General features: G+C 43.1%; 4 protein-coding genes and 1 long non-coding RNA gene across 8 annotated transcripts; 3 read left to right on the top strand and 2 right to left on the bottom strand.

Annotated features, from left to right (window-relative positions):
* Positions 1 to 10,957: 10,957 nt before the first annotated feature.
* Positions 10,958 to 31,304, bottom strand: LOC311108634 (putative G-protein coupled receptor 132). The gene is given in 3 exon segments (XM_084151317.1): positions 10,958 to 11,093; positions 11,096 to 12,112; positions 31,224 to 31,304. Coding segments are annotated over 3 exon segments (1,095 nt in total). The 5' UTR covers positions 31,267 to 31,304; the 3' UTR covers positions 10,958 to 11,058.
* A 3,479-nt stretch (positions 31,305 to 34,783) lies between these two features.
* On the bottom strand, positions 34,784 to 58,252 carry vipas39 (VPS33B interacting protein, apical-basolateral polarity regulator, spe-39 homolog). The gene is made up of 19 exons (XM_084151316.1): positions 58,197 to 58,252; positions 50,174 to 50,266; positions 47,646 to 47,751; positions 45,413 to 45,553; positions 45,041 to 45,079; positions 44,873 to 44,937; positions 44,662 to 44,718; positions 44,310 to 44,402; positions 42,854 to 42,887; positions 42,354 to 42,456; positions 42,000 to 42,027; positions 41,562 to 41,635; positions 41,076 to 41,151; positions 40,643 to 40,777; positions 40,101 to 40,142; positions 39,563 to 39,739; positions 39,108 to 39,197; positions 38,145 to 38,249; positions 34,784 to 35,378 (listed from the first exon to the last, which is right to left on the bottom strand). The coding sequence occupies exons 2-19, from the start codon at positions 50,264 to 50,266 to the stop codon at positions 35,358 to 35,360; spliced, it is 1,479 nt and encodes a 492-aa protein (XP_084007442.1). The 5' UTR covers positions 58,197 to 58,252; the 3' UTR covers positions 34,784 to 35,357.
* Positions 58,253 to 59,012: 760 nt separating this feature from the next.
* ahsa1a (AHA1, activator of heat shock protein ATPase homolog 1a) lies at positions 59,013 to 70,344 on the top strand. Its single transcript, XM_084151318.1, has 9 exons — positions 59,013 to 59,549; positions 64,489 to 64,679; positions 66,339 to 66,421; positions 66,675 to 66,792; positions 66,909 to 67,006; positions 67,463 to 67,588; positions 69,169 to 69,270; positions 69,369 to 69,420; positions 69,826 to 70,344. The coding sequence occupies exons 1-9, from the start codon at positions 59,470 to 59,472 to the stop codon at positions 69,996 to 69,998; spliced, it is 1,023 nt and encodes a 340-aa protein (XP_084007444.1). The 5' UTR covers positions 59,013 to 59,469; the 3' UTR covers positions 69,999 to 70,344.
* Positions 61,320 to 63,231, top strand: LOC311108639. Its single transcript, XR_014610525.1, has 4 exons — positions 61,320 to 61,396; positions 61,714 to 61,821; positions 62,018 to 62,128; positions 62,287 to 63,231. It is a non-coding gene; the product is annotated as an uncharacterized lncRNA (long non-coding RNA).
* Positions 70,345 to 71,492: 1,148 nt separating the features above from the next.
* On the top strand, positions 71,493 to 94,927 carry sel1l (SEL1L adaptor subunit of SYVN1 ubiquitin ligase). Of its 4 annotated transcripts, none has more exons than XM_084151315.1 (21): positions 71,493 to 72,022; positions 72,296 to 72,339; positions 72,740 to 72,944; positions 73,598 to 73,765; positions 74,508 to 74,613; positions 77,777 to 77,939; positions 79,515 to 79,568; positions 80,060 to 80,119; positions 80,239 to 80,320; positions 81,302 to 81,456; positions 82,386 to 82,442; positions 82,823 to 82,891; positions 83,063 to 83,140; positions 83,564 to 83,626; positions 89,488 to 89,575; positions 90,634 to 90,782; positions 91,708 to 91,873; positions 92,597 to 92,671; positions 93,247 to 93,419; positions 93,502 to 93,630; positions 93,876 to 94,927. In XM_084151315.1, exons 1-21 carry the CDS (start codon positions 71,935 to 71,937, stop codon positions 94,098 to 94,100), a joined length of 2,397 nt encoding a protein of 798 aa, XP_084007441.1. In that variant the 5' UTR covers positions 71,493 to 71,934; the 3' UTR covers positions 94,101 to 94,927. The 4 variants fall into 4 exon arrangements, with proteins under 4 accessions (XP_084007441.1, XP_084007440.1, XP_084007439.1 ...); XM_084151314.1 differs by having other exon boundaries at positions 92,594 to 92,671; XM_084151313.1 differs by having other exon boundaries at positions 81,302 to 81,462.
* Positions 94,928 to 116,111: the final 21,184 nt, after the last annotated feature.

Genomic DNA, 116,111 nt, shown 5'->3' with positions numbered 1-116,111 from the left:
GAATGATGTGCATCCCTTTGCATAATGTGTGAGACTAGGGGTTCTGGGCTCACTTGACCAATCAATACCCCTAAATGCAACAAAATGCTGTGTTTGGTGACAAGCCTCAGTTTGTAGAGCATGGCACTTGCAACGCCAGGTTTGTGGGTTTGATTCCCACGGGGGGATCAGTATGAAGGAAAATGTATGCACTCACTACTTTAAGTCCCTCTTGAAAATAATGTCTATGGAAATGTGGTCATGATTGACATATTACTGGGCCATGTATTGAGACTGGAGGTTTGGGGTTAACCAATGAAGAGACATATATTGTGTTTGGTGCTAAGTTTCTCACATGCGGTCAGGTTGAGACTAAACTTCCTCTGATGATCAAGGTTTTTTTAAACTTTTTATTTCTAGAACAAAGTTCTGAAGTATTGTCTTGCTTCGGTCTATTCAGTAACAATTCCATACAATGAATCAACAGAACTTGTTGTGCATCAATTCATTCTTTCTTTTTCTTTTTACCCAGAACTCCCACCAATATTTTTCTCACTGACACGGCCAGAATATTACACAACACAGACCTCAGAAATGAGTTACATGTTGTGACGACCCTCCCACTCTGTCTGCCGTATTCTCTCTTTGCTCTTGTTTCCTTATTAGGATGCCGGTGGGCGGAGTTGGGAGGGTCGTCAGCTACATGGGAAACACCTGGGCCGGGTGTGTCCCAGCATAAATGGACCTCTTCCACATTCATCGAGGAGACTGTCACACCCTGGCTCTGGGACTCATTATGTTGAGCCAGGGTGTGTTCATTCTATGTGTTCTGTTTCTATGTTTGACTGAGTGACTCCCAATCAGAGGCAACGAGTGTCAGCTGTTTGCTGGTTGTCTCTGATTGGGAGCCATATTTAACTGTCTGTGTTTCACTTTGGGTTTGTGGGTTTTTGTTCCGTGTTCGGTCAGTGTCACCGTGGACTTCACGAGTCGTGTTTTGTTTTGTTTAGAAACTTTAACTGATTAAAGTCATGTTTGTTTCTCACGCTGCGCCTTGGTCTACTCATTACTACGACGATCGTGACAGAAAAACCCACCATACCAAGACCAAGCAGCGTGTCCAGGAGCAGGCAGCCTGGACGTGGGAGCAGATCTTGGACGGGCAGGGGTCCTGGACCTGGGAGGAAATCCTGGCCGGGATGGATCGCCGGCCATGGAGTGAGACGGTGGAGGCGCGCCGTAGAGAGGAGCTACGGCGTGATCAGGGTCGTCGTCAGACGGTCGTGAGGCAACCCCAGAAATTTTTTAGGGGGGGGCACACGGCATGGACGACGGGGCTGACGGAGGAGAAAAGGGGGCGGATCCAGAAGGCCACCAGGCCAGGGGTACACCGCCCTGTACGTCCTGTGCGGATGCCTCACACAGAGTGTGTGAGGGTAGGCATTCAGCCAGGACGGGTGGTGGCCGCTATTCACTCCAGGCCTCCTATCCGTCTCCACAGCCCGGTTCGGCCTGTCCCTGCTCCACGCACCAAGCCTACGGTGTGCGTCGACAGCCCAGCCCGGCCTGTCCCTGCCACCCGCACCAAGCCTACGGTGTGCGTCGACAGCCCAGCCCGGCCTGTCCCTGCTCCACGCACCAAGCCTACGGTGTGCGTCGACAGCCCAGCCCGGCCTGTCCCTGCTCCACGCACCAAGCCTACGGTGTGCGTCGACAGCCCAGCCCGGCCTGTCCCTGCTCCACGCACCAAGCCTACGGTGTGCGTCGACAGCCCAGCCCGGCCTGTCCCTGCTCCACGCACCAAGCCTACGGTGTGCGTCGACAGCCCAGCCCGGCCTGTCCCTGCTCCACGCACCAAGCCTACGGTGTGCGTCGACAGCCCAGCCCGGCCTGTCCCTGCTCCACGCACCAAGCCTACGGTGTGCGTCGACAGCCCAGCCCGGCCTGTCCCTGCTCCACGCACTAAACCTACGGTGCGCGTCGCCAGCCCGGTCCGGCCTGTTCCTGCCACCCGCACCAAGTCTACGGTGCGCGTCGCCAGCCCGACCCGGCCTGTTCCTGCCACTCGCACCAAACCTACGGTGCGCGTCGCCAGCCCGGTCCGGCCTGTTCCTGCCACTCGCACTAAGCCAGGGGTGCGAGAAGTCAGCCTGGTAAGGCCCGTTCCTCCTCCACGCACCAAGCCAGGGGTGCAAGTCGACAGACTGGACCAGGGGCACTATGGGGGGTGTATTGGAGGGTGGTGGTCAAGGCCGGAGCCAGAACCGCCGCCGAGGAGGTATGCCCGCCCAGCCCTCCCCTGTTTTGTTTAGTTGAGGCGCGGTCGCAGTCCGCGCCTTTAGGGGGGGGTACTGTCACACCCTGGCTCTGGGACTCATTATGTTGAGCCAGGGTGTGTTCATTCTATGTGTTCTGTTTCTATGTTTGACTGAGTGACTCCCAATCAGAGGCAACGAGTGTCAGCTGTTTGCTGGTTGTCTCTGATTGGGAGCCATATTTAACTGTCTGTGTTTCACTTTGGGTTTGTGGGTTTTTGTTCCGTGTTCGGTCAGTGTCACCGTGGACTTCACGAGTCGTGTTTTGTTTTGTTTAGAAACTTTAACTGATTAAAGTCATGTTTGTTTCTCACGCTGCGCCTTGGTCTACTCATTACTACGACGATCGTGACAGAGACTCTCTCCAGGCAGATACTTTGACTTTGGTTGTGGTATTTTTGTGGTCTTTTTGGTTGTTTGCTTTGGCACCTCTCAACACTTTTCCATATTACATTTATGCATGCAAACACTCACTTACACTACTGATTACTGATTACACACACCATTGTTATTTGATTTAGTTTACTTTAGTTAATAAATATATACTTTGAGTATTCCTTGTCTCCACGTGTCTCCCTTTTGTTACGAACTTGAGCCGGTTCGTGACAATGTATTCCCTGTTTTATTAGACATAGAGCCGTAACGCCAAATCAGTAGCAGACAGAATGGAATTTGACAATGGTCCTTTCCAGAAACAACCCCTAGCCACGCCCTGGACTGTTGTGTACATCTGAAAAAATTTGACTAGGATTATGAACCCGGCTCCAGCGAGTGGACTTGGGGTTGATTTGAGATTGAGTGTAAGTGATCAGACTTTGGCATAGGGCCAACATTCAGATTGGGATACTTTGGAATGAGATACTGTCTGATGAGATGCTGGTTATGTCCCAAATGGCACCCTATTCCCTTTATAGTGCACTACTTTTGACCAGGACCCATAGTGTGTGTGTCCCAAATGGCATCCTATTCCCTATGTAGTGTACTACTTTTAGTGTACTACTTTTGACCAGGGCCCATACTGACCCTTCTGAACCATCTATAACGTTGTGCCCTCACTGAACGTGACCCAGACAAGCCCTTAAAACAAATTAGAAACAGGACAGGGGAACCTTGTCAACAACTGTTCCCTCCCCACTCTTCCCCAACACACCCACACGCCACCCCCTTTTCCAGCCAGCTCTGCTCTGTTTATCTCACTAGCCTAGCCTGCCTGGTGACAAGAGGGGCGGGGCTGAACGGTGTAGGCAGGTGAATGATGCGTAAATGGCCACCATCTGAGATTGAGGCCCTGGTCACCTGTCAACCCCACAGACAAACAGGACCCCCAAAGCCCCGCAGGCCATAAGGCTGTCCCGACAGTTGCCCGTGCAACCGCTGCTGCCACCAAGCTCTCAGACTCAGACAGACGGGTACATTAACAAACACCAGCCAGGCCAAAGACAAGGGTGGCAAAGGGGAGGGCTTTGGTGCCCTATTGGCTCTTGCCAGGTGCTGGGTACTTAATGATTCATCAGGGTCCAATTAAGCAGGCTGCCTTGGTCATTGAGTGTATTAATTATTAATGAGGAGAGTGTGGTGGAAGGAGAGGGCCGATGCACCAGATGACCATCTCGCTGTCCCTGTCACGCCGTATGACCTCTGTCGTTATTTCCGAAATGGATCCCATCCTGCTGCAATTTATTAGGGTGGTGGTCAAATAAAATAAAATGATTTGTCATGTACAGTGGGGAAAAAAAGTATTTAGTCAGCCACCAATTGTGCAAGTTCTCCCACTTAAAAAGATGAGAGGCCTGTAATTTTCATCATAGGTACACGTCAACTATGACAGACAAAATGAGAAATAAAAGATCCAGAAAATCACATTGTAGGATTTTTAATGAATTTATTTGCAAATTATGGTGGAAAATAAGTATTTGGTCAATAACAAAACTTTCTCAATACTTTGTTATATACCCTTTGTTGGCAATGACACAGGTCAAACGTTTTCTGTAAGTCTTCACAAGGGTTTCACACACTGTTGCTGGTATTTTGGCCCATTCCTCCATGCAGATCTCCTCTAGAGCAGTGATGTTTTGGGGCTGTCGCTGGGCAACACGGACTTTCAACTCCCTCCAAAGATTTTCTATGGGGTTGAGATCTGGAGACTGGCTAGGCCACTCCAGGACCTTGAAATGCTTCTTACGAAGCCACTCCTTCGTTGCCCGGGCGGTGTGTTTGGGATCATTGTCATGCTGAAAGACCCAGCCACCTTTCATCTTCAATGCCCTTGCTGATGGAAGGAGGTTTTCACTCAAAATCTCACGATACATGGCCCCATTCATTCTTTCCTTTACACGGATCAGTCGTCCTGGTCCCTTTGCAGAAAAACAGCCCCAAAGCATGATGTTTCCAACCCCATGCTTCACAGTAGGTATGGTGTTCTTTGGATGCAACTCAGCATTCTTTGTCCTCCAAACACGACGAGTTGAGTTTTTACCAAAAAGTTATATTTTGGTTTCATCTGACCATATGACATTCTCCCAATCCTCTTCTGGATCATCCAAATGCACTCTAGCAAACTTCAGACGGGCCTGGACATGTACTGGCTTAAGCAGGGGGACACGTCTTGCACTGCAGGATTTGAGTCCCTGGCGGCGTAGTGTGTTACTGATGGTAGGCTTTGTTACTTTGGTCCCAGCTCTCTGCAGGTCATTCACTAGGTCCCCCCGTGTGGTTCTGGGATTTTTGCTCACTGTTCTTGTGATCATTTTGACCCCACGGGGTGAGATCTTGCGTGGAGCCCCAGATCGAGGGAGATTATCAGTGGTCTTGTATGTCTTCCATTTCCTAATAATTGCTCCCACAGTTGATTTCTTCAAACCAAGCTGCTTACCTATTGCAGATTCAGTCTTCCCAGCCTGGTGCAGGTCTACAATTTTGTTTCTGGTGTCCTTTGACAGCTCTTTGGTCTTGGCCATAGTGGAGTTTGGAGTGTGACTGTTTGAGGTTGTGGACAGGTGCTTTTATACTGATAACAAGTTCAAACAGGTGCCATTAATACAGGTAACGAGTGGAGGACAGAGGAGCCTCTTAAAGAAGAAGTTACAGGTCTGTGAGAGCCAGAAATCTTGCTTGTTTGTAGGTGACCAAATACTTATTTTCCACCATAATTTGCAAATAAATTCATTAAAAATCCTACAATGTGATTTTCTGGATTTTTTTTCCTCAATTTGTCTGTCATAGTTGATGTGTACCTATGATGAAAATTACAGGCCTCTCTCATCTTTTTAAGTGGGAGAACTTGCACAATTGGTGGCTGACTAAATACTTTTTTCCCCCACTGTACACAGTTTCCAGTATGTATAAAAGGTGCAGTGAAATGCTTGCGTGCCTCAACATTGCAGTACAATAATCAATATCAATAATAAAAAGTCAAATTAAAAATATCAAGTAATTAGAAGAAGACAATGTAGTATGCAAAGTAATAAACTGATATGTACACAATAGGAGATACAGTATAGATTATGAATGTGCTATGTAAAGTATGATTGCATTTACAAATATAAAGTGAACAGTGACTTGGTCGCACAGTTAAATAAATAGTATATAATAGAACAGCAGCATTGACTGTGTGTGTTTGTGTGAGTATGTGTGTGTGTGTTTAGGTGTGGTGGTGTATGTGTATGCTTTTGTGTAAGGTTTGGATGTGTGGAGAGTCATTGGTGCAAATAGTCTCTAGGTGCAGAAAGTCTTTAAGGTGCAAATAGTCTTTAAGGAGCAGGTCTGCGCAGGTAGACTGCTAGGGTTAGCTGTTCAGCAGTCTGATGGCCTGGTGGTAGAAGCCGTCTCGGGGGACTGTTGGTCCAAGACCCGATGCTCCGATACAACTTGCCAGATGGTAACAGAGTGAACAGTCCATGGTTCGGATGACTGGAGTCCTTGTCAATCTTCCGGGCCTTCCTCAGACACCGCCTGGCATAAATGTCTTGGAGGGCAGGTAGCTCGACCCCAGTGATGTATTGGGCAGTCCACACCACCCTCTGTAGAGCCTTGCAGTTGAGGCCCGTGCAGTTGCCATACCAGGCGTTGATACAGCCGGTCAAGATGCTCTCGATGGTGCAGCTGTAGAATTTCTTGAGGATCTGAGGGCCCATGCCAAATTTCTTCAGTCGCCTGAGGTTGAAGAGGCGCTGTTGCGCATTCTTCACTACAGTGTCGGTGTGATTGGTCCATGTCAGATCCTCCTATGTGCATGCTGAGGAACATGAAGATTTTGACCCTCTCCACTACAGCCCCATCGATGCAGATGGGGGCATGCTCACCCCCGTTTCTTGTAGTCCATGATCAGCTCCTTGGTTTTGCTGACGTTGTGTTTTACTGGCACCACTCTGCCAGGGCTCTAACCTCCTCCCTGTAGGCTGTCTTGTCGCTGTCGGCGATAAGGCCCACCACCGTCGTTTCATCGGCAAAGTTAATGATGGTGTTGGAGTCATGCGTGGCCACACAGTCGTGGTTGTACAGGGAGTACAGGAGGGGGCTGAACACACGCCCCTGGGGGGACCCCGTGTTGAGAGTCAGCGTGGCGGAGATGTTGTTGCCTACCCACACCACCTGGGGTCTGCCCTTCAGGAAGTCCAGGATCCAGTTGCAGAGGGAAGTATTCATACCCAGGGCCCTGAGCTTAATGATGAGCTTGGAGGGGACTATGGTGTTGAAAGCTGAATTGTAGTCAATGAACAGCATTCTCACATAGGTATTCCTCTTGTCCAGGTGGGATAGGGCAGTGTGCAATGCAATGGCGATTGCGTCGTCTGTGGATCTGTTGGGTCGGTATGCAAATTGTAATGGGTCCAGGGTGTCAGGTAAGGTGGAGCTGATGTGGTCCTTAACCAGCCTCTCAAAGCACTTCATGATGACAGAGGTGTGCTACAGGGCGACAGTCATTTAGGCAGGTTACCTTTGTTTGCTTGGGTACAGGGACAATGGTGGACATCTTGAAGCATGAGGGGATTACAGACCGGGACATGGAGAGGTTGAATATGTCTGTATTTGATGGTGGGTATGGCCTTTTGTATCCCCTTGGCCATTCTCTATCGTCTGATATGTGATCACGCTCTGTCAGTGATTACTATGTGTCCTCATGAAATAAAGATATCAACCCTCAGAATATCGTTATTGTCATATCCGTCCCTTAATGTAATACTCTCTCCAGACTATGTGTGTCATGGCATTACAGACTGCTTTTCTATTTACCTGAAGCCATTTGTGTGATCTTACCTGTTGGCAAGATATACATAAGAGTTGCACTTTTGCCTCCTTGTCCTATTGTGTTTGATACTATAAAAACACATCCCCAAGGTTTCTATTTTAAAAGCTATTATTTATGAGCACTGTACAGTATATTCAGGGCTTATTACAGGAATCAGGCTGACGAGGTGGAAAGGATGTTTGGTGAGAGCAGTCAGTCCATCATCCTCGCAGCAGAATCATTTAAAAGGCCTGTTAATGCTGCTCCGACAGTGTTTGTGTTTCTGGGGGAGGAAACAGACACAAATAGAAAACGCAGAAACACACACACTCTTCACAGCTCACAGGTTCACACTCAAATGAGGAGGTACTTAACCACCAAGAAAAGCAGTCAGTCTAAAACAAAAACAGCAAACCAAGAAAAACTGTCAGTCAAAATCAAATCATATGCTAATTATGTATTTTAAGCCTAGATGGATTGGCAGATATATCAACAGGGCTGAGCTGTAACTGGGATAAACGTGTGTTATGCTAGTGAGAGAGGTGGGGCATGTTTTATTGATGTGGCGAGGGTCTGAAATCTCACAGAGTGACTGCGCTTGTGTTATGTATGCTCGACAACACAAGCAGGGCACAAGGATGATTGGCAAGTGAGAAAGATTTCTCTTAAACAGATTTATATATCCTTTTTGGAGGATAGTACACAGAGCTGCCATTGTGCATAGTTTTCTTTCACAATGGAGGTTTATTTAGCCGTTATTTAATATAGACATGTTTCCCGTGAGAAATGCAGTTGCAGTGAAATCTTTGTTGACAAAATGAAAAGACAATAGTTGTTGATTTTTAAATTATTTGTGATTTCCTCTGTAGCCTAGAATTATTTAATTTCAGAGGTTTCGCCCAAATTTGTGTCTGCTATGCAAATCACGTAGACTTTCTTCCATCCTGTAAAAACTGAGGCTACAAGCTCTAGTTACACACACACACCATGACGTTTGACAGTGTGGTTTATCCACCAAGCCAAGTGTGAACCGGTAAAGGAAACAGTCCCTGTTGTTAACTGAAAAAGAAATTGATTGAAATACAAAGTTGTAATAACTTGCTCTGGTTTAGACTACATGTGGAACCATCTCTGCTGTGATTTCTTCAATGGAAGTAACCACTTTGTGTGTATTTGCCTTTGGTGAACGAAATCAAATCAAATTTTATTGGTCACATACACATATTTAGCAGATCTTATTGCAGGTGTAGTGAAATGCTTGTGTTTCGCTACACCCTCATGTCAAATAGCAACCAGTGAAACCACATCATGTTCATACACACACAGCATCACAAGAGAAACTATTCAATGGGTTAAGAATGTTAAGAATTCCTGCAACTTTATGGCCCACATCTCTCATGTTTCTATGTAATCTGTCCACCTCATGAACATTGTATTCTAACTGTGTCAAACAAAATGAAGGCCAAAGAACAGCTAGATGTAACACTTTTATGCATGTTCTTGTCATTGAAAAAGAGAATGTGCCAAACCACAAGCTCACCGGATGCTCTTTCTGTTGAGACAGCTCTTAAACACACGTTCATCTGCATGTTCAGATGTTTTTAACATTTTTAACAAGACACTGAAACCACACATAATATAAGCTGTATGTACAAACCAAAAAACCTGACAGTGTATTAGTGTAATAAAGCTTTTTTTTTCATGCTATTTTATTTGTCAGTAATTTGAAGTGCCTATGCACTCTGACTCTTTGTTAGTTCCCCTTATAGTGTGAACCTCACTTCTCACCAGTAGGAGCAAGATAAATCTGGACAGACCTTCACTTCAATAATGAAACTGAAATGTCACATTTTACTTCAAATGTTTACTTAAAAATGTACAGAAACAGTATAGATAATATTCAAGGAGATTAAATGTTTAAATAAAAAGAACAAGCCTTTTCTTTTTTATAAACTTTAACAATGGTCTGCAACATAGGATGAAAAACACAAAATGTATATAAAATGGTTACATGAACATTTTACCTTCACTGTTGAAAAACACCAAAAACATGACGAATACTAAATATTTTCCTGTTTTCAAAATAAAATATTAAACTGTAAGAGCATGCTGTTGATCTATGCATAATCTACTGTGAAATCACCTATGTTTCTAGAGAAAAACACAATATATGTATAATACGTATTGCAGCATAACACATTTTGCACAATTTCTTTAACAAATACTGTTTGTCCTAAGGCAAACACAATATTTCCATGAATAGAAAAGCTGTTTTCTACATTAGTACCAGAGCAGTCAAGTTTCAAACTTTCACATGGACACAAATAATTGCTGAATTTGGCAAACATTGACAATTGGGTCATTCCTACAACTGTATGTGGTGCCTTTTCTGTCCCCAGGAAATATTACTTCTTATTCAGTGTAAAATGTGGATTACAAAAGGCTTTAAATATAAAGTCAGCTGTCCTTTACCTTAAAAACACAAAAATATGGATCATGAAAGGGAATTTTATGCATTTTGAACACTTTTCTTCAGTAGATGTAGGCGTTTTTGCCATGTCTCCAGGTGTTATTCATCAACTTCCATGAGAAATATAAGCCATAAAATACAATATTTAAAATATTTTTTTTCATTATTTTATAGTCCTAGTTAAATTATCTCTCATCAATAACGTTTTTGTCATGATTATTGCATTTATTATTATTTTATTTAAGATTCTGTGTGTCCCTGATATCACTTTCCACCCTGTTAGTTTGTTGTAATTCTCCATTTAAGAAAACAACCCCTTCCTACAACGACACCACATTCAGAAAGTGTCATCATTTCTTTGGTGGGAAAACAATGGTGCAAAGTTAAATAAATATATTAACACTCAGTTGTATCTATTTTTCTATGTCTCATGTTGTTAATCTGCATGTCCCACTCATAAACCTCCACCCTGTTAGACTAAATTAGAGAAAATTAAAAAATGTTAAAATATGTTTGATCGAGAATTTAAAATCCTGTTCAAGTGTTCACCATTATGCTAGCTCAATCTTGCTCACTCCCAGCGCTATGGCTAACTTAGGCTCCAAATTTCCATCCTGTTAAATTCCACACTGTTAGGATTATGCACCTAACAGGTTGGAAAATGCACCAAATAAAATGTAAGTGACTGAGCTTGTCCAATATGTTTTTCGGACCAATATGTTTTCCTTTTTCTGATAGTATACAAAAGTTATGAGGTCCAAAAGGCACCGCATAGTAGGAATGACCCAATTTTTTCATCTGGAGATGAACAACAAAAAATGAGGCAGAAATAAACTTAAAGTCCTGCTTGACACGTTTCAATCATATAAATTCCTCAGTCAGTTTCTGGGACGACTGGAAAACATTGTCTCCCATTGCTCTTGCTATGTTTGGGGTTCCACCTGTCTCTATGCTGAGTTTGTTTAATATTCCAGAGTACCTGCAAGTCACCATCCCAGAGTTCCTTTAGCAGTCATATCTGCGTATCCCTCTGGCTCCCATATCAAACCCCTACCCTTCCTCTGCCATCAACGACCATGCTTCGCCACGTCTCGTGTGGCGCCGCCACCTCTAACGAGTTCTTGGAGTTGTGCATCTTGTGCTGGCTGCTGTCAGTGGAACGTGGCTGCAGGGTGATTGTCCCCCGGAGGCTTTCCATGCCGCGACGCAGCTCCTTGCGAATGTTGTCGCTGGAGAGCACGTAGAGGATGGGGTTGATGGCGCTGTTAAAGGTGGACAGGCCCAGAGAGATAGTGTAAGGGGTGTAGATGCTTTCTTCGAAGTGGCACGTCTTCTGCAGCTTGGGGATGTGGAAGGTGACTGCGCGCAGCAGTAGGATGACGTGGTACGGCGCGAAGCACACCAGGAAGAGGACAACCACGGCAATCGCCAAGTTGCGCACCCGTTCCTTCTGGCATGGCTGCAGCCCCGTGCTGGCCTGCACGCTGGCCAGGATGGCACGGTTGGTGACCACCAGCACGACTAGCGGGGCCAGGAAGCCAATGATGAAGCGTGCGTAGTTGAAGCCCGTCACGGTGAGCGTGCTCTGGCCCGGCTCGAAGCATCTCCCCTCTGTCGCATTGCCCTCCGTCATGGTAAAAACTGGCACGTGGCCTATGAACACCACCAAGACGATTGCTATGGTAACCACAACTGCCAGCCTCTGTCGGCGAAGGCCGCGCGACTCCACAGCGTAGACCACGGCCACATATCGGTCGCAGGAGACGCAGCACAGCAGAAAGATGCTGATGTACATGTTGTTGAAGAAGAAGTAGCCTGTCACCTTGCAAGCCATGGAGCTCCAGCGCCACTGGTGGCCCATGTTCACATAGTCGGCCCACATGGGCAGGGTGCAGAGGTACATGAGGTCGCACACAGACAGGCTCAACAGGTAGATGCCCAGGACGTTTTTGCGGCGCACCTGGAGGAAGGTCAGGTAGACAGTAGCGATATTGGCGGGCAGCCCAATGATCAGTACCATACTGTAAAGCACCACCAGGGGCACGCGGTCCACGGCGTAGGTCAGGGTGCAGTTGGTGGCCGTCACGCTGATCTGAGTCACGGTCGTCTCATGCATGGTGTCTGGAGGGTAAGAGGGAAAAAGCGAGGTCACATTTCCCATTTTGGTATGCAGGTTGTGTGATATATAAACCTTTGAATGTATGCGGACACAAATGAGGATATCACCAGATGAACTCTAAATCACTCAATTTCAGAGCATTTTTCCGCAGACGTTTCCATGTTTACAGGCGTTTTGCTGGCTTGTTTCACAGCTTTCTGTTTTACAGAATTCTAGGCCTAGGCCCTTATATGTAATCCACATCCATTCCTTCTCATGGTCTGTCTACTCTACAGCCACTGTGGTCTAATGTGATAGACTTTACCTTACTTACACACACAGACAGACACAGAATTACTCTGTATTCACAGGAAACCCCTTATGGGCCACTAAAGGAAGAATGAGTGATTTGCTCGAAGGACACAGAAGCTGAGTTATGTGCATAGTGGGTCACACATACATGACTATGTGCAACTGTCCAAAAGTGGCAACATGGTTTAAAGTCAGCCCTCGGCTTTATGGAAATGTACATCTGAGTTGTCAAGGCCCTTAGCATGTTGAGTCATTAACATGTTAAAGCGCTTCTTTGCTGAGAATAAATTAGCAAGCAACCAAAACCACACGATAGACAAGTAATACCACAACTACCAGTTGGTGCATCTCAACTGAAACCTAACCATCTCAACTGAAAACTAACCTTGACGACTCATCAAGTCATCAACATTTACATTTACATTTACGTCATTTAGCAGACGCTCTTATCCAGATCGACTTACAGTTAGTGAATACATTTTTTTTTTTTATACTGGCCCCCCGTGGGAAACGAACCCACAACCCTGGCGTTGCAAACGCCATGCTCTTTCAACTGAGCTACATCCCTGCCGGCCATTCCCTCCCCTACCCTGGACGACGCTGGGCCAATTGTGCGCCGCCCATGAGTCTCCCGGTCGCGGCCGGCTGCGACTGAGCCTGGATTCGAACCAGGATCTCTAGTGGCACAGTTAGCACTGCGATGCAGTGCCTTAGACCACTGCGCCACTCAGGAGTAAACCTTGATGGTCATTGTTAGACCCATTTTGGTACATAAAGAAAATGTACCGTATAAATATATATGTATATATATATATACATATTTTGGTTGATTTGTTATTGAATATAGAATTGTATGACAACTGTTTATTGTATGTATAGAAACCCCACTTTATGACTATTGTGGCACCTAGTGGCCTGTTGGACAGCATAAAGGGATTATGGGTAAAGATGGCGTCAGTATAATTGGAACAGGTGTAGGGGGCCTGTATGGAAGACGCCAAGGAGAAACAGCTTTCAACCGTGTAAACCATTTAATTTATCTTACATAATTGTTTTATTTTAACTATTTTTTTTACATTTATGGATTTACCTTTTTTGACATCATTACCATCCTGGAACCTGTTAGAACACCCGGACTATATTGTTTGTTTTCCCATTTATCAGCCTGGAACTGTGTGACAACTCAGACAATTCTTTGTGAGTAATAAATATAATTGAACTACAACAACTCTGAAGTCTATCAATGTGATGATAGTCCCACTAAGCACAAACCAGATGGGATGGCGTATCGCTTCAGAATGCTGTGGTAGCCATGCTTGTTAAGTGTGCCTTGAATTCTAAATAAATCACAGACAGTGTCACCAGCAAAGCACCCCCTCACCATCACACCTCCTCCTCCAAGCTTCACGGTGGGAACCACACGTGCAGAGATTATCTGTTCACCTACTCTGCGTCTCACAAAGACACGGCGGTTAGAACCAAAAATCTCCAATATGGACTCATCAGACCAAAGGACAGATTTCCACTGGTCTAATGCCCATTGCTCATGTTTCTTGGCCCAAGCAAGTCTTTTATTATTATTGGTGTCCGTTAGTAGTGGTTTCTTTGCAGCAATTCGACCATGAAGGCCTGATTCACGCAGTCTCCTCTGAACAGCTGATGTTGAGATGTGTCGGTTACTTGAACTCTGTGAAGCATTTATTTGGGCTGCAATCTGAGGTGCATTTAACTCTAATGAATTTATCCTCTGCAGCAGAGGTAACTCTGGGTCTTCCTTTCCTGTGGCGGTCCTCATGAGAGCCAGTTTCATCATAGCGCTTCATGGTTTTTGCGACTGCACTTGAAGAAACGTTAAAAGTTCTTGATATTTTCCGTATTGACTGACCTTCATGTCTTAAAGTAATGATGGACTGTTGTTTCTCTTTGCTTATTTGAGCTGTTCTTGCCATAATATGGACTTGGTCTTGTAACAAATAGGGCTATTGTCTGTATACCGCCCCTACCTTGTCACAACACAACTGATTGACTCAAACACATTAAGAAGGAAAGAAATTCCACAAATTAACAAGGCACACGTGTTAATTGAAATGCATTCCAGGTGACTACCTCATGAAGCTGGTTGAGAGAATGCCAAGAGTGTGCAAAGCTGTTATCAAGGCAAAGGGTGGCTATTTGAAGAAAATATATTTTGATTTGTTTAACACATGATTCCATATGTGTTATTTCATAGTTTTGATGTCTTCACTATTATTCTACAATGTAGAAAATAGTAAAAAAGAAAGAAAGAAAAACCCTGGAATGAGTAGGTGTGTCCAAACTATTTGACTTGTACTGTATATCTGTTGCTTTTATATCGTTTTTGTAAACAGTTAATCTGTATGTGGGACCAATAAATTGGATATGCCTAGGCTAAACGTTCAGGCACTTTGGAGAGGTTGAAAAAAACAATTGGATACCCCTTGTTGACCCCCGACACCACCACAATATTTGAGAGAGGTTGGGGTTGTAAAAATGTAATTTTTATAGTGAACAATAACTTTTAAGCACATCCAGTGTGCAAAAACAGTGCAATTACCACATTCTGACACTTTGGAGAGGTTGAAAGGACACTTGAATGTACCCTGGACACCCCATAACACAACCACAATGTTTGAGTGAGTGTGGCGAGTGATTTGAAAGGAGTCAGGCGCAGGAGGGTAAATCACAGAATAAAAGGGTTTATTCCGAAGGCACAGCGGTACGCAGTAATGCGTCAAACACTCCAGTGCGTAATCAGGCGCACTGGGAAACAACAAGGCACACGTGTGAAATATCCCGGCGATACAAAATACAAGGAGCTCCACCGAGCTACACTAACCTCCACAATAAGCAATCACACACAAAGACAAGGGGGCAGAGGGAACACTTATACAGGTACTGATGAGGGGATATGAACCAGGTGTGTGTAATAAACAAGACAAAACAAATGGAATGATGAGATGAGGAGCGGCAGTGGCTTGAAGGCTGGTGGCGACGAAACGGCGAAGCCTGCCTGAACGAGGAGAGGAGGCAGCTTCGGAGGAAGTCGTGACAGTGAGGTTGATATGGTAGAAATTGTGTTTTTACTGAACAAATAGAATTTAGGGATTGCAAATATGTAATAGCACTGGAATTATCTAATTTACAGACATATTGGAGGGTTATTTAGTAGCAATGCAAATATCATGGTACACTCTGGTACTTTTTATTGGTAAATTTACAAACATACACTACCGTTCAAAAGTTTGGGGTCCCTTAGAAATGTCCTTGTTTTCAATGAAAACATACATGAAATGAGTTTGAATAGGAAATATAGCAAAATGCATAGAAATAATCATTTTTAATTGAAATAATAATTGTGTTCTTCAAACTTTGCTTTCGTCAAAGAATCCTACATTTGCAGCAATTACAGCCTTGCAAACCTTTGGCATTCTAGTTGTCAATTTGTTGAGGTAATCTGAAGAGATTTCACCCCATGCTTCCTGAAGCACCTCCCACAAGTTGGATTGGCTTGATGGGCACTTCTTACGTACCATACGGTCAAGCTGCTCCCACAACAGCTCAATAGGGTTGAGATCCGGTGACTGTGCTGGCCACTCCATTATAGACAGAATACCAGCTGACTGTTTCTTCCCTAAATAGTTATTGCATAGTTTGGAGCTGTGCTTTGGGTCATTGTCCTGTTGTAGGAGGACATTAGCTCCAATCAAGCGCCGTCCACAGGGTATGGCATGGCGTTGCAAAATGGAGTGATAGCCTTCCTTCTTCAAGATACCCTTTACCCTGTACAAATCTCCCACTTTACCACCACCAAAGCACCCCCAGACCATCACATTGCCTCCACCATGCTTGACAGATGGCATCAAGCACTCCTCCAGCATCTTTTCATTTGGTCTGCGTCACACAAATGTTATTCCTTGTGATCCGAACACCTCAAACTTCGATTCGTCTGTCCATAACACTTTTTTCTAATCTTCCTCTGTCCAGTGTCTGTGTTCTTTTGCCCATCTTAATCTTTTATTTTTATTGGCCAGTGTGAGATATGGCTTTTTCTTTGCAACTCTGCCTAGAAGGTCAGCATCCCGCAGTCGCCTCTTCACTGTTGACGTTGAGACTGGTGTTTTGCGGGTACTATTTAATGAAGCTGTCAGTTGAGGACCTGTGAGGCGTCTGTTTCTCAAACTAGACACTCTAATGTATTTGTCCTCTTGCTCAGTTGTGCACCGGGGCCTCCCACTCCTCTTTCTATTCTGGTTAGAGCCAGTTTGCGCTGTTCTGTGAAGGGAGTAGTACACAGCGTTGTACGAGATCTTCAGTTTCTTGGCAATTTCTCGCATGGAATAGCCATTTCTCAGAACAAGAATAGACTGATGAGTTTCAGAAGAAAGTTATTTGTTTCTGTCCATTTTCAGCCTGTAATCGAACCCACAATTGCTGATTCTCCAGATACTCAACTAGTCTCAAGAAGGCCAGTTTTATTGCTTCTTTAATCAGTACAACAGTTTTCAGCTGTGCTAACATAATTGCAAAAGGGTTTTCTAATGATCAATTAGCCTTTTAAAATGATAAACTTGGATTAGCAAACACAACGTGCCTGTCACGCCCTGGCTCTGGGACTCTGTTATGTTGAGCCAGGGTGTCACGCGTGCTGTAGGTGGGTGTAGTGGTGGAATCAAACGCAGAACACCGAAGGATAGTCCAAACAACTTTAGTAATTCTCCAACCAGGAAAAATGACAACACTTGCCCGAAGGCAAAAATACGCACAAAGGCGAAATAGCAACAAGCGCACTAACAGGTGCGAAACGCTCCAACGCAGTGGAGGAAAGCTCAACCGAGCGAAAGGGCGAAAATAAGCCCTACACACGACAGACCAAAATCAATAACACACAACACTAGACAAACACAACGAGAAACTTATAGGACACTAATTACGCTAAACGAGAACAGGTGTGACAACAAACAGACAAAAGCAAACGAACATGAAACATACAACGGTGGTAGCTAGTATTCCGGAGACAACGAACGCCGAAGCCTGCCCGAACAAGGGAGAGAGGCAGCCTCGGCCGAAACCGTGACAGTACCCCCCCCTTGACGCGCGGCTCCAGACCTGCGCCGACTCCGGCCTCGGGGACGACGCGGAGCAGGGTGCGTCGGGTGCCCACGATGGAATTCCGTCAGGAGAGACGGGTCCAGAATGTCTCTCCTCGGCACCCAGCACCGCTCCTCCGGACCGTACCCCTCCCACTCCACTAGATACTGGAGACCCCCCATCCGACGTCTCGAATCCAAGATGGACCTCACGGAGTACGCCGGTGCCCCCTCGATGTCCAATGGGGGCGGAGGAGTCTCCCTGATCTCACTTTCTTGGAGTGGGCCAGCCACCACCGGCCTGAGAAGGGACACATGGAACGAGGGGTTAATACTTTTATATTCAACAGGTAGTTGTAATTTATAACACACCTCGTTCAACCTTCCCAGGACTTTAAATGGCCCTACAAACCGCCGACCCAGTTTCCGACAGGGCAGGCGGAGGGGCAGGTTTCTGGTAGAGAGCCAGACTCGATCACCAGGTGCGTACACCGGTCCCTCACTGCGGTGGAGATCGGCGCTCACCTTTTGACGTCGGAGGGCCCGCTGCAGGTGGACGTGTGCAGCGTTCCATGTCTCCTCCGAGCGCCGCGCCCACTCATCCACCGCAGGAGCCTCGATCTGGCTCTGCTGCCAAGGTGCCAGAACCGGCTGGTACCCTAACACACATTGGAAAGGGGTTAGGTTAGTGGAGGAATGGCGTAGGGAATTCTGGGCCATTTCGGCCCAGGGAACGTACCTTGCCCACTCCTCCGGCCGGTCCTGGCAGTATGTTCTAAGAAACCTACCCACATCCTGGTTCACACGTTCCACCTGCCCATTACTCTCCGGGTGGTAACCCGAGGTGAGGCTCACCGAGACCCCCAACCGCTCCATAAAAGCTTTCCAGACTCTGGAGGTAAATTGGGGACCTCGATCAGACACAATATCCTCGGGTACCCCGTAGTGCCGGAACACATGGGTGAATAGGGCTTCGGCAGTTTGCAGGGCGGTAGGAAGGCCCGGCATGGGGAGCAAACGACAGGCCTTAGAAAACCGGTCCACAACGACCAGTATAGTGGTATTCCCCTGTGAAGGAGGAAGGTCAGTAAGGAAATCCACCGAGAGGTGGGACCATGGTCGCTGTGGAACGGGCAGGGGTAGTAACTTACCCCTAGGCAGATGTCTAGGCGCCTTACACTGGGCGCACACCGAGCAGGAGGAAACATAAACCCTCACATCCCTTGCCAACGTGGGCCACCAGTACTTGGCACTAAGACAGTGCACTGTCCGGCCGATACCCGGGTGTCCAGAGGAGGGTGACGTGTGAGCCCAATAGATCAATCGATCCCGAACCTCGAGCGGAACATACTTCCAACCCTCCTGGCATTGTGGTGGACTAGGGTCGGTGCGTAACGCCCGCTCGAGCTCAGCATCGACCTCCCACACTACCGGTGCCACCAGACACGACTCCGGCAGTATGGGAGTGGGCTCCACGGATCTCTCCTCCGTGTCATACCGCCGAGACAGCGCATCTGCCTTACCGTTCTGTGACCCAGGGATGTACGTGATCTTAAATGTAAACCGGGTCAAGAACATATTCCATCTAGCCTGCCGAGGGTTTAGCCTCCTCGCTGCCCGGATGTACTCCAGGTTACGGTGGTCCGTCAAAATGAGGAAAGGGTGTTGAGCCCCCTCAAGCCAGTGCCTCCACACCTTTAGGGCCTGTACGGCCTGTACCACGGCTAACAGCTCCCTGTCCCCTACGTCATAGTTTCGCTCCGCCGGACTGAGCTTCTTGGAATAGAAGGCACAGGGGCGGAGTTTAGGTGGCGCGCCTGACCGTTGTGAAAGCACGGCTCCAATACCGGCCTCAGACGCGTCCACCTCTACCTGAAATGGTAAAGAGGGATCTGGATGCGCCAGCACTGGAGCCGAGGTAAACAGGTCCTTCAGCCTCCCAAATGCCCTGTCCGCCTCGGCAGACCACTGCAGACGCACCGGGCCCCCCTTCAAGAGAGACGTGATGGGAGCTGCCACCTGTCCAAAACCCCGGATAAACCTCCGGTAGTAATTCGCAAACCCCAAAAACTGCTGCACCTCCTTCACAGTGGTTGGTGTTTGCCAATTACGCACGGCTGACACCCGGTCTACCTCCATCTTCACCCCTGACGCAGACAACTGATACCCCAAAAAGGAGACCGACTCCTGGAAAAACAGACACTTCTCTGCCTTAACATACAGGTCGTGCTCCACCAGCCTCCGCAACACTCTGCGCACCAGGGCCACATGCTCGACACGGGTAGGCGAGTACACGAGAATGTCATCTATGTACACCACGACCCCCTGCCCCTGCATGTCCCTGAAGATCTCATCCACGAATGATTGGAAAACTGACGGAGCGTTCATCAACCCGTATGGCATGACAAGATACTCGTAATGGCCCGAGGTGGTACTAAAGGCTGTCTTCCATTCATCGCCCTCCCTGATGCGCACCAAGTTGTACGCGCTCCTGAGATCTAATTTAGTGAAGAAACGCGCCCCATGCAAGGACTCAGTCATGGTCGCAATCAGCGGGAGTGGATAACTGTACTTCACCGTGATCTGATTGAGACCACGGTAATCGATGCACGGGCGCAAACCACCATCCTTCTTCTTCACAAAAAAGAAACTCGAGGACGCAGGGGAAGTGGAAGGCCGTATGTATCCTTGTCTCAGAGATTCGTCTATGTAAGTCTCCATAGCTTTCTTCTCCTCCTGAGACAGAGGATACACATGGCTCCGTGGGAGCGCAGCTCCTGCCTGGAGGTCTATCGCACAATCTCCCTGCCTATGGGGCGGCAACTGCGTCGCCCTCGACTTACTAAACGCAATAGCCAAATCCCCATACTCAGGGGGAACGTGCAATGCGGGCACCTGGTTTGGACTCTCCACCGAGGTAGCCCCTACGGAAACGCCTAAACATCTACCCACACACTGGGCAGACCACTCCGTCAGAGCCCTCTCCTGCCACGAAATAGATGGGTTATGGGTACTCAACCAGGGCATGCCCAGCACCACCGGATACGCAGGAGAGTCAATCAGAAATAGCTGAATCATCTCCTGATGACCCCCCTGCGCACACATCCTAAGTGGCGCAGTGACCTCCCTGATCAAGCCCGCACCCAACGGACGGCTATCTAGGGCATGAACGGGGAAAGGGACATCAACAGGAAGAAGGGGAATCCCTAAAGCTAAACAAAACTTCTTATCAATAAAATTCCCAGCCGCGCCTGAATCTACCAGCGCCTTATGCTGGGAATGAGGTGCTACCTGTGGAAAACTCACAGGCATACAGAAATGTGCAACAGAGAGCTCTGGGTGAGTGGGGCGCCTACTCACCTGGAAGGAATCCCCAGTGCGGGACCTGTCGTCCTCTCCCCTAGGAGGCCATCCCCAGCACCTAGCCGCGGTGTGTCCTCCCCGACCACAGTTGGTGCAGGGGATGGACCCCCCAGTAAGCCGACCCCTCCTCTCTCTAGCGCCAGCGCCCCCGAGCTCCATGGGACACGGCTCGGAGGCGCTGGAGGGTGAAATGGACGGACCCCCCTCGGGACGTCCGCGGGTAGCTAGTAGGTTATCCAGCCTGATGGACATGTCGACCAACTGGTCGAACGAGAGGCTGGTGTCCCTACAAGCCAGCTCCCGACGGACGTCCTCTCGTAGACTACATCTGTAGTGATCGACGAGAGCCCGATCATTCCACCCTGCATCTGCCGCTAGAGTACGGAATTCGAGGGCGAACTCTTGGGCACTCCTCCTCCCCTGCCGGAGGAAGACCAGACGCTCCCCCGCCGCTTTCCCCTCCGGGGGATGGTCAAACACCGCCCTGAAGCGGCGGGAGAACTCGTCGTACGTGATGGTGTCCGCGTCGATCCTCCTCCACTCCGCGTTGGCCCATTCCAATGCCTTCCCGGAAAGGCAGGAGATCAGGGCGGACACGCTCTCATGTCCCGAGGGCGCCGGGTGCACGGTGGCCAGGTACAGCTCCACCTGGAGAAGGAATCCCTGACACCCGGCCGCGGTTCCATCGTAGGCTCTCGGGAGCGAGAGTCGGACTCCTCGAGGTTCCGGTGCGGGAATGGGCGGACTGGCCGATGGTGCTGGCAGGGAGGGTGGCGGTGGAGGCGTTCCCCAGCCTCGGATGGTGGTGATCACCTCCTGCAGTGCGGTCCCCATCTGCAGGATCTGGTCCCGTTGTTCCCGGACCTGGTCCTCCAGCGTCGTCTGGGCTGCTGCGGCTCCTGCTGATTCCATTATTGGTGTGTTATTCTGTCACGCGTGCTGTAGGTGGGTGTAGTGGTGGAATCAAACGCAGAACACCGAAGGATAGTCCAAACAACTTTAGTAATTCTCCAAACAGGAAAAATGACAACACTTGCCCGAAGGCAAAAATACGCACAAAGGCGAAATAGCAACAAGCGCACTAACAGGTGCGAAACGCTCCAACGCAGTGGAGGAAAGCTCAACCGAGCGAAAGGGCGAAAATAAGCCCTACACACGACAGACCAAAATCAATAACACACAACACTAGACAAACACAACGAGAAACTTATAGGACACTAATTACGCTAAACGAGAACAGGTGTGACAACAAACAGACAAAAGCAAACGAACATGAAACATACAACGGTGGTAGCTAGTATTCCGGAGACAACGAACGCCGAAGCCTGCCCGAACAAGGGAGAGAGGCAGCCTCGGCCGAAACCGTGACACAGGGTGTGTTGTTTCTATGTGTTTTGTGTTCTAGGTTGAGTATCTAGCTCATGTGTTTCTGTGTTGGCCGGGGTGGTTCTCAATCAGAGGCAACGAGTATCAGCTGTTGCTTGTTGTCTCTGATTGGGAACCATACTTAGGCAGCCTGTTTTCCACAGTGTTTTGTGGGATCTTGTTCCGTGTATGGTTAGTGTCTGTTACCAAGGACGTCACGTATCATTTTGTTGTTTTGTTCGTGTGGTACTCTAATAAAATAAGTATGTTCGCAAATCACGCTGCGCATTGGTCCACTGTGTTCGACGATCGTGACAGAAGATCCCACCATAACTGGACCAAGCAGCGTGTCCAGGAGCCAACGCCAGAGGTGAATCTAATGGATATCCACCTCGACTGGGTCAAGCAGCGTGTCCAGGAGCCAACGCCAGAGGTAACCCTAGCGGATATCCACCTCGACTGGGTCAAGCAGCGTGTCCAGGAGCCAACGCCAGAGAGGACTCTAATGGATATCAACCTCGACTGGGTCAAGCCGCGTGAGGAGGAGAGAGGTTGGACTTGGTAGCAGAAGATGGAGAGTCTGGCGAGAGCCATGGAGGCCATAGCCACGGGGGAGAGACGAACCCAATAAATTTTTAGGGGGGGGCTCACACCGTGGACGACGGGACTGCTGGAGGCAGATAAGGGGCGAGTTAGTGGACGAGGAGAGAAGGCCACCGGGTTACGGGAGCCATTGGCGAGTAGAGGGAAGGAAGATGTAGAGGCACGGCGAGAGGTACTGAGGTGTGTTGCCAGTCCGGTCCGGCCCGTTCCTGATCCCCGGGTAAGGCCAGTGGTGTGTGTTCCCAGTGCGGTCCGGCCTGTTCCTGCCCCTCGCACCAAGCCAATGGTGCGCGTCGCCAGCCCGGCTCGGCCTGTTCCTGCCCCCCGCACCAAGCCAATGGTGTGCGTTGCCAGCCCGGCCCGGCCTGTTCCTGCTCCCCGCACCAAGCCAATGGTGCGCGTCGCCAGCCCGGCCCTGCCTGTTCCTGCTCCCCGCACCAAGCCAATGGTGCGCGTCGCCAGCCCGGCCCGGCCTGTTCCTGCTCCCCGCCTATGGTGCGCGTCGCCAGCATGGCCCGGCCTATTCCTGCTCCCCGCACCAAGCCAATGGTGCGCGTCGCCAGCCCGGCCCGGCCTGTTCCTGCTCCCCGCACCAAGCCAGGGGTGCGCGTCGTCAGCCTGGTCCGGCCCGTTCCTGCTCCCCGCATCAAGCCTGTGGTGCGCATCGTCAGCCCGGTTCGGCCCGTCCCTGCTCCCCGCACCAAGCTTGTGGTGCGCATCGTCAGCCCGGTCCGGCCCGTTCCTGCTCCCCGCACCAAGCCTGTAGTGCGCTTCGTCAGCCCGGTTCGGCCCGTCCCTGCTCCCCGCACCAAGCCTGTGGTGTGCGTCGTCAGCCCGGTCCGGCCCGTTCCTGCTCCCCGCACCAAGCCTGTGGTGCGCGTCGTCAGTCCGGCACAGCCCGTGCCTGGGTCACCGGTGCCTGGTCAGGTACCGGTCAGCTGCTCCACATCGGAGCCTAAGCAATCCGCTCCACCGATGTCCAGTCCAGCTCCAGCCAGTGGGGCCAGACCGGACCAGGGGCGCTACGGAGGGTGGTGGTCAAGCCCGGAGCCGGAACCGCCTCCGAGGAGGAATGCCCACCCGGCCCTCCCCTGTTCGGTTTATGTTTGGCGTGGTCGCAGTCCGCGCCTTTGGGGGGGGGGGGGGGGGGTACTGTCACGCCCTGGCTCTGGGACTCTGTTATGTTGAGCCAGGGTGTGTTGTTTCTATGTGTTTTGTGTTCTAGGTTGAGTATCTAGCTCATGTGTTTCTGTGTTGGCCGGGGTGTTTCTCAATCAGAGGCAACGAGTATCAGCTGTTGCTTGTTGTCTCTGATTGGGCACCATACTTAGGCAGCCTGTTTTCCACAGTGTTTTGTGGGATCTTGTTCCGTGTATGGTTAGTGTCTGTTACCAAGGACGTCACGTATCGTTTTGTTCGTGTGGTACTCTAATAAAATAAGTATGTTCGCAAATCACGCTGCGCATTGGTCCACTGTGTTCGACGATCGTGACAGTGCCATTGGAACACAGGACTGATGGGCCTCTGTACGCATATGTAGATATTCAAAAAAAAAAAAAATCAGACGTTTCCAGCCACAATAGCCATTTACAACATTAATAATGTCTACACTGTATTTCTGATCAATTTAATGTTATTTTAAATGGACAAAAAAAATGCTTTTCTTTCGAAAACAAGGACATTTCTAAGTGACCCCAAACTTTTGAACGGTAGTGTAACAATTTCACAACATATACCCAATACACACAAATCTAAGTAAGGAATTAATTAAGAATATATACATAATGGACGAGCGATATCAGAGTGGCATTGACTAACATACAGTAGAATAGTATAGAATACAGTATATACATATGAGATGGGTAATGCAAGATATGTAAACATTATTAAAGTGACTAAGATACCGTAGAATAGTAAGAATACAGTATATACATATGAGATGAGTAATGCAAGATATGTAAACGTTATTAAAGTGGCTAGTGTTCCATTTCTTAAAGTGACCAGTGATTTTAATGGGCAAAAAAATTGCTTTTCTTTCGAAAACAAGGAGATTTCTAAGTGACCCCAAACTTTTGACCGGTAGTGTGTATATACATACATACATACATATCCTTTTTAAAAATATATTTCCCTTTATTACTTTCCAACCCCACCACCCCTCCCCTAATTGGAGTAAACTAGTGAACAACAACGCTTAGGCCTCTACTTCAAGTTTATACATACTATATATACATTTATATACATTATGGACAGTCAATTTTACAATAATTCTATTTAGTTTGTTTTTACTCCTGAACTTCCTCTACCCTCAACCTCTCCGATCATTTTCATGATGTCCATCCAGTTTGCTTCTATATGCCATATCTTTCAAACTGTTCTCTTTCACAAAAGTTCTCAACCTATAACCTATATACTTATTATATAAAACAAAGTCTCCAAAAACCATCTGACAGCCCAAATACGAAATACTACCTACGACTGAAACAAATAAAGAAACAGGGAGAACACTTCTCAAGTACCTGTACATAGGTCTCCGATCAGACACTGAGTAGTACTGCTGGACATAGAGAAACTAACAGAGAAAACTGAGCAATGGAACACAGGAAAGTGAGGGCATAAATACACAGGTGAACAGGTAGACACAGGTGACACCAATAGGATACTGATTAGTCCAGACTGTAATAATATAATAATATGCCATTTAGCAGACGCTTTTATCCAAAGCGACTTACAGTCATGCGTGCATACATTTTTTTTGTGTATGGGTGGTCCCGGGGATCGAACCCACTACCTTGGCGTTACAAGCGCCGTGCTCTACCAGCTGAGCTACAGAGGACCACGTAGTGAGGAGGTGCCTAAGGTTGTCGGAGGATGACACCTAGTGGGTCGCTCCGGAACGAACTGCGACCCCCTCCTGTAACACCTGGGCTCGTAAAGGGGGAGGTAACTGGACTTTTTTTTTTTCAAGGAACAGAATCAGAACCGGGAACTAAACTGATCTATACTGTTCCGGAAAATAACCGTTATTTTAAAAGCATGTGGTCGGATGCCAAACAGTTGCCATACCAAGCAGTGATGAAGCCAGTCAAGATGCTCTCAATGGTGCAGCTGTAGAACTATTTGAGGATCTGAGGGCCCATGTCGAATCTTTTCAGCCTCCTGAGGGGGAAGAGGCGTTGTCGTGCCCTCTTCACGACTGTGATCCTCAAAAAATTCTACAGCTGCACCATCGAGAGCATCCTGACTGGTTGCATCACCGCCTGGTATGGCAACTGCTTGGCCTCCGACCGCAAGGCACTACAGAGAGTAGTGCGTACGACCCAGTACATCACTGGGGCCAAGCTTCCTGCCATCCAGGACCTCTATACCAGGCGGTGTCAGAGGAAGGCCCTCAAAATTGTCAAAGACTCCAGCCACCCTAGTCATAGATTGTTCTCTCTGCTACCGCACGGCAAGCGGTACCGGAGTGCCAAGTCTAGGTCCAAAAGACTTCTCAACAGCTTCTACCCCCAAGCCATAAGACTCCTGAACAGCTAATCATGGCTACCCGGACTATTTGCACTGCCCCCCCACCCCATCCTTTTTACGCTGCTGCTACTCTGTTAATTATTTATGCATAGTCACTTTAACTCTACCCACATGTACATATTACTTCAACTACCTCAACTAGCCGGTGCCCCCGCACATTGACTCTGCACCGGTACCCCCCTGTATATATAGCCTCCCTACTGTTATTTTATTTTACTTCTGCTCTTTTTTTTTCTCAACACTTTTTTTGTTGTTGTTTTATTTTTACTTTTTTTGTTAAAAATAAATGCACTGTTGGTTAAGGGCTGTAAGTAAGCATTTCACTGTAATGTCTGCACCTGTTGTATTCGGCGCATGTGACCAATAACATTTGATTTGATTTGATTTGATTTGTTGATGTACGTGGACCATGATAGTTCCTTAGTGATGTGGACACTGAGGAACTTGAAGCTCTCGACCTGTGCCACAACAGCCCCATTAATGTGGATGGGGGCTTGCTCAGCCCTCCGTTTCCTGTAGTCCACGATCAGCTCCTTTGTCTTGCTGAAGTTGAGGGAGAGGTTGATGCCTGGCACCACACAGCCAGGTCTCTGACCTCCTCTCTATAGGCTGTCTCATCGTTGTCGGTGATCAGGCCTACCACTGTCGTGTCGTCTGTAAACGTAATTATGGTGTTAGAGTCATGCGCAGCCATTCAGTCGTGGGTGAACAAGGAGTACAGGAGGGGACTAAAGCACGCACCACCGAGGGGCCTCTGTGTTGAGGGTCAGGCTGGCGGATGTGTTGTTGCCTACCCTCAAAAACCTGGTGTCGGCCCGTCAGGAAGTCCAGTATCCAGATGTAGAGGGAGGTATTTAAACCCAGGGTCCATAGCTTAGTGATGAGCTTGGAGGGCACAATGGTGTTGAACGCTGAGCTGTAGTCAATGAACAGCATTCTCACGTAGGTATTCCGTATTGCCCAGGTGGGAAAGGGCAGTGTGGAGTGCAATAGAGATTGCGTCATCTGTGGATCTGTTGGAGCGGTGTGCGAATTGGAGTGGATTTCATGGCATTTCATGGCTACAGATGTGATTGCTTCGGGGTGATAGTCATTTAGACAGGTTACCTTGGCGTTCTTGGGCACAGGGACTATGGGGGTCTGTTTAAAACATATACAGTTGAAGTCAGAAGTTTACATACACTTAGGTTGGAGTCATTCAAACTCGTTCAACCACTCCACAAATTTCTTGTTAACAAACTATTTAATAAACTATGGTTTACCATCTAGCAGGCAAACACAGTACAGGTGCATCAAAGCTGGGACTGAGAGACTGAAAAACAGCTTCTATCTCCAGGACATCAGACTGTTGAACAGTCATCACTAGCCGGCCTCCACCCGGTACCCTGCCCTGCACCTTAGAGACTGCTGCCCTATGTACAGTTGAAGTCTGAAGTTTACATACACTTAGGTTGGAGTCATTCAAACTCGTTTTTCAACCACTCCACAAATGTCTTGTTAACAAACTATAGTTTTGGCAAGTCGGTTAGGACATCTACTTTGTGCATGACACAAGTAATTTTTCCAACAATTGTTTACAGACAGATTATTTAACTTATAATTCACTGTATCACAATTCCAGTGGGTCAGAAGTTTACATAAACTAAGTTGACTGTGCCTTAAACAGCTTGGAAAATTCCAGAAAATGATGTCATGGCTTCAGAAGCTTCTGATAGGCTAATTTACATAATTTGAGTCAATTGGAGGTGTACCTGTGGATGTATTTCAAGGCTTACTTTCAAACTCAGTGCCTCTTTGCTTGACATCATGGGAAAATCCAAAGAAATCAGCCAAATTGTAGACCTCCACAAGTCTGGTTCATCCTTGGGAACAATTTCCAAACGCCTGAAGGTACCACGTTCATCTGTACAAACAATAGTACGCAAGTATAAACACCATGGGACCACGCAGCCGTCATAACGCTCAGGAAGGAGATGCATTCTGTCTCCTAGAGATGAACGTACTTTGGTGCGAAAAGTGCAAATCAATCCCAGAACAACAGCAAAGGACCTTGTGAAGATGCTGGAGGAAACAGGTACAAAAGTATCTATATCCACAGTAAAACGAGTCCTATATCGACATAACCTGAAAGGCCACTCAGCAAGGAAGAAGCCACTGCTCTAAAACCGCCATAAAAAAGCCAGACTACAGTTTGCAACTGCACATAGGGACAAATATCTTACTTTTTGGAGAAATGTCCTCTGGTCTGATGAAACAAAAATAGAACCGTTTGGCCATAATGACCATCGTTATGTTTGGAGGAAAAAGGGGGCCGCTTGCAAGCCGAAAAACACCATCCCAACCGTGAAGCACGGGTGTGGCAGCATCATGCTGTGGGGGTGCTTTGCTGCAGGAGGGACAGGTGCACTTCACAAAAACGAAGGCATCATGAGGAAGGAAAATTATGTGGATATATTGAAGCAACATCTCAAGACATCAGTCAGGAAGTTAAAGCTTGGTCGTAAATGGGTCTTAAATGGGTCATAACGACAACGACAAGTTTGATGTCGGACGACAATAGAATGTTCATGATGTCACTGCGACAACTGTCTACAGACATGTCGATAGACATAGTATAAACCAGCCTTTAGTCTTGAAATCTTTGGTTGTTTAGTACACTACCGTACTCACTCTGTTTAGCACATGGCCTCACATGTGAATCCTTAAAGAGATGGGTGGGGCTAAGTCTTAAAAGGGTGTGAACGATGCTGAATGTGTGTAGACAAAGAAGAGCTCTCCAGTAGGTGCACTTAAACATTTTCTCAAAGGTGGGGTTACAAGTTCATCAACTTTCAAAGCAGAATTACTTTCCCATTGTTCCTCAACTGTAGTGTATGATATGCCATTTTCTAGCTGAGTCTTTACTTTTATCAAATGTAAAAACACAATTTCAAATTTTGCTACATAAGACCGAATCGAGCTGGTCAGTCACATTTATGATGAGGGGTGAATGAATGGATCACTAGAGCACTGGGAAAATCAACCTGGTCTCAGAGCATTTATTTTATTCTGTATGTAAATCCGAACCACTCCATTTAATATGATATGTTACGTTTCGTATGGTATGTATTAATTTATGGATGTCCATCACCCATTTAGTATGATATGTTACACATTACATTTTGTATTATAGTATATTACAAATTAGGGTTAGGGGAAGGGTTAGCTAACATGCTAAATAGTTGCAAAGTAGCAAGTAGTTGAAAAGTTGCTTATTAGCTAAAATGCAAAATTTGTCTGTGATGAGATTGGAACTTGCAACCCCCTAATTTGAGTATCCTGGATTTACATTTACTATGTTACCTCTAGTCTATGAAACCAGGCTGGGAAAATAGGCATCAGGGAACTGCTGCCTGGCAAACGAGACTAGGAGATGATAGGGTACATAAAACAAATGTACCTTTGAATCATTAATACATTGTAGTACAAGTAACCTATATGCATTTAGCATGGCATTTACCATTCAGAATGTATAAATCATAGCCCAGAAGCTGTAGCTTCTACAGAACCATGGACCAGCCCACTGGTTCAGTCAGTGCATAGCCTACCCATATCTATTGGACCGTTTTCTCTGAAACTGAGCTTCTGCGCTGAAATGGAATCTACCACCGGACTAGACACTTTTGATCGATATTGAAAGAGGGGCTGGCTCCTCCGCCGGCTGTAAGGCTTTGTCTTCATTGTGTTACATGCCCTCTTTCCTGACACACATGTATGGTTTGGAAGGACACGATGACTTTCGGAGCAAATGAAACCTTTTCTCAATTTGTCGTTTGCCATTAGTGACGGTGGCGCACGTTCATTTCACCCCCGTTAATCTCGGTGCTCCGGGCATTTTTGAGGAGGCGCCTCTTTCAACTCACTTGACAGTTTGTATGGGAGACCCAGGTGGGTCGTGTAGTGCTACATTATCTAATGTTATGTCTAGGCTAGCGTAGCCTACTTGATGGCACACACAATATTCTGAAAATAAGGTTGAGATATAACGGGCGCGTGCGTGAGCGCTCGTGCGACAGATTTAGTCACATTAATTGACATAAACAACATGCACTGCAAGGTTCCTACAACAACCTGACTGATTACAAATATTTTACCATTTCAGATTTCGCTTTGACTTTGGAACAGAATACAATGTAAGGCATTGCCACAGAATTTAAAATAAACGAATCTATTCATTAAATATTGATAATATTTTTACATTTACATTTTAGTCATTTAGCAGACGCTCTTATTCAGAGCGATTTACAGGAGCAATTAGGGTTAAGTGCCTTGCTCAAGGGCACATCGACAGATTTTTCACCTAGTCGGCTCGGGGATTAGAACCAGCGACCTTTCGGTTACTGGCACAACGCTCTTACCCACTAAGCTACCTGCCTTTGTTTACAATAAAAAAATGTATACAACATTTAACCACCCACTGAGTCGAACAAGGTGGCAAGCTGAACAGCTATGCTTTGCTTATTGAACACTTAATAATGAATAGCCGTCTGGAATGATTAATCCGTTTTTTAAATTATATTATACTAATAACTAATAGCCACCAATAAACTCACTATTTTCTTTAATTTCCTTACCCAAATGTAGGCTACAATAACAGATAACTACCAGTGACTGAGGTGACCTGTATAGCCTATAAATGAACCTACATTTCCCCCGCATGACCCTTGAAGACTAAAAAAGAATAATCAACATTTCTAGAGTTTTTCTCAGTCGATCACCAAAAGACCAAACTACACTTTCAATCACTAAATCAATAATTTCTAAAAAGTGCTAATTATCTCAATCACACGTTTCAACATTTGTCAGAGAAACTCACCGTTTTGCTGTATCATCTCTCGAAATCCGTAAACAGCCTTCATTCATTGCTGCCTTAAAGAGAGCATGCTTCTTCCACCTTCGTTATACATGCTACATTCATAGGCATGCTGTTTAAACATCCGCCACGATAGTAGTACGTGCGCATGGGAAGGTCCACGCGCTCTGAAATGTGACGTGGTTTGAATATAGGAACATCAGAAGTGACAAATCATTGAAGTATTGCTCTAGTGAACTCTACCACCTCTGCTTAAAAAATATATTGCAATGACTTCTTGAAAAAGACACACATGACCACATAAGGTCGTTTTTTCCTTTATAAAACTACTTTAAAAAATAAACTGTTGATGATTCATCTACTGTGTGTCTTCTGTGTAAAACGGAAGGAAATGCAATGAGTAAGCCAGCACAGTCACAATTGCCTACCTATACCTATCACATTCTTTCAGTTGAACACACTTGCCTAGGGGGTAAGCGGTGAGGCTAAGGGTTCTAAACAGGGCTGTACATCAGTGGTTTCAAACCTGTTGTTACTTCAGAATTTTCTGGTGACCTACACCAGTGTCCCAAACTCGGCCAATGCCATGTCATCGACTGTGCGGTCGGGCACCAGATTGCAATAACAGACAGTTCCTTCAGAAAGTATTCATACCCCTAAACGTATTCCACATTTTGTTGTGCTACGGCCTGAATTCAAAATGGATTACATTAATTTTTTTCTCACCCATCTACACACAACACCTCATAATGACAAAGTTAAAACATGTTTTTATAAATGTTTGAAATATAGATACATCTCATTTACATAAGTATTAACACCCCTGAGTCAATACATATTAGAATCACCTTTGGCAGAGATTACAGCTTTGAGTCTTTCTTGGTAAGCCTCTTAGAGCTTTGGACACCTGGATTGTACAATATTTGCCCATTATTCTTTTCAAAATTCTTCAAGCTCTGTCAAAATTGGTTGTTGATCATTGCTAAACAACCATTTAAGTCTTGCCATAGATTTTCAAGCAGATGTAAGTCAAAACTGTAACTTGGTCACTCAGGAACATTCACTTTCTTCTTGGTAGGCAAATCCAGTGTAGATCTGGCCATGGGTTATAGGTTATTGTCCTGCTGAAAGGTGAATTCATCTCCCAGTGTCTGGTGGAAAGCAAACTGTTACGTGAATTATTTAACAAACTATTTTAGTGTCTCTGTGCGTCTCCCAAAAGGTTGTAAGTCTTTTGGGATTTAAGTAACGGCCAGAGTCCCGGTCTGCATAGTCAGAGATATTTATTCATTGAGAATTCTGCCATCACAATTTCAGAGTCCATCTTTTATACTCATACAAAAAGAAATCCCTTCCCTCTGTAGGCGGGCTGTAGTTTTCCACTCTAAAACTGCTCTACTGACCTTCAGTTCACACACACACATATACACACATGCATACACACATACATACACACACACACACACACACATATCCTACTCCCTGCTTTACTCAGTTATTGCCGTTCTCACAATATTCTGCACCATGTTTTCATAACAGTTTCTCCCCTCCCTAAATTGGGAGGCCTCTTTATCTTAGTTTCTCAGTTGTCTTTGTTGTCTGGCCTAACTCTTTCTCACATTGCTAAATAGTGGCTCAATGCCATAGCCTTTACTGGTCCTACACTCACACATTTCTAACACATTATACACAGTTTCAGGGTGTAATAATTAGTCATTAATAATTAATCTATCACAAACTGAACCAGGTTTTCCTCTAGGATTTAGCTTGTGCTTAGTACCATTCAGTTTTTTTTTCATCCTGAAAAACTCACCAGTCCTTAATGATTACAACCATACCCATAACATGATGCAGCCACCACTATGCTTGAAAATATGGAGAGTGGTACTCAGTAACCTGTTGTATTGGATTTGCCCCGAACATAACACTTTGTAGTCAGGACAAAAAGTTAATTACTTTGCAGTATTACTTTTGTGCCTTGTTGCAAACAGGATGCATGTTTGTACAGGCTTCCTTCTTTTCACTCTGTCAATTAGGTTGTTGATCCAACCTCAGTTTTCTCCTATCACAGCCATTAAACTCTGTAACTGTTTTAAAGTCACCATTGGCCTCATGGTGAAATCCCTGAGCGGTTTCCTTCCTCTCCGGCAACTGAGTTAGGAAGGACGCCTTTATCTTTGTAGTGACTGGGTGTATTGATACACCATCGAAAGTGTAATTAATAACTTCACCATGCTCTAAGGGATATTCAATGTCTGCTTAAATATTTTTTTTTTTTACCCTTCTACCAAAAGGTGCCCTTCTTTGCGAGGCATTGGAAAACCTCCCTGGTCTTTGTGGTTGAAATTCACTGCTCGACTGAGGGACCTTACAGATAATTGTATGTGTGGTGTACAGAGATGAGGTAGTCATTAAAAAATATTCTTAAAAACACTATTATTGCACACAGCATGAGTCCATGGCAACTTATTATGTGACTTGTTAAGCACATTTTTAGGCTTGTCATAACATAGGGGTTGAATACTTATTGACTCAAGACCTTTCAGCTTTTAATTTTTTATTAATTAGTAAACATTTTGAAAAACGTAATTCCACTTTGACATTATGGGGTATTGTAAGATCCAGGAACTGTACGATCTGGCATGCGTCAGCAACACCTGGGCAGAGGAGCACGCCCATTGTCTCCAACTCGTGGTGTCATAAAAAAAATGCTTGCTTTCCCCAACGTAAAAAATATTTTCACTTGACTCTCCCCTTGTACTGTAAAAAAATTTGCACCCCAAATACAACCACAAATAACAATAACTGTAGCGACCCTGTGTTTATAAACGTGGATATTGAGAATGCTTTTGTGGCACAGTTGATGCCAATCAGGGCTACAGGCCATAAGGTTGAGGGTTCGCTGACCACCACTTTTTGGTGTTTTGCAACAGATGTCTTTCTTTCCATTCATCAAATGGCCGCTGCACAGTTTGGAATGCCGGAATTATATTTTGGATGAACGTGCGCAGATAGCCTACAGGAGACTTTTGAAGTTGCCTAATCAGATTAAAACATTGTGACTAGTTGTTTTATGCCACACATAAAACGTTATACATTTTAAAAGTTAATAGACAAATATTTAGGCTATAGTGAAGCGTTAGGTAGGGGCGCGAGGAATGGCAGAGTGAGTTAAGCTTTCCTGAATAACTGTAATAAGTTAGACAACCCTCCCCTATTTTAGACCCTCCCACTCAAGTACATTTCGAACTGTCCCTTATCTTTTTTTATCTTTTTGACTACAATATTAGAAACCTGTCATTTTCACATATGTTGACATTGTGGTCATGCTGGAGATGATGAATTTGATGTTGAAAATGGGTGAATCTTCCCTTTAACTCAAACTTCAGTCGCAACCAACATGAACTGACTGCAACCCACCATTTCGTAATTAATTTGGTAACCTATCTATCTGATTTTGAAGACATAAAAACAAATCTAGATTTAAAAAATGGTACGCCAAAGAGGTACATGAGCTCTAAATGTAGGTACCACCACAGTTGCAAGGCAACAATGCGTTTAAGCCATTCTTATTAAAGTTTTATTTTCATGTTTATAAAAACATAAATTAGATCAGGAATGTTGATGCTAGGACAGACATGGCCGACAGAGGTCAGAGGAATACATTTCTATATACTGTTGTTCAGACTTTTCTACCGCTGTTGCACCTTTTTCTTCGGCTTGGGTAAAGAGCACAGCTAACAGGGTTGGAGAAAAACACTTGGCCAGATGGATACACATGTCAAGCAAGCATTACACCAGACTGCAAAAAAATCATGACAATTGAAGGTTTTGGCTCATTCATTCGTATGGCCACCTGCTCTCTCCTCTGCTGTCACACTTAAAGTTAGCTCTGGTCCAGGGCATTAGTGTGTGTTCCTCCACTAACGGTTAGTGGAGGCATGCAAACTAATGCCCTGGACCAGAGCTAACAAAGTATGGAAGGTGAACTTTGTCTTGCAAACCGTCAACTGCATCTTCACTCCAGGTGCCTTTACTTTAAAATAATTTGTCCCACACATCATGTCTCATCTGAAACAAATAGTTTTAAATGTCCATTTGAATCAGTGTGTTGAAATAGTCTTCCAGAAGTAGATGTCAGTTTTTCCATCGGATTTGCTGCAAGAAAAGAGCCAAAGTCCTGTTAGTGATTATAAAACTCGGACTTTAACCATGTTGAATTATGATTTGATATAAAACAACTAGCTAACTGTTTCACAGATTCTGATTGAATAAATCCAGAGGCAGATCTAAAGAGCGTGGACTAGATCCTGTGACTAACTTATTTTGTTTCGAAGCTTGCTCGCCATGCTCAGACCAAGTGTTTTGTTCACTTTTCGAAGTGGGTTAACACAGTGGAATAGGATAATTTGACAAATGTAAAAAGTTCACACAGAGTGCATCTGAGTGACTAACTAGTCTGCCATTGCATCGCCGGAAGTCACTCTGGGACTCAAACTTATTAAAAAATATATATTGTGAGAGAGTTCAGTGACCGGCCGGAGGAAGACGACACGACAGCACCCTCCTTAGAGGATAGGTACTCAGTGTAAAGCCAATTAGTACACAGCTGGGCCCACTAATTGCGTGGTGTCTCCCTCTATATAGGTGTGCCAGGAGATGAGCTTGGGGCTGGGAGCGGACACAGGGACCTGTGAGGACGTCGTGCTTTCCTTCCTCAGAGTGGGCTTCTTCATCTGATGCACTTTGGCTCTCTGTTAAACAAGGCAGGCTATAGGTAGAGAGAAGCGTTCCCCCTGTAAATATTATGTGGAGACGATAGTCTAAAGGCGGGGGAAGCCTTTTGTTGTCAACTGCTTAGTTTATTTTTTATTCCTTTTTTTTCTCCGGCTATTGTTTCAGCGTTGGACGCTACCCTGTACTGTAATCATTTTGTTGAGTGAAAGAAAACCTGTTTATTGACAATTTAAAGGAAAAGGAACCCCAACCACTGCCTCCAGTCTGTTCATTTCATGCCTCCCGCCTGTGTTAGGGGGTTTCGGACAAGCTGATCCGTCACAATATACACTCCCCTACGTATTTATTTGGACAGTGAAGCTTAAACCTTTAATTTGGCTCTATACTCCAGCATTTTGGATTTGATATGAGGCGACAGAACAGAATGTCACCTTTTATTTGAGGGTATTTTCATACATATCGGTTTTACCGTTTAGAAATGAAAACACTTTGAAGAAAGTTAATTTACTTTATTACTACGTAACACATACATAGGGGAGTGTATTGTATTGGTATTTTCTCTTTATTGAGATAGAAATTAATGAATGAGAGAGGGAGACAGATAGGTAGAGGAACACCGATATAAAGGTGCAAGCAGGGTTTGAACCCATGCCACAAGGGACTATGGCTGCGTTTAGACAGGCTGATTCTGATATTCTTTTCACTAATTGGTCTTTTGACCAATCAGAACATCTCTGAAAAAGATCTGATGTGAAAAGATCTGATGTGTTTGGTCAAAATACCAATTAGTGGAAAGAATATCAGAATTGGGCTGCCTGTCTAAAGTTTGGGAAACCCTGGGATAGACCACCCAGCCCACAATTCAAGTGATCATGTCCCAAGACCAAATTATCATTAGTCTTGACTATAATGCAGTTTAGAATAGGCTGGAGAATATGGGTTTGTGAAAATGGCCTTTCAACATGACTAATTCAGATTTTACAATGCACAAGTGCAGTTCTGTTGAGCTGTACAAAAGAGAAGTGGTGTTGTTTTTGAAGGTTAAATACATTGTCTGGGGATGAGTTTCAACAGAGAAAGGAACCAAGGTTGAAGAGGAACTACTGTCCAGTCCATAAAAACACAACCATACTGCGCAAACAGATTCTCTTAACACCACAGTGCATGCCCCATAAGGAAATAGGGCTGTCAATTTTAGCCTTGACCTTAAAACTGACCATACAATGGCCATACACTTCAGTTGAAGTGGACACATCATCACAATGTCTTCTGAGCTATCCTCTTATGATTGTCATATTTATCATTACAAGAGGAACAGATGAGAGACTAAATTTGCACCTTTTCTGATCCTCACCACTTCCTTACACAAGCAAACTTCACATCTTGCTAGAGGAAATGTGACACTTTCAGCCAGGTTCCTGTTTGTTAGGCACCAAATGGTTTTAAAAAAGTCTCTGTTTTGTGCCACAATGAACATGACCCAGTTCAATTGGGAATTGCCGTCTGTTGCACATAGTTAGGCTATCTACTGTACAATCTTGTTATCAAGAAACCATTTGCTGCAAAGGAGTCTTGTATTGTTTGTGTTGAGAGAAAGGCATCATTTTGCTCAATGTCCTCCCTCTTTACAATAAAAGCAACTTTAATTGTTGATTTGCTGTCTCCTTAGGGCCAAAAGGTGTTGTATTTGTATCGTAATAATGCCTATAAATGCCTGCACACACTTTAGCTCTCCAGGGCCAGGGTTAGTGACCGCTGGCGTAACAGAAAAGCTCTCAGATCATGTGACTGAAGCCGACTTGTGGTGATGACCACTATCTTACAGTGTAGGGTGAAGTCACTTTATTTTACTGTATATATAGCCTCCCTACTGTCACTTTATTTTACTTCTGCTCTTTTTTTCTCAACACTTTTTTTGTTGTTGTTTTATTCTTACTTTTTTTGTTTAAAATAAATGCACTGTTGGTTAAGGGCTGTAAGTAAGCATTTCACTGCAATGTCTGCACCTGTTGTATTCGGCGCATGTGACCAATAAAATTTGATTTGATTTGATTTGATTTGTCCATAGACACTGATCTTGGGTCAGTTTTACATTTCCCACACTACTGGTTAAGGTTAAGATTGGAGGAGGGGAAGCTGATCCTAGATCTATACCTAGGGGAAACTTCACCCCAGAGCCTATCTTACCGAGTTGCTGAGGATTTCCTCGATCTTCCTGTACTCGGGCGAGCCTCTCTCCACCTTCCCCCGGTACACAATCAACTGCTGCCGGTCCTTCAGGTCCCTGTACGTCTGATTGGGCAAAAGAACCGCCAATCAATCATCATGCCACATAACGATAAATAGCATGTGATTCCAGTAAAAGAGATTAAATGTTATCCGTACTGTCAATGATATAATTTGCCACAATTGTTTGAGTTCTTGTGCACTAGGCATTGTAGGCATAGTATTAAACTGCAGTACTGTTACCAATGTAAGTTACGGCAAAATACTGTAACAGTAGTGCTAGAGACAATTTGACTTGCCTGGTTAAAAAAGGTTTAAATAAAAAATAAATAGATGATCAATACTCATTATAGTGCTTTAAAACATGGAAGTTGGTAGAAGTTACCTCTAATGGTTAAAGTTAGGATTTGGGATTGCGTAATCTGATCCTAGATCTGTGGTTGGAAGTGACTATTATTTTTTTGTATTTTACCCCCTTTTTTCTCCCCAATTTCGATCTTATCTCATTGCTGCAACTCCCCAACGGGCTCGAAAAGGTGAAGGTCGAGTCATGCGTCCTCTGAAACATGACCCGCCAAACCGTGCTTCTTAACACCTGCCCGCTTAACCCGGAAGCCAGCCGCACCAATGTGTCGGAGGAAACACCGTTCAACTGACGACAGAGGTCAGCCTGCAGGCACCCGGCCCGCCAAAAGGAGTCGCTAAAGCCCCCCCTGCCAAACCCTCCTCTAACCCGGACGACACTGGGCCAATTGTGCGCCACCCTATGGGACTCCCGCTCACGATACAGCCCGGGATCGAACCCCGGTCTGTAGTGACGCCTCTAGCGCTGCGATGCAGTGCCTTAGACCGCTGCGCCACTCGGGAGGCCCAGGGGTGACTTCTACATCGAGCTGTAACATGTGTGTCTGTCAGATGTCTCACATTGATGATGACGTCGTGACACTTATACTTCTGCGCCAAACTGATCTTCTGCTCCGCGTCTTCAACCAGGTTTATATAATCCTGCAACACCTGAGAGTAGAAAGGAGAAGAGGGACCGAAAGACAGGGATGAGGGACTAAAAGCAATGTAGCAACACATCTGCATGATGTGGCATAACAGTCAGAATAATCCCTAAAAAAGAAAACACAGAGCATCTAGCTATGAAATAAAACTCTAATAAAAATATATTCTCTGCGTTAATTTGAGCTATTATGCTTATGGAATTTTGAATTGTCCAATTCAACTGCATCGCATGTAATGTGCCACACCCAATACATCTGCAGAAAACTGAAAACAATGGGAATAGAGTCCAGTGCATATTTCAAGTGATTCTAAAAACACTGTACCACCTGGTGTCCAGACTGGGGAAGTGCAGCTGTAGTTGTCCTACCTACCTGTACTGGTGCGTTGTTTTTCTGAAGGATGTCCACTATTCTATGGAAGCCAATGGGAGACCTCTTCTTGGTGTAGCCCAGCCAGTTCTTGGTGGTGAACAGAGCATCCACATCGAACCAGGCTTTCAGCTTCGCCCTCGCACCCAGACATGTGAGGAGAAACTGTTTATCTGAAATCTGGATGATGACAACACAAAACTTGGGAGTTATTACAATCATTGAATTTTGTTTAACCTGGAAACACACATTTTTCCTTAACTCTGTTGGGAAATAGGGTTGAAGGCAAAGAGATTTCTTTGACTGACAACTTCAGCTCAATGAAGGTCTTAAAATTGTTTGACATATGGATTAGCTTGAATAACGACAAATATACATATGGTCTCATTGCATATGGAGCCAGAATATTGTTGAAAGGAAAGATTGACAACAGTGACTCAAGAATGACACATTTACCCAGTAATAAAGACAGGGCCCAGTTAATTTAAAAAAGAAATGGACAGATAAATACTTGTGTAGTCCGAGCTTCTCTCTCTCTTACCCTGAAGGTCTTCCGTATGTTGGCTGGACTGCTGTACGTGCCCTGGGGGAGAGAGTGGGCTAGTTAGTTGATGTTTTGCAGACAGACCCAGGCACACACACGCACAAACACACCTTAATCAACTCCAACCATAATGTTATTTCAACTAACAACAAGACAAATTATTAAATGTTTGGGTATAATGGCAACATTTATAATATAAAAGGTGATAGATTAATGCACAGATTAATGCATTCTTACATCAACACTGATTAACACTAGGTTCTCTACTACAGCCTGATAACTGACACAATCTCTGTCTCCATCTTGTGGTCATAATAGAGAATGACAGTCAGAAAAAAACTGTCTCCGTAGCACAGTGGTCATCAACCCTGAGAGTTACAGGGTGTGCCGGCTCTGGCTCCAGTCCAGCACTAACACCACATTCACCTGATCAATTTATCATCATGCCAAATCTGGAGTGCTAGTACTGGAACAAAAGCCTGCACACCCTGTGGTTCTCCAGGACCAGGTTTGAGGGCCACTTCAGTTCCAGAACTCACATCAGACTCCCCATAATGGTAGAAGCAGGAGTAGTAGAGAGTAGTGATGATGGGCATGTTGAGGATGGAGGCTTTCCGCGGGTATTTCTTAAAGATGTCCGCCTGGCCGCTACTCTCCACCTGTTTGTCGTTCGCCTGAAGAAACAGACAGGGGGAAGACATGGAATGTTTGGTTTGAAAACCTACATAAACATGTCAAACATGACTTAGGATTTGACATATCATGCAATGATCGAGCTTATGACAACATAGCGAATTACACATTGAAACCTTATGGCGACCACGTTAGTGCGACATGCTTCGTAACAGATTTATTGAGAATTTTTTAAAGCGCAAAATAAAAATGTTATTACTGTACTACCGTACCATGAGCGAGATTCAGCCATTGGTGTTCTTCAGTCGAGTATGTTTCAAAATAGCAGCGGTTTCTCACCTCAATGATAATCTGCCTTTCCAGGAGTGTGTAGTGGTCTTGAACGTGAGTGGCATCGTCTGGTGCGAAGGGGAGACTGCAACAAAGTCCATGGTTCTAGTTAGTAACGCTGTTCTCCAAAGCTAATACTGCTGTTTAGTATCTCTGACTCCAGGTAGATAACATTCAAATGTGTTAAATGACCTTACTTCAGGAAAAGGTTTGTACGACCTTGTATGATTTAAAAACACCACAATCAACAATATAAAATGTGGCAGAAAATGGGAAAAGAAAAAGCTGCTGTTCATGAGATTAAACTTTGGATTCTTTACCTAGGTTCTGTTCATTAGGATACGCAACGGAAAACATTTTGCAAAAGAAAACGAAAATCAGCACTACTTTCTGGACACGTTCAGGTAGTGCCTTCCTGTTTCTGTACGATGTATTCCGTTTTGTGCCTAATGAACACAACCCTGAGACGTGAGGTAATGTGGAGTGGATCTTTACCTGAGGCAGTTCTTCAGAAAGTCCCTCCTCCTGTTCTCGTCTCTGATATTGAGGTGATCTCTGTACTGCATGAGCTGAATATGGACATGGTAACAGAGGAAGGTGCATTGAGATTTAAAACTAACAACAACCAATGAGTGCAAAGCATTAAAGGTACAATCTGTAATGTTCATTTCAACTCCACCCTCAGCGGTGTCACAAGAAACTGGAAACAGACAGTTTTCAGGGATACAGCATCTTCAACCTAGCTTCCTTTTCCCCTGAAAACCGGATGTGGAGACCCTGCTCATGCATTTATTTTACACCTGCTACGTTAGGTTAAGTGCTGCCCCTGCACTTGTTTGTAAACTTTGGGGATGGGACTGAAATGTAACTGAATTTGACTTTTGAAGTAACTGTCCCCCCCAGATGGCTTGGCAGTTCATGGGTAGTACATACCGCCATGTCTTCTGTTCTGTCCAGGGACCTTGATGACACGAGAGAAAAGAGGACTGATCAGAATGTCTGCATACAAGCAGCAAGTTGACCGCACAGTACCATCATTTGGGTATGCAATGGAAAATATTTAAAACCTTTTGCAAAGGAAAAGGAAATTGAGCATTTCTTAAAATGGACAAATCCTGACAGTCCCTCCCTGTTTCAGTCTGTTTTCTTTCATTTGGTGCCTAATAAACAACCCAGATGCTACACTCCTTGAACAGGAGCGGTAAAAACCAGTCCAACAAGGTTACATGACAACTCCATTGATACAATCTCATGGTTTAAAGGATATTTTTGTGAATCGTTACTCACTTGAACAGCTCCACCAAAAGCTTCTGTTCTCCTATTTCCTTCAGGTAGTGGATATAATGCCTAAGAGCTGTTTCTCTTGTTATCAACTCCCGGAAGAGAATCTCTGCACAGAAACACAGTGAACTGTCATTATTTGCAGAATATTGCACTTAACTTTTGCACCATCCAAAGTTTGCAACTGTTATTTTTCAAAAGGAATAATATATGCCATTTAGCAGATGCTTTTGTCCAAAGTGACTTACATTAGTGCATGCATACATTTTCAACACCTGGGAATAATAAATAAAAAGGTAGAACTAAATGAAAAAAGAAGAAGGTAATCTTACTGTACGTGTGAAATAAACTCATTTTATTTCTAAAGGAAATACAATTATTCCCTTCAGAAAATAGCAGGTGCAAAATTTGCACTGGTGTAAATTCCTGGTAACTCAACCAGAATAGAATGACGTAAAAAAAAGTCACATCTAATGGATAACAAAAACATGGATTAAAAACCTTACCTTTACTTAATGACTTCTTTAAATATATTAAAACCTGCAATGAGAGGTTACAGAACAGGATAAGTATACTGAACAAAAATATAAACACAACATGTAAAGTGTTGGTCCCATGTTTCATGAGCTGAAATAAAATATCCCAGAAATGTTAAATGCCCACAAAAAGCTAGTTTTTCTCAAATGTTATGCACCAATTTGTTTACATCCCTGTTAGTGAGCATTTCTCCTTTGCCAAGATAATCAATCCACCTGACAGGTGTGGCATATCAAGAAGCTGATTAAACAACATGATAATTACACAGGTGCACCTTGTGCTGGGTACAATAAAAGGCCACTCTAAAATGTGCAGTTTTGTCACACAACACAATGCCACAGATGTCTCAAGTTGAGGGAGCGTGCAATTGGCATGCTGACTGCAGGAATGTCCACCAGAGATGTTGCCAGATAATTTAATGTTCATTCCTCTACCATAAGCCGCCTCCAACATCGTTTTAGAGAATTTGGCAGTACGTCCAACCGGCCTCACAACTGTCAGAAACAGTCTCAGGGAAGCTCATCTGCATGCTCGTCATCGTCACCAGGGTCTTGACCTGACGGCAGTGGGCAGATGCTCACCGTCGATGGTCACTAGCACGCTGGAGAAGTGTGCTCTTCACAGATGAATCCCGGTTTCAACTGTACCGGGAAGATGGTGTCGTGTGGGCGAGCGGATTGCTTATGTCAACGTTGTGAACAGAGTGCCCCATGGTGGCGGTGGGGTTATGGTATGGGTAGCCATAAGCTACGGACAACAAACACAATTGCATTTTATCAATGGCAATTCGAATGCACAGAGATATCGTGACAAGATCCTGACGCCCACTGTCGTGCCATTCATCCGCCGCCATCACCTAATGTTTCAGTATGATAATGCACAGCCCCATGTGGCAATGATCTGTACACAATTCCTGGAAGCTGAAAACATCCCATTTATTCCATGGCCTGCATACTCACCAGACATGTCACCCATTGAGCATGTTTGGGATGCTCTGGATCGACGTGTATGACAGCGTGTTCCAGTTCCCGACAATAACCAGCAACTTCACACAGCCATTGAAGAGGAGTGGGACAACATTCCACAGGCCACAATCAACAGCCTGATCAACTCTATGCGAAGGAGATGTGTCGCGCTGCATGAGGCAAATGGTGGTCGCACCAGATACTGACTGGTTTTCTGATCCACGCCACTACCTTTTTAAAAAAGGTATCTGTGACCAACAGATGCATATCTGTATTCCCAGTCAGGTGAAATCCATAGATTAGGGCCTAATGAATTTATTTCAATTGACTGATTTCCTTATATGAACTCTAACTCAGTAAAATCTTTGAAATTGTTGCATGTTGCGTTTATATTTTAGTTCCGTGTAATAACAATTATTGTTTATTGTTTTCTTTCAACTAGAGTCAAATTAAATCGTACCGCAGTGATGATGTTTCCATCATGTGCATTCACAGCCTCGTCCAATAGCAGCAGTTTGTCCTGTAAGGAGCGGAACTTCTCCAAAGAGTAGACCTATGAGAAAATATGATCATGGACCGAGTTAGAATAATACAATATTAATATTATATCACAGTCCAGAGAATTGCAAAATACATAAAGCAGAGTATTTGCTGGAGCATTATAAAACAGCTGATCATAATCTAATAAATTGTATGTCATTTAGCAGACACTTTTATCCAAAGTGACTTACAGTAGGCATAACAACAGTCAGCTTACAACTTACAGTCAGTTTGAAGACAAATAAATGTTGGTTTTACACCATTGATCCTACCTTTCCCTGCTGCATCCTCTTCACAGTCTCCTCAGGGGTCCAGTCACTGACGTAGTCCTGCCACAACAAGATGACATCATCATTAATAGACCAATGACAGTCCAGTAAATACAGTATTAGTGATGTTAATAACAGTTAGTTCAGTTTGTGGAAGAACTTTTCAGAGTGCTCTGAAATACGATGTTTATGTGTAACATAAAACATATCTTACCTTGTATTCAGATTTTGGTTTCCGAAGTTCCGGGGCGTAATTTCGGATGGATGGATCTCCGAAAGCTATAAAATGCAAGAAAAGTTGATAACCACGCTTTTCAAAATAGCAATTTTCACACACATATGGCATAAATTGAGTAACAACTCTTGCTAAACTGTTACCCACACTCAGAGAAGGACTGGAAGCTCCCAGTTTTGGCCTTTCCTAAAAAATGAGAGAGAGAGAGAAAGAGTGTGTTAATTGATAAGGAAATGCTTATGTTGACATTAGTATTCTCATTGAGAATGTGCAAAACTACAAACTAGGGACAATGGTTAGTGTATAGCTACAGCTCATTGGTGTTTTTTATAGATTCAAAACTGTACCGAGGGCAGATTTGTTTGACAGAATGAGGCGAACCCATTTTGATTGGGTCGAATGCAACGGTCTCAAGATCGGTTATCCCAAACTCAAAATCGGCCCACAACACTTAGTCCAATCTAAATACACCAACGAGAATGGCCTTAGATATCTATCAAGAGGTGGACTGAGATGTACCTTTGAATAAGGAGCTTAAGGAGTAGCCAGAACTATTCTTGGGCAACGAAGGGGCAGTGTGGATTTTGGGGAAGCTCTGGTCCCGCACCTCTCCTGTGGAGCGAATGCTGGACGCTGTCTCCTTGACCGACCACGAGATACCTGAGGGAACACATCAACATTTAGGGCCACAACCATTCAAGTTACCAGCAAATGTACTGGTCCTAAGTGAACTTATCACAAAACATAAAAAGTCACAGTCCATACTGTTTCCCTTGTGGCAAAGAACCAAATTACAAAGAATCAAAGTAAACTACAAACACACACATAAAGTATCTGTTGCTTCATTTAGGAAAATACACCGAGTTCAAAACATTAAGAACACCTTCCTAATATTGAGTTGCCCTTAGAATAACCTAAATTCGTCAGGGCATGGACTCTACAAGGTGTCGAAAGAATTCCACAGGGATGCTGGTCCATGTTAACTAGTGGTGCGGGGGCTGTGCTTTGGCGGAGTGGGTGGGGTTATATCCTTCCTGTTTGGCCCTGTCCGGGGGTTTCTTCGGATGGGGCCACAGTGTCTCCGGACCGCTCCTGTCTCAGCCTCCAGTATTTATGCTGCAGTAGTTTATGTGTCGGGGGGCTGGGGTTAGTTGGTTATACCTGGAGTACTTCTCCTGTCTTATCCAGTGTCCTGTGTGAATTTAAGTATGCTCTCTCTAATTCTCTCGTTCTCTCTTTCTCTCTGAGAACCTGAGCCCTAGGACCATACGTCAGGACTACCGGGCATGATGACACCCTGCTGCCCCCAGTCCGCCTGGCCTTGCTGCTATTCCAGTTTCAACTGTTCTGCCTGCGGCTACGAAACCCCTACCTGTCCCAGACCTGCTGTTTTCAACTCTAAATGATCGGCTATGAAAAGCCAACTGAGAGACCTGAGCCCTAGGACCATACGTCGGGACTACCGGCCGTGGTGACTCCTTGCTATCCCCAGTCCGCCTGGCCTTGCTGCTATTCCAGTTTAAACTGTTCTGCCTGCGGTTATGGAACCCCTACCTGTCCCAGACCTGCTGTTTTAAACTCTAATGATCGGCTATGAAAAGCCAACTGAGATTTATTCCTGATTATTATTTGACCATGCTTGTCACTTATGAACATTTTTGAACATCTTGGCATGGTTCTGTTATAATCTCCACCCGGCACAGCCAGAAGAGGACTGGCCACCCCTCATAGCCTGGTTCCTCTCTAGGTTTCTTCCTAGGTTTTGCCTTTCTAGGGAGTTTTTCCTAGCCACCGTGCTTCTACACCTGCATTACTAGCTGTTTGGGGTTTTAGGCTGGGTTTCTGTACAGCACTTCGAGATATTAGCTGATGTAAGAAGGGCTATATAAAATAAAATTGATTGATTGATTGAACTACAATGCGTCCCACAGTTGTCAAGTTGGCTGGATGTCCTTTGGGTGGTGCACCATTTTTGAAAGACGCTGGAAAATGTTGAGCGTGAAAAACCCAGCAGTGTTGCAGTTCTTCACACAAACCAGTGCACCTGGCACCTACACCTGGCACCTACACCTACTGTGGTCCTCTGTAGCTCAGCTGGTAGAGCGTGGCGCTTGTAACGCCAAGGTAGTGGGTTCGATCACCGGGACCACCCATACACAAAAAATGTATGCACGCATGACTGTAAGTCACTTTGGATAAAAGCGTCTGCTAAATGGCATATTATTTATTATTATTTACTACCATACCCCGTTCAAAGGCACTTACATATTTTGTCTTACCCATTCCCCCTCTGAATGGCACACATACACAATCCATGTCTCAATGTTCTCAAGTCTTAAAAATCCTTCTTTAACGTGTCTCCTCCCCTTCATCTACACTGATTGAAGTGGATAAATAATTGATCATTGCTTTCAGTCTATGTAATGGAAAGAGCAGGTGTTCATAATGTTTTGTACACTCAGCGTATTTCTATTGTAGCACTTTTCATTGTTCGGTTTACACCAATGACTGCACCAGCTCATCTTCTCATCTTGGCTTGGAACTTGCAGGAAAGAGAACACACAGACTGCACCTTTTTAAAAGAATAGTTCACTCAAAAAGCTTTTAGTATTTTGCTCATTAGTCTACGGTTAATACAATCCCCCAAAATGTATGTCACTCAGCAGTCAAGATTTCATGATAGGGCACTTTCAGTACAGAGAAAAAACTGATGATTATGTGTTTTGCATCATATGATGGAAAGTTCTCTTACTTCCAACAGGCTCTCCACTCCAGCTAACCTTCTCCACATCATCTTCTTCATCCTCTTCCTCTACCAGGCTGCGGATACTGTTCACAGCCCGCTTGGATTCCTTTAGCTTAAATACATTAGAAATAGAAAAAAACATGTCTACGTCCACACTACAATTCTGTACCTTGACAGTCCAAAGTGAGCATGAATGTTTCCAAAATTCAGATGCCACATACCCAGCCGCTGGCCGTGTTTACATGTTGACATTTGCTCAAAGTTTCCACCATTGTCTCTCTTTGGTGGCCTACCCTTGTGTGATTGGATACTTTAACTAGCTTACCCTAACATAAAATACATAACGGGTGGCCAACCCTCCTCTTGGAGAGCTTTTGGGTATGTAGACTTCTGCTCAAGCCCTGCTCAAACACACCGGTTTTTAGCAAATGAAAGGTCCTGATGTGCAGCTGATTAATAGAATCAAGTGTGTTAGAGCAGTGCTGGAGCAAAAGCCTGCATACTCAGTAGTTAAACAGGAGGAGGATTGGACAACCGCCTGGCATAAAAGTAAAATAAAAGATTACAGTGGCTGCGTCCCTATAACGGGCTCTCCAACCCTGTTCCTGGAGAGAAATCTTCCTATAGGTTCACTCCAACCCTAATCTAGCTCACCCGATTCTAATAATTAGCTGGTTGATCAGCTGAATCCGGTTAGTTACAACTAGGGTTGGAGCGAAATCCTACAGGAGGGTAGCTCTCCAGGAACAGGGTTGGAGAGCCCTGCCCTATATCAGTGTTGCCCAACTCAGGCCCTCGAGTACCCCCAACAGCACATATTGTTGTTGTAGGCCCCTGGGCCACCAAAACAAATAGGTACTGTTGGGGATACTTGAGGACCGGAGTTGGGCAACACTGCCCTACATCGTACCAGCCCTATGGGCCCTGGTAAAAAGTAGTGCATCAAGGTTTATATGGTTTTGTGTTTTTATTTCTATGAGTTTTTCCCATTTTTATTTTTAATTCAGCTTAGCTTCAGTTAGTTTTCAGACCTGATTTGCTAGTCAGTCTTTCCTCAACTCTCTGCCAAGAGAGACTGGCATGCATAGTATTAATATTAGCCCTCTGATTACAATGAATAGCAAAAAGTGCTGCTCTGTTCTGGGCCAGCTGCAGCTTAACTATGTCTTTCTTTGCAGCACTCGATCATATGACTGGACAATAATCAAGATAAGATCAAACTAGAGCCTGCAGGACTTGCTTTTTGGAGTATAGTGTCAAAAAAGAAGAGCATCTCTTTATTACGGACAGACCTCTCCCCATCTTTACAACCATTGAATCTATATGTTTTGACCATGATGGTGTTACCTTAGATTGTAAACTAAGTAATTTAGTCTCCTCAACTTGTTCAACAGCCACACCATTCATTACCAGATTCAGCTGAGGTCTAGAACTTAGAGAATGAATTGTACCAAATACAATGCTCTTAGATTTAGAGATGTTCAGGACCAGTTTATTACTGGCCACCCATTCCAAAACTGACTGCAACTCTTTGTTAGGGTTTCAGTGACTTCATTAGCTGATACGTATATGGTTGAATCATCAGCATACATGGACACACATGCTTTGTTTAATGCCAGTGGCAAGTTATTGGTAAAAATAGAAAAGAGGGCCTAGAGTGCTGCCCTGCGGTACACCACACTTTACATGTTTGACATCAGAGAAGCTTCCATTAAAGAAAACCCTCCGAGATATGGCAGAGGTTGAAAAGCCATACATAAGTTCTCAACAGGTTATGGTCAATAATATAAAAGGCTGCACTGAAATCTAACAGTACAGCTTCCACAATCTTCTTATTATCAATTTCTTTCAACCAATCAGTAATTTGTGTCAGTGCAGTACATGTTGAGTGCCCTTCTCAAGAAGCATGCTGAAAGTCTGTTGTTAATTTGTTTACAGAGAAATAGCATTGCATTTGGTCAAACATTTTTTTCCAACAGTTTGCTAAGAGCTGACAGCAAGCTGATAGGTCTGCTGTTAGAACCAGTAAAGACCGCTTTGCCACTCTTGGGTAGCAGAATGACTTTGGCTTCCCTCCAGGCCTGAAGACAAAGACTTTCCTCTAGGCTCAGATTAAAGATATGACAGATAGGAGTGGCTATAGTTTCATCTACCATCCTCAGTAGCTTTCCATCTAAGCTGTCAATGCCTGGAGGTTCGTCATTATTGATCGATAACAATAATGTTTTATATCATCCAAAAATAACTTTACAAATACAAAAGATACACTTACTGTTAGCTGTTTTAACACAGATTTCCACTGCGTACAGTGATTATTAACAGTTAGAGCATCGAGACAGCTGTGCACAATGGTCAATTGTTAACTTTAGTATGTAAGAAAACTCTAGTTAGCTACCTCAACGTTCCCCCCTCCAATTTACTTTGTTTTTTCATTCGTTTTAGTTTGTTTCAGTTTACTATAAAAACCTTGTAGTGCATTATATATGGAATAGGGTGCCATTTGGGACACGGCCTAAGACTTTCAAGTTATTTACCCTGGTAAAGTCATCATCTTCATCATCAAATGTGAACGCTTTGAACTTCGAACTGTTCCAGTATTCGTCCTCATCTGGTTTACCCCTTGTCATCTGGAACAGAGTAAGTTACATTTACTGCACATTGTTTATACCACAGAATGATATATTATATCTCTATTGTTTATACTTTCTACAACCATTGTGACAGCGTCCTTAGTACAACACCAGCAACCTCATCAAGCGGTTTCAGACATAAGGCTGCAGGTTTGAGTCCTAGTCAGGCTTACTCCAGAATATGCTACATTAGTGTCAGAAGTGGGATGGTGCTACAGTGAGAGCAGCAGAAACATCCCTTGGATGCATGGGGGACTTGAGGTAGTTAAACATATGGGTGTGCTTCAGAAGGGGGTAGTGTCTTGAATAACACCAGGAATGTTTTCAGAAAATTGAGACTTCTGGGCATAGCCTAATGGCTATCAAATCAAAGTTTATTTGTCGCATACACAGATTAGCAGATGTTAAAGCAGGTGCAGAGAAATGCTTATGTTTCTAGCTTCAGCAGTGCAGTAAGTGTCGAACAGTACAATAGTAATACACAAATAATACAACAAAAACAAGAAAATAAGAAATATTAGAACGAGCAATATCAGAACGAGCAATGTTAGACTCCGGAAAATAAAATATGTCGTGTGTATAGACAGTATGGACAATATACAGTGCATTCAGAAAGTATTCAGAACCCTTTATTTTTCCATATTTTGTTAGGTTTTTAGACATTTTTGCAAACTGAAATACCCGATTGCTCAGTTTGGCCGGACGGCCAGCTCTAGGAAGAGTCTTGGTGGTTCCAAACTTCTTCGATTTAAGAATGATGGAGGCCACTGTGTTCTTGGGGTCCTTCAATGCTGCAGAAATGTTTTGGTACCCTTCCCCAGATCTGTGCCTCGACACAATCCAGTCTCAGAGCTCTACGGACAATTCCTTCGACCTCATGGCTTGGTTTTTGCTCTGACATGCACTGTCTACTGTGGGACCAATTTCAAGTCTTTATAGCAAAGGGCCTGAATACTTATGGAAATAAGGTATTTCTGTTTTTCATTGTTAATACATTTGCTAACATTTCCGAAACCCTGTTTCCATTTGTCATTATGGGGAATTGTGTGTAGATTGATGAGTTTTTAAAATAACTTAATCAATTTTAGAATAAGGCAGTAACTTAACAAAATGTGGAAGAAGTCAAGGGTTCTGAATACTTTCCGAATGCACTGTATAAGTAGGAAAAGGTATGTCCAGCAGTAGTTATATAGGATGACCTACTGTATGTTGAGAATACAGTATGTGTATATAAAATGAGTAATCATTTAAATTTCAACAAAATAATGTTGCAGGAATGCTAATCTTATCTGTTTCTAACTACAGAAATTATTTCAGAACTAAAAACAACATGTAAATATTACTAAAGTATTCAATGATTATGTACAGTTGAAGTCAGAAGGTTACATACACCTTAGCCAAATACATTAAAACTCAGTTTTTCACAATTCCTGACATTTAATCCTAGTAAAAATTCCCTGTCTTAGGTCAGTTAGATCACCACTTTATTTTAAGAATGTGAAATGTCAGAATAATAGTAGAGAGAATGATTTATTTCAGCTTTTATTTATTTCATCACATTCCCAGTGGGTCAGAAGTTTACATACACTCAATTAGTATTTGGTAGCATTGCCTTTAATTTGTTTAACTTGGGTTAAACGTTTCGGGAAGCCTTCCACAAGCTTCCCACAATAAATTGGGTGAATTTTGGCCCATTCCTCCTGACAGAGCTGGTGTAACAGACAGGTTTGTAGGCCTCCTTGCTCACACGCTTTTTCAGTTCTGCCCACACATTTTCTATATGATTGAGGTCAGGGCTTTGTGATGGCCACTCCAATACCTTGACTTTGTTGTCCTTAAGCCATTTTGCCACAACTTTGGACGTATGCTTGGGGTCATTGTCCATTTGGAAGAACCATTTGCGACCAAGCTTTAACTTCCCGACTGATGTCTTGAGATGTTGCTTCAATATATCCACATAATTTTCCTTCCTCACGGGGCGGCAGGTAGCTTAGTGGGTAAGAGCGTTGTGCCAGTAACCGAAAGGTCGCTGGTTCTAATCCCCGAGCCGACTAGGTGAATAATCTGTCGATGTGCCCTTAAGCAAGGCACTTAACCCTAATTGCTCATGTAAGTCGCTCTGGATAAGAGCGTCTGCTAAATGACAAAAAAAAAAAAATTGTCAATTAGCCTATCAGAAGCTTCTAAAGCCATGACATCATTTTCTGGAATTCCAAGCTGTTAAAAGGCACAGTCAATTTAGTGTATGTAAACTTTTGACCCACTGGAATTGTGATACAGTGAATTATAAGTGAAATAATCTGTCTGTAAACAATTGTTGGAAAAATTACTTGTGTCGTGCAAAAAGTAGATGTCCTAACCAACTTGCCAAAACTATAGTATGTTAACAAGAAATTTGTGGAGTGGTTGAAAACTTTTTTTTTGAAAGTTTGAATGACTCCAACCTAAGTGTATGTAAACTTCCGACTTCAACTGTACATACAGTGGGGAAAAAAAGTATTTAGTCAGCCACCAATTGTGCAAGTTCTCCCACTTAAAAAGATGAGAGAGGCCTGTCATTTTCATCATAGGTACACGTCAACTATGACAGACAAATTGAGAAAAAAAAATCCAGAAAATCACATTGTAGGATTTTTAATGAATTTATTTGCAAATTATGGTGGAAAATAAGTATTTGGTCACTTACAAAAAAAGCAAGATTTCTGGCTCTCACAGACCTGTAACTTCTTCTTTAAGAGGCTCCTCTGTCCTCCACTCGTTACCTGTATTAATGGCACCTGTTTGAACTTGTTATCAGTATAAAAGACACCTGTCCACAACCTCAAAAAGTCACACTCCAAACTCCACTATGGTCAAGACCAAAGAGCTGTCAAAGGACACCAGAAACAAAATTGTAGACCTGCACCAGGCTGGGAAGACTGAATCTGCAATAGGTAAGCAGCTTGGTTTGAAGAAATCAACTGTGGGAGCAATTATTAGGAAATGGAAGACATACAAGACCACTGATAATCTCCCTCGATCTGGGGCTCCACGCAAGATCTCACCCCGTGGGGTCAAAATGATCACAAGAACGGTGAGCAAAAATCCCAGAACCACACGGGGGGACCTAGTGAATGACCTGCAGAGAGCTGGGACCAAAGTAACAAAGCCTACCATCAGTAACACACTACTCCGCCAGGGACTCAAATCCTGCATTGCCAGACGTGTCCCCCTGCTTAAGCCAGTACATGTCCAGGCCCGTCTGAAGTTTGGGAGAATGTCATATGGTCAGATGAAACCAAAATAGAACTTTTTGGTAAAAACTCAACTCATCGTGTTTGGAGGACAAAGAATGCTGAGTTGCATCCAAAGAACACCATACCTACTGTGAAGCATGGGGGTGGAATCTTCATGCTTTGGGGCTGTTTTTCTGCAAAGGGACCAGGACGACTGATCCGTGTAAAGGAAAGAATGAATGGGGCCATGTATCGTGAGATTTTGAGTGAAAACCTCCTTCCATCAGCAAGGGCATTGAAGATGAAACGTGGCTGGGTCTTTTAGCATGACAATGATCCCAAACACACCTCCCGGGCAACGAAGGAGTGGCTTCGTAAGAAGCATTTCAAGGTCCTGGAGTGGCCTAGCCAGTCTCCAGATCTCAACCCCATAGAAAATCTTTGGAGGGAGTTGAAAGTCCGTGTTGCCCAGCGACAGCCCCAAAACATCACTGCTCTAGAGGAGATCAGCATGGAGGAATGGGCCAAAATACCAGCACCAGTGTGTGAAAACCTTGTGAAGACTTACGGAAAACGTTTGACCTGTGTCATTGCCAACAAGGGGTATATAACAAAGTATTGGGAAACTTTTGTTATTGACCAAATACTTATTTTCCACCATAATTTGCAAATAAATTCATAAAAAATCCTACAATGTGATTTTCTGGATTTTTTTTTCTCATTTTGTCTGTCATAGTTGACATGTACCTATGATGAAAATTACAGGCCTCTCTCATCTTTTTAAGTGGGAGAACTTGCACAATTGGTGGCTGACTAAATACTTTTTTCCCCCACTGTAGGGCAGCAGTCTCTAAGGTGCAGGGCAGGGTACCGGGTGGAGGCCGGCTAGTGATGACTGTTCAACAGTCTGATGTCCTGGAGATAGAAGCTGTTTTTCAGTCTCTCAGTCCCAGCTTTGATGCACCTGTACTGTGTTTGCCTGCTAGATGGTAGCCAGGCGAACAGGTTATGGCTCAAGTCCTTGATTATCTTCTTGGCCTTGCTGTGACACCGGGTGCTGTAGATGTCCTGGAGGGGCAGGCAGTGTACCTCCGGTGATGCGTAGCCCGACATAATTATCTTGATGGTGCATCTGTAGAAGTTTGTGAGGGTCTTAGGGGCCAAGCTGAATTTCTTCAGCCTCCTGAGGTTGAAGAGGCACTATTGCTCCTTCTTCACCACAACGTTGGTGTGGAGGGACTATTTCAGGTCCTCAGTGATGTGCATGCCGAGAAACTTGAAGCATTTTACTTTCTCCACTGTGGCCATGTCGATGTGGATGACTATGTTGTATAAGGACAGACAGAAGCTAGGTTTGCTGGTTCAAGTCCCAGCCGGGCTTCCTCCAGAATTCGCTACTGTATCCAAAATGTAATAGGATATTCAAATATAGTATTTTTACTAGCTTGTAGGCCAGGGGTAGGCAACCCTAGTCCTGGAAGACCAGGTGTGTTGAATTTAGAGAATCATTGAACTGATCAAAAGCTCAGTTGGTCAGGTGTAGTGCCTAGTTGGAACAAAATCCTGCAGTACCTGCGGCACTCCTGGAACAGGGTTGCCTACCCATGCTTAAGGCCTAACTGAAATGCTTCTTGAGATTGTAGCTCACACACTTGGTCAGTGTCAGCATGTACTGTGCACATTGTTTCCCCTAGCCCAATATATTAGACCTCTGATTAATTATTTAATTCATTAATAAGACTGGGTCTAAGGGCATTCAGTTGCGACTGCATTCCAGATATCTCATGGTCTAATTCAATAATTTATATATCCACTAGATGACTACCCAGGGACGCTGTTTTGAAGCCACCGCACCTCCATCTTGGCACTCCCATACCATTGTAAAATAGCTATAGAAATGCATTCATGAATATCTACATTTGTTTTTGCCAAATGTATTCTATTACAGACACCTTAATGCATACTTTTAAATTACATTATGTGAGCTAAACATAAAAATTAATATATAAACATTTTCCTTAAAGTAAAAAAAGTATTTACGTTGCTGTCCCCACTACAACAAAAACATACTTAAATACATTTAACTTTGTCCTAGAAACATTTAATTGAAATACTGTAGAATTCCATTCACAGTATAGAATTATATTAATTTACATCATTGGTCCAATGACTACCTGCAAGCAGCATGTGTCCCGCGTCCGAAGCCACATCCATAATTGGTAGATGGTTCTGATTGGAGAATCACCGTTTACCTTGCCGAGCAGTGAACAATAAACTTAAATCCAGTTTTTAGATGATACCCCGCTCCCCAAATCAAAATCAAATATGAATGGCAATGTTTTGTTCTAGCTTTGTGCCCACACGTTTCCTTTACAACCCTTCTAGGGCAGCACATGCCTGTTTTGCGGGACTCATTAGCTAACAACAGACAGGTGTGAACCACAGACAGGTGTGCGCACAAAGCGAAAACAAAACATTGGCATCCATATTATACTAAACAAAAATGTACAGTTAATATAAGGAAATCAGTCAATTGAAATAAATTCATTAGGACCTAATCTATGGATTTCACTTGACTGGGAATACAGATATGAATATGTTGGTCACAGATACCTTAACAAAAGGTAGAGGAGTGGACCAGAAAACCAGTCAGTATCTGGTGTGACCACCATTTGCCTCATACAGCGCGACACATCTCCTTCGCATAGAGTTGATCAGGCTGTTCATTGTGGCCTGTGGAATGTTGTCCCACTCCTCTTCAATGGCTGTGCGAAGTTGCTGGGTATTGGTGGAAACTGGAACAGGCTGTCGTACACGTTGATCCAGAGCATCCCAAACTTGCTCAATAGGTGACAATTGTGTACAGATCCTTGCGACATTGGGCTGTGCATTATCATGCTGAAACATGAGGTGATGGCGGCGAATGAATGGCACGACAATGGGCCTCAGAATCTCGTCACGGTATCTCTGTGCATTCAAATTGCCATCGATAAAATGCAATTGTTTTCGTTGTCCGTAGCTTATACCTGCCCATACCATAACCCCACTGCCACCATGGGGCACAATGTTTACAACGTTGACATCAGCAAACCGCTCGCCCACACAACACAATACACATGGTCTGCGGTTGTGAGGCCGGTTGGACGTACTGCCAAATTCTCTAAAACGACGTTGGTAGATGGTATGGTAGAGAAATTAACATTACATTCTCTGGCAACAGCACTGGTGGACATTCCTGCAGTCAGCATGCCAATTGCACGCTCCCTCAAAACTTGAGACGTCTGTGGCATTGTGTTGTGTGACAAAACTGCATATTTTAGAGTGTCCTTTTATTTTCCCCAGCACACGGTGCACCTGTGTAATGATCATGTTGTTTAATCAGCTTCTTGACATGCCACACTTGTCAGGTGGATGGATTATCTTGGCAAAGGAGAAATGCTCACTAACAGGGATGTAAGCAAATGTGTGCACAAAATGAGAGAAATAAGCTTTTTGTGCATATGGAAAATGTAGGCAATCTTTTATTTCAGTTCATAAAACATGGGACCAACACTTTACATGTTGCGTTAATATTTTTGTTCAGTGTAGATTTTGATTTGGGGAGGAAGCATCTAAAAACTCCAATCAGAACCGTCTATAGATTATGGATGTAGCTTTGGACACAGGACACATGCTGCTAGCAGGTACAGTCATTGGACCATTAGTTATCTCGACCGCAGTCGCTATGGAATGCCCTTAGACCTTGTCTTATTAATTAATTAAATAATCAGAGGTCTAATATATTGGGATATGTTTTCCCCTGCTACTTTTGCTTCTGACACTATTGTTAGATTGTATACTAGCACACTCATGAAAAGCAATTCTGACAACAGATAACCCATTCATACACACTAACTACCTTAAGCGCCTATTGACGATAGTATCTTCTGGCGGGGGAAGTTTTGTTAACAGTCCTGATGCTTGTTCTGAATGTTAAAACGCATCACTCGCGGTAAGGTTTTGGAAATATAAGGAAAGTATCTTTCATATTAGCTAGAAATAAAAAATACATTAAACAAAAGTTAAATTACTACACACCTTTATAGGGTTAGGATTAGTGTTCCCACACAGCCATGTCTCCATGTTACAGCGCTTGTTGACAGATGGAAAACAGGTGACCACCTGTGCTAATTAGCTATCTAGCGTGCTTCGAACACCTGTGTGTAACTGTAAGGTTAACTGGGGAGGAAGTGTAGTTTGTCAACTGGAGGCACACACAGCGTATGGATCTGTGCAAATCTGCTAAAGTTACAGTAAGTGTATATATATTTTTTGAAAGATTATTTCTCGCTGATATGGAAGATAAGGGTCACATGTTTCGAAAAACCGTCTCACAAGCGATTATTATTGATTTTTCTAACACAGGGTCGGAACTGAAGTTCACATGGCCAGCAGTGTGAAAAGCTAACCGCTAAAAAGAGAAGGGTTTTCGATAGCTATACAAAAGGTAAGTATTATTCTTGTGAGCCTGTAGCTAGGCTATATACTGTTGTGGTGATTGATGGCAGGTATTTTTGAGGGAGGCAGAGATGGAAAGGAAAGTGTTCTATCATGACATGACCATCTCAGGAACTATCGACATATTTCAGGGCTGTGTAAGGTGGAAGAGTGAAGGATAATTAGTAAATGACTTCATAAGTGATGGATCTAAAAGAGTATAAACGAATAATTACCTTCAGAAATGTAGCTATACAGCTCACCCGTAGCAGTAGACGTCTCTTGATCAATCTGCCCTACCCTATGATGGGAAATGTAGTGCGCTTGTGATTTACTATACGCTTCAAAGAATTTAGGATAACCACAAAAAGACTACAAACGTAATGTATCCTCAATTGTTTTACTTCCGTGTCCCCTAAATTGGTTGTTTTTATTCACGATTTATATTGTTTTTGCTGCCAATCTGATATTGTGTCATTTTAATAATTCACAATTATTCATAATTTCCATTAAAACGTCCAAATAGTGACAATGTTGTTATGATTTCTTAATAAAAGCCTATTGTGGAACCAATGACTATTAGAGAGACTGAGGGAATCATCTTCCTGTCACACATTTTCCAAACAAAGCAAAAATAAGTTGTTTATCAAAAACCCAAAGATTATTTTATATATCAGTATGTTTAGTATTAAGACGTGTATTGATATCAAATACTGTTATCATTACTGTAATGTAATCATATTTTATTATTTTGGTGTCCACTAGTTACCAGAGCCACAAAGTCGATATATCGTAAAAATTCATGAAAACAAAAAGTGATTTTTGGTCTTAATTGAAGTGTAGGCATAAGGTTAGCAGTGTGGTTAATGTTAGGGTTTGGTTTAAAATCAGATTTTGAGAAGATCAATTGTAGAAATAGGCGAGGTGTATGATTTAATGTTGTTGCAAATAGTGACGACCCTTTTCTTTAGACAGGAACTTCCGCACGTAGCTACATCCGCTTATTGTTCGCGTCTAGAATTTTTTTGTCCGCTTCTAGTAATTTCTACGGCGAGTGCGCAAGCTCCTTGCATTTCAAAACGAGTTTTCTAGAAAAACCAGTGTCATAAAACCAAGAAGCACACCGGCGCTCAGGTACATATCTACGGCCGTAACGCAGTTTTAGATATAATACAAATTATTGGCTTAGTTGGTTTAGCTAACGTTAATGTTTTGGTTAGCGATTAATTGGTTTTATTTGTCAGTAAAAAATACATACACAGAAGCTACACAGATTGCCAGCTAGGTTTATATTACCAACGTTAGCCTGTGGCTAGTTGTGTAACTAACGCCAGCTAACGTAGCTCGTCGTCACGTTTCTTCCTTTTTGGTTATAGGCATTTGTATTTCATTTTGCTAGCTTGCTAGTTAGCTGACGTTAGCCAGCTTTAGGGAATCAATTGAACAGCTTGTTTGGTAGTAGCTAGCAAATAACTTTAGCGAACACATTAACTAGCCACCACTGTCATCATGGCGAAATGGGGAGAAGGGGATCCACGCTGGATCGTGGAGGAGAGAGCCGATGCAACAAACGTCAATAACTGGCATTGGTGAGTAACGTTAGCCTAGATAGCTGAAGAAAGCACACTCTCAGATCCAGTTGGAAATACCTCGGCAAAAGGCCTACTCAGAGATGATTACTTTCTGTCACGGTCAGTCGTCGCTTTTTACATTTTAGAACTGTCAACATGCTTTTTTCAAATATCACATGTTTTGTGGGAATCGATTATGCTGTCGTATACATTGCATAATCTGCACCACCGTTTTTATCTTAATTTCTATGTTGTTTTGAGGGTTATTTTCGGCAGGTCGTTATCAAGTGAGAGGTTCAGACCCCCCGGGCCACACCGTTGTCAGAGGCTATAGATGCAGCAGCGTCTGAGCTGTACTGTCCCTATCTACCTTAGCCGAGGAACACTCAACCACGTTCTCTTATAAGAGAACGGAGTTGAGTGTTCGGTCGCTATCTCTACCCTAGATTATTTCTGCGTTTTAAAACGCATTATGCAGAAATTGCTCCGCCATTTCCTGGTTGCTACATTTCTAATTATTCCACCTAATTTCACTCTATCGGACAAAACAAGCAAGTATAGTGTAGAGAATCATTGTACCATCTAAACCGCTATGAAATATATTTTCCATAACCAAAAATATTGTATTTTCAGCTGTTTGAAGCTGGTGTACAATACCAAAAGTAAAAGATGCAAAACCTAAACTTAAGCATGGAAAGCATATAAATAGTGCACATAGAACATATCTACCGCTTCTTAGACTTGCTTTCAATTAGAATTACAGATCTATAACTCATGTTCTGTGTAGTAGTCTACTACAGTATTAGTCATAATTCCCATCAAACCTAGCGGTCAAACACAGACATGGTTCCAATTTCCATCATTCATTTGATCTATTGTGGATTTTAGAAACGCTTCAAATAAAGACGATGTTTTCGTGTAGGCTTACCCTGGCGGCACGTTTTGATAACCGTGTAAATCTCTCTCGGACAAGGTGACTTTTATCAATATATTCGCCTGTATTTACCACCCCCAAAAATGAAAAGCTAATTAGCTGCTAATGTGGCCATCATATATAACTACAAATGCCTGTCTCAACCTTCACGACACTCACCAGAGCCATGAAGATCTGGACGAGACTGCCAATTCGAGGCAAAGGTAAGAATCTCTGGATTAACTATCTAATGTTAGCTACATTCAGTAATTCAAAAATTGGCTAAAGTTGTTTAAATTGACAATTCTGTGAACTGTCTTGGGCAAGTTTTAAATTGAAAATGCCTGTTATCTAGCTAGTTTATGGTTAGCTAGTTAGCAACATTAGCCTGGCTAGATGGCTACATTAGCCGTCTATTTGTCTAGCCATTTAAATGCATGAGGAATTCATTAAAACAAGTTTAGTTTTCTTTGGCTTTTATGAACTAAGTCTAGCTTGCTACCTAACTTAGATGGTAAAGCTAGGGCTAGGCATTCTTGATAATGTTTGTTTGTGTTTGTGGTTGAGGGATGGGTAGCCTACTTCAAGGACTACATGACTTATAGCTACCCTAGCTAGCTGTATTTATTTTAGTCTGGCATTTTGGGAGGTTTCAGAGATGGCTGATTAGCACCCTCGTTTGAGTCAACAGTGTGCTTACTTTACTGCAAGATAACATTGAGATGTTTGCTGTTATCCTCTGGACAGCAGATCATTTGTATAGCTAGTAGGCAAGGTTATGTAACCTTATTTAGTCCTCCTTGCTATGGTGGGTTTTAAATTGATTGGTATTCACACATTTGTTTGAGGTAGAATTACTGTCATGTTATTGGTGCCAAATTGCAAACCTTATTTGCACCTTCTTTATTCTAGAACCAATGAGTGTGCCTGAGTCTGATCACCTCTCAATTAGGTAAGCTGTTTCAACCTGTAACACTATTCTGCTTTGGTCTGTTTCAGACATTGCATGAAGTCCTGAAGAGCACGAATGTGTGTGAATGGTTTTGTCCCAGCCCAGCTCTAACACCCAACTTAAATAATTAACATACCGAATCACAGCGATAGGCTATGATTTGTAATTAGGTATGGGCTGGGCTGGGCTGGAACAAAAGCTTATACACACTCCTGCCATTCAGATCTGGAGCTGTCCACCAATTTCAGTCATTATTCTGTACTATGGGTACAATTGGGGGGGTTATTGATATATATAACGCATGCTCCACTCTCAAGTTGAACTTGTTGACTGATGCCATGACGGCAGCTGCTAAGAAGGGAGCAGCTGTGAACCAGAAGACTGCAGCCAAGGCAGCACTGGTCCACGCCTGCCCTGTCTGTCGGGTGAGTAGTATTGGTTGGTACTGTATGTGCCTTTAGGTTCCTCTCCATGTGTAGGCTATTGTACTGGCCTGTGTGGTACAGTCGTTCACATGTGTAGTCGTTTGTTGCATCGTATTGCTTAGTTTATCATTTGTCAACTTTGAATTCAATCTAAGTCACAGATTAACTTCCTGCATTTTGTACTTGATGTTTATAGATGCAGACCCGAAGACATTCAAGCAGCACTTTGAGAGCAAGCTGTGGTTCCAGTACTGGTTGATATGCAGGACTAAGGGAGCACATACACTCAAATGGACCTACAGCTGGGGTAAAATTCTTCCATCATTCACACACAGTAGACATACAGTAGTGTAAACCACCATGTTGTCAATAAAATGCTGTCCTCAATGCTTAAGTTGTATTGTCTATGGCTCAATTTGTGGAAATGCTGTGATCACGCATCATTTTTAATGTTGTGATTCATAGACACACGATGACCACGATTTGAATGCTGCAACTGAGACGGAATGACATCAAGGGACACATGCTGAGACCCCGAGAATGACTGGACATGGGCCTGAAAGGGCTGCAGAAGCACACCAGCACCCCATGTTATGTTTATTCCATGGCCAACCATCTCTCTAGTTAACCCTTATTCCACACTATGCCTTTTATGGTCCCTCAACTTCCGACACTTTGGAACTCTCCATCTTATCTCTATAAACTCAGCCTACCTTCACCCAATTTCCCTATGCTGCCAGTGCTTCCTTCACTTGTTCTTCTCCTGATTTGATAACATCTAGACTCAGTAACACGTTTAAAAGTGTTGTGGTGTACTGTTTTTACTACCTTTTTTTCACATGTAATGCTGTCCTCCTGCGTATTCTGGGGTTCAGACTGAATGCAGTGGTAAATGTGCTGCTCACAATTGACAGCAGCAACATGGACCTGTTAAATCGACAAGAAGGGTGTTGATATAGCTGGGTTTAGGCATGGCTTACTTGTATTGAGTCTGTTAAGTGTGTTTCTCATTCTGCTGGAGTTGGCGTAGGTTTTATATCAAATACTATTTAAAGCATCCAGTTTTTCCATTTGTAACTCGCCCACCAAAATCACAATATGCTGTTTTACACTGTTGTTTGTGCTGGTCTAATTCCTAAAATGGAAAAGCAGAAGAATCTGTGCTCTTGGATAGTAATAATAGTTCATATGGTGCTCTTCAATGTCCCAGGTATGTGACATTGATGACTAAATAATGTAACGTTTACTTAAATTCAGAGGTTTATATGTTATGTATAAAATGCAGATGTATGCATTGTTTACTATTTTCATTTCTTTAAAACAATGTAATTGTTGGAGTTCAGGTGTTTGAGGTGATTGATGGGTGACTAGGTGCATTGTCAAATAAACATGCTTATTCATGATAATGGATACATTCTGCAATGAGTGACTCTGCAACAGAATATGTCAACAAGTTAGTTCTGAACTGCTTTAATACAGCAGTGCATTCTGACACCATTAATTGAAATAGATTTCAGCTTGTTCATATAGTTGGAAGGAAATACTTCCACTGGCTTTAAGAGAAGAGGATCTGGTTAGCTAAAATAAGGGTATGTTGCTAATATCATCTAGGTAGATAGCTATATTGCTTCTTTGCAAAAATACTAGCCTAGTATTCATGGCACGTTATAAATACTAGACTGCTACTAGGATAGTATTCTATACAAGACGAGACCAAATGCATAAATAAGACATATTAGTTAAAATATTGAACGGTAAATACACATTTTAAATATCTTTACGTTTTGGATCAAGGTAGCTAGCGAGCTGACGGCAAAGGTGTCCGCTAGAGATGATTTGCAGTCTTGCATGGTCTACTTTGATGGTAATTAGCGTTTTCTAATCTGAGTAAATAGAGCCGACTATATTGATAAATCACCTTATCGGAGAGATTTACACTGTTATCAAAATGTTTTGTCAGTGTTAGGCTCCCATGTGTTTTCCCCCGATGGTCTGTCTGTCCAGAAGCTTCTGGAATGTAGTAGTTGGCAAAGCTATTTCTGGAGCGCAAGGGACGGGATACAACTGTGGTGCAGATGGGGGATATTTATAACACTTGACACCGAACGGTAGCAATGATCACAACCCTCTGAACTGAAAAGAACTACAAGCGAGAGAGTAAATGTTTTCTCTACCTGATCATTACTTTTATTCAGGGTAATTACATAGATATTCTGATCTGACTCGCTGTGATCATGGTTTGAGGTAGATCATAGAGTAAATAGGCAATACTAAGTAAATGTTGTCAATTAATCCCCTGGTTAACTACAGGTGAAACCCAACTGTACTAACTATTTCTACAGGAAACAATTCACTTGCATAAGAATGTTATTAAAATAGGATTGCCTTCTTTTGACTCCCTGTAGGCCTATGCCGGCAACACCTGGGTTGTGGTCTTGATACTCGTATGGTCCACATATACTGAACATGTCAATGTTAACAGCTTAATTCCCATATCAAAGTTTTACTAGTTAAGTACATTAGGCACCAAATATAAGAAAAAGGGCTGAAACAGGAAAATCCTCCAATAACAAATGCTTGTTTCTGTTACAGAATGCTTTGTTACAGTGACTGTTCCCAATGAACACGACCCAGTTGAATAGATTCATTGTGGGTGTGTGCCTACAGGACCGAACGTGATGTGACAGGCTGGTCGACAGACAAGCTGAAGGAGCTCCTATTGGGGTTGCGTGTGGAGGGCCTAGAGGGGAGCTGCGAGGTCACTGACGTCCCCACGCTGGACGGTGAGGCGTCCATCAACAACCGCAAGGGGAAGCTCATCTACTTCTACGAGTGGAACGTCAAGGCGACGTGGACTGGTGAGTGCAGCAGAGGCTAGAATTGCACGGTATACCGGTACCACGTTAATATCACTGCATTAAAACGTCATGATACTGATGATACCAACATTTTAGAGTACCGTTTCATATGATACTACTGAATTTTTCGGTCCTACCGGTGTAATGAACCTTCTGGCGCCTGTTCAAATGTTTATAAAGTTAGTTTTAATAAATTCAGTAGAATTTAAGCAACAGCCACTAGTATGCTCCGATCCGATAATATCCACTTCACTTTCATGTGCATATCACGTGTGACAGCTGTAATCAGCCAGCCGAATCCCCTACTACCATCCCTCACTCACCGCTTCTCCGTCTGTTTTTCCTGCGCATCTACTCCATCAGTTTTTTAAATAAAATCTAGCCGTGATGGCGAGCGGGAATGCAGACCCTGATGAGTGTTCTGTTATATTTGTACGTTTGTTAAATTGGAGCAGAGCGAGCCAGATTTCATACATTGTTTCATTTAAGCGCCTGTTATAACCATGAGCACAGGCCAGTCTGAGTAGATTGCAAGTTCGCTGTCACGCAGCCTCTGAAAGCCAGAGAGGGGAAATGGAGAACAGCTTCGCGACAGGCTTGCAGCTTTACAGCAGAGAAAACGGCTTGTCTCTAGCCTAACTGGTTAAAAACATATTACCCATATTACCGGAGCTACTTTTTTTTTTCTTCCTATTGGGATTCGCACGTATTTGATATAATTTCAAAAACCATGTCGCGGGCCGTTTTAAACTAATACCAGGTTGCTAATTATTGGTTTGATAACATTATTCAGTCATGTTACCTAGCTAGCTAACAACCTTGTAACTTGACAGAAGGTTTATGTAAATTTGATTGGCACAGGAAGCAAGGAAAAGGGCCTGCTACTCATGAGATGTGCTTTAAAGGTAGGATTCATATAGGCCTAATATAAGTCATTGGTGCCTAATGTTTTAAAAGTTGGGAGCAGTGTATGCTTGTGGGAGAGAGAGTGGGGTGTGTGTTTATGAGGGAGAGGGAGACAGTTTGAGGGAGGTGTGTGTGTTAACTGAAGAGTATAGAAGGTTTCATGCAGTGTTTTCCCATACTGCCACAATGACATGCAGATCATTATGCAAATCAGCCATTCTATGCAGTATTCTATTATATGCTGAACAGTGGGAAGTTAAATTCAATGTGTTGTATTGAGTAGAAGTGTGAATTTAATTGACATGTTTATGCGTAGCACATGTGCAGAAGATTTAGAAAACAGGAACAAGCATCCGGGGGACAGGGCGAATGGGACGCTAGGCTACTGTGAATTTTCCCCCCCGTGGTCTCGTGATACTACTCAGTATCGTGATACTTGGCCTGGTATCGTATCATTAGTCAAATGTTGGTATCGTGACAACACTAGCAGACACAAACATGACTCTATATGGAACTCATGTTGAACATGTGATAAGATATGTTAGGTTTTCTGCCAAATGTAGCCTACATTTTGTTTGAAACACAGGGTTTTGCCAAACCAAGAGCAGCGTAGCACTTGTTTCCATGGCAATGAGACTAATTATATTCTCCAGCACACTAAGCCCCAGGGGTTTAGTGAGAAGTGGGTGGGTTGTCATAGTATCTCTTCAAAGTAGGCTTCATGACATCTCTTTCTCTCTCGCTCTGTCCCAGGAACTACAAAAACCGGAATCAAGTACAAAGGGAATATCGAAGTTCCCAACCTATCCGATGAAAATGACATGGACGACCTAGATGTAGGTTGTTATGACAGAATGCCATTCAGGATCATGTTTGTTCAGGCTAATTTGCACATCGACAGCTGATGGCTGTTGGTTGTAATGCTATTTACTCTTTAAAATAGTTATTTACATTACATTTACATTTAAGTCATTTAGCAGACGCTCTTATCCAGAGCGACTTACCATACTTTTGTATGAGTAAAAAGAACAAGACCACACCTACCATGACATTGGGTATAATCTTTGCCTCTTTTTTTTCTGGGCACAGATCAGTGTGTCACTTTGTAAGGACGAACCCAACACAACCCTCACCGAACTCATGAAGAAGGAGGGAGCGAAGAAAGTGCGAGCTGCCCTGGGGAGCTATGTGGACCACCTCAAATCCGGTGTGGCCTTTATTTATTCAAATCGTTTTAACCCTAGTGCCTGTTCATAGAGATATTTCTATAGGTGATAGTTCAGCTTGATACTGATTGAAATTAAACCTTTCCGATGATTGCAGAGTTCACTCAGGGCATGATCCTCCCAACGGCGAATGGGGTGGCGAGCAAACCACAGCCGGCGCAGACTCAGACAAAGGTCAAAGTGGACAAAACCCAGGTGGGTGGCAGTTGCCTTCTTACCTTATGTCCCCATTCTGTACCTTTTCTATTTCACTTCCGTCATGGATTTAACAATGGTGGAAACGCTCTCCAGCCAATATTTACATAAATCCAATACACACAGAAGGAGAAGAGAAAATAATTGGGACACAATCAAAGAGCCAATGAAGCAAGGGGCTAATGAACATGATTAAAACCCTACTAGCATTAACAAACCTTTAGGAAATGTTCCATAGCATTCCAACATAGGTAGTGGATTAAGTGATTTCCCCATCCCCCCCTTATCGATGTAAAGTGCCATATAATACATCTAATACATAATCCATCTACTGAACTTCCACGTTTTGGATTTTAAATATTCAAGCTTATCGAGCATCACGTGAGCTTCACCTAATGTACACAATCATAGGATTTATGAATAACAGGATGATCACGCTTGTCTGTATGTCCCCAGATTGGCTCCTCTGTATCGACCCCCTCTCCTAGCACAGGGGTCAAGATCCCCACCTGCAAGTTTAGTCTCAAGGAGACCTTCCTCACCTCACCTGACGAGCTGTACAGAACCTTCATCAACCAGGATGTGAGTAGTAAAGTGGTCAAATACTAGCTTCCCTTCCTTGTGTCCTTTCCTCCAACATCACTGATTGGGCCAGACATGACAGGTGGAAGTAATATGCTTGGAAACCTGTCCAGGGGTGTATTCACTAGGAAACAAACGAACGCAAAAGGGCAGAAACGGGGAGGGACTAACCTGAACTTGTCCGATAAACACTTTAAGAGTTTATTTCCAAAAAGCTATATATCCATTTTCAGAAATGTTGGTAAATTAGCATTTATTGTTTTAAATAATTTATGAAAGAGAGAGTTTTTTCACTATCTAATCATGGAATTGTGTTGTGTAATGACAGACATGTATTTGTTTAAAATCTATCACGTGATGTTTTCATTTGAGAGACAAATCATGTTTTTTAGCAAAATGCTATATATCCACCTCAGGTTTTACACAGTCAAACAACAAATACAGCTGTACAAATGATACATTTGTGACATCAAAAATAATTAAATATTGTAAAATGAGATCTGTGTAGAAAACATTTACATTTCACATTTTAGTCATTTAGCAGATGCTCTTATCCAGTGCGACTTAGCGTAAGATAGCTAGGTGAGACAACCACATATCAGTTAAATATACAGGATACGAACATTCCATTCCAGCTAATAAAGCGTTTTGCAAAAAAACACATTTGAATTCAAATCTATAAATTTAAATGAGAACAGTAATATTGAACACACATGAAGGTACCCATAGGCAATAATTTCTTATGAAAAACACAAATGTGAAAAAGTTATATAGCATTTTGGAAATAAACTCTTCACTTGGTTTTCATTACAAAACATTCCCGTTGCAAAACGTTTTGCTACGGTGTGCACTAATGAATACACACCAGTCCTTTCCCCAGTCACCGAGGAAGTAGAGAATGGTTTATTTCACAAATTCAACATTACAAAGTATCAATAGCAACAAAGCTGAATTATGACACAATTTGCATAAATACACTATGCACAAGAAAACCAACACAATAAAAACTACAACTAAAATGAGACCATTTTAGATTATTGAAACAACAAGAGTTTGGCAATGGTGAGATGCTTCACTACTTCACCCATGTCATTAACAAGCTCAGTTGCCCTAAAATTGTAGTTGGATAGAGTATATATATATATATATATATATATATATATATATATATATATATATATATATATATATATATATATATATAATGGAGTGCATGTGCTTGTTTGCCTTCAATGGTGTGTTCTACCAAGGTTTTGTTATAATTTTTATTTGCTATTGTTTTTCTCCTGTACTTCACTACTGCAAAGAATTTCACCAGTGCAAATGTTTTTGATTCACTCCAATACCCTTATGTTGGATTTCACTGCTTCTGTTGCTTTTAATAGGGAACGAAGAGCAACCTCAATAGACTTTAACTCTGTGTGGATTACTTCCGCTTAAATGTTGCCTATTATAATATAAAGCCAACCTACTTTTAAATTGTCGTCCCATAACTCTTTTGAATCATGACTACAATTGGCTGAGGGCTTAGGAATCAATGCTGATTTGACTAATCTCTGGTATCCTCTCGCGTAATGCAGATGGTCCAGGCGTTCACCCATACTGCAGCTGTGGTCGACGGAGACAAAGGAGGGAAGTTTCAGCTGCTAGAGGGGAGCGTCAACGGAGAGTTTATGGAGCTGGTGAGGACACGCGTCTGCTTGAGATCATGTTCTATCGATCATAACCCATTGTTGGAGAATGACCAAATCTAACTGTGGTTTTGGATTCTGCTTCTTAGGTCCCAGATGAAAAGATTGTTATGAAATGGAGGTTCAAGACTTGGCCGTGTGGTAGGTTTTTCCCACCTTGCCCCGTGGTGCTCTATTGATTTGTGTTTGCTCCTTCTATCCTTGGCAACTTTCAATGAAAACTTAATTTCAGCATTTCTCCACTTAGGTATTTTTTATACAGGTAATCTCTACAATGCTTTCTCAACTCTGCTCCTGTGGAATGACAGGGTATGCAGGATTTGGTCCATCCTACAACGAACACACCTGATTCAACCTAATCACGGGCATGATGTGATTAGTTGGATCCAATGTGTTGATACTGGGCAGGAACAAAAACCTGCATACCCTGTTGGGTCCCCACAACTGGACTTGAGAAACCTTGGATAGTAACATAAATGGCTTGGATATATTATTGTTTTTGGCTACAAAAGTATTCTAAAACTGGCTCTGATTTCCCTCTTCCAGAGCACTATGCGACTATTACCCTGAACATGAAGGATCGAGGCAACGAGACTGAGCTGAAGGTGGAATGTAAAGGAGTCCCGACGGGAGAGGAGGATAGGACGAAGGAGGGTTGGAAGAGATACTACTTTGAAGCCATCAAACAGACTTTTGGATTCGGGGCCCGACTCTACTGAGATCGACTCATCTGAATAATGTTTAAAAAAAACTGAAAAAACCCCCCTGATTATTTAATGTGGATGAATACTCTCTTTAGCCCAGTCTCTCTTGTAGCACCAGCACTACATCGTGCGTAGACAAACGGTGCCTTTTCCACTTGAAAGACTGGCAGTCCGTATAAGGGTCATTGGTTCAAGGCTTTCTTTGGTGTCTGTGCTTACCTTACTGAGTTTATAGGCAAAATGAGATGTAGAAACAATCCCTCGAATGACAGTATATTTGGAATTAACTATTAGCATTCTCAATCTCCAATTCTGCACATTTGAAGTGTGTCATACTGAAATAAATGAAATTTTTACTGAATTATGTTTTGGGGGTTTAATGACGACTGACTGCAAGACAAATGATCAAAAGAATGCTTGTGTTAATATTGTTGCTCAATGTGTACCCTATGTCCAGTGATGGTGTGGAAAAACGGTTGCTCAAGCCTGATATTCTTAGATATATTAGTCTGAATAATTAAAAACATGCATATTTAAACAAAATGAAGACGTCAAAACTAATTGCAGAACACATGAAATATGGACAGCAAGGGATAATGTACATTTAATTACAAAATGTTTTGGCATCAATAATTAATGTAGGAGTTAAGCTAACACATCCAGAAGACAGTCCTTTGGATACAATCATACAAGAGCTGGATGGATGGATAGATAGGAATATATTATCCTACAGGATATACAAGTAACAGACAAAATAAAGGAAACACCAACATAAAGCATCTTAAGGGTGTTAGGCCACCACGAGCTGCCAGAACAGCTTCAATGCACCTTGGCATAGATTTTACAACTGTATGGAACTCTATTGGAGGTATGCGACACCATTCTTCCATGAGAAATTTGATGTTTTGTCAATGGTGGTGGTAACCGCCGTCTCAGGCGCCGCTCCAGAATCTCCCAAAAGTGTTCAATTGGGTTGAGATCTGGAGATTGTGACACCCTTTAAACCCCCTATGCTCCTCTTGAGACCCCTCTTTCAGTCACTGAGATCTCTTCTAGCCATGGTAACCGAAATAATGGGCAACTGGACATTTTATACATGACCCTAAGCATGATGGGATGTTAATTGCTTAATTAACTCAGGAACCACACCTGTGTGGATGAAAGCACCTGCTTTCAATATACTTTGTATCCCGCATTTACTTAAGTGTTTCCTTAATTTTGGCAGTTAACTGTAGCTTACAATACCCATTATGCTAAAATATGCCAATGTGCTATTTGTACTAAAAACGTTGCTCTTTGGGGGCTCCCAAAGACATTGTATTGCTTTGCCACACACATTTACATGAGAGAAGATCCCAAAATGTGTCAGAAGGCGTTTCAGCTGTCGGGGACAAACCGTCTACCGTACAAGTAAGAAACGTGTGTGCCCACCGGATTGGATGACATGTCATTGACCATCAACGATTGGTCAATGTCAGTCATCGCGTCTAGGATTGGTCTATATGGGAGGGATTAGGAAGTGGTGTTCGAGGGTCAGGGGTTGCTAGTTGTTGTCTGATGAAACTGCAAACGATATTAGCTAGGTACAGCTCATCGTTGCTATTTATTAACAAGCTCCAAAGACCAGGAAAAAGTACATTTACCTAGCTAACGAAATATTTATCTCAAAGCATTGCGAAGCTTACCGGCGTTAACATTATAGCTTTTGTTTAGCTAACATGCTAGCTAGCCAGCTAAAAAATATTGCATGTCAGCTGTTAGAAAGCATTAGCTAGTTTTTTTAAACTGCACCTTTTCAATTATTTATTTTGTGAGCTTTGTCCTCATTTCGTGGGCTTTGTCCTGATGAACGTTAGCAGCGTATGCACGAGAAGAATAATCCTGGAAGTGAATGTTTAACATTAGCCACGGAGCTAATTAGCTGGCTAGCAATCGTTAGCTTGTCATCTACATGGATTTTAAAGGGTCATTAAATACTACGAGGATGATTTTGCCTATGGTGATTCTCCTAATAGTTTTCTCACACGGAACAACCGCTGGTAAGAAAAAAACAAAAACAAGTCAGCCAGGTAGATGTCAAGGTTTATACTATTTGACAGATTGTGTAACGATAGTGTTGGCTAGAATTGCATTAGCTAGCAAGCTTGTCATTTTCTGAGGCACTAACGTTAGTTAGCTAGCTACCTAGTTATCAGTACTGTCTGCAGGAAAGTGCTTTCTTCTACGAAGTCGTGTTCTTTGGATGAATATTGTTTGTCAGCAGATGCACAATACTTAATCTGACGTTTTTCTTTGATGTTGTCTTTCTGCAGATGAAGAGCCAGAGGGGAATAATGATCATGCTCCTGAATTGAAGGTAGCTAGCTAGCTATAACTATTAAATAGTACCTGCTGTGCCCTTTTCTATTGCTTAACTTCATTCCATATTGATAATGTAGGCTAGTTTAGGACCAAGCTGCAATCCTTAGGCAAGCAAGTCTGTCTTAACCAATAATTGCATTTAGATGTGGAAGTAGGCCTACCTATCTTTTTCAATGTTTACATAAGAAGCTGTTTGGTATCATGCAAGCAAAAATATAGGTTAACATTATAAATGGCAAAGCCGATTTGCTTTGCAAAGAACTAACCAAATAAAGCACATTTGTATAGCCTTGGTCTCACTCATCCACTAACCTTCAAGCTAATGACAATATGTTAAGTTATATTTCATCACGTAACCCCTCCATCCCTTCATATTGCTTGTTTCCCCCCTTTAGTCTTACCATGAGCACAACTCGGAGGAGGATGAGGTCCCAGTAGGCGCCAGGATTGTAGCAGGAATGGTGACTTCCCCCAGGGAGGCCTCGCAGCCGGAGGGAGAGAGAAGACCCGATGGTGGGGTCCAGGAGGGTGGGCTGGAGAGGGAAGAGAAGGAGGACTTGCCCACCCAACCTCCTCCCGTTGAAGAAAGGCCTAAAGAGGGTAAGGTTCCGTAAGATAGCCTTGATTGGCCATGTGTCACTAGTGGCCATTGCGGTTCGTTTTCTGTGACTTGTGCCTGTCTTGACTAATAAGAAGATAATTGAAGAATGTTACATGGAGAAGTGTCATATCTTTGTAGGAATTAATTATTATATCAGTCTGCAAAGCACCGAAAGTTTCACTCCATAGATTTCAGCTATCCCACATTTACACCTCTAGAACTGGGAACATGTTTAGAGTGACAATATCTTGGCTGAGAACATTGAGGAAACATTTTGAGAAATTGGGACATACTAAGCTTTGCTGTCACCTGGCCTTGAGCATGGCAACAGTGTGATGTCTTTTTGAACTTGATCTCAGTGAAACTGTTGGCTCTCATGGGAAATTAAAACACACTTGCACCTGTGACATCTCTGAAAGTAGCATCAATACTCTGGTGAAGAGTATATGTACCATTTGGCCACTACTGTAGGGTTTCTTTCATAATTTAACCAGAATGGTTAAAGCTTTAGCTTACTTAAAACAGATTTGAGCTTCAATTTGTTAATGTTTGCCACACACACACGTTGATCACCATCCATCTGTTTCCTGTCTGTGTTTTCGCTTGAACATACTCCCCTCCCCCTACCACCTGTGATTTTTGGTTGATGCAGTTCCTGTGGTGAATGGGGGCACAGCCAATGGGAAGCCCTGTCTCTTCCCCTTCCTCTTCCTGGGGAAGGAGTACTTGGACTGTACCACCGATGGACGGGGGGACGACCGCCTGTGGTGCGCCACCACCTACGACTACGACAGGGACAAGAGATGGGGCTTCTGTGAGAGTAAGTCTCCCTTAAAGCACACACGTAAAAAAAAAAAAGCTCATTCCCCCCCCCCCCACCCCCTGTTTCTCTCCCTTAGAGAGGGACTCACACACGGACACTCACACACACCACTTCTGAGGCTGAAACAAATTGTCCTTGGCGGATGAATAAAGTTTACCAAAGTTACCAGAATCTTGGTGATTTATAGTTGAATACCTTTTTATATCTGTCCATTAATTTCTAGTGGAAATACCTTATGGTTAAAGAGAAAATAGCCTAATTATCAATTATTTTCAATAAACTTTTCAATCAAGCAACTCTTCCAGCTATTTACTGTTTTCATAACTGCCGCCAGTTTGCTGCCAAAACATTTACAAAGACATATTGACATAGTAAAATAAATAAGTGTATATCAATTATAAATATATAAAGGATATTTCATGCGTAAACCCTCATATTAAACACCAATGGTATATTTATATTTAGGATGTTTTACAGCTTTGTCATTCTATTTTTAAAGGATCATTTTATTTGATGATTTTATATATTTTACATGTGATAAGGCCACACAGAGGGCCAGAGATAAGAGACCTGTGATCATCTGAAGTACGGTACCCAAAAAGGCCACTAGATGTCATTTGATAAAATTCCCCCCAAAACCTTGAAAGTTAAACAAAATTCTGGTAGTTTACTGGTAAACTGTGAAAGTTACCAGAAATATACCCTCCCTTTGCAACCCTAGTTGTATTGTATATTGTAGCGGAGGAGCAGGTGGAGCAGAGGCATCTTGCGGAGGAGACCGAAAAGGAGTACCAGACAGCCCTCCGCATGATCAACGGAACCAACCGGAAGAGCCAGAAGAAAGAGTGAGCTCTCTTTCTCCTCCTCATTGTCTCATCTACAGTGTTCATAAGTGTGCTTGCTGACAGCAAGAACACTCTAGACAAGCACACTTTAGACAACCCACTTACTCATTATTATTATTATTATTAGTGTGCTTGCTGATAGCAAGAACACTCTAGAAATCCCACAGTCTTATTATTATCTTTCTTCCTCTTGCTTAAGAGATTCCCTAAAAACACGCCACTTCGATACAGCTACGACTTTTTCTTAGCAGGTTAGTGCCTTCAGAAAGTATTCACACCCCTTGACTTTTTCCGCATTTTGTTGTATTACAGCCTGAATTTAAAATGGATTCAATTGACATTTTGTGTCACTGGCCAGCTACACACAGTACCCCCATAATGTTAAAGTGGGATTATGTTTTTAGACATTTTTACAAATAATTAAAAATGAAAAGCTGAAATGTCTTGTCAGTAAGTATTCAACCCATTTGTTATGACAAGCCTAAATATATTGATCACAGATATAAACTCACCATGTAAAGTGTTGGTCCCTTGTTTCATGAGCTGAAATAAAAGATCCCCGAAATGTTTCATATGCACAAAAAGCTTATTTCTCTAAACTTTTGTGCGCACATTTGTTTACATCCCTGTTAGTGAGCATTTTTCCTTTGCCAAGATAATCTATCCACCTGACAGGTGTGGCATATCAAGAAACTGATTAAACAGCATGTGCTGGGAACAATAAAAGGCCACTCTAAAATGTGCAGTTTTGTGTCTCAAGTTTTGAGGGAGCTTGCAATTGACATGCTGACTGCAGGAATGTCCACCAGTGCTGTTGCCAGAGAATTTAATGTTAATTTCTCTACCATAAGCTGCCTCCAACGTCGTTTTAGAGAATTTGGCAGTGCATCCAACCGGCCTCACAACCGCAGGCCACGTGTAACCACGCTAGCCCAGGACCTCCACATCCGGCTTCTTCACCTGCAGGATCGTCTGAGACCAGCACCCGGACAGCTGATGAAACTGTGGGTTTGCATAACCAAATCATTTCTGCACAAATTGTCAGAAACTGTCTCGGAGAAGCTCATCTGCACGCTCGTTGTCCTTCCCAGGGTCTTGACCTGACTGCACTTTGGTGTAGTAACCGACGTCACCTTCAATGGCCACTGGCAAGCTGGAGAAGTGTGCTCTTCACGGATTAATCCCGATTTCAACTGTACCGGTCAGATGGTATGGTGTCGTGTGGGCGAGGGGTTTGCTGATGTGATCAGAGTGCCCCATGGAGGGGTTATGGTATAGGCTGGCATAATCTATGGACAACTAACACAATTGCATTTTATCGATGGGAATTTGAATGCACAGAGATATCGTGACGAGATCCTGAGACCCATTGTTGTGCCATTCATCCGCTGCCATCACCTCATGTTTCAGCATTATAATGCATGGCCCCATGTCGCAAGGATCTGTACACAATTCCTGGAAGCTGAAAACGTCCCATTTCTTCCATGGCCTGCATACTCACCAGACATGTCACCCATTGAGCATATTTGGGATGCTCTAGATCGACGTGTTCGACAGCGTGTTCCAGTTCACAAATATCCAGCAACTTCGCACAGCCATTGAAGAGGAGTGGAACGACATTCCACAGGCCACAATCAACAGCCTGATCAACTCTTTGCGAAGGAGATTTGTCACGCTGCATGAGGCAAATGGTGGTCACACCAGATGGTTTTCTGATCCACGCCCCTTACCTTAAAAAAAAACCCTGATGCATATCTGTATTCCCAGTCATTTGAAATCCATAGATTTGGACCTAATGCATTTATTTCAATTGACTGATTTCCTTACATAAACTGTAACTCAGCAAAATCTTTGAAGTTGTGTTTTATTTTTGTTCAGTGTAATAAGTTCAGGAGGAAAAATGTGCTTAACAAGTCACATAAGTTGCATGGACTCACTCTGTCCAATAATAGTGTTTAACATTATTGTTGAATGACTACCTTATCTCTGTACTCCACACATACAATTATCTGTAAGTCCCTCAGTCGAGCAGTGAATTTCAAACACAGATTCAACCTCAAAGACCAGGGAGGTTTTCCAATGCCTCGCAAATATTAAATATCCCTTTTGAGCATGGTGAAGTTTTGAATGACACTTTGGATGGTGTATCAATGCACCCAGTCACTACATAGATACAGGCGTTTTTCTAACTCAGTTGCCGGAGAGGAAGGAAAACGCTCAGGGATTTCACCATGAGGCCAATGGTGACTTTAAAACAGTTACAGAGTTTAATGGCTGTGATAGGAGAAAACTGCGGTTGGATCAACAACATTGTAGTTACTCCACAATACTAACCTAAATGACGAGTGAAAAGAACAAAGCTTGTACATAATACAAATATTCCAAAACATGCATCCTGTTTGCAATAAGGCATTGAAGTAAAACTGCAAAAAATGTGGCAAAGACATCAACTTTATGTCCTGAATACAAAGCATTATGTTTGGGGCAAATCCAACGCAACACATCACTGACTACCACTCTTCATATTTTCAAGCATGGTGGTGGCTGCAGGACTAGGGAGTTTTTTGGGATGAAAAGGAATAAGCACAGGCAAAATCCTAGAGGGGAAAACCTGGTTCAGTCTGCTTTACAACAGACACTGGGAGACAAATTCACCTTTCAGCAGGACAAAAACACAAATCCAAATATACACTAGAGTTGCTTACCAAGACATTCAATGTTCCGGAGTGGCCTAGTTAATGTTTTGACTTAAATCAGCTTGAAAATCTATGTCAAGACCTGAAAATGGCTGTCTAGCGATGATCAACCAACTTGACAGAGCTTGAAGAGTTTTTAAATAAAATAATTACCCAAAAATACTCACAGCTGTAATCACTGCCAAAGGGGATTCTAACATGTATTGACTCAGGGAGTTGAATACTTATTTAATCAATATACTGTATTAGTGTTTTTTTTATTAATCTTAAAATGTTAAACATTTCTTCCACTTTGACATTTTCATTTTTTTGTGTAGATCATAATAAAAAAACACAAATCCACTTTAATCCCAATTTGTAACAACAAAATGTGGAAAAGGTCAAGGGGTATGAACACTTTCTGAAGGCACAACACCTTTTACTTATTCAACCTTCCACCTATTCTTCTTCATCTTATTCCTCATCAGGTTGTATGAGAAGCTATTGAAAGTTGCCGACAAGGGCCACCACAAGGCCATGGAGAAGGTGGCCTACGCCATGCTGTTTGGGGACTACATGGCCCAGAACATCCCCAAGGCCAAGGAGCTGTTTGAGAAGCTGGCCCTGGAGGGCTCCCCCAAAGCTCAGACGGTAATGGAACATTCCTATTTAAACTTAATGGGTCCAGGGTAGTGTCATTGACCACATTTACATGTGCACTATATTCCGGGTTGTAGCTCATCCCGCTTATTGTCTTATTTGGGATAAGCTGTTTACATGCACCTTTTTGATATCCAGCTCACAAGTATCCCTGTATCCATTAATAAACAGAATATTCCTAATTTAAGTTAATATGGGTTAAATGGAATAGTAACTGAAATATGGACACTGACTGTAGGCCTATAACATCTCACATGTAGTGTTATATAATATTAACTCCTGCAGAATGATGCATATCTTGCAGTAAAATGATACAATACATTTTTATTTTGTCCCGGGAACAGGAGTGGAGAAATATATTTTTTTTTTCTTTCAGCATCTCTTGAGAAAATGCAAATACCTGTGTAATGTGTTATCTTTGACACTTATGCAAGCAGACAGTATTTGCGCCTAAGATGAACTGAAGTCTTTAAGAGTTTCTGATATTTCCTTAACTGGTCAAAGTGATGACATTTTGCACAGGACCAATCTTTCCATTGTTTTGGAGTTATTGAGTTTTCTCCCTGGTCCCTAAAAGAAAAAGGCAAATTTAGCTGTGTTAAATAGATTACTAATGCATTAATTCTATCAATGTAAGGCATTCTGGTGAGCACTACTTGATTTAGTCTTCTAGGGCAACAAGTTATGACAGAAGAGAAGCTGCATGTATCTAACTATAGTTGACAAACAAATGGCCTTACCAAATGTCGGAAATTATAATATGGCCTTACCAAATGTCGGAAATTATAATATGGCCTTACCAAATTTCGGAAATTATAATATGCCCTACCAAATGTCTGAAATCATAAGCAGAAAATGGTCTAAATTAGGGGTGAAAGTAGCCAGAAGGCTATACGGTCCAGTATGGAGTATCAGCAAAATAAATTCTGGAATTATGGTGGCTCGAACTGCGCAGGTAGCCTACTTTTTTGAAGTGATTTGTTTGACAATCAGATGACAACCTCTTCAAACAACACCCATGATAAGCGAAACTGAGCTTGCGCAGACCGCAAAAAACAACAGTAAATGAGAAGCTGTTTACATGCCACAGTATCCCGTCTAAAATCAGCATATCCCAGGCATCTTATCCGGGTTTCTCATAACCGGGATACAATATTTTTTGTGTTATTGTAAACGGGATATGATTGTCTCAACTCAAAAACCGAATACTTGAGTATCCCGAATAATAAGAGGATATTGGTCTGCATGTAAACGTGTTCTTTGAGACAATGGGGTTTCAGGTTGTCTCCAGGCTTTGTCCAAGATTTATTTCCCTCATTAAAATGCAAATCCATTTATAACATTTTTGACATGCGTTTTTCTGGATTTTTTTGTTGTTATTCTGTCTCTCACGGTTCAAATAAACCTACCATAAAAATTATAGACTGATCATTTCTTTGTCAGTGGGCAAACGTACAAAATCAGCAGGGGATCAAATACTTTTTTCCCTCACTGTATATGATTGAATCCGTGTTCATGCGTCTCTGTGGTTGTAGGTAGCCTAACGCTCCACCCTATTTCCTGTAGGCACTTGGTTTCTTGTACGCTGCCGGGTTAGGAGTGAACTCCAGTCAAGCAAAGGTACCAACACCCAGCCTTCCCACTTTCTCCCTCCAAACCGCTCTCTTCTTTCCATGTAGCCTATATACTGATCAAAAGCTCTATTTGTTCAGAGGTAGCTTTTGTAGTAGAGTGGAGCGATATGGACAAAAATCTATTTTAAGATAAATTGACTGAATTATAATGATAAGTAGAACCATGAGTTTATAACGTTTTTATTTTTATATTACCCTTAACTATTATTACTACTTTAAATGTTGTAGCTATCAATTGTCCCATTTAACAATCACTGATATTAGCAAACTTACTTCATTTCAAACTTCACATTACTCTAGTAGGGCCCTATAGGTTATTTATCGTAATGAACAATATCAGCAAAATGTCCACGATAAGTTGTCGGTTTGGTCGGTGTTGATTATCTTTGGTTTATCAACCCAGCTCTATTTCCAAGATGATATTGAAATTACCTGCTAAGCCTGGAATGTAAAGCATAACCCTCAACTCTGTTTCAGGCGTTGGTTTACTACACCTTTGGGGCTTTGGGCGGAAACCTGGTGGCTCATATGATTCTGGTGAGCTACTTCTGCTTTTTGTAGTTTTGAATAGAGAAGCCTTATGTGTCTTGTTCTTCCTTATGGATATACTGAATAATTATTTACCTTTCCCTTCGTTGCTACCATTCTCTCTTTAGGGATACCGATACTGGGGTGGTGTGGGCGTACCCCAGAGCTGCGAATCAGCACTGACGCACTACAGACTGGTGGCCAATCACGGTAGGAGGCCACCCCCTCTCAACCAATGAATGTCTTTCACTGTTTCAGTTGAGTTTCTCAGTAGCTAGGTTTCTATACAATAGGCGACAGATTTTCATGCGAATATTCTAAATTCTGCATAAAAACAATTTGTTTTCATCATATTGACTAAATACTTATTGCGGTTAAATTGCCATGTACAGAATAAGAAGAAAAGTTAAATGGGTTTCCATCGCAATTTCAACTCTACTGATGGTTTTGTCACCAAAGATGTTGCGTGATTTAGTGAATGTGCCCACTATGGTCTTGGCACGTGCGCTCTAGCCAATAGCTCATAGAAACAGTGCGGGTAAAGCCTACATGATGAGATTATTATGGAAAGAATAGCACAATTATTTTTATTTGTCAAACTGCAGCCAAGCATTGATCATCATGTCACCAGAATAATAACCTCTATTTATTGTCTTGGCGCATCAAGCTCATTACCATGCACTTTCACCACCCTGTGACGTTCTCATTACTTATTTAATCTGTAATAAACTACATGCTTTCCCCAGTCGTAGTAGGAAGACCACACAACATATCATCGCGTGACTCCAAGTTTACTTAGCATAAATCATTTTAAAGACACAAAAATATCACACCTTGTCTAAAGTATTTTGTTTTGTCAACATTTGGATAGTTTACAGACAAATCTGCTGTTTCGATCAGGCCTGTCGTGAAATGTTTTATCCGACACGTATTTTACTCGCATAAAAAGGTTGGATGGAAACTTGGTTAGTGTGTAGAATTGAGAAGACCTGCATTTGAAAAGCCCTAAATTGTAGGTGCCACAAACTGACTAAACAAAAGGAAAGGCTGCATTCAAAAAGTGACTTTTTGATTCACAGAGCAAATTTACGGCAGCAAGATTTTAGTCCTGAGGCTTTCCTTAGGCTGCATGCAAAGAGCAGTGAGTTGTTCTTCTTTTTCATTCTTTCTTTCACTCTCCTTAACCTCCAGTGGCCAGTGACATGTCCCTGACGGGGGGCAGTGCGGTGCAGAGGGTGCGTCTGCTGGATGAGGTGGAAAACCCGGGCTCTACCAGCGGAATGCTGGAGGAAGACCTGATCCAGTATTATCAGTTCCTGGCTGAGAAGGGAGATATCCAGGCCCAGGTTATGGTTAAGATGGGGCACACTGCTCTTACAGGGTTCTTTTCTGCATAGGAAATTCTATGGGATTCTTTGCGATAGAAAAGGCATTCTGTGTCAACTTGAATGACTAAAACTAAATAGAAAGAATGTAGATTTCTTTTTTTTTTTTTATATATATATAATGTTATATTTAAGAACTAACAATATAATATAAAAGCTAGACCAGGGGTGACGACCTCAATCGCCGCAATGGCAATTTTGAAAAAAATATACATTTGTGGGCCAGACATAGCCTATATAAAAAAATATATATATATATAATGTGCATACAAATGTCACCCACACTGGACATTGTTAAAACATTTTTATTAAATGCCTCTTCATAATGTCCACTTATAAACGTACAATATGAGAGCGTACTGGCTGGCTCGTGGGTAGGTGGGTCTGGGAGGAGGGGTGTGTGGCAATGCACTTCCATTTGGTGGGCAGCATGTTGGCAGTGCTTGCTGGGACTTGTAGTGCTGTGTGTCGGGGGCTGTATGGAAGTAGGCCAAAAATGAATTGACAACCCAAATCATTGCACGGGTTGGATAGAAATGTCACGGGCCAGATCCGGCCCGCGGGCTTTGTTTGACACGTGAGCAAGACAGTCAGGGAGAAAGGAAAATTCCAGAAATATTATTTATACAAATATTATATATACAAAAATAGTATTTCTGGCAGCAAGGCATTATTATACCCTTCCTCATGGGAGATAATGGAAAGAATCGAATTGTCCCATTTTCAAGTTTCTCTGGTGCTTGCATGAATATAGCATGATAATGAGGAAGCGGGTAATGATTGAAAAGGTGGGCCCTGGTCAAAAGTGGTGCACTATATAGGGAATAGGGTGCCATTTGGGACTCTGACGTGGTGTTTCGTGCCATGACCCCATGCTTTGCTCCCAACAGGTGGGACTGGGCCAGCTGCATCTGCACGGTGGTCGGGGAGTGGAGCAGAACCACCAGGTAACCTTCCCCTAACCCATTTTCAACCTTTTTCAAACACTGCAATTGTAAGATCTTAATTTTATCACCCTGTTGCAGGAGAACTTTCCTGCAATGCAGGAAATGTAAAACTTGTAGTGTATTTGAGGTTTAAAAAGGCTTCTGAAGTTAGACATTTCTGACTTGATTTTCCCTTACAAAACATTTTATCAACCCCTAAAAACATAGTTATAATCCACATAATAATTCACATTTCCTGTTGCTGCAGGATTATTTTCCTGCTGTAGCAAACTGGCTCAAATTAAGATCCTACATCTGTAGCTCTGTCACGCTCACTCCTGTATTTAGTGTGAAGTTGATGTGTGGAGATGGTCACAAATGAAATTTGTTTTTGTCGACAGCGGGCCTACGATTACTTCAACCAGGCCGCGAATGCTGGGAACACGCACGCCATGGCCTTTCTTGGGAAGGTAAGATTATTACATGATCTTATAGGCCTGTAGCACTGTGTAGAAATAAGCAAGTAATGCTACCCTTACTCTGTGGCTGTGCTACCGTTCGTTCAGTGGTTTCTCTTACTCCTCATTTATTCGCTTCACTCTTTTTTTCTCTCTACCTCTCGCTCTCTCACTATCTTTCAGATGTACTCAGAGGGCAGTGAGTACTTGTCTCAGAACAATGAGACGGCCCTGCAGTACTTCAAGAAGGCCTCTGACCTGGTGAGTAACCAAACATTAGAATAGAATGACTAGAATGGACATTCTATTTCTGTGGTCCAACCATGGATTGTTATACATCCATAATGATATCTATATAGCTCTGTTTGGTTCCTCTTTACTATTATCAAACGATTCACTCCTATGGATATCTTGCACATAGCCCACAGTGCCTGTACAGAATGTAAGAATTACCAATATAAGAATCCACTGCTTATAGTTGTCAAACTGTTGGACAGAAACATTCCTATACATTGCTTTTCAATGCAGATGGTATTTCAGGATCAATCTGTTTTATTATAGTCAAATTAACCGGTATAGATGTGGTTCTTTCAAGAGTGCACTATTATCTTCAATACTTATCGTTGTGTCTTGGGTGGTTTCTGTCTCTTTTTGATGTCCTTACTCGCTGTTCTTGTCCCCTAGGGTAACCCTGTCGGGCAGAGTGGGCTGGGCATGGCGTACCTGTACGGGAGAGGCGTGCCAGTGGTGAGTGACCCCTCCCCCTCTGCAATTCTAAAAATGTTGCCATGGGGCGGAGATTAAAATGAGCAGTTTTAGGGCAAATTTCCTGCAATTCCAAAAATTGCCATAGGGTGGAAACAAATGTTTGCAGTTTTTAATATGATATCTGCGTGAGAGTGACTAACAAAATCAATCGCAGCCCCCGGTTGGTAATTTGACTATGATTACTTCAAGTTTAGATAGCTGGCCGCTAGACTAACTTACCAATCTAAAACATGTTAGCTGTCAGTAGCGATGTTTCCATTAACTTGTCCAGTGATACATTTTTTGGGGTCGACATTTTGAACGCTTGCATAGAGAATTGCCTGCTAGGGTTCGTTTCCATTTAACTAGCGTGTCGATAAAAACAACTGGACGTAATGATGTCACACCAAAAAAAAATACATAAATAAATAAATCGCAACCTACAGTGTCGAATTAAAATGTAGTAGTTGAAGTGTTTACATTAAACATTTAGTCAAATTGCGTGTTAATAAATTGGCGACTGCCTGTGTGCCCTCCCACCGATCTTTTTCATCTCAGGTAACCCGCGAAAGCCAGCATGGATAGAATGCAATAATTGACTAATATTTGCCATATTCTAATAATTATCATGTTCAAACATGTCACCACGGTGCCATGAACTTGCACTCCTGTGGATCTGAAATATTTGGATGGTGACACTTGCCAGCCAACCAGAAAAGCAAGGCGAAGCAATTCGGGCATTCTTGAAAGTTCTGACAATCCTTGTCCTGCAAAGAAATATTATCTTTATAGTTACAATTTATTTTTGTAAGCAGTAGGCATTTAGAATTAAATGTGGCGTGGAGCTTGTAGTTACATGATGAGATCACGTGCCCTGCGTACCTTCAAAAGTATTCAGCAATTATTTAAAAAACCCAGTTTCCATCATTTTTCGCAAGTTTGACAAAATAAAAATCCAGCCTTGCCGAACAAATAAAATGTTTGATCTTTACAAAATGTCTCATATCTGCTGTTTTCATACATTTCGCAATTATTATTTTTGCGACATTGCTTTTGTCGAGAAATAAACCTGGGTCAATGGAAACCTGCCTACTGACTGACATAACAAGAGAAACTGCTGATGCACAACCAAATTTGCACCTTTTGTATTTTACTATTCTAACTCTCAACAGTCAGTTTAGACCCCGACTTCATTTTTTTGTTAGTTTTTTGGATGAAATTGATTGCGCTGCCATTTTCATAATCCCTGCTTTACACGGTAGCTACATTCCTAAAGTGAGCTTCTGTAGACATTGGCATAGGCAATAGAATCCAGCAGCTGTGTACTGTAGGTTTACAGTTCATTCGGAAAGTATTCAGACCCCTTCACTTTTTCCACATTTTGTCACCTTAAAGCCTTATTCTAACATGAAATAAATGTATTTTTTCCCCTTATCAATCTACACACAATACCCCATAATGACAAAGCGAAAACAGGCTTTTAGAAATGTTTGCAAATTTATAAAAAAACAAATACCTTATTTACATAAGTATTCAGACCCTTTGCTATGAGACTCGAAATTTAGCTCAGGTGCGTCCTGTTTCCCCCTGTGGTAAATTCAATTGATTGGACATGATTTGGAAAGGAACACAGTCTATATGTGACTCGTTTCAGGAAACTAGGCATATGTCGCGCGTCACTACTACCATTTGAACGTATACTTTTATTTTATCAAACTGTGTTTTTTGGCAGAAATGCCTTCTGGAATATGTGAACTTTCATGTGCCTTAATAACAAACTTGTATGCCATCTGTAAATACGAATACAATTGTTAAATTACGAGAGTTGGTTTAGCTAATGAAAAAGACAGGAACCTTCCCGCTAGCCATGATTGGCTGAGATAATGGATGGGCTGGACATGCCGAGAGATGTTTGGATTGGTCTGCCATGTAGCCTGCTTCTGTCTATAACATGAGCTGCTCAGTATTTGTAGGTAATCCTTTCTAATGCGTATTTTAAAGTAAAATATATAAGTGTTGCTCTACACTTTCTGGAGGACCGAGTTTTGAAATCAGTGGAAGGCCTTGTGGAATTAGAGTATGATAGCTAAGGTGATGGAGAAAATTCTGGCCTTTGATTGCTAATATGCAGAGGGAGTCAAAGAGAACACACAGAAGGCTGTATAAAACACCTGTCTCCGGATTACATCTTGGGCAACCATGGCATCCGTGACAGAGGGAGAAGTGTCCATCCATGTATGCGGGTAAGATAGTCTAGCTAGCTACATTTTCAGATATTACACTTTCCTAATTTTGTCAGTCATTTTCATTTCAAGTTAAAGCGTACTGTTAGGTAGCTAACGTTAACTGGCTGAATCGCTAGCTAACGTTACGCGTATGATCTGTGTAGTAATATTATTTGTATCTCAGCCATTTGCATTGCTAATTATAGCCTAATGTTAGCTAGCTAACATTGAACCTGGTTGGTTAGCTTCCTGCAGATTCATGTATGGTAGTAACGTTATGAGTTGGGATTATGGTTCATTGTTTAGCTGCTAGCTAGCTAGATAGCTACATGTCTAAACAAAAGACTCCACTATGCAAGTAACCATTTCAATACAATGTTCATGATGTCACTGCGACAACTGTCGATAGACGTAGCTGGTAAATTCGCTCTGGCTATCTACTCTAATTTCAGAGCACTCTCGTCTGAGTGTGCCAGAGCGCAGTATAACTGACTAATTTACGAACGCTCAACACCCGTTGAATGTGGCCGGTGTCAGTAAATGTTGGCAAAAAAGCGTATTTAAGTTGTTGCCAGCAGCACAGTTACAGTCACCAATGCTCTGGATAACATAAAAACAGCCTAACCAGCTCTGCTAGGGTGATTAAAATGGTCAGGGAGCTGTTCTCTCATGTGTCTGGAAGTAGCTAGCAATCTAGCCAACGTTAGCCAGTTAGCTTGGGAGCTTAACTGCTGCTGTTAGGTCAGAACGCTCTGCTCAACCCTATTCCTCAGCCAGAGCGTCCAGTGTGCGCTCTGAATGCTCTGAGAGCGTAACGCTCTGAATTTACGAACGGACAATCTGACAACGCTCTGAGTTTACGATGGCCCAGGGCGCACTCTGGCACGCCAGATTTGAATTTACGAATACACCCATAGAATAAACCAGCCTTTAGTCTTGAAATATTTGGTTGTTTAGTACATGGCCTCACGTGAATCCTTAGAGATGGGTGGGGCTAAGGCTTAAGAGGGTGTGAACGATGCTCAATGGGTGTAGACAAAGAAGGGCTCTCCAGTAGGTTTACCAAAAGTTTATCAACTTTCAAAGTGGAATTACTTTCCCATTGTTCCTCAACTGTAGTGTATGATATACCATTTTCTAGCTCTGAGTCTCTACTTTTATCCAATGTAAAAAACACCATTTCAAATTGTGCTACATGACCGAATCGAGCCGGTCGGTCACAATAAGGTCCCACGGTTGACAGTGCATGTAAGAGCAAAAACCAAGCCATGAGGTCGACGGAATTGCCGTAGAGCTCCGATACAGGATTTCTGCAGCATTGAAGGTCCAGAAGAACACACTGGCCTCCATCATTCTTAAATGGAAGAAGTTTGGAACCACCTAGACCAGGGGTGTCAAAGTCAAATGGACGGAGGGCCAAATAAAAAATTTAGCTACAAGCCGAGGGCCGGACTGTTCGAATGTTCATTGAAAAATTTTTAAATGACGCATATAGTCTAGTGAACCTAATTGAACCTACTGAAAACCTAACAAATATATTCCAATATGATCAGATAAATAAAGCAATATTTTCTTATGGCTCTGTCAGTAATCTTTAATTTTCAACAGACACAAAAGACAAATTTCCTTTATATAAAAATCCCCATAACATGAACATTAAATGAAAGAAACCGGTATTCAAGGCACCATCAGTAGCCTATATTTTCTATTTTAGCAAAAGTGGGCTAAATTTACTTCAAAGAAAAAAACAATAATAGCAATTTTCTATCATCCACTCAACTGAAATATTTTTAAAATATAATTGGATTGAAATACAATAAAATAAAGTGCAAAAATCTATTAATCAAAAACAACACTTTGTTTAAGGAGAAGTAACATGCGGTGATTCAAACCTTTGGCTCTGATAAAGTTAACTGTGCGCGTGATGATGCTCATTACATGCTCCATTTTCAAGGCTTTACCGCACAACGCTTCCTGGTGTATGATACAATGATAAGCTGTCAGCTCACCTGTCGCGTTTTCCTCTTGCATCTTTTCCCGTATCTTCGCCACCAGTCCGCTCCTGTGTCCACACATCGCAGGTGCTCCGTCGGTTGTCAAACCCACGAGTTTTTCCCAAGGCAGCTCCATCTCATTTACACATCTTGACACCTCTTCATACAAATCATGCCCCGTAGTTGTGCCATGCATAGGACGTAAAGCCAAAAACTCCTCTGTCACGCTTAGGCTGGAGTCCACTCCGCGGATGAAAATTGACAACTGGGCAATGTCAGAAATGTCGGTGCTCTCATCCACAGCCAAGGAATATGCAATGAAATCTTTTCCCTTTTTCACAAGCTGCTCTTTTAGATTGATGGACAACTGGTCTACTCTCTCGGCAATGGTGTTTCTGCTCAGACTCACATTTAAAAAGAGTTGCCTTTTTTCTGGGCAAACTTCGTCACAAACTTTAATCATGCAGTTTTTGATGAAATCCCCCTCCGTAAATGGCCGGGCTGATTTAGCGATCTCTTCTGCCAAAATAAAACTGGCCTTGACAGCAGCCTGGCCTTGTGATTTGGCTTTTTTGAACAGAGCCTGTCGAGATTTGAGGCCTCGTTTTAATTCCTCTGCCTTTTGTAGCCTTTGTTCCATGTCCATATTCTTGTTTTTGTCCGCGTGTTTCGTTTCATAATGTCGTCTCAGATTATACTCTTTCAGTACCGCCACACTTTCTCCACACAGAAGACACACAGGTTTTCCAGCTACCTCCGTGAACATATACTCCGACTCCCACCTTGTTTGAAACCCCCGGTTCTCAGTGTCCACCTTCCGTTTTGCCATTTTTGATGGGTATCTGAAAGTTAATTTTACTGTGATGCTGACGACTGCTGTGCCAATAAATATTGAAATGAAGCAGCCTACTGCTCGGTGCGTCACCGTTGCATTGTGGGAAATGTAGTATTGGTGCGTGTAAAAGATCTGCGGGCTGCCGGCTTGCTGCGGTCTGCGGGCCGGTTCTAATAATAAATCAAGATCATCCCAGGGGCCGTAAAAAACCTTCTCGCGGGCCGGATGTGGCCCGCGGGCCTTGACTCTGACATATGTGACCTAGACTCTTTCTAGAGCTGGCCGCCGAGCCAAACTGAGCAATCGGAGGAGAAGGGCCTTGGTCAGGGAGGTGACCAAGAACCCAATGTTCACTCTGACAGAGCTCCAGAGTTCCTCTGTGGAGATGGGCGAACCTTCCAGAAGGACAACCATCTCTGCAGCACTCCACCAATCAGGCCTTTAGAGTGGCCAGACAGATGCCACTCCTCAGTAAAAGGCACATGACAGCCCGCTTGGCGTTTGCCTAAAGGCACCTAAAGGACTCTCAGACCATGAGAAACAAGATTCTCTGGTCTGATGAAACCAAGATTGAACTCTTTGGCCTGAATGCCAAGTGTCACGTGATTTTTTTTATTTTTGCTTTGTCATTATGGGTTATTGTGTGTGTGTGTGTGTGTATATTGATGGGGGGGGGGGACGATTTAATCCATTTTAGAACATGGCTGTAATGTAACAAAATGTGGAAAAAGTGAATGGGTCTGAATACTTTTCGAACGCACTGCATGTTGGTATTTTCTGTGTGATTTACACAATTGTGTCCTCCAGAATTACGAGTTGGCACTGAAATACTTCCAGAAAGCAGCGGAGCAGGGCTGGGTGGACGGACAGCTTCAGCTGGGCACCATGTACTACAGTGAGTGTGTGCATGTGGGAGTGTGTGTGTATAGATCACCCCTTTTTTCTGTTGTTGTATAGTGTAAAACAGCCTTGCCCATTTTGGTTTCCTGGAAAGTGCAATGTTAGTTGTCCACCAACATTCTGCTCCCAAATCTGCACTCTCCGCAGCAGGTGCGTTATCAGAGGGGTGGCAATGGCCACTCCTGAAATGATTGGCCACCCTTAGTGCCACCCCATTCTAAATGGGTGAGAGCGCTGTCAATCTGGGTCAGAAAAAATCCCTAACTGAAATATATATATATATTTTTCTCCACAAAATGTAAATCACAGTGCAGTTATCACAAAACTACCACTAACAGGTCCTGATCATCATAAAGGGAAAACATTTAACAAATAGGCCTACCTAACACAACAATGCTGTAACGTTAGTAAGAGGGGATATGCACCTTTCAAATTATTTTCTACGAATGTAAAGTGCTCTGCACATCATCGTTAACAGTAAAAAAAAAAAAAGAACACTGCTGATTCCAGAAATGATTGCTGTTGATATGCAGCCATTGTCAATGGCCTACTTGAGATGCGAGGTTATTTGCTTAAAGAAAGACTGCCATTTGAGCCGCGACTCGCGTCTTTCTCGTCAATATCACTGTTCACCGTTTGCTCCAGTTTCCCTTTATAATGAGAGTTGAGACATACAGTTAACATTAGACAGCTAAAAGTCTTCACTTTTTAACCGGTAGATACCCCCATTTGGCGTGTTTTATTTTGCCCTGTATTTGATTTGTGAGCTTAAACTTGGTGGGCAGGCTTTTGTTAAACATGAAACAAAGTAGGCCCCTAGACTATTCATTACAATAAATCATAGTTTAAACCAATTTAACGCTATTTGTGTAAAAATGTGCTGATTTTCTCATGGCCACCCATGACTGGTTTTGGTCACCCCATTAAAAAATCCTAGAAACGCCCCTGCTCAGCAGCCATAAGACAACACACTATTTCTTCTCTTGCACACCACTTTTCTTTGTTGGGGATCTCACTCACTTTTGTCTCTCCATTCCTCCTCTTCCTCCCCAGATGGCATCGGGGTGAAGCGTGACTACAAGCAGGCCTTCAAGTTCTTCAACCTGGCCTCGCAGGCAGGCCACATTCTGGCATTTTATAACCTGGCCCAGATGCACGCCACGGGCACTGGCGTGTTGCGTTCATGCCACACCGCCGTGGAGGTAAGCTAGCTATCCATTAGCTAACTGCTGTACATAATTGGCTAGCTACAGCATTAGCCATTAATAAGCCATTAGATAGCGCTTTATAATTGGATAGCTAAAGGATTAGCCATTAGCTAGCTAGTTCAGAGGCCCAGTGCTTCACAGTTCATTAGCCTTTAAGTATCAAGCACCACTACTACTCTAGCCACCTGGGAGCTAGCCATTACCTAGCGTTTCACAGTTTATTAGCCAGCAATTAGCGTTCCGTTAGCTGTGCATTAATCATCATTATAAACTGGGTGGTTCGAGCCCTGAATGCTGATAGCTGTGGTATATCAGACCATATACCACAGGTATGACAACATTTATTTTAACTGCTCTAATTACGTTGGTAACCAGTTTCTAATCGCAATAAGGCACCTCTGGGCTTAGTGGTATATGGCCAACATACCACGGCTAAGGGCTGTATCCAGGCACTCCGCGTTGCCAAATACCCCCTCGGGCCTTATTGCTTAAATAAGACATCTGTTAGCCTGAGATTAACCTTCAGCCATTAGATCAATGCCTGAATCACCAGTTAGCAGTCTTCTAGGTAGGCATGAACCAATTAGCCACCTGTTTAGCAATTTATTGGCCACCTAATTGCCCTCCATTAGCTGTCATTCAGCCATCCATTAGCTAATTATTTAGCCATTTGCTACTCAGTGTCAGTCATTGGTTAGCCAAAACCTACTCACCCATTCCTTAGCCATTGATCCACAACCAGGGTCAGATACAATTTTATCCTCCCTATAGTTAAAGTTCAAATCAGGCGTTGTGTAATCTGATCCTAGATCTGTGATTAGGGGCGATTTCCACCTTGAATTGCCTTAACAGCCCCTTTTTGTTCTTGTCTCTCTGTGTGTCTAACTGCATGTGTCTTCATATGCGTGTCTGCGAGCAGCTCTTCAAGAATGTGTGTGAGCGTGGGCGCTGGTCGGAGAGGCTGATGGCAGCCTACGGCAGCTTCAAGGACGGCGACATGGACGGGGCGCTGGTGCAGTACCTGATGCTGGCCGAGCAGGGCTACGAGGTGGCGCAGAGCAACGTGGCCTACATCCTGGACCAGAGTAAGAACAAATACACAGTATTTATCATGAAAATACCCTAGATAGCTGAAAGGGGAACTGTTTTGAAGAGTTCTGTACTGTTTAACGGCAACCATCTTAGAACCTCCTCAGCCCAATTCTGTTTCTCCCCCTTCTCCCTGAAGTGTGCACTTGTTCACTCCCCCGCAAAGCTTCAAAAGCATTTGGATTGCGTTAAGCATGGGCAAGAGGGAGCCATGTGCCTTCCACAAGTTCATTCCTTTTAAATTAATGAGGGGGAGTGAACTACTGCACACTTTTTAGGGAGAAAAGGGCTGAAACTGAATTTGGCTCTATGTACATTGGTAAGACACCACTGCTTCCACGCACCTCCGTCACCAGAGAGCACTGTGACCCTATATCAAGTGAACCAAGCATATGGCCTGGACATTGTCTGTGGCCTGCCATCTGATGTAATGTGTTCAGAACACTAACCTCTGGTTATTTGAAAAATTGTGATATTGGAGAAATAAGAAATCACTGGAAGGCAATGAATCCCCTGTGGTTGTTTAGATAATGAGAAATTGCTACACCGTGCCAAAACAATACATTTCTTTGTGCAGCCCTTCTGATATGTTTTTACAGAAATTGCCTTTTTGAATACATTTAATAAGCACGTGTCATGATGATTTTAAACCAGTTGGTACCATTTTGTATTTGAGAATAACAAATATTATTCTGAATCTTGTGTTTCGTTTTAAGTAGAGGAGGCGCAGATCTTCAGTGAGAACGAGACATACCCTCGAGCCCTCCTCCATTGGACCAGAGCAGCAGCACAGGGTTGGTCTAGCCTCCTTCATAAATCACCCTTCCATATTTTTGCTGTACTGAGCAGCCATCTTGTGTTTGTACCCTTCAGTAATTGTAGGTGAGGATAGTTGGATAAAGCTGGGGGATTCAAATGTATGGTTATGGTACTGACATGTGTACTGTATGTTCAACTGTTACTCTGGTTATACAGGGGCTAGGATGAAGATGGGCCACTCCCACTTCTATGGTTTCGGGACTGACGTGTTTACTGTATCTTCAACTGGGCCAAGTTTTTCAAAACATTTTAAATCCAGATCAAAATGATCCTGAGTTGTTAAATTCTGCTTCCCCTTCAGATGTGGTCCCTCATTTTTAGATGCAGTTTTAAGACAAAATGGAAGCAAATCTCTAACATATCCCATTGTATGCTATAACAAAGATCATGGTATATGAGCCCATGACATTTGGTTAGAAAAACTGGGCCCAGTTTATTCAGTGGCTAGGATAAAGCTGGGGGACTACCACTTCTACGGTTATGGTACTACGGTGTGTATACGGTTACAGTACTGACTTGGGTGTACTGTATGTTCAACTTTGTCACCCAGGTTATACAGTGGCTAGGATAAAGCTGGGGGACTACCACTTCTACGGTTACGGTACTGACGTGGACTACGAGACAGCTGTCATACACTATAGGATGGCCTCGGAGCAGCAGCACAGCGCTCAGGCCATGTTCAACCTGGGCTACATGCACGAGAAAGGCCTTGGCATCAAACAGGTGGGCACACTAACACACACTCAATCATACACACACACGCAACCCTATACGTCTAACCCCTTACTCTTTCCCCTTCCTGTAGGACATCCACCTGGCCAAGCGTTTCTACGACATGGCTGCCGAGGCTAGTCCCGAAGCCCAGGTGCCAGTCTTCCTGGCTCTGTGGAAACTGGGCCTGGTCTACACCCTGCAATACCTGCACGACCTCAACGTGAGTGTACAGTACAGAGCAATTCTTGGACCCGGTGCCTCTGGGAGATTCATTTTCCCCAATCGTTTCCAGTTCAACTCATGGGGGCCAGGCTCAATATTAGAGGCAAACTTAGGCTAGTTGTAGTTTATTATGTTTGTACAGGATTCATGGGATTGTATTATGTTTGTTTAATGTAATCAATGCTCTCTCTCTTTCTCCCTCCCCCCTCCCTGTATAATCTCCCTCCCTCCCCCCTCCACCAGATGAGTGAGGTGGTCAGTCAGGTGGACCTGGACCAGCTCCTGGGCCCCGAGTGGGACCTCTACCTCATGACGGTCATCGCCCTGCTGCTAGGCACCGTCATCGCCTACCGCCAGAGACAGCACCAGGCCATGCCCCCTCCTCCCCCGGGCCCAGCCCCAGCCGGGCCTCCCCAGGAGCAGGCCCAACCTGAGGCCCAGCCCCAGGCCGAAGAGGCGCAGCAGTGAGAGATGGAGTGGGTAGTGCGTGAGGAAGGGAAGGCAATATCCCGACCCCCTACCTTCCTCTACCTCTTCTCTGGGGGGTTGGTGGGGTGGGTAAAGGCAGACTAACTAGCTCCCATTTTGGGCTCCACCTCCCTCCTGACTTCGGCATGTTGACCACAGACTATGTAGGCTACTGAACAGGCCAGACTCGCGCTACTTAACTCTCTGTCAATGCTCTCAGACCCCCCAAGTTGAAGAATGAAGAACGGAATCGGCGAGGGGGAGAGTGGAGCAGGTTGATGGACAAGGCCATGGAACAGAGGCTGTAGAAAAGACAATATAGACTTGAAACCTCTTAGTGTGTGACTCAGGGTACCAGCAGCAGAATCACTTCTCGGAATTAGCCACGTGGATTGCCAGATTGGGGCGATCGAGTCATCTTCTTAATTATAGTCCGATCTGCGAATGAAACAGTCCCGTTTTGTGTGCTCTAGTAGCGATTGGGCTTCCGAAACAATGGGCAGATTATTTTTTTCTTCTGATTTTCCATTTCTGATTTTTATGTACGTGTGTAAGGTTACAACTCTCCTTACCAGAAAATAAGTTTCAAGATTAATACATAAACCTTGCGGTACCAACATTTGTAAGGTGGCAGCAATCATAACTTGGCACGTGAAGTCATCATATTCTTGTCTTTAGCAAAATATGTTTTCACGAATATGCTTTAAGAACACGTTTTGTAAGCATGTTCATAAGCAATGATTCTTTATCAAGCAAGATTTTTCCAGCATGCTTCTGTCAGCACATTTGATTAATTAGCAAGCATTAAAGCTTTTCGTGTGCAAATATTTCTTTAGCAAACATGTGTTGTTTGTCTTTCAATGCAGACGTTTTTTTCAGGAACTTGTTTTGTTAGTGAATATGCTTTGTTAGCACATACAGTTGAAGTCGGAAGGTTACATACACCTTAGCCAAATACATTTAAACTCCGTTTTTCACAATTCCTGACATTTAATCCTAGTAAAAATTCCCTGTCTTAGGTCAGTTAGGATCACCACTTTATTTTAAGAATGTGAAATGTCAGAATAATAAATGTTGATTAAATTAATTAATGATATCAACGTTATCAGTAATAGGGCCAGACTCTACATTACTTTTGAAGGGAAGAGTAGAGGAAGTAAATGAGTTTTAATGACTACACATAAACCTGCTCATTTATTGACATACAGTTCAAAACCTTTCACTATGTAGCTGAGCTTTGGTCAACCTACTTGTTTGAGTGGAACAAGTAATGAAGGATATTGTTGTCAGTCTTTTCAGCTCTGCTATGGTATGGTCAAGCATCAGAACGAAGGATACAGAATCCTTTGCTTCCCCTTCACTAGCTACCCCATTTCCTTCCTCAGTTCAGTGCATGATTCTGTGTTTCAGATAACGTTTGATTCTTTAGATATTATCCATATAGCCTAATACAGATAATATCCTTGAGATAATATTATAGGGATATTGCTGAATGCAGCCTTTTTGTCAAGACTCATTAGAAGAAAGCAGTGACTTTTTCAGACTATTTGACTTTGTTATATATATGATTCCATTCAGGGTCATAATCGTGGTGAGACTATAGGCTACACACCCTCGCCAATAGAGCAGGTTGTCGCTTCTGCTTCCCGTCAGTTCAAGCATTAAGTTGTCAAGATCACAGCAATCACCTCCCTTATGTAGTGGCAGCACATAAACTGATTTTCCACATTTTAGGAATATTAAATTAAGTGTGTTAAATTAAAGATGCCGGTTATAGAGACAACAATGAGGGATGCTGCACACTTGAGCAGACCTGGATCCAAATGGTCAGCCCTTGTAGATTTCTTAATGTCTAATGCCAGCAACACATCAAGGACTTCATTGTCTGTGAATTGCCAAAAAGAAAAACCCTGACTGACATTTTCAAAATGATTCTGTAAAATGTCCCTATTAACATCCAGTACATTGTCACAGTGAGTAGGTTTTTGAATTATAGCATAGAGAGAACCTGCAGAAATAAAATGTTGATTTAATTAATTATATCAATGTTATCAGTAATAGGGCCAGACTACATTACTTTTTAAGGGAAGAGTAGAGGAAGTAAAACCTTTTAATGATTTCACAGCTTTCCTGAATTTATATCGATTTCCAGTACAGTCAGCTACAGTTTTAAGCGAAATCGGATTATTATATTTTCGAACAAGTTTTACACAGATTTCTCAATTCTCTGAAGGATTGCCAATCCCGGCCGGATTGTGTATGTGTGCCATTCAGAGGGTGAATGGGCAAGACAAAATATTTAAGTGCCTTTTGAACAGGGTATGGTTGTCGGTGCCAGGTGCACACGTTTGTGTCAAGAACTGCAATGGTGCTGGGTTTTTCACGCTCAACAGTTTCCCCATGTGTATCAAGAATGGTCCATCACCGAAAGGACATCCAGCCAACTTGACACAACTCTATGAAGCATTGTCGTCAACATCGGCCAGCATCCCTGTGGCATGCTTTCGATACCTTGTAGAGTCCAAGCCCCGACGAATTGAGGCTGTTCTGAGGGCAAAAGGGGGAGTGCAACTCAATATAAGGAAGGTGTTCTTAATGTTTTGTACACTCAGTGTATGTTATGGTTATAGTGACTCTTAACTTGACTTTTCTGTCTTGGCTGACATAGCACTGTCCGTAATAATTACATAACAGGTTATAAACACATTGGGCAGTTGATGACAACTGACCACTGCTGTTACATAAACCATTTTAGGAAAGCTAGTTTGCTTTTGGTATTCCTTAGCCATCTACCAAAGTGTATTGACCATGACCAGATTTTGGAGATTGTTTTTTCAACAATGATTTTTCAATTCCTGATTGATTTCCAATCCACTTCCTGAAGTGAAATAAATTGAGCCCGCAACCCTAGTAAGGACAATGGTCAAGTCAGCTGTTGGACATGAGAATTCTGTTATGTCATGATATGGGGCCGCCGACCAGTCGGGGTCTAAACTTACTGTTAAGAGTTAGAATAGTACACCAGGTGCAAGTTTGAAATTTGGTTGTTCATCAGCAGTTTATTTCTTGTTTTGTCAGTCACTCAATTAGCCATGTCAGCTAACAATATTTAGATTGGTAAATTAGTCTAGCCAGTTATCAAAACGTGTAATCTTGGCCAAAGACCGACCGACACGTGCTATCACAATAACTACCCTTACCACAATCTCTCCCCAGCAAGGCTCCTATTAAGTTAAGGAAGCTCTATGAGATAATGAGGGATCATAGTCTACACACTATGCTTGTTTAGAAAACAATTCAATGAGGCACTTATTTCTGCTGTGAAGGGAGAACATCCATTTGTATTGGGTGAAATATTTCTACATCTGAGCATAAATCGGCTGTAGGAAAGAGGGCAATGAATGGGCCCTCAGAGCGTTTTACTGCCTCATATACATTTAAATAATTGAATCATCCTGTAAGCTAAATAAGATATACCATAAATCCCCCATACTCAACTGGCGGACGGTGGTCTGGATCCGGACCCAGAACGGGGTCAATATGGGACTCGGTCGGGCTTTTACCCCTGGTATCAAATAAACAAAAGACATAGATGTGTCGATTTCTGGAAATTAGCTTTAAAAATGTTCTTTTCACAAACAACAGTTTGGGGTCGCATGAATTGCGAGGTGGGGGTTTCTTACTGTGCCGGAAATTGACACCTTTGCGACCTAGGATATTTGTGTGACCGGACCTTCTCAAATAGTACTTGAGTATCAAATAGTACTTGAGTACCCCTGCCATAAATAGTCTGACAAAAACACTTAGGCCTACATCAACGATTTTGAAATGCTCACACATTTTAAATTTTTGTCATTTAGCAGACGCTCTTATCCGGAGCGACTTACAGTTAGTGAGTGCATACATTTTCATACACCAGTAAAAGGTTGAGCCAGTGTTTCCTCTTAGAAACAATTTTCTGTAAAAGCCTAATAAATTCAAGGAGCATGTTCTAATAGTAACCACTAAGTAAAGCTGAATTATTCAAATACATTTAGCTCAATATACCTGTTGTTGTTGTAGTGCCCCTTGGAGGAGATAAACACCTCCTAAACATTCAAACAATAATGGATTGGATTTAGTGGTTTCTTACTAGCTGCTCAAAGGGATGTACATCTCATGCAGCAGAAACTCTCCGAATCCACCCCCAATGCGTAGCGCTCACCTGGGTAATGGCTAATGCCATAGAGATCATCGGACATCAGTTGGAGAGAAAGAGAAATACAATAGATTGACAAAGTGAAAAAGGTGAAGTTCTAAAACACTACAGTGGATAATGTAGCGGTGACCTTGGTGGAAGGGTGATGTATTCAGTAGAACACGTAGCTACCCTCAGTGCACCGCTGGGAATTGATTACATTTGCCAGCTGCTGCCTCTCTCCCTCCCTCCTCAGGGAATCTGAGGGAAGATAAGGAAGGGGGGGGGCAGATACAGTGGAAAGATAACAGTACAGCATCCTTGTTCAGTACTGTGACAATTCAGGATGGTTAGTGTGTTTCCTAGTGCTCTGTTATTAGAGTGAACTCATTATCTGGGATTAGATTGGTCCTGCCTCTGGGCCCTGGGGATTAGTGGACATGTCTGCTCTGGCACCAATGCGACATACAAAAAAAACCAGACTTTCCTCAGCTCTGTTCTATAAATGTTGCTCTCTTCACACTTGTGCATTGAATATCATTTCTCACTGTTGTAACATCCCTCTTTATGTTTGATTACTTATACTTATAAGAACTGAGATTGGATATAGTTTAGTTGTACTTTACTTTGAGTATACTAGCATTACATGGCTATTCACAGGGTTTCCTAGCACAACTATATGTCCCTTGTAAAACATGGAACTGGAATGATTTCTGTACAAATACACAGACTGGATTACAGAAGGTTTACAACATTACAACTGTAATAGTGACATTTGTGATATGAACAAAAACAAAAGGCAACATTTTACAGCGTACATGTATTCTCTTTGTAATAACTCTTCAATGTTTGAACAAACATTTTAGCTTTTGCAAATGTTTATAACTCCATTTTTATCTGTACTATATTTACAGATATAACAGAGCTAAAACATTGTCCTGCTTAACAACAAAAGCAAAGGCAAAGAGCTATGGCAAAAGGAAATAGTGGTTCAATTAGTGGTTTACATTCATTATAAATGTTGTACCCTTTGATCTAACTCAGTAAACTTCAAATGTATCCCTTTATAACAAGGGCTAAACACACAAATGTAGGACAATTACATAACAGTTCTGTAAAGGGACAGGAGGCTGGTGATAAACTGATCGCAAATGACTCCCTTAAAAAAGATAAAACATTCACTTGGCAGACATCTCTATTCCCCTCCAAGCAGACAGATGACCAAGCAAAAACGTTATTGTCTGCAGCGTAGGTATATGGGTCAACATAACCGCACTGACATAATCAATGCTGAACAGCTTCAATATTGTAAAATGATTAAGGGGTTGAACATACCCCATATTTCTTTGTGGAATAACAAATCCCTTTTTATATCATGTCTCTTTTTAAGATTTCAAAGGTGACATTACTGGTTGGAAATGTCAGGATATCTTAGTGATACAACAATGACCTTGAGAATGGCTCAAATCAGTTATAGCCTAAAAACAAGATAAAAACAGATCTTCGAGAGATAAGAAAAACAAGGGACTGCTCTCTCTGCGTGATTACAGTTTGGTCGATGCTAAGACTGCTGCTGTCCGTGATGTTGCTGTTTTGTGGAAACACACAGCATTTAAGAAAATATTTGGCATGCAAGTTTCTTTGAAATGTTCTCTCTATATCTACTTAAATTCTGTACCCGCTTCAATTTAGTTTTTTATTTGCAGCTCAATATTAGGAAGTTGTCCTTAATGTGTTGTACACTCAGTGTATGTTATGTTCCTTAGAGCATTTTTCTTCCCGTTTCTATTTGACCAAGCATTCACATATTATTCACTCTCCTACTTTTCCCATCAACAAAACAACAGTTGTAGATGCAAGCAAATAACTCCCTCTGCTGTCTGTTTTTGGAACAACATTTCCAGATATTGAAAGACACAGCAACTACTCCCCAGATTGTCTGTGCCTCTTTCAGGCCTTTCCAAAGGTTGGTGACTGTTGGATACTGGAGGTCATCCACTTCATAAAGTCCTCATAAGTGGCATGCACAGGGAGCCACAACTTTAACGCACATGTGTTGGCCTCTGGGAAGATCCTTTTTTGTTCCTGCAACACTGTTTTGTGTAGGAACTTGGATGTTGGCATGTCATCAAATCCAAACGGTGGGATCTTTGATGCACAAGTGGCAAAAACCAGTACATCTTCAAGAGTTAGTGATGGTTTCTCCCCCCTCCTCTTCTGGCTCGATGAATGTGTCTCTCCCTACAAAAGAGAAATGATAAATTAAGCAATTTTTAAAGTTAAATGTTCCAACTAAACAACCTAGATGAATGCAGATACAGTGCCTTGCACTTCATCCCCCTTTTTCTTATTTTGTTGCATTACAACCTGTAATTTAAATTGATTTTTATTTGGATTTCATGGTATGGACATACACAAAATAGTCCAAATTGGTGAAGTGAAATGAAAAAAATAACTTGTTTCAAAGAATTCACAAAAAATTTAATTACGGAAAAGTGGTGCGTGCGTATGTATTCACCCCTTTTGCTATGAAGCCCCTAAATAAGATCTGGTGCAACCAATTACCTTCAGAAATCACATAATTAGTTAAATAAAGTCCACCTGTGTGCAATCTAAGTGTCACATGATCTGTCACATGATCTCAGTATATATACACCTGTTCTGAAAGGCCCCAGAGTCTGCAACACCACTAAGCAAGGGGTACCACCAAGCAAGCAGCACCATGAAGACCAAGCAGCTCTCCAAACAGGTCAGGGACAAAGTTGTGGAGAAGTACAGATCAGAAACTTTGAACATCCCACGTAGCATCATAAAATCAATTATTAAAACATTGAAAGAGTATGGCACCACAACAAACCTGCCAAGAGAGGGCCGCCCACCAAAACTCACGGACCAGGCAAGGAGGGCATTAATCAGAGAGGTAACAAAGAGACCAAAGATAACCCTGAAGGAGCTGCAAAGCTCCACAGCGGAGATTGGAGTATTTGAGCTTGTTGGCCATCAAGGAAAACGCTATGTCTGGTGCAAACCCAACACCTCTCATCACCCCGAGAACACCATCCCCACAGTGAAGCATGGTGGTGGCAGCATCATGCTGTGGGGATGTTTTTCATTGTCAGGGACTGGTCAGAAAAGTTGGAATGATGGATGGCGCTAAATACAGGGAAATTCTTGAGGGAAACCTGTTTCAGTCTTCCAGAGATTTGAGACTGGGACGGAGGTTCACCTTCCAGCAGGACAGGTCAACTGTAAGTGCTGTTATTGGAAACATCTAGGAGCAACAACGGCTCAGCCGCGAAGTGGTAGGCCACACAAGCTCACAGAACGGGACCGCCAAGTGCTGAAGCGCGTAACGCTTAAAAACCGTCTATCCTTAGTTGCAACACTCACTGCCGAGTTCCAAACTGCCTCTGGAAGCAACGTCAGCACAAGAACCGTTCATCTGGAGCTTCATGAAATGGGTTTCCATGGCCGAGCAGCCACACACAAGCCTAAGATCACCATGCGCAATGCCAAGCGTCAGCTGGAGTGGTGTATAGCTCGCTGCCATTGGACTCTGCAGCAGTAAAAAACGCGTTCTCTGGGGTGACGGACGAATCTGGGTTTGGCAGATGCCAGGAGAAAGCATAGTGCCAACTGTAAAGTTTGGTGGAGGAGGTATAATGGTCTGGGACTGTTTTCCATGGTTCGGGCTAGGCCCCTTAATTCCAGTGAAGGGAAATCTTAACGCTACAGCATACAGTGGGGAAAAAAAGTATTTAGTCAGCCACCAATTGTGCAAGTTCTCCCACTTAAAAAGATGACAGGCCTGTAATTTTCATCATAGGTACACGTCAACGATGACAGACAAAATGAGAAGAAAAATTCCAGAAAATCACATTGTAGGATTTTTAATTTATTTATTTGCAAATTATGGTGGAAAATAAGTATTTGGTCACCTACAAACAAGCAAGATTTCTGGCTCTCACAGACCTGTAACTTCTCCTTTAAGAGGCTCCTCTGTCCTCCACTCGTTATGTGTATTAATGGCACCTGTTTGAACTTGTTATCAGCATAAAAGACACCTGTCCACAACCTTAAACAGTCACACTCCAAACTCCACTATGGCCAAGACCAAAGAGCTGTCAAAGGACACCAGAAACAACATTGTAGACCTGCACCAGGCTGGGAAGACTGAATCTGCAATAGGTAAGCAGCTTGGTTTGAAGAAATCAACTGTGGGAGCAATTATTAGGAAATGGAAGATATACAAGACCACTGATAATTTCCCTCGATCTGGGGCTCCACGCAAGATCTCACCCCATGGGGTCAAAATGATCACAAGAACGGTGAGCAAAAATCCCAGAACCACACGGGGGGACCTAGTGAATGACCTGCAGAGAGCTGGAACCAAAGTAACAAAGCCTACCATCAGTAACACACTACGCCGCCAGGGACTCAAATCCTGCAGTGCCAGACGTGTCCCCCTGCTTAAGCCAGTACATGTCCAGGCCCGTCTGAAGTTTGCTAGAGTGCATTTGGATGATCCAGAAGAGGATTGGGAGAACGTCATATGGTCAGATGAAACCAAAATAGAACATTTTGGTAAAAACTCAACTCGTCGTGTTTGGAGGACAAAGAATGCTGATTTGCATCCAAAGAACACCATACCTACTGTGAAGCATGGGGGTGGAAACATCATGCTTTGGGGCTGTTTTTCTGCAAAGGGACCAGGACGACTGATCCGTGTAAAGGAAAGAATGAATGGGGCCATGTATCGTGAGATTTTGAGTGAAAACCTCCTTCCATCAGCAAGGGCATTGAAGATGAAACGTGGCTGGGTCTTTCAGCATGACAATGATCCCAAACACACCGCCTGGGCAACGAAGGAGTGGCTTCGTAAGAAGCATTTCAAGGTCCTGGAGTGGCCTAGCCAGTCTCCAGATCTCAACCCCATAGAAAATCTTTGGAGGGAGTTGAAAGTCTGTGTTGCCCAGCGACAGCCCCAAAACATCACTGCTCTAGAGGAGATCTGCATGGAGGAATGGGCCAAAATACCAGCAACAGTGTGTGAAAACCTTGTGAAGACTTACAGAAAACGTTTGACCTGTGTCATTGCCAACAAAGGGTATATAAAAGTATTGAGAAACTTTTGTTATTGACCAAATACTTATTTTCCACCATAATTTGCAAATAAATTCATAAAAAATCCTATAATGTGATTTTCTGGATCTTTTTTTTCTCATTTTGTCTGTCATAGTTGCCTGTAATTTTCATCATAGGTACACGTCCTCTCTCATCTTTTGAAGTGGGAGAACTTGCACAATTGGTGGCTGACTAAGCACAGAATTGTCTAGAATGTGAGCCAGGCCTAATCGCCCAACATAAGAGTGGAGAATGTTGTAGCAGCAAAGGGGGGACCAACTCCATATTAATGCCCATGATTTTGGAAGGAGATGTTTGACGAGCAGGTGTCCACATACTTTTGGTCATATAGTGTATCTTCTCGAGCTGATGACGCAGCTCCTCATCATCCACCTCTGCTAGTGTGCCCGGTGGGATCAGCTTTCCTGTTAGCTGGCAGAAGAGAGGATCGGCAAAGGTGCATGGTCCCACCCCGGCATGGACCAGGCACACAGCCACCATCCTGCCCAGAGTCTTGTAAATGCTTTTCGCAAGACCTGAAAATGTTGGCATAGCATGCAAAAAGTATTAATCTGTCACCATAATCACAAATGTTAGTTAGATAAAAATTCTACTGAAAGAGGTTGAGGTCATCTATCCTCAAAATAAATGATGACCATACCTATGGAGTCAAGTGCCAGGCTTTTCTGGTCTGACAAAGAAAGAAATTGGAATGGCTTTGATGAGAAGCCTGACAAATTCACAGGAGGGCCCACCAGCCTCCATTGCCCCCTCGCCCTTTCCACACGTGTCCACAAAAATAACATTTAGCTTCCTGCAGGGGTCGAATGTGCGCCTGTTAAATTTCCGTTTAGCACTTTCCAGCACCATTGCCCTGACCACATTGACAACATTGCCGACAGGTGCCTCTTTATTGAAATCTACTTTTGACCTCAGGGCCATCAGCAAATCCTTCAGGTCTGGTCTGAAACAAAAGCATCACAGTTCTATCAACAATATTACTGGTGTTGTATATTTATAAAGTTACAATCCTTCATTCTAACGTTAAATAACTCCAGTCCCGTCACACATACAGTTGAAGTCGGAAGTTTACATACATCTTAGCCATATACATTTAAACTCTGTTTTTCACAATTCCTGACATTTAATCCTAGTAAAAATCCCTGTCTTAGGTCAGTTAGGATCACCACTTTATTTTAAGAATGTGAAATGTCAGAATAGTAGAGAGAATTATTTATTTCAGCTTTTATATCTTTCATTACATTCCCAGTGGGTCAGAAGTTTACATACACTCAATTAGTATTTGGTAGCATTGCCTTTAAATTGTTTAACTTGGCCCATTCCTCCTGAGCTGGTGTAACTGAGTCAGGTTTGTAGGCCTCCTTGCTCACACACACTTTTTCAGTTCTGCCCATACATTTTCTATAGGATTGAGGTCAGGGCTTTGTGATGGCCACTCCAATACCTTGACTTTGTTGTACTTAAGCCATTTTGCCACAACTTCGGAAGTATGCTTGGGGTCATTATCCATTTGGAAGACCCATTTGCGACCAAGCTTTAACTTCCTGATTGATGTCTTGAGATGTTGCTTCAATATATCCACATATGTTTCCTTCCTCATGATGCCATCTATTTTGTGAAGTGCACCAGTCCCTCCTGCAGCAAAGCACCCCCACAGCATGATGCTGCCACCCACGTGCTTCACGTTTAGGATGGTGTTCTTCGGCTTGCAAGCATCCCCCTTTTTCCTCCAAACATAACGATGGTCATTATGGCCAAACAGTTCTATTTTGGTTTCATCAGACCAGAGGACATTTCTCCAAAAAGTATGATCTTTGTCCCCATGTGCAGTTGCAAACCGTAGTCTGGGTTTTTTATGGCGGTTTTGGAGCAGTGGCTTCTTCCTTGCTGAGCGGCCTTTCAGGTTATGTCGATATAGGACTCGTTTTACTGTGGATATAGATACTTTTGTACCTGTTTCCTCAAGCATCTTCACAAGGTCCTTTGCTGTTGTTCTGGGATTCATCTCTAGGAGACAGAACGCGTCTCCTTCCTGAGCGGTATGACGGCTGCGTGGTCCCATGGTGTTTATACTTGCGTACTATTGTTTGTACAGATGAACGTGGTACCTTCAGGCGTTTGGAAATTGCTCCCAAGGATGAACCAGACTTGTGGAGGTCTACAATATTTTTTCTGAGGTCTTGGCTGATTTCTTTAGATTTTCCCATGATGTCAAGCAAAGAGGCACTGAGTTTGAAGGTAGGCCTTGAAATACATCCACAGCCCAGCGTCGTCCAGGGCAGGGGAGGGAATGGCCGGCAGGGATGTAGCTCAGTTGGTAGAGCATGGCGTTTGCAACGCCAGGGTTGTGGGTTCGTTTCCCACGGGGGGCCAGTATAAAAAATTAAATGTATGCACTCACTAACTGTAAGTCGCTCTGGATAAGAGCGTCTGCTAAATGACTAAAATGTAAATGTAAATGTACACCTCCAATTGACTCAAATGATGTCAATTAGCCTATCAGAAGCTTCTAAAGCCATGACATCATTTTCTGGAATTTTCCAAGCTGTTTAAATGCACAGTCAACTTAGTGTATGTAAACTTCTGACCCACTGGAATTGTGACAGTGAATTATAAGTGAAATAATATGTCTGTAAACAACTGTTGGAAAAATTATTTGTGTCATGCACAAAGTAGATGTCCTAACCGATTTGCCAAAACTATAGTTTGTTAACAACAAATTTGTTGAGTGGTTGAAAAACGAGTTTTAATGACTCCAACCTAAGTGTATGTAAACTTCCGACTTCAACTGTACTACTACAACTTGGGTTTTGAGAAATTGTATCACTCAAATCCATATACAGTGCATTCGGAAAGTATTCAGACCCCTTGACTTTTTCCACATTATTCTAAAATGGATGAAATAATTTTTTCCCATCATCAATCTACACACAATACCCCATAATGACAAAGCGAAAACAGGTTTTTAGAAATGTTTGCAAATGTATTACAAGTCAAGGGGTCTGAATACTTTCCGAATGCACTGTACGTAGCTCTGGATGCAAGGACTAACTGTCAGTGACTGCTAAATGCTATTTTTAAACTCGCTAAAGAGAGCACAAAATACATGCTACACCTTAAGTGTGATTTATCATCTGACTAACCTAGTACTGTATTTAAATGTCACAAAAGTTCCCCCCAAAACATACTCTTCCTCATTGTAGGACATTGGAAGGGCTCTTCGTCCTATGCGGTCTGGAGAAGATGGCCTGTGGTCTAGAGACGAGGGCCTGCTGGCAGGGAGAGAGGTGCTGCGTGCTGGAGAGGGCCTGCTGGCAGGGGGAGAGGTGCTGCGTGCTGGAGAGGGCCTGCTGGCAGGGGGAGAGGTGCTGCATGCTGGAGAGGGCCTGCTGGCAGGGGGAGAGGGGCTGCGTGCTGGAGAGGGCCTGCTGGCAGGGGGAGAGGGGCTGCGTGCTGGAGAGGGCCTGCTGGCAGGGGTAGAGGGGCTGGATGCTGGAGAGGGCCTGCTGGCAGGGGGAGAGGTGCTGCGTGCTGGAGAGGGCCTGCTGGCAGGGGGAGAGGTGCTGCGTGCTGGAGAGGGCCTGCTGGCAGGGGGAGAGGTGCTGCATGCTGGAGAGGGCCTGCTGGCAGGGGGAGAGGGGCTGCGTGCTGGAGAGGGCCTGCTGGCAGGGGGATAGGGGCTGCATGCCGGAAAGGGCCTGCTGGCAGGGGTAGAGGGGCTGGATGCTGGAGAGGGCCTGCCGGCAGGGGGAGAACAACTGAGTGCTGGAGGAGAGGGCCTACTGGCAGGGGGAGAGCGACTGGGTGCTGGAGGAGAGGGCCTACTGTGATAGATTAATTTGTGTATTAAAAATAATGACTAAAGGATTTCACCCCAAATACAGTAGAAATGTGTATACGATATTCGAATTATCATGTAGTGTCAACCCACTAACAGAGGGGGTACTAAACATTCAAGGGTAAAGAAGAAGGCGGGAACTGTTTAAGAAAGCCACCTAAAGGTGGGAGGAGCATAGTGCCTTTGTTTGTCAAGAAGTATAAAAACAGTATGTATGTGTTTTTAGCGCCAGAGCGCTCTCCATGAATAAATATACCGATAATTACTTGTGGATTGTGGACCTTGAATCATTGATGATTAAAACCAGAGCTTTACAACCTCTGGTAATGATTCAAGCTTAGGTTGAATTAGAGATAGAAATTCACATGACAGATTGGTCCTTCGAGCCGGATCTTAAATACATCTTTATCGTTCTGAAGACACCGAAACCCGTGCACGGGCGGGTGATAGCATCCGTGAATGAGTCCTGGCCTTCGACGTTAAGGTTATAAACAGGCCGGTGATTACTCTTTATGAACGATAAAGACGTTAACGAGTTTGAAAAATTATTTGAATCCAAACTACAAGGAAAAGGTCAGTAATTTTATTCATGGATTTTGGTGAAATGATTTGAACTTGTATAAGAATAGGAATTCTTGTAAAGGGCAGACAGGTTACCAAAATCTCAAAGAAGGTAATAATTATTACGAAACAGGGAGGGTCCGCAATTGATCCTAGGTAAATAGCTATTACAAAAATAAACTAGTCCGAAATGACATGGAGTGAATTGCAATCACAAATGTAAACTAGTTAATATTGTCATTGTACGAATTGCAGTATGACAGTATAAACAGGGAAATAATTATCATCGTGTGAGATGGATGTGTCGGGAGTAGCATATACGACTGGGGATTTGCTAGAACTTTGCAAACAAGTTTAGCAAATGATTGTATAAGGTCGTATATGTGTGAGACTTAATCCATCGGGAGACGTGATCATTATTTCAAGGAAGGAGAAAAAAATAAGTCGCGTAAGAAAAATTGGGTAACTTACTCTTTTCATGAAACCGGAGTTTTAAATAAAAACTCTGGGTTAGGGGTTAAATAATTTTAAATGGTTAATTACAAAAGCAAGAGGCGCACTAAGATATTAGCTCCTACGAAAATAATTTGGGAGTGAATTATTTAAAAAACAAAAAGGGGGGGGGGATTTATTATTGTTCCACCATGGGAAAGACATCTTCTAAACAAGTCCGAGAATTAACGGGAGATGAAATATATATGTTAGGGAGAGATCGAAGAAATATGTTTTATGGATCCATTTGGGAGAAGAGGTATGGATTTATTGGGCATCTCGATGTTGCAAAGTTAGAAAATATGATTACGCAAATGCATATCAACTGTGGAGCAAATGTTAAAAAACAGCGAGCGGAGGGGCTAGAGACAGCAAGGGTATGGCTTTTTGAAGCGCGAAGGAGAGGGGAAGGAGAAAAGAAAAAAAAGTTAGAGATGCAGAGAGAAAGGGATATACAGAAAAAGGAAGTTTCAGGACCTCCCCCAGAGCAAAGAGCAGAGAGGTTATATCCAGAGTTGGTAGAGCAAGCTTGGAAAGAAAGCCCAGATGATACCGTTGTCATGTGTAAAAGAAGTTTAGGGGTGATCCCCGTCCCTCCCCCACCATATGACGGCCAAGCCGGAATGTTGGAAGGGCGGGGGGACGGGGGGCAGAGTAAAGAGGCCAGTGAAGAGAACAAAGAGGGGGAAGTTTTACAGAAGGAAATAGTCAGGTTAAGGGTAGAATTGGATAGAGAGAAAGAGGCAGGAAAAGCTAGAGAGAGTAAACACAGAGAGTTTAAGAACAGGGAGTTAAAAAGATTAGAAAACTACAATAAGCCAGGGAAGAAAGAGTGGGTAGATGATGAGGAAGGGGATGACCAGTACCCTTTGATAGCCTTGCCGAACCCAAGGGCTGGGGAGGAGCATGCACCAGACACACTGGATGTACAGTGGGGAAAAAAAGTATTTAGTCAGCCACCAATTGTGCAAGTTCTCCCACTTAAAAAGATGAGAGAGGCCTGTAATTTTCATCATAGGTACACGTCAACTATGACAGACAAATTTAGAAAACAAAATCCAGAAAATCACATTGTAGGATTTTTTATGAATTTATTTGCAAATTATGGTGGAAAATAAGTATTTGGTCACCTACAAACAAGCAAGATTTCTGGCTCTCACAGACCTGTAACTTCTTCTTTAAGAGGCTCCTCTGTCCTCCACTCGTTACCTGTATTAATGGCACCTGTTTGAACTTGTTATCAGTATAAAAGACACCTGTCCACAACCTCAAACAGTGTCACTCCAAACTCCACTATGGCCAAGTCCAAAGAGCTGTCAAAGGAGACCAGAAACAAAATTGTAGACCTGCAACAGGCTGGGAAGACTGAATCTGCAATAGGTAAGCAGCTTGGTTTGAAGAAATCAACTGTGGGAGCAATTATTAGGAAATGGAAGACATACAAGACCACTGATAATCTCCCTCGATCTGAGGCTCCACGCAAGATCTCACCCCGTGGGGTCAAAATGATCACAAGAACGGTGAGCAAAAATCCCAGAACCACACGGGGGGACCTAGTGAATGACCTGCAGAGAGCTGGGACAAAAGTAACAAAGCCTACCATCAGTAACACACTACGCCGCCAGGGACTCAAATCCTGCTGCGCCAGACGTGTCCCCCTGCTTAAGCCAGTACATGTCCAGGCCCGTCTGAAGTGTGCTAGAGTGCATTTGGATGATCCAGAAGAGGATTGGGAGAATGTCATATGGTCAGATGAAACCAAAATAGAACTTTTTGGTAAAAACTCAACTCGTCGTGTTTGGAGGACAAAGAATGCTGAGTTGCATCCAAAGAACACCATACCTACTGTGAAGCATGGGGGTGGAAACATCATGCTTTGGGGCTGTTTTTCTGCAAAGGGACCAGGACGACTGATCCGTGTAAAGGAAAGAATGAATGGGGCCATGTATCGTGAATTTTTAAGTGAAAACCTCCTTCCATCAGCAAGGGCATTGAAGATGAAACGTGGCTGGGTCTTTCAGCATGACAACGATCCCAAACACACCGCCTGGGCAACGAAGGAGTGGCTTCGTAAGAAGCATTTCAAGGTCCTGGAGTGGCCTAGCCAGTCTCCAGATCTCAACCCCATAGAAAATCTTTGGAGGGAGTTGAAAGTCCGTGTTGCCCAGCGACAGCCCCAAAACATTACTGCTCTAGAGGAGATCTGCATGGAGGAATGGGCCAAAATTGGGCCAGCAACAGTGTGTGAAAACCTTGTGAAGACTTACAGAAAACATTTGACCTGTGTCATTGCCAACAAAGGGTATATAACAAAGTATTGAGAAACTTTTGTTATTGACCAAATACTTATTTTCCACCATAATTTGCAAATAAATTCATTAAAAATCCTACAATGTGATTTTCTGGATTATTTTTTCTCATTTTGTCTGTCATAGTTGACGTGTACCTATGATGAAAATTACAGGCCTCTCTCATCTTTTTAAGTGGGAGAACTTGCACAATTGGTGGCTGACTAAATACTTTTTTTCCCCACTGTATATAGGGCATGGACACAGCGAGATGTAGTGAGAGCTGTAGAGGGTGTAGTGCACCCTAAGACAGAAATAGAGGGGTTCAGGAGGGATTTGGAGAGTCTAGCAGCAAGCTTTAAGTTAAACACAGGGGAAATTGAGAGGGCAGTCAGAACCCTAGTTGGGAAAGATTGGGCAGCTGTTCGGGGGCAGTGGGTTGCACGGGATGCCAATGGAGCAGTCCTACCATGGGCAGATGATGGGCAATATGTTGGGAAAATAACTGAATTGTGTAATAATTTAAGGGAACATTACCATCGACATGCTGACTTCTCCAAAGTACATGAATGTAAACAGGAAGACAGTGAGACCATCAGCCAATACTTAGAGAGACTGAGAAATGTATTTAATGCAAATAGTGGGATACCTGAGCCTCCCCAAGGGCAGGGTAATGATACTCCGTACCATCAGTAGTTAAAAATAGCATTCCTTAGTGGAATGAGACCAGAAATAAGCAGGAATATTAAGAGAACTTTAGTGGGATGGGGAACTACATCGTTAGCCGAGGTCAGGAGATATGCAATCCATCATGAGCAGAATAGTAGACAGGATAGAGTAAGAAAGGAACAAAAGGGAGCAGAGTATTTAATGGCTACTCTAGGGGAGATGGCTGGTAGAGGTAGAACTCCAGAAGAGGGGGGAGCGAGGCTTCGCTCTTTCCTGCCCTATGGGAAAGGAAGTAGGTGCTTTAACTGTGACAAAGAAGGACACTTTGTAAGGGAGTGTGAGGGGCCGTGTAAATACTGTAACGAGCCAGGTCATAACTATAGCGGCTGCGGCAATAAAAGAAGAGGCAAGCAAAATAATCGGGGGGGGGGGAAAGAGAAAGGGCCTACAAACACCCACCACCCAGTTCCGGTAGGGAGGAAGAGGAAGATGAGGCATGACTAGAGCAAGGGGAAGATAGTAAGACAGATAGTGAAGGAGAGGGGTTAGAGGATACCATTGATACGGGGTGTGAAGTGTTTGAATTGGAAACGATTGAATTGGCTCTGCAGCAAGAACAGAAACCATACCTCACCTTAACAATATTGGGGGAAAAATATTAAATTATTGTGTGACACAGGGGCATGTCGCACAGCGATCTGTGTAGCCGACATACCCAAAGGAATTAGAATTAATGGGGAAAAAATCATGGTACGCTCGGCCTCGGGCCATCAATTTATAGAGCGATTATCGGCCCCGGTGACTTTAAAACATGAAGATTCAGGGGGAGAGGTATGCATACCTGTACTTGTATCAAGCCTGTGTCCGGTCAATTTGCTAGGAAGGGATGCCATGACTCAGTTGAACGTAGCTGTAAAGCCAACGCTGAGGGGTATGAAGGCATATGTCGTAAGGGATAATATGGTATTGAGCGGGGAGGGAAAACCATGCTATTGGTATAGCCAGGATCTGCTAAGAGGGGGACTCACAGACATACCGAAATCACTAATGGACCTAAGTAATGAGTTAGTGATCGGATCAACCAAGATGACGGTAGATGACTTACACTGTACATTATGGTGTAATGAGCACCCAGGTCCTAACCCAGATTATGAGGAAGAATTGTTAAAAACCACAGAAAAAACAATTGGGTTACAATGGGTTCATTATGATAAAAAACGGGCAGCTGTAGAGGTGGAGTTAGGACCACAAAGCCAGAGACTGTACAGAGAAAGGTGGAGCCCCCATGTTTCCCTAGTGAAAGAACCTTCAGAGGAATGGTTATCACTAGGTAAATGGATAAAACAGGGGAAAAACATAACTGACTGGCAAAATACACCAAATGGGGATCAGTATAGCCACTCCACGGGGAGATATAGAAGAAAATTGAATTGGAGAGCAAAAACCCAGCCCGGGGTCCACCTGGAGACAAATTTTAACGGATGACAGGAAGAGATTTTCTTAACTCAGGAACAGGAGGATGAGTTGGCAGCAATTCCGTTCAAATTATGGTCACAAGGACCAGCCGATGTGGGACTAATTAAGGGGGTAGCTCCAGTACAAGTGATTCCTCGATCCGATCATAGACCATACCAAAAGCAATACCCTATGAAACCAGAAGCAATAAAAGGGATAACACCTACATTTGAGCATTTACTTAAGGGAGGGGTGATAATTCCTGGAGATGAGGCACAATGCAACTCTCCAGTATTTCCTGTTAAAAAGGCGGCACCTAGCGCCGACTGGAGGATGGTAATGGACTTGCAGGGGGTTAATAGAAATATAATTCCCAGAGCTCCATGTGTACCAGATCCACATACATTGCTGAACCAATTGAAACCAGAAAACTCCTATTTTACAGTGAAAGATTTAGCTAATGCTTTCTTTAGTATCCCAGTTCATCCGGATAGTCAGGGGTGGTTTGGCTTTACTTTTCAGGGAAGGAAATGGACATACGCTAGGATGCCTCAAGGCTACTCGGAAAGTCCTACAATCTTTGCCCAGGCTATAACTAGGAATTTGGGAAAGTTTGAACCTCAGGAGGGAAGCCAAATGTTAGTTTATGTAGATGATATTCTATTGGCTAATCCCACTCAGGAGGGATGTAAGAGGGATACAATCCAATTGTTAACCTTCCTAGCAGAACAGGGACACAAAGTGAGCAAAAAGAAACTTCAACTTTGGCAGAGCGAGGTGATTTACCTAGGACACGCTATAACTCAAGAAAGGCGAATGTTAAACTCATCCAGGAAAACTGCTATACTTGAAGCACCAAAACCATTGAACAAAAAACAAATGATGAGCTTTTAGGGGATGATAAACTACTGTAGAGCTTGGGTACCGCATTATGCACTACATACTGGGAAGTTAAGTGATCTTATCTATGGGAAGGCAATGGCAGCCCATGATAAAATCATTTGGAACTCTGAGGCGGAGGAACAATTTATAGAGATAAAAAAGTTGCTCACTTCCCAAACAGCCTTGGCTTTTCCTAGATATGACAGGCCTTTTACCCAGACGGTAGATTGTAGGGAGGGATATATGACATCGGTTTTGACTCAAAAACATGGGGATAAGAACAAACCCATTGCATATTATTCATCTAAATTAGACCAGGTAGCACAAGCAATGCCACTATTTTTACAATCTGTGGTAGCTGCAGCTCAGGCAGTGCAAGATTCGGCATCAATAGTTTTATACCACGATTTAACACTAAAGGTTCCGCATGCAGTATCCATACTGTTGTTGGAGCATAAAATGGCCTATATGTCACCTGCTAGACATTTATCTTGTATGATAATCCTGTTAAATATGCCTAATTTGACCATTGAACGGTGTACAACTCTAAACCCCTCTACTCTAGTTCCTATTGCGACAGATGGCAGCCCACATGATTGTATAACTGAAACTGAGAAACTTGTGTTGCCAAGACCTGACTTAAAAGACCTAGCCTTAGTGGATGGGGAAGTGACTATGTTTGTTGATGGTTCATCTAGAAAAAACCCTGATGGTACGAATGCTACAGGATATGCAGTTGTAACAGAGACCGACGTCTTGGAAGCTGAATCATTACCTAGAAATTATTCTGCACAACAGGCAGAGATAGTGGCTCTCACTCGGGCATGTCATTTGGGTAAAGGGAAAAAGGTTACTATTTACACCGATAGTGCCTATGCATTTAATACAGTACACGTATTTGCTGCACAATGGAGAAACAGGGGAATGGTAACCACTTCTGGCAAAACCATTACACATGCCCAGTTAATTTTGAATCTTTTAGATGCTGTACTCCTACCAGAGAAGTTAGCTATCTGTAAATGTGATGCTCACACTAAAGGTGTAGATAGCATAAGCAACGGCAACAGAAAGGCAGATGAGGAAGCAAAAAAGGCAGGTGTCAAACCACAATCACCCACATACTTACATCTAAAAGAGGAGGTAGACATTGATAAAGCATTACTGATAGACAGCCAGTTAAGAGCACCGATGAAGGAAGTGAGTAGATGGGAGAAAATGGGAGCAGTCAAGAAGGGGGAAATGTGGCATCAAGGTAATTTACCTATATTACCAAAATCTCTGTTTAGAAATGCAGCAATTTTGATACATGGGCAAAGTCACGTATCAACCGGGGGGGATGGTGGAAATAATTAGAAAGCACTTTGTAGCGTACGGGATAACAAATTACTTTAAAAAAAATTGTTCTAGGTGTGTTATATGTGCACAAAGTAATCATCAAGGAAAGCAGAGAGCACCAAAAGGGGAATTTCCCCAGGCCAGATATCCATTCCAACAGTTGGAAATTGATTTTATAGAACTTACAAGAAGTGAAGGGAAAAAATGGTGTTTGACTGTGATAGACAAGTATACCAAATGGGTAGAAGTCTTTCCAACCTCCTCCGCTGATGCATTCACAGTAGCTAAAGCTTTATGTCAGGAAATAATCCCTCGATTCGGATTGCCAGAAACTATTTATTCCGACAATGGGTCTCACTTCGCCAACCAGGTAATAGATAATATTGGACAGAAGTTACATATTAATATGAAAAAACATTGTTCATATCATCCGGAATCAGCGGGTTTGATTGAACGCACTAATTCGACGATTAAATCACGTTTAAGAAAAACGCACATGAGTACAGGAAGAAATTTGGTACAATGTCTATCAATAGTATTAATGACGATTAGGGTAACACCGGATAAAGATGGGTTATCCCCCTTTGAAAAAGTGTTTGGGAGACCATATAGAATGTCCGAGTTAGGCAGACTAGAGGAGGCAGATATAGAAGTAGAAGGGACGTTGGCGGGACATATGAGAAGACTGTTCATTAACCAAACACGTATGTCAAAGATTCTGTGCCCCACAGGAGAACTAAAGGAGAGGGTAACCCACTCTATCCAACCCGGAAACTGGGTGTGGATACAATCCCTAAAGAAGAAAGACTGGAAGCAGCCCCGTTGGGAAGGCCCCTACCAGGTTCTATTGATCACCGCCTTTGCCATTAGAATAGCAGAGAGAGGAACCTGGGTCCATGTTACCCACTGCAAGAAGGTAGGACCACATACAAGCACCGCTTAGCACACGCAGAGTTGACGAGCGGAACTGGGCCACAGGGTCCGGGGGTCACCTCTGTCAACGAAGATCTCCTACCCAGACCTATCATCACTGTAGTGTGTTCCTAGGGTGTGAGTATGGGGTGGTACCGAGCAGAAGGACTCAAGACAGGAGAGGGTTGGCGGTTTTTGGGAATATGGGTGACCCTGAGCTGCATCATAGTCTCGGCAATAGTCGTGGTAGGTCAAAA

Source organism: Coregonus lavaretus (genome assembly GCF_964263955.1).
Source record: "Coregonus lavaretus genome assembly, chromosome: 33".
In the NCBI taxonomy this organism is placed as follows: Eukaryota; Metazoa; Chordata; class Actinopteri; order Salmoniformes; family Salmonidae; genus Coregonus; species Coregonus lavaretus.
Note: the sequence above shows the minus strand (reverse complement) of the source record. Positions and strands in the feature narration are given on the sequence as shown.

Coding starts and splice junctions, on each gene's coding strand:
- vipas39 (XM_084151316.1), bottom strand. CDS start 50,266: ATGACAAGGGGTAAACCAGATGAGGACGAATACTGGAACAGTTCGAAG. Junction 45,080..45,412: donor CTTAAGCTCCTTATTCAAAG/GTACATCTCAGT, acceptor CTCATTTTTTAG/GAAAGGCCAAAACTGGGAGC. Junction 44,938..45,040: donor CTTCCAGTCCTTCTCTGAGT/GTGGGTAACAGT, acceptor TGCATTTTATAG/CTTTCGGAGATCCATCCATC.
- ahsa1a (XM_084151318.1), top strand. CDS start 59,470: ATGGCGAAATGGGGAGAAGGGGATCCACGCTGGATCGTGGAGGAGAGA. Junction 66,422..66,674: donor ATGACATGGACGACCTAGAT/GTAGGTTGTTAT, acceptor TTCTGGGCACAG/ATCAGTGTGTCACTTTGTAA. Junction 69,421..69,825: donor GTTCAAGACTTGGCCGTGTG/GTAGGTTTTTCC, acceptor TCCCTCTTCCAG/AGCACTATGCGACTATTACC.
- sel1l (XM_084151312.1), top strand. CDS start 71,935: ATGGATTTTAAAGGGTCATTAAATACTACGAGGATGATTTTGCCTATG. Junction 79,569..80,059: donor TGAACTCCAGTCAAGCAAAG/GTACCAACACCC, acceptor ACTCTGTTTCAG/GCGTTGGTTTACTACACCTT. Junction 93,420..93,501: donor AAGGCCTTGGCATCAAACAG/GTGGGCACACTA, acceptor CCCTTCCTGTAG/GACATCCACCTGGCCAAGCG.